General features: G+C 38.1%; 1 protein-coding gene and 1 non-coding gene across 4 annotated transcripts; both read right to left on the reverse strand.

The window, feature by feature from the left end:
- Positions 1–1201: 1201 nt before the first annotated feature.
- LRPPRC (leucine rich pentatricopeptide repeat containing) lies at positions 1202–102699 on the reverse strand. Of its 3 annotated transcripts, XM_055539959.1 has the most exons (39): positions 101533–101653; positions 94795–94929; positions 88388–88587; positions 86938–87060; positions 82977–83098; positions 82813–82871; positions 82049–82135; positions 81264–81390; positions 80585–80729; positions 80127–80272; positions 79769–79874; positions 79580–79687; positions 72149–72267; positions 70589–70682; positions 67361–67427; positions 61043–61070; positions 58480–58537; positions 57287–57393; positions 56989–57066; positions 56614–56658; positions 56165–56269; positions 55050–55180; positions 54257–54342; positions 52627–52834; positions 45319–45443; positions 44704–44810; positions 33775–33843; positions 32891–32981; positions 26804–26946; positions 26563–26668; positions 21547–21673; positions 15754–15842; positions 11969–12173; positions 10064–10203; positions 9814–9929; positions 7321–7395; positions 6072–6156; positions 3463–3605; positions 1202–1358 (listed from the first exon to the last, which is right to left on the reverse strand). In XM_055539959.1, exons 2-39 carry the CDS (start codon positions 94809–94811, stop codon positions 1302–1304), a joined length of 4044 nt encoding a protein of 1347 aa, XP_055395934.1. In that variant the 5' UTR covers positions 94812–94929; positions 101533–101653; the 3' UTR covers positions 1202–1301. The 3 variants fall into 3 exon arrangements, with proteins under 3 accessions (XP_055395934.1, XP_055395932.1, XP_055395933.1); XM_055539957.1 differs by lacking the exon at positions 94795–94929 and having other exon boundaries at positions 101533–102699; XM_055539958.1 differs by lacking the exons at positions 94795–94929; positions 101533–101653 and adding an exon at positions 101186–101525.
- Positions 102700–117196: 14497 nt separating this feature from the next.
- TRNAS-GGA (transfer RNA serine (anticodon GGA)) lies at positions 117197–117269 on the reverse strand. Its single transcript has one exon. It is a non-coding gene; the product is annotated as a tRNA-Ser (tRNA).
- Positions 117270–144179: the final 26910 nt, after the last annotated feature.

The raw sequence follows: 144179 nt of genomic DNA on the forward strand, positions 1-144179 counted from the left end.
GCGTTGTGGAGGCTGGGACTCGGCACTGACCGAGCCCCATTCCTCAGGTCTAATTCTACAGAGCAGAGATGAAGAAAAGTATGGCTGCTGCCACCGTAGCATTATTCCTTGGCTTCCCTCCATCAACCCTCCCTTCTCGTGACACCTGCAGGCCCCAGATCAGGACGGCTGGCCCCCAAAACACACAAGTGAGCAGCATGAACAGCGTGGGGCTGGCTTATTTCCCACCAAGGCAGGTCCCCCTTCTTGTACATGGTGGGAACCAAGCAACCTCATGGAAACCAAAACAGTAGCTAATCAATGATTTCAAATGAACAAGGAACACACCAAATGGGGATAAGTCCAATTAAAGCATTCTCAACTTTTAAATAATACCATAATCCCCGAGTAGGTCGACATTACATAGTAAGATGACAGACTATCTTGACCACCCCGCCTTAGGTTCTTTTATAGTAATGACTTACAGTGTAGATATTAACAGGCATGAAGGCCACCTTGAGGACAACTTTGGTAAAACTGAATACAAACCAAGATTTCACTCCTTCATATACTTATTTACGTATTCACTGGGTGTGCTATGAAGTAACAAGTCCAGTGCAGGGTAGAGCTTATGCTGATGAAGACCTGAAACCAGGAAGAACGGAATGTACTGCTCTACTTCATGATCAAACTCATGACTCAGATGCAGATCTGGAGACTTCAGTGAACAGAGGTCTGTGGGAGCCACTGTGGTAGAAGGGAAGGCTTGGAGGGAACACCCTGAACCAGCAAGTCTCTTTGAGTCTTAGCATCTCACTGGAAATGACAAGCGATGGATCTGATGACACGTCAGATGCCTCTGGCACCAACATTTTACAAACTGGAAAGTATGCGGGGTGTGTAAGTAAAGAATTTCATAGAATATTAAGCATCAGAGAGCCCATTGAGCATCATTTTGTCTGGCTCCAAAATTTTTCAGATAAACAATACTGACAAGCAAGTCAACTAAAGGAACAAAATAGCAGAGGATCTGAAAAGTCAGTGGGGAGAAGAACCCTGAAAAACTATAGCCTCATACACCAGGAGCTTCAAAGAAAATGCCATAGATTTACAGCGTAGGCAAAACCCAAAAATGTCCAGTGACTTAATATACACAGTTATGGTCAGTAAGATGGTGAACATTATTAACATTATGAATAAATAAAAGTACATAAACAAAGTCACTTTTTATTTGTTTATTTTGTCCTCTAAAACACATTTAAAAAATAATATTTAGACACAGAATCACAAATACACATAAAATAAAATAGTGCTGGCTTGCTTCACAAATGGGTTTCCTTTGACTCCTTTAGCTGCTTTGCGTAAAATTCAAAGCTCTCCTGTAGACAAGAAAAAAGGGAGGGAAGTTACAGATAAGAGTTACCAGCAAGAGATGATGGCACAAAACTTGGAAATCATAAAGTACTGCCAACTAGCAGGACAGACTGCTGGGCCCATGATAGCTGCCGTCCCCTCAAGGCTTCAGCACTCGGCTTTGTTTCATGAAATCACCTATCCAATAGCCTCCAAGTCAGAGTCAAAGCACCAAGAGCCCCTGCTGTGTGTGTGCAGGTGTTAACACTTGGGAGACTCTGCAGTCTCCTTTGGGAAGGTTAAGAGGTTTGAAATAAACATGTTTTAGCCACTTCCAGTTCAGTGAAACAGTAAAAAGGAATTCTGCACATATGATTTCTCTTATTAAACAAAGCCAAGTAAAACAAAATTTCCCAGGCAACCTACTGAATGGGAGAAAATATTTGCAAAGGTATTTATCTGATGAGGGTTAACTGTCATACAAAAAATTTATATAACTCAATAGCAACAATGGAACTGAACAGACATGTTTCCAAAAATGAACTACAGATGGCCAAGAGGTACATGAAAAGCTGCTCAACATCACCAATCAGGGAAATGCAAACAAAAAACACCCTGAGATGGATCTCCCTTCATATCTGTTAGAATGGCTACTGTAAAAATATGACTAGAAATAACAAGTGTTGGTGAAGATATGGAGAAAAAGGAGCCCGTGTGCACTGTTGGTGGGAACATACATGGTGTAGCCACTAAGTAAAACTATGGCAGCTCCTCAAGAAATCCAAATGAAAACTAACATATGATCCAGCAATTCCACTTCTGGGTGTTTATCCAAAAAAATGAAAACATTAATTAAAAAAGATATATGCTCCCCGCATATTCACTGCAGAGTTAACAGGAGCCAAGACAAGGAAACAACCTCAACACCCATCGATGGATCAATGAATAAAGAAAACGTCGCACACACAGACACAGGAATATTATTCTGCCATAAAAAGAACGCAATCTTGCCACTTCCAACAACAAGCAAGGATGGACCTAGAGAGTATTGTGCTAAGTGAAATAAGCCAGACAGAAAAAGATAAACACTGTGTGATCTCACTTATGTCTAGAAATATGAAAAACACAAAGCGCATGGATACAGAGAATAGATTAGCGGTTGCCTAAAGGTTGCCTGTGGAGAAGGCGATGGCACCCGCTCCATACTCTTGCCTGGAGGATCCCATGGACGGAGGAGCTGGTGGGCTGCAGTTCCATGGGGTCGCTAAGAGTCGGACACGACTGAGCGACTTCACTTTCACTTTTCACTTTCATGCATTAGAGAAGGAAATGGAAACCCACTCCAGTGTTCTTGCCTGGAGAATCCCAGGGATGGGGGAGCCTGATGGGCTGCCATCTATGGGGTCGCACAGAGTCGGACACAACTAAAGTGACTTAGCAGCAGCCACAAAGGTTGCCTGAGGCAGGCAGGGGTGAGGGTTGGGGAGGATGAAGATGGGTAAGCCATGGAGAGATAATATACATATATATATAGTTAATAATACTGTACTGCACATTCTACAGCAGCTAAGAGAGCAGATCTTGAAAGTTTTCACACACACAAAAAATTTTTGACTATATATGGTGGCCACTGTTAACTGGACTTACTGTGGTGATCATTCTGCAATATCTACAAATATCAAATTATTTTGTACACTTGAAATTAATATAATGCTATGTCAATTATACTTCCATTAAAAATCCTAAAGAAATAAAAACCAACTTATTTAAAAATGGAAATGAACAAGTAATTAACAGTGACATAATATGCTTAGCTACTGAAATACAGGCCATTAAATCCTATTTCAAGTTGAAATGAAGAGAGAACTGCCCCAAGGACATTTGATAAATTCATACCTACAGCTGAAGGTCTGAGAGTGACCTTGTATTTTAAACCTCGGTCTCAGAGGGCTATGTTCTGCGGCAGCCAGACCCGTAGCATAACTTTAGTTCCTGAAGCCCTCCCTGGAGGGTCCTTCACAGAGATCTAATCCTCATGTAATTAAGTATTCACCTTATTTTTCACACATTATTATGAATACACAAATCTGTAGAGGTATTTTTCCCCCCTCTTAATTAAGAAACACTCACAGGAGGTTCAGTGAAAGGGACAGACTCTCCAGCATTCTTCAGCAGAACTGCGTAACGCTTTAGAAACAGATCATTCAATTTTACATTCTTTGCAGTCAAACTTTCATATAGTGCTTTAGCAGATGCAACATCATTGTCGAAGACTAGGAAAAAAAGATATTAATCATAGATAAAGTCAACCTATCTTCTTGTTTTTCCCAAACACTTATTCATTGATACCTGGATCCCTTTATCCTAAAGGAAACCAATACTTAACTACCTTCAACAAAAAAACCATATCCAGGATCTACAATCCAGTCTTCCTTCCCCACACCTCTCATTCAGCATTACCCACTATGAAAGAGAAGGAAAATGACAACACAGCTATTTTACAAGACCCATGCTAGTTCAACTGACCACAAACAGAAGTCTTCAATCACAGAGTAAGCACATACCATTCAATCTTCTGTTTAAAACCACACTTTGAAATCAGGCTAATTCAGTGACTTTTGTGATGAGGGGCATGTAAAGTAAGTGTGTATCTACATCAAGATCAGCTGCTAAACACCACCAGAAGACTTTCAATATATTCTCCTATTCTAAAATATGCAAATGAGGCATAGTTAGCCAGTGATCCCCCCAGATTTATATACATTATTAATACACATTAAAAAACTACATACATCTGGTAACAAGCTACACTAATATTTCATGTAATTGGATGATGCAGCAGCCTAGGAGCTAAGTTTAGCTGGCTCTCTACTTGTGGCTGACATGCAAATATTTTTAAGTTCACTGTTGAAATTATACAGGCTCTGCTAAGAATTGTTAGTGATCTGACTCTTTGATCTTGCATTAGATTGTTAACATCTACCCTACACTGATGCTGAATAATTAACCCCAACTCTACCAGCACCAACGTGAGCCTCCAGGATGATGTGGGATGTTCACGGATCAATCAAGGATCTCCCTAAGGGACTGAGGATGACTGTACACCTCTCACTGAAGCTGAACAGATCTTTAGTTTGGGTGAAGTCAGTTTCTTCTGTGTGAATCCTTTGTTCCCGTCCCTAACAGACCAAAGCCTTCTCCTTCCACTGTCAAGGGCTCAACCCAAGCTCTAGCATCTTCTAGGGAGCTACTCCCAAAACTTTCTTCTCTTTCCTTACTTCCTGATCTCCCTGCTCTTCTCCCTCCCAACTGTCACAAATTTAGTAGTAACTTCATGCTGTTTTACACTTCATCTTACATACTACTAATACCTGCCAGTGCTAAAGCTGACTCTCCAGTACTTTGGCCACCTCATGCGAAGAGTTGACTCATTGGAAAAGACTCTGATGCTGGGAGGGATTGGGGGCAGGAGGAGAAGGGGACAACAGAGGATGAGATGGCTGGATGACATCACCGACTCGATGGACGTGAGTCTGAGTGAACTCCGGGAGTTGGTGATGGACAGGGAGGCCTGGCATGCTGCGATTCATGGGGTCGCAAAGAGTCAGACAAGACTGAGCAACTGAACTGAACTGAACCTTAAAAAAGTTTATGATTATAGCATTATTTCGAAATATATCATGTTCCGCTCATAAGGGGAACATGATATAAAAATGGAAAATTCTGATTGCTAAGTCTGGTGTCCTGCCAACAATCAAATCCACAAAGCAACTCTTTATTTACCCTTTGGCTCAAGTGAACAAATCAGCGGGTCTCAGATGGACAGCTGATCATAACTTACAAACGCTGACATTCATCTTAATTACTGAGGAAACTTTAGACTGGTTCCCTTCCACATGTGGTCGCCTGGCAACCAGGGAAGAAAACTGTTTAAAAGACTACAATTTCAAAGCTGTGACTTCAGGTAAAACCTTGGGGCCCACTTTTTAATTAAGGTGTTTGCTATTTCCAAGAGGAGGTAGGTAGGCCACTGAAGGAGCAAACAGGCAAGTGAAATCTTAAACATATAGCCATTTTACGCTGTATTTCAGGCTGCAGGCCCTTGGAGGGGCAGAACTGGTTCCCAGAATGTACACCCAAGTGGACTTCTAAGTCTTTCCAGGAACCTGGATTGTAACTCAACAAAGCAGGGCCTCTCAGAAGATGCTCAGAGATGGTTTATAAGAATAATTTCAGATTTTTTTTTTTTTTAAATACAGGGCTTCTTTTTTTTCTTTTTTGGCTGTGCTGGGTCTTTGCTGATGCATGGGCTTTTTTCTAGTTGTGGCGAGCAGAGGCTACTCTCCAGGGGTGGTGCGCAAGCTTCTCACTGCAGTGGCTTCTCATGTTGCAGGGCACCAGCTCTAGGGCACACAGGCTTCAGTAGCTGCAGCTCCTGGGCTCTGGAGCACAGGCTCAACAGCTATGACACATAGGTTTAATCCCCATGGCATGCGGGGATCTTCCCAGATCTGGGATTAAACCCATGTCTTCTGCATTGGCTGGCAAATCCTTTACCACTGAGCCACCAGGGAACCCCCTTAAATATAGTTTTAAAACATATCCTAAGGCTAAATAAATTATTTATACCATAAGCAATTATCTGATACTCAGGATTACTGCTTTTGAGCTGAAGACTTGTTGACTATACTACAAATATTTAAATCACTTAAATAATGCAGTTACATGAGACTTATTACCATAGCTTTTCATGAGGCAAGTGTATGCTTCTTCCTTGTCAATTAATTCAGGAATCAATTCTAACAAAGACTTCATTACTGGTGCCTAGGAAATTAAACATAGGTAACATCACCACAACTCAGAAGAACAGTGAAATATGACACTGACATATGGACATTGTATCATAAAAACTTAACAATTATACAGTAGAACTGCCTACTCAATTTAATGGACTATTTCCCTTTTGTATCTCTTAGTATAGTCAGCCCCTCTGTTACCTGTGGGTTCTAAGTCTGTGGATTTAACCAACCCTGGACCAAAAATATTCAGAAGAAAAAAAAAATTCTACAAAGTCCAAAAATGCAAATGTTGAATTTGCTGGGTGCCAGCAAATATTTACATAGCATTTACATTGTATTAGGTATTGTCAGTAATCTAGGGATGATTTAACATTTACAGGTACTGAGTGGTAGGTTATATGTAAATATACATCATTTTATATAATCTCATAGAAAGGAAAAAAAGGGCAACTCAATACTTCCTAAATGATGTCTGCTGTAACTAAATACATGAGTCAGAGAGAAAAGTGCAATTAGGTAAATATTTTTCTTTTGAAAAGTGTTTATGTGAAAATTAAGGAAAATTAGTTTCCAGAGTTGGAAACAACCTAAATGTTTCACATAAAACAAACATTACAATTGGCGCTCAGTTTAGAACTTTATAATGTGCCCAGTAACCTAAAAACAGGGTTTCTGGGGCCCACTCACAGGTAAAATCGAATCTAAAAGGACAGTTTTGAAATATGCTTTTTTTCTCTTTTTTTTTTAATAAACGTCAATAAGACTTGGTTCTGTTTCATACACACACACACACTTTTAGTATAAATAAGCTAAAGAGCTCCTCCACCTCGCGGTTTCTCCCCGAGTGACCTGACAGGAGGCGCTCTGGAGCAGGCAGCTCCCTCAGGCTCTGCACTCTGAAACTCACCCAGCGACCCAAGCAATGGGATTTGTATCTTACATTCCTAAGGGTCCTTTCTTGGGGCTCAATGCACTGCATGAACCTGTTTTGCATTTCCAATACAACCAAGGAGCCAGAGCTGACTTTGCATCAATATAAAAAGTAAACAAGTTCAGGCCAGCAAGTGTTCAATCTCTACAGCATTTTTAGAAAAGGTCCTGAATCAAAAAGCTCTTCTATGGTACTCAATACCTTTGAGCAAGACTAGCTCATAGCATTATTGCCTTGGCAGCAAGTATAGCACCTTACCTTTCCTGATCTCTGAGAATTCCTAATACAGAACACCAAGAGAATCGGGATTTGTTCAGCGATTGCACCACACCTCTAAAAATCGAAACATTATTCAGTAAGTGACGGTTTTGATAAACAAGGGGACCAAGGTGAATATTTCCAATTAAGAAAGTTCACAATAATATAGTAATGTATCATTACTAACAGGAAGGCCTAATAGTCAACCAATTTTTTCAAAGCAAAAAAAGAAAACAAGTGCAAGCTCTGCCAAGCTTTTGTGAATGTTGTCCTCGGCACTGCAAGTATAAAGTTTGTTTAAAAAGAAAAGGGAAAAATTAAACTAATGCTTCAACAACCACAGAATAAGGTTTAGGACTGCAAAGAAAGAGGGAAAAAAGAAACACTATGCCTCTCCAATTATACTGCCAAGCATTCACAAGTGAGCTAGGGATCATAAGGTTAATTATACATTTAATAAGGTGTCAGGGAGATAACTGCTCGTTTCTTTATAAAAATTAAAATGTACAAAGCAAGTTCTCTTTAAAGTATAATTACCTACACTTATGCATACAAAAGGACTGATTTCAATCTCTCTATTTTATAAAAGGCTTTCATTGCAACAGACAGCCAGTGCTTGAGAAAGAGACAAAAGTTAAACTCAAAAAAAAAAAAGTTTATATGACAGACCAGCTAAATCAAGTGTCTATCCCATCTTAGATGCTATAGTAAAATCAAATATGGCAAGACAATATTTTAGTTTACATTCATCGCAGATGTCATTCTCTTAAGTTTCCAAAAGCACATTGCTCTTTCAAAGCTTTACAACATTGTCAATACTAAAACGACTAGTATAAAAAGAACTCTGGGGACACACAGAACATTTACACTATAAATGGATGCTTTCGACATCTGTGAACAAGGCATTCTTCACTACAGTAAGAATAATCTTGAGCTGTTTGGCAGGCAGGTAAGGAATGGGTGAAGGGCTTACCGTCTGAAACCACAGCCTACTGAAGGAGCAAACATGCAAAGACGACGCTGGCAGCAGCACTTGGCTGCCATGAAGCGCTCTGGACAGGCTGCTGCGGGCACATGCAGCTCTGCGGGCGCCATCACATCCCCACTGCCTCCCACCCTGGGCTACTAAGAAGAGCCTTGATGACCATGGCTCAGAAAAAGCTTGTAAGTGAAATACCAAGTGCATCTTTCTAAAGAGCTATTGTAATAATGTGTCACAGTTGAATGAATACTCAGCTAGACATGCATATACCTGAGTAGGTACACTTAGGTATGTACCATACAAAGATAAAACATGAGAATTTACTCTTTTCAAGATAAAGCTTTTAACACAGAAGGCAAGAAGATAGAACAATGAAAAGATTCTTGAATCCCCATTATAAATTGCCATTTCTGTTTCAAAAAAAATTTTTTAAGGGGAAAAAAAAAGTAAACAAGAAAATTCTCAAATAATTGGCATTTCTGTCTCTCCAGGAACAAAAGTAAAAAAAGCCTTAGAGGCAGTGCCAATTTACACTTTTCACAAAACTGCTAACACAGAGAAATTTCTCAGGAATTCCTTTTAAATGGCTTGGATTCCACTCTCGAAGTGGATGACCTTTCAGGATCACAAGCAGGTGAGTTCACTTTCTCCTTCCCTATCTGCTACCTAAGATGTGTCACAGCTAGCAAAACCAGAAGGGAATGTAATACTATTTACTATCAGAAATTGGTCCCAGGCCTCAATTTGACACAGGGAGTCTACACAAACACAGCCGTTGGCGGGATCACGGTGACTGTTTGACTGCCACCTGCTGGGAAGGGGCTCCCTGGCGGTGCCTGTTTGTGTACATTACCAGTGGCAGCTCCGATCACCCACCGTTCTGTCGGCACTTGGAGCGGCTTTACATTTAGTGCTGTTAAAATGGCATGAATGCAGTTGTCTCCTTCCCTGAAGATTGCTAATCTAACTGAGAGTGCGGGCCACAGAGACCTGCATTTGTCATTTAATGTGTCTGTGACACACAAGTGAATAGAAAGCAAATTTGACTCTTAATAAATCTTAAATAAGGCACCAAGAGTGTTTGAGTATTCAAGAGAAGCAGTACTTGAAAAGCAAACATTTCCTACTTTTTGTTTGCAAACTGTGTTGCCATGGTGACGCACGGTATTTCGAGCGCTAGAGAAATTAAACTAGGAAATCAAAGGAACTGTTTTGCAATACCTATCTGCACGGAAACATTTGTCTTTAAATCATTTTGGCAAAACATGTCTCTTTCCACCCCCATTTAACTCTAAAGACATTTCTAGTCCAATTTGGCATCTTTAAAACCAGCAAGCTGTAACATACAATCCAGTCCTTCTCAGGTGACCTTGATTCACACTGAATTTCAACGCGCTAGCAGTGCCGCACTTCACTTCCGGTCTTCCACCACATACCTAACCCTAGTAATTTCTCAGCTGACTTCACACAAGTCACAAAGCCTCACTGCTCCACATGTGGTGGGTCATTACCTGTAGGAGAGCTCTGGCATCATCCACCTTGCCTGAATCCACAAGCTGAAGGAAAAGATCAGTTACAGGTTTGTAAACTGCAAACTGATTGGCCAATCTCTCCGCCATGATGCTTACTGGAAAAAAAAAAAAAAAAAGACAAGAAAAATCTTTCATTTAAACAATGGTATAACTCACTCACCAAAGACAGTCAGTCCAGACAGGCTAGAGAAAGTGCTTCTCTGCTCTCTGACCAGAAGAGCTAACTTACTCTTTTCAAGTGCTGCTTCCAACTGTCCCTCTATGACTTTTCGGAATAAGTATGCCAAGCCAAAGTACTGAGGGTCCACGGTTTGCTTCTCGGAAGTAAGCATATTTTCAATGCTTTCTATTGCAACATCTACGTTATTACTGTAAAAGAAAATAAAATAAATTATAAAGAAATATTTGCTTTTATATTAACATCACAGGCAGTTGCAGTACAGGTAATTTAGTATTTACACATGCAAGCACTTTAGGGGGGAAAAAGACAATATATTTATAATTAACCAGATAAAAAACATTATACAAGTTGAACCAAATTACATTTACGTGGCAAAGGCAATCACTGGGTGCTTTAGGCTGCAACAAACAACTGAAGCAGCTGTTTATTTTAAAACACCGCTCTAGAGAAAAGAACAAACAACTATACAGAGAAGAATTAAAGACAGTAACTTAAAAAATTATTGTATTTCAAAGTTTTGTTTTTGCAGCTGTTTGGATATGAAATGAAATCTTTTATACTTTATACTCTGGCATTATAATCTACAACTGGTCACTACTGCATGAAGTAATAAAGATAATGTTAGTCTCAGGATTCTTAAAATTGCTCATGATGTCTGCAAAAGGTACATTTTCAGGTCTCTCAACCCACATTCACAACAATTTGTTCTTTTCAGGTGATATACAACATTCGAAAAATATTCAATTTATATAAAAGTTCTCTGAACAAAGTATCTTCATACTTCATTCTTAAAAAATTAATTACATGGCCTTATTAAACAACTTATGATGAAAAGTATCTTTATGACTAACTTTTTGGTTAAGGTGCTCTTTAACTGATACTTCACAGTTTATGGTATGGTACTCCAAATCCAAATAATCAATTTTATGTTGGAATTATCACCTGAAACAACAATTCTCTAAAAATGAACCCCATTAAAATAAATTTTTCTTAAGGGTTTTAGTTAGAGAATTATTTAATAGTCAATTATATTTGATAGTTAATAAAAACATCTCCACATCATATAAAACTCTGATTATATGGTAACATTTAAAATCCATCCAGATCTTTCTTAAATAATTTTCTGGAATCTTTTAACTTAAAATAATAATCACATTTTCTTACTAAAGGTAAAGTTAAAAGTTCTATATGGGGAAACAGTTTTAAAAGGGGGAAAAACCAAACAACTTCTGTCCAAAGAAAGGAAAAAACAAAAACCCCGTAAAAGCCAATAAGACATTTTAGTATCACAAGCCATTACCTGTATGTAAGAGTAATTGCTAACTAACATTTTTTCCCTAAAAGCATGAAGAATGTGAATTTCAGTTACCCACATGAATCTTTAACTTCACCAGTGAGGCTAATAAAAATCAAGTTCTTATTTATTTCTAGAATAGTGATTCTCAATAAGCAATCTAGAAATGGTGGTAAGACAATCACCTGTAAATACCTCCCTTTGTGTGGGTGTGTGTTGACAGGGGTGGATGAACAGGAGAGTGGACAAAACAGAAAGGCGTATTTTTAACGAGCTTGTTGGGCCCCGTTTCACGATGTTCTGGCAGAGTGCCACTGTCAAGCGTTGCTGACATTCGAATGAACTTATTTTTCACTTTCATAAAGAAGTGTTTCAACAAGGGCCTGGCATGTATGAATGAGCAAAGTTACCAACTGCGGGGCAAATTTCATGAATTTGAAAATTTTGATCAATGTTGTTTACGATTTAATTTACAGCTAAAACATCTTTTGTAACACAAAATTATTCCCTGACAATTATAAAACAGGCAGCAACTGGCATCACTGTTTTCTCTACAGTTGATACGGTTCCTAATAGCCTGCCTTTTTAAAAGGTGGTATTTGAGATAATGTTCCTTCCAGTGTGTACAGTGAAAGAAAAGGAAGTTTGAAGATACTCACTTCTTTATTTGTGCTAAAGCAATGTTATTGATGAAAACCATACGGGAAAGTCCAATTGAATCCTCGAGTCCATTTACCAACTTCTGAATGTCCTGTATGCTTTCTGTATCACCCTTCAGGGCACAGGCCTGAATAAGGCGGGTCACTGCTAATCGAGAAGGTATCTGGTCCAAATCTAAGGCTGTTTTTAGTGTTGTCAGAGCATCTATAATAGAAAAGCAGGCAACAGTTTTTCTTATATGACATGTACTGACAATGCAGTTTGAGAACTAGCTTTTAAATATGAGCACCAAATGACTAAACACAAAAAGCTATGAATACTTTTATTCTATATTATAGAAAATGTTAATACTTTATGTGAAATCTGAAAAAAAAATTATTTATTTGACTATATCAGAGACCAGAGAAATGTCTTCTGTAAGTCATACAGAAAATGCAAATGTTACTGACAGAAAGCAGCTTCCATTCAGGGATAACATTTAGTGACTAATTTCAAGGAAGTTGACAAGTTTAGAGAAATATAAATAAGGAAGAATTTAAAAAATTACAAACTTTCCAAAACTATGTAACTTTTACCCGCATTCACACTTTGCCAGATTTTATTACACTCCAAAGATTCATGATTATCAAAAATCTAATATCCCAAAGATTCTTTCTTGAAAACAGTATCTCTTTCTAATCCAAAAAGGTTTGATCATACAAGATGAACAGCCAACCTGGAACATTCAGCTCAGAGACAAATTTATTTTACATGATTAAATACTATGCAGATATTTTCTTGCACTGATTTTTCAGAGAAAAGAAACCTTATCAGGTTCCCAGGGAGACCCTCCACGAGAGTTTGTTTTTTTTAATATCAAACTTACAAGTATTTGATTATGGATAAATATGGAATATCCTTCTGAGTTACTCACCTAAGTGCCAGAGTAGCAAAATCATTAAACTAAATACAGTGGTGGACTGGAGGGAACATGTAATACTTAACATAACACTCACTGCTACCGAAGAAAACTTCATGGCTCTCTAGCAATTAAGGCAATGCAACCTACACAAAACTAAGACTCTCAAAGCAGCTTTCCAAATAAGAACAGTCCATCATTAACGGAAGAATAGGGAAACGGTAGTAATTAAACACACTACTAAAAGTGATACGATCAAAGACATCACAAATTTAGTATTTATTACTGAATAAAAAACTTATTGTTACTCCAAATCTATACTTTAAACCAGTGATTCTTAAATGGGGAAAAGGGAAAAAAAGGTTAAAAGGTATATTCAGTAAAATTTTACAGATACATATGAACACACAGGAAATAAAAAATTTTATAGAAAATAGGCTTGATAAAATCTTAACTGGTGGTCATACACAGATAATCAACTTTGGAATATTCATATTAGCCAGCAATACTGTCAGCTAAGAAGGATCTTCCTACAAGTAGATCAAATAACAGTTACGATTATCATGTTGATGATAGTAACTAGCATTTATCAAGCTTTTATTACGTGTGTTGAGCACTTTCTACACTCCAGACACAGATTAAGCAGTCACACTCACAACTAACCTTCTGAGGTACCAAATTTATATGTGGAAACTAAGGTACAGATAATGTAAATACTGTTAGACACCAACCCAAGAACTTAACCACACTGGGGCTTGCATCTGCAGGTGCGCGTGTGTGTCAGAGTGAAGGATCGAGAATAGACCACCTTGTGTCTACCCAAAGGAAGCAGGGGACCTTGGAACTGAAATCATATACCCATACAGAATCTGCCTTCTGTACAATTCATGACTTCTGAGACGTCAAAAGTGGTTCCCATGCACACCCTCCGCCCCAAGTAATACTCCTTATATTGCCAAGTTGTGATGTATCAGTTATTAATATTCCACAACAGCATAAGCTAGTTAAATTAGATTAAGACTGAATTGGCTTTATTTTTCTTCCTGCTTTAGATGGAATTGAAGAACAGAAACCTGAAATTTTTTTTTTTTTTAATTGGGAGCTATAGTCAGCCATGGAGCACAAATAAGGTAATATGGATAGTGCCAACACCATCCTGGCCTTGACAATGACCACTGGAGGTTATCAGTAGGTGGGAGGCACGGAAAGCGGGCTCATGACTTCTGCTCTCAATCAGTCTCCAACTGAATAGATGAAAACAGATGTGAAATTATATCAGTTTCTTGTTGTTTTCACAGGATAACCTAACATACAAGTAGGGTAGCAGTCAATTAAACATTGATCAGATTCTGCTCAAAAAGCAACCTCTTGAAATTAAAAAAAAGTATTTTATCCTGATCTCTATGTCTACAGAAATATAAGCTTTTTACAAAAATGAGCTTATTGATATGGGGAGCAAATTTAATTTTTTGATGTTTTAAAATTGTTTATCAGGGACTTCCCTGGTGGTCCAGTAGTTAAGACTCCACACTCCCACTGCAGCAGGCATGGGGTTCGATCCCTGGTTGGGAACTAAGAGTTGAAATGCTGTGTGTAATGGCCAAAAAATAAAATAAAAATACAAAAAGTAGAAAAAACTTGTTTATCATTTCTGCGTTTAAAAGCAACTTTCCCAAAAGCCTTTGCTACTGAAAATGAAAGCTTTTAAAGTTTTAATAGCAAACCTTACAACACTCCATTATGACTAAAGGCTGGGCTGTTTAATGTGCTGGTCCTGCCTATAGAATACTGAAGCAGCAGTTCTGCAAAGGCAGAAATCATCACTTACATACTCAGTCCTCACTAATTAGGAAGACATCTATAGTCTAATACGTCTAGGCATTACAGGTAACATTAAAGGGGCACAATTAGCAACTTTCAGAGATGTGAAATTCTATTATAAGCATGCAAGTGAGGAATAACACCATTCTCACAGACTGAAGAAAAAACTAGGTAATATATATATTCGACAGTTAAAAAGCTGTTTCAACCTTCCTTAAAGAGTTCCTAAGCAGGTTTCGCTACATCAGCAAAAACTGTGGTTTCTGGCTAAAATTCAAACATAAAATTAAATATGAACAGATGCTTATCTAAATTTAAGAGAATCATCTTTTTCCCCCTTGGGAGCTCATTCATAAGCCCATCCCATTCATATCCATCCCTCTGCAAACCCATAAACAGCCTCTGCCAAGCAAATGGCCCCATGTCCCAATCCTCCCCAAAGTCATCTCCAATTTCTCTGGTGTTATCCTCTTAATATTCATTTAAAAACTCCAAACTCCAAATAAACATGGTATCTTACTGCTGTTGGTATTATGAACTATTAAAAAAGTATTAGATTAAGTTTTAAAAATCAATATTATAATCATTTGGTGCACAATCCCACACATTTAACACTCAATTTAACTCATTTGCTATCTCACACACAACCAACACAATATGCAAGAAACAACTGCTGGGAATTGTTTCAGATGCTCTAAAGTATGTTAATTTCCAAAGCGAAAAATGACTTGTGCTGTGAATTTTAACGCACTTGAAAGCCTGTACTTTCTCTCGTTCTGGAACACAAATTTTGCATGTCTGAAGAGCTGTGATTCATCTTAAGAAAACCCATCTTGTGTTAAATGGAATGGAAACTGGACTAAGTGGTCAAATGACAAGTACATTCATATTCAAGCTGTATTATAAATGCATGTACAGTAATTTACGTCTCTCAGCTACCACAAAAGGCTCTTGATAAGCAGGTAATTTGCTAAATGGACTCCTTTATCCAAGTATTCGAAGGGCGTTACAAGAAAAATCTGCAGAGGCATTAATGTGACGTAAAGGTCAAGCATTGTGACATACCTTTCAAATAATCCCGCCTAACTTGCGTTATGATGAGGAGGCTGTTGGCAGCATCGTTCAGTGTGAAGCCCTTGATGTGGGTCTCAGCGCTAAAAGAAGCAGACATTTAGAAAGGAATTACTGACATGCTTCTGATACGATAATAAATGGTTGAGCACCAAGGTGAAATTATAAAAACTACTGTTCGTATGTTAAAAATATTGCTGCAAAATATCGACCTGGAGACAGCTTTTGTGTTATCCTGTCAATGGTTATAGAAGGATAATTTTTTTTTGCATTCTGACAGATGACAAAGTTGGAAATGAGCAACAAAAGAAACAAAGTACAAGATTTTTTTTAAACAATCGGTTCAGATTCTTGAATGCTGACATATTAGATGACTAAAATAACTGCATGCCCTGCATTGTTCTGCTGTACCCTAAGCGGGATACTTTTTCCTTTTTTTCCTACACTCACCGTAATTTATAAAATGTAAAACTAGTCTTTCGGCAAAAAAATTAGCATTTATTTTCAGCACTTTATATTTTAAATATAAACTAAAGCGTATTATTAGCACCATCTCATTCAGTTGATTAATTTTCAAATTTCTGTCATCTAGATACATAGTTTTTAAAGGTGAACCTACCACAGAGCTAAAACCACGGTTACAGTAAAATGTAAGATTTCACACAATCTTGTCCCAGCCTTAAATTTGAAATCCCCCAACTTTTTAAAACTCAAGAGCAAAAACTTGCTTTACTTATGACTAAAACCTACATGATTTATTAAAAAGAAGGAAAGAAAAACCCTAGCCAGAGATGTTCTGTTTGCTACACTGTGTGTGGATCACCTGTATTGAAATTTCAGCCTCCTTAATGCCCCTGGGGTTCATCTCCTGATTAGGAAATCTCCAAAGGTCAGAAGGAGCAAAAGCAATTGCTGCCATTTGCCTTCTCAAGCTCAGTGATGGTCTGGCTGCTAACAACCTTGGCCTGCCAACATGAACATCTAAGCTGAGCAGATTGCGAGAAAAGCAGGGTCACTACTAAATTATTCTCATCAATCCCAAGAAAATCCTCCAAAACACCGTGATGTGCCCATCCTCTCAGTCACTTCCAGCCTCTGGGGATCCCCCCTGCAGTTCCCGGGTGCAGGATTTTCTTATTCCCCCGACCGATCCTCTTAATCCCACCAAAGCACCCACTGCTCAGTTCGACTTGTTTCCTTTGTCCCATCTGTCAAAGCTCTTAAGTCAACAACTCGTGCATGAGACTATAAACTGCAGAAAATAAAGGATTTACGTTCTCAATCTCTAGCATGATTAAATAAACAAGGAGACACTATTAAAATTAACCTCACTTCTTATGCCATTATTACATGTATTATACGATACTTAATTGAAAATATTCACTAAAATTCATTAAAACCACAAGGTAACAAAACCTCTGACACCACACTTGATGTCAAACCTTTTGAAAATCTCAAAACACAGAATATTTTTCTTTTAATAATTTCTTCCTATCTCAAGAAGGTATATATTCAATACAAATTTGAAATTGGGGATAAACAGGAAGAAAACTCTCCCCAGGTCTATTATATGCTGAATACATACACGTTTTACATATAGAAACTGACCAATCACAACCAATATGTTTCAAACTGACAAAGGGAGAAAACTACAAAGCATACTGGTAACTTTGCGACGGATTCACTAATAGAACAAAATAAGAGAAGTTTACTTCTGATTCTTAATTATGATCTTTCCTTTCGGAAAAAAATCTAGTAGAGATGTCCGATCAAACTTACTGTGATGATGAGAGTATTTCTTATTCATGTCACCCAATAGGGTAGTCACAAGTAACATGTGGCTACCTGGCTACTGTGGTGGAGAAATGGAAACTTTAATTATATTTCATTTTAGTAATTTAAATTTAAGTGGGCAGTTATAGCTAGTGGCTACTGGATTGGACAGCACAGAACTACAGATAATTTCATTTTCAGAGCTGCCAAAATACAGGGGAAAAAATCACAAAGAGAAAGGGGTATCAATCTTTTAACTTACAATCAACTGCAAAAGTTAATCTGTCTTAACCAAAGAAGATAATATTACAGGGAAAGTTTCATCTTAGAGATTTCAAAGCAATGACTGGTCTATGGATTGTACTTACATAACCTGTGCATGGGGAATTAGGCAGTGATCAGAATTTATCTTACTTTGGATAACAAAAACTGGCCAATCCAGTAAAAAGCATCAGTGATTGATTTAACATTCTTTTTAGACAGAATAAATAAGCTAGTAGGAACAAAAGAAAATAAAGCACAGTGATTGATTTAACATTCTTTTTAGACAGAATAAATAAGCTAGTAGGAACAAAAGAAAATAAAGCGCTATCTCCAAAGGTAAAGCAGAGCTATCAGCACATGGTTCTCAAGTGTCATAACTGTGCAGTCCAGTGCTGACAAAGACGTAAAATAACAGTTTACATAACCCTTACTGACTTATGAACAAGTAGTTCCCCTCCTCTGAAAAAATTCACTATACCTAAATTTTTTTTTGGAACACGAAGAAATGTATTTCTAACTAAAAATGAAAGAACATCATTCTTTCAAAAATTTTAAAGGCATTTGTTACTTTTGAGGTTTCATTACTTGTTGGGAAGGTTAAATAACCTTCTTAATAAAACTGAAGAAATCTCATTAGTAAGTAGTCAAGTGAATCTGTAACACATTAGAGACAGCAAAGGTATAGCAAAAACAATGACTGCATTAGTTCAAAGGGGAAACCACTGCTCTTAAGAATGAGTAGGGAACTATAAGAGACTGCTATTTATGGAGTAATGTGAGAGTAACAGTGCCAGAAAAATACTGGGGGTACAGCCACTTGCTACAGTGGCTCATTTGGTCAGACCACATTAAAGTAATGATGGCTCTAAAAATAAAAGCAACAATCCTGTTTCATTCTGATCACTGATGCAGAGCTGGAGTGGAAAAGATGACCTAGTGGAATGTTGGTAATAAACCAGCAAACCAATCGAGGGAAGTTACAGGACATTCCTTTGGTAACAGAGAACTGGAACTCTAACTTCCACTTCTGAATTCCCAGTCCAGAGGTATTTTCAAAACTACCCAATGCAGATCTAACCCAAGATACAATCCTTACAATTATTCATAGTTAGATACAACATTTTATTGGTTCAAGGAAAAGGATGTGCGCAGATTCCTAGATTAAGAGCCTCTGGGCATTTGAAAGCTTTGCACCTAGGATTCTCTTTGGCTCACACAACTACATGGGGAAGCCATCTACAAAACACTCCCCAAACGGTAACACAGCGAAGATGAAAGTGCCTCAGTAGTACAGCAAGGCTTCGTGAAGATGGAGAGAGGGATGGGAGGAAAGAAGATAAGCTTACATTTTACGGGCTGTGGACGTAAGTGGAAATAGATGGGATGTGCTTATAACCACCTTCTTAGGCCAACAGCTTTCACACTTGTTTGATGGAGATTCTCAGTCAGACATGGTAAAAAAATGACGTGTTACACCACAAACCAGCACACTAATATACATACACACATATAACAGAGAGCAAACGTTCACAAAATATCTTTACTACATGGAGTGCTTTGGTGTTTTCTATTCATTAAAAAAGATGTTGATTCTGCCCCATTGAATAAAATTCATCATCTACTAACTAACTGGTTACAAATACAATCTGAAAAATGATTCTAGACCAGGGGACTTCAGTAAGCGGTATGCACACTGTGAGAATGCTCTAGGTGATGCAAGAAAAGGCTTGTTTCTACTTTTAAATCTTATCCTCCAAAAAATTTCTATTTTGGGACTATGTTTTATAATATACTCACATACCATACAGTAGTGCAGCTCACTGAGAACGGCATGTGACCAAAATGTTTAAGACACAAGATTCTTGCATCAGCTGGGATGTCTAGTAAAATGCAGATTCTTGGGCCCTACCCTGGATCAGGTGAGTCAGAACTTCTGGGGTGGGTGGAGAGGAACCTATGCTACCAGAATGTGAGGTTCACCGTTCAAGAAGCAGCCAAGTTACAATGAAAGAATTATATAATCTGTGCTTTGAGGAAGTATTTCAGAGGTCTTTGTGGCCAACCTCACGATTATAAGACTTTTGAAAAAGTTTTCTTTCTTCGTTTCCATCTCCTCAGATAATCTCAACTCAAAACTCTCAATATCCAATTCTCAACACAAAATGTCCCCTTTTTTTTTCCTGCTGTCCCTTCCTCCCAAATCCCTGTTGCCTCAAAAATACCTTTGATAATTAAGCATAGTATTTAGTCAATACTTTTTTGAGAAAAGTCACTTTTGGAAAAAATCTGCACCTCCGGGATGACTTCAATGGTTGCAGATGACAGGATGCTGTTCAATGTCAAATTTTTCAAGTCACTAACTGAGGATATACTGAGTATTCCTGAGACAGATAATTTAATTACTAACAGCAACTGAGTAAACACACAAATGAGATATAATGCATTAAGAATCTAAACTTAAGTCTTAGTGTGGCTGTTCAATATCAAATATACAAATGATTCAAGATCATAGATATATATGATGCATGGGTATATCCATATACGTAGCACTTATATGTACATATTATGAATATATATATACACACGCATGCCATGTGTATATATACATAGATATAGATATATTTCTATAGACAAGTACAATCACACACAACATATTTTTCAAAATAGAATATCAAAACATAAACAGCAAATATGGCCCCATGGGGCATAACTTTAACATAACACTCATATTAACATCAGGTTTTCCAGTGAACTCCAAGAATGGCAAACATCCGTCTTCTATTCAGGATTCTAATATTCCAAAAGTGCTGCAACGTAAAAATTTTGAAGGCCAAAAATTAGCCAGGAAACATCATTTCAAAACTTACAATATACTAGGAAAACACTGACTTTTGCCATTGAAAAATAAAGCTATTGACTCATTAACAGGACATGTCTACATACCAGAGCAGGTAACCTTGATCCACTCCTTTCTAGGCCCTTTCTGATTATTTACTTAACTTCTGAAGTTAATTCCTTGGGAATAAGACAACTGAGTCAGTTAACTAACATATCAGGGAAGAAAGCTTTACTTTTCTGATTTAAAAAGTATTTTACTCTAAGGAACTAGCCAGAGAGACAAAACCATTACCACTTACACCACCACAAAACAGGTTACAAAACAAGAAGGGACAGAGAAAAGGTATTTAAAATGTGCTGAGTACCATATATTTTTTCCTACTTCACCCTATGTCTTTCAATGCCTAGGAGAATTAATGTAAGATTTATTATCATTTCATTACAGAGAAGAAAAACTGAGGTTCAGAAATAGGAACAAATTTTCCAAAGGGCTTTCAAGTACAATTCAAAGCCTTGTCTAAGTTCAAAACCCTTGATGCCTTCATGTATTAGGCTGCTTCCACCATAAAAGGTACACAGATCGAGCTGCTGAACAAGAAACAAAACACATACCTATAAAACACAACAGAACCCTTCTCCCAGAAAAACCAAACTACTTTTCTATATATGAATAGCATATATGAGTTGTGAGGTTCTATACGGTAAAAATAAAATAAACTGCAGTGTGCAGGACAAATAGAAGTTCTATCTTTTGTAGTTTAAAAACCCCCTTAAAATTAAAAAACCATTTCATATAATTCCTATGGGTAGTTGAAGACAATTAAGCAACTGTTACTATAATACATTAGAAAAATCCTAATTATAGGTTTTTCTTTTTTGAGTGTGAAGTTTAATAAATGAACTGATACTTACAAATCTTTCACTTGCATTGCTTGCGTAGAATTATCCTTCATCAAAAGTAAGTTTATAAGCCTGGCATAAGCTTCATTGTCAAACACAATGTTTTGCTTTTTTGCTGTCAGGAAAATATTAAATGCATCTATGAAGGAAAACAAAAAATGAGATGATATTATTCTGAAATGGCAAAAAGGAGGGGGAAAGCCCTGAAGCAAAGCCCCAACCCCCCTATTTCTGCTTCTTTTAATACTCACCCGGTACACCACTCTAAGAGATACATACTGACCAAGTAAGCAGATGGTATCACTTTAAAAAAGTAAGGGACAGTTTTGGAAACTACTACTTAATTCCAGTGGATGGTAATAGAAAGGGCTTCCTTTTACAATGATTTTTTCATACTAGCTCTCTAAAGTCAATAAATTATTTTCATGGCAGTAAAAACAGAACACAGCTCTTCTGAATTTGTTTGTCAAAAGATCCCAGTTTCAAAATAAACTGTAAAATGTGTGTTAAAGTCCAAATAAACCAGGGGTATAATTTAGATTGAGGGGAGCAAGAGATTCATTTTAAAGCAATCTTTAATCTATAAGTGGGTGGTTACTACGGTTAACATTTCAACACAATAGCATTAAAGTGAATATAGCCTATAATTCTAAAATTAGGAGATCAAATTATTTGGCTACGACAGGACTTATACAAAAACATACAATTTTCAAATATACAGATATCTAACAAGTAAACTAAGCAACATTTGTTTGACTGATTAACAGTTTTATTTCACTTGTTCACAATAACTGTCAGTGAATGAAAAGATGTTACCAAAAGAGAAGTAACTACACTTTTCAGTCACTTACTTTTCTGAAATAAAATTGCCTGGCTATAAACATCCAACTGAAACTATAATCCACACTCTGTTGTATATAAACAAGTCACAAAAAAGGTGGGGCATAACTGAACTATCACTCAAGACCTTTTATGAATATAAAGCTCCATGTAAAGAAATACAGAACACATAACTAGGAATGAACATGATATTAAAGCTCAGAAGAATATTCTGTGCTACTTTAGACATTTCTTAACAAGCAGGAAAAAAGAAAGAAAGCCCAAGCAGAAATTATGCTTGTGTTTACAAGTTATGGCAGCATGAACTAACCCTTCAATTAAACTGAAGAGACAATACCAAAAACTTAACCTTTCAAGTTAAATTCTGAGAAAACAAGAGAAAAAGATATGACACTAATATTTGCATCTTAACTAAGAAAAGACAGACTTTATCATTCAGTATATAATGCATATATTTTTCTTTAAAGGAAGCTTAGAAATTATGATGTATTGTAATTACTGGCTACATCCCAACAAGCATATACAATAGGTTCACTACTTTGCTAAGTGAAAATTTAAAGTACAGTCTGAGTACTTAAGATCAACAACGTAATACAGAAAAGCTTACTAGTTGTTTTCTAAAATTGTAGTCTTGAATTCAGTTTTCAAAGTACATTTTGCCAAGCATTTCTACACGAAAGTAACTAAAACCTCTTGAATTAACAGAATGAAACCAACTAGATAAATGCATATGGTATATTAAAACTAAAGCAGGAGTGTATCTTTATATTTATAATGCATTATGTTTAGTTAACTGGTTAGATGTTTTTACTTAAATACAACAACTAAAAAAAAGCAATATATGGAGTTTTGGAATCTTAAAATAGGAAGTATACACTAACTGTACATTCATTTCAGTTAAATCAAAATTCTATTAGAATATTTAAACAGTATTGATAATAATGAACTTTAGGTTTAAGAGGTACATGGTGAAAGACTCAAGGATGTATTAGACTGAATATGCAGCAAAAGAAAGTAACTCAGAAAGAACAAAGTTATTCTGCAGGATTGAGAAAGCTTAAAAGTTTAGCTTAATTCCTACTTCAGACACTGTATATCTGTGTCACAAAATCTGTCACAAAATTTCTAGTTAAGAAATTAAGAGGGAGATATGTTCGTTATGTTACTCCTTTCTGCCCATGGATGCCGCCCCGAAAGCATCACTGAAGTCTCCCCCTCTCCACTACCATCATGTCTAAGTCCAAGTCTCCCAAAGAGCCCGAACAGCTATGGAAGCTCTTCATTGGAGGACTGAGCTTTGAAACAACCGATGCGAGTCTGAGGAGCCCATTCTGAGCAATGGGGAATGCTCACAGATTGTGGTAATGAGGGATCCAAACACCAAGTGCTCCAGAAGCTTTGGGTTTGTCACATACGCCACGGTGGAGGAGGTGGATGTGGCCATGAATGCAAGGCCACACAAGGTGGACGGAAGAGTTGTGGAACCAGAGGGCCGTCTCAAGAGAAGATTCTCAAAGACCTGGTGCCCACTAAACTGTGAAAAAGATTTTTGTTGGTGGCATTAAAGAGGACACTGAAGAACATCACCTGAAGGGTTATTTTGAACGGTATGGGAAAACTGAAATGACTGAAATCATGACTGACTGAGGCAGTGGCAAAAAGAGAGGCTTTGCTTTTGTAACCATTGATGACCATGACTCCGTAGATAAGACTGGTCATTCAGAAATACCACACTGTGAATGGCCCCTACTGTGAAGTGAGCCCTCTCTAACCAAGAGATGGCTCGTGCTTCATCCAGCCAGAGAGGCCGAAGTGGTTCTGGAAACTTTGGTGGAGGTCGTGGAGGAAACTTCAGTGGTCAAGGTGGCTTTGGTGCAGCCATCGTGGTGGCGGATATGGTGGCAGTGGGGATGGTTATAATGGATTTGGTAATGATGGAAGCAATTTTGGAGGTGGCGAAAGCTACGGTGATTTTGGCAATTACAACAATCAATCTTTAAATTTTGGACCCATGAAAGGAGGAGACTTTGGAGGCAGAAGTTCTGGCCCGTATGGTGGTGGAGGCCAATACTTTGCCAAACCACAAAATCGAGGTGGCTGTGGTGGCTCCAGCAGCAGCAGCAGCAGCGGCAGGAGGTTAATTACTGCCAGGAAACAAAGCGTAGCAGGAGAGGAGCGCCAGGGAAGTGACAGGGAAGCTACAGGCTACAACAGATTTGTGAACTCAGCCAAGCACAGTGGTGGCAGGGCCTAGCTGCTACAAAGAAGACATGTTTTAGACAATACTCGTGTACGGGCAAAAAAAACTTGAGAACTGTACTTGTGACTAATTGTGTAACAGGTTATTTTAGTTTCTGTTCTGTGGAAAGTGTAAAGCATTCCAACAAAGGGTTTTTAATGTAGATTTTTTTTTTTTTTTTTTTTTTTGCACCCATGCTGTTGATTCGGAGAAGGCAATGGCACCCCACTCCAGTACTCTTGCCTGGAAAATCCCATGGACAGAGGAGCCTGGTAGGCTGCAGTCCATGAGGTTGCTAAGAGTCGGACATGACTGAGCGACTTCACTTTCACTTTTCACTTTCATGCATTGGAGAAGGAAATGGCAACCCACTCCAGTGTTCTTGCCTGGAGAATCCCAGGGACGGGGGAGCCTGGTGGGCTGCCATCTATGGGGTTGCACAGAGTCGGACACAACTGATGTGACTTAGCAGCAGCAGCATGCTGTTGATTGCTAAATGCAATAGTCTGCTCATGCTGCTGAATAAATGTCTTTTTTTTTTTTTTAAGGTGCTGTGTAAAGTTAGTCTACTCTGAAGACATTTTGGTAAACTACTCCAACAGTGTGAAGTCAGAATTCCTTCAGGTGATGTCAGGTTCCATTTGAAATTTATTTACAACCTGCTTTGGTGGAGAAGCTATTGTCTTCAGAACCTTGGTGTAGTTGAACTGACAGTTACTTTGTTGTGACCTGGAGTTCACCGTTAAAAGGGTCACCCGTGCAAAGTCACGGAGTTCTTTTTTGGTTATTAATGATCGTTGGCATATCCTATGTAATATATTTAAATTGAATTATGGTACCAATAAAGTTATAGATGGGAATGAAGCTTGTGTATCATCTATTATCACGTGTAGTCAATAAAAAATTTAATACCCTCTTGGGAAAAAAAAAGTTAAGAGGTTCTATACATTTCTAAACTGACGGCTTTCTATGGAAGAGAACTCAAAACTGTCAATGCTAGAATGAAAACAAATCTGCTGCATAATGGTTAAATTATCATAAAGCATACTTGGAAATCTACATAAAAACTGGAGAAATTAGAGATAACAGAAGCATTCTACAGAGAAAACTTAAGTGAAGAAAATGGAAGTAGTATATGATCTGGGAAGAGTACAATGAAGTCTAAATGAAAACATCTAGAATGTGAAAGGCAAGCTTGTATCAGAGGGTTCAAGATAGTCATAGAAATTTTAAAGTAGTCTTAAGAGAGGTAGGCACATCTTCTGGAAATATTACCACTGAAAAAAGGGAAGAAGAGCAAGAAACGGGTCTCATATCATTGAGATGTTAAGCAGAGATACTATATGAAGCTTAAAGTCCTAATCGTTTTTTGCTTTCACATAAAATCAAAACATGTAACAAATATATTTGCCAAAAAATTCATGACCATGTTATTTTCAAAGTGCAATTTTGATAAAATGACATCTACTTTAGTTTTCATTATGAAAAATTTCAAGTTTACAGAAATATATAAGGAAGAGTATAATGACCCCCGCCATATACCCATTGCCTACATCTAATAAGCAACATGTTTCCTGATCTGTTTAACCTTTAAACACATGGCTCCTGACTTAAATATTTTATGGCTTAAGGCTTACGTATTTTAAAATGAATTACAGAAATCTTCAGTTTTTTCATTTCTCAATACTTCATTACTGATCTCAAAACTCAAGGACATCTATAAATCATAAGCTGTTATTCTATCTAATATAAATATGAGAGTGATTCCTTAATTACCTACTACTGAGTCAACATTTAAATTTTCCCAATTGTACCAAAATGTCTTTGTTAAATGAAAGAAAATAATTAATATATACACTTTAAGTTCCATCTCTTCCTAAATCACTACTGCCTTGCTGGGCTTAGACCCCACGTTGCTCTCTAAACGAGACCCCAGGGCACGCGTTTACCTTTGTTTCTCCTCGTACGGCAGGCGTTCAATAGCTCTTTCTGGAGATTAACTTCTACAGGTGAGGGTAACGAAGTTGGGGAATCTTTTTCTTCCTCATACCACAACTTAAAAATAAAATTTTTCAGTTAAAGAAAAAGTGGTAAATACAGCAACCTTTTCAATGTAAAGCTGGGTTAATCTATAACCTAAATTTATACCGACAACAAAATCTGTTATGCTTATAGTTAAAAACAAATTACCTCAGGTACATCAAATGGAACCTCTTGATTATTGTTCCTAAGGATTTCTGCTAATAACCTTAATGTCTTCTCACGAGGAACAATATTTTCTTCTTGCATTTTATTCCAGACAGCATCAGCTTTTTGCCAGTCACCATTTACTTCTGTAAAAATAAATAGAAACTAATGAACATACTAAACAAAATTCATGAAAATATTTAAAACTTTTTATTTGCTGCTAAAGCAAGTATTCCAAACACTGCCTCCAGGGAAAGGACCAGGGTCATAGTGGACCAAAAGTGAGAAAACTTCTCTCTGTATACCCTTTTGTACCTTTTGAAGTTTAAACCATAGAAAGTCCTTACCTATTAAAACACAAGAAAAGAAAAACCACACTTCATTAAAAACTTCTTAACTATGAGCAATAGACTCTGGAAAGATGATAGGATGCACATATGCAGTCCAGTACACAGCTACAATGATTGAAAACGTACAAATGTATGAGCTTTGTCAAAAGCGACAAATCAACAAAATTTTCTGCTTAGTTCAGTAGGGAGACTTCTGTCTCTTCTGTCGACCTCAAGAACTTCTGTCCGTGTGTAATATGTTTCTCATAACGTCAACAGACTTAAGTAAGATTACAGGGGAGAGGAAGGGTATTGGGAAGAAAGCAGATTTCCTTCATAATGAAATATCTAGTTTCTTCTGTGTGATAACCTAGTCTTCACAAATAGCAAAAACTTAAGAATCAAGACTTCATTTTTAAACATTCTATGAATTTTGAAAAAAGAGAAAGTCATTTAAGTTTCTGCCTGTGAAAAATTAGAGCAAAATATGAAAAACTTATGACACTAAGTTCAATACACCTGTTACAAAGAAATATTGTTTTAAAAGTAGCCTTTTGAAAATATGAATAAGAAATATCTCAATGGTGTACGGTCAGCTCCAGGAAGAGGGTTTGTTTCAGGACACGAATGTTTCAGAAAACATAAGAATGTTTGTTTCTCAAAAATATCAAAATACTAAAACACATGAAATTTTCCTAGGTTTCCTCCCACCCTAAAATTGAAAGGCTAATAAGCTTTTTGATAACGGACTCTTCAAAGTAAAAAAAACTCTAAGAACAAAAACAAAACACATTCACACTTCATCAGAAACGTCCAGTAAAGAAAAAGAAAACAAGTAGAAAATTTCCTAGGAGTCATACATAGATGGCAGCCGAGGTTTTCATACGGAATATACTGAAAGGTGAACCAAACAGTAGAAATTAACCTAAAGTTCAGAGTGATTTTATATATACTTAGATAATAAAATCAGCCTAACATAAAATCCTTACTAAATTTACAATCAATTTTCAAAGCAAGATTCTCGTAAGCTAATTATGCTTTTCCTTCATTAAAATGTTTTCATGTAATATAAAATTCAACAGTAATTTTTCAAGTATGTTAATATATAAAACTTTATATATATAAAGGTTATCAAATACATTTTATTTAATTAAATAAAAACAAAAACCCAAGCCCCCAAATCTTTAATTCTGTAGAAAGGGAAAGGTGGACCACTTCTGTTTCATGCCAAAGGGTACTATGGACTGTGGGGGACACAGGGAAAGTTTCCACACATTGTGAACAGAACTGCTTAGGCACTTTTTTTAAGCTAATAATTATTATTTCAGATAGCGAAGAGATGGAAGAGGTACCATGCTTTCAGACTGGAAGGAGTATGGGAAGATAATTCACTTTGGTAGAACAGGATACAACAGAGAGGCACCTGTTCAAATGGACTAACAGCTTACAAGAAAATATTTCAGAACACAGGTGAGAACTAGACAGTGTATACAGCATGAAACTGAGATATACACACTTTCTATCTTGGAAATGTACCTGGATCACAGGATATAGAACAAAAATTTGAGGCAACCAAACTAGTCAGTGCCAAAATCGGTAGCCATTCTCTCACCAAGACACAGAAAGGCTAAGGCTTTCATAATATACCCCGAGGGCTTTAAATTCCTTTAACCAAAACAACAACAATCATACTTGTTATCTGAAAAATCAAACAGCCCACAGACTTGGCTGTAACCAGGGAATGGACACTGCCTCAGTAATTCCATCACTTTCCTGGAACTCATGGTTCCTTCTTTAAAGAAGAAGAGCACTGATGTACTAAATGATCTGAGAACTCTTAAACTATAAAAACCAAGGAATTTTTGACACTATCAGTGAATTTTACAGGAGCATAGCTGTGGGACTTCACTGTGGGGCCACCTGACTAGCATGTAACAACAGCTGGCACTTCACACACGGTTCCTATAGTGTTAAACTGAGACAAAGATTTCTAGAGTTCAGAGTCTTAATTATAAAGTTGGCAAGTCTGTATGTATTACTGACAGGATGGGGTAGTTTCTAAATTTCCCATGTGTCAATCACCAGATTATGGTCTCTAAATGTCATTCCTCTCTAAAATAAGGTTTGGACAGGAATTACGCCACATAAGCCAGGATGGTCCTGCTTGGCCTAAATATAAGGACCTATCAAAGACTAATGGCAGTATGTCAAATGACACAGGGAGCTGATGTAAAGAGGTTCCCAGTGCCAAAGACGGGACAATTTGGGCACCAAAAAGAATAATGACTGCAAGGAAATGAAACACAAATATACCAAAGAGTTCATAAACTCATTAAAAAACTGTTTAATGATCAACTTAGGAGGTTCCAGGGATACCAGCACTTAAAACTGGTTAACTAAAAGGAGAAAAGCAAGCATGTATCTTTTCCTATGAATTTATTTCATATTAACAAAATAAGCTACAGAACACAGTGCACAAAACATGTAGAGCATTAAACAATCAAAATAATAATAGGTGTATATGCAAAAAAATACACGGATACAAATGTAGAGAGAGTGATTTGGAAGGATGGCCATGGACACGTTAACTCAGGTATCGTGTGGACATAACAACTATTTGACGTTTTGCTTTGTATACTACTATACTGGCTTGGCCCTTCAGTAATTCAGAATACATTCATGTTGTGTGTGTAATAATGGAGGAGGGAAGACTATACAGCATGAAAAAGAAATGTCAATGGTCATAAGTAAAGAAAATAGCACATAAATAACATCTTAGGATAAATACTCAGGGCGGTTTTCCTGTTTTCTTTTTCCTCCCAGTTGTGCCATGCAGCACATGAGATCTTAGTTCCCTGAATAGAGATCAAACCTGGGTCCCCTGCAGTGGAAGCATTGAGTCATAGCCACTGGACCACTATAGGGAAATCCCATAAATGTTCATGTTTTAAATGTTGGGGTTTTAAAAATAGATTCAAAGAACTTTTATTGCAAAATTATCAATATAAGGCAGCTCAAGTTTTGGCGAGAGTACTTTACATATACAAAGAATAAATTCTCTTCTTTGTATATGTAAAGAAACTGAAGTGTTTTGAATAAAACTGTAAGAGGGAGAAAAAAACTGTCCTTTAGAAATAACAGAATATTCCTTATTAGTAATGTTAAAATAATAATATATATGCAGGGGAGGGAGTTGTTTCACTCATGTAATGTTTGTTGCAGGGCTTAGGAGCTAATTTCACAAGACTATCACAGTGGAAAGTCAAAATATCTTAGAAAGGAGAGAACTAAAGTTTGAATTATGGCTGATTCCTGTAACAGATCACCTTTGACCATCATATTATTAAGTAGAAAAGGAAATGTGGTTTAGTAGAGCTAGTATTTACAGGAATGAAGAGAGTTATATTTTTATTCCTTAACCTCCATTATAGTTATATGGAGGCTGGGTGTTACAGAACCATGGAGCAATGCATCTCTGTCTTGTGCATGTTTCTGTAGTGTGCTGTAATTCACAACAAAGTAAGTGTGTACATGTGTGTGAAAGGTACTGTTTTAAAATAAAACAAGCAAAACTGCCCTTTAACAAATACTCCGAAATAATAAAATTAACTCCTTTCAAGGGCTAAAATTATATTATGAAAAAGAATGAGTTCATAAAAAATTCCAATACACCAAACAAATTGTGTTCTCAGAAATCCAGTCTGGACTTTTCATGTGTTACAGGGCCACATTCTGTATATCATTCCATACTACATGTTCCTTTTCAAATAAATTGTGCTTTATAAATTATTCAACATATTTAAGTAGTGGTCCAAGTTAGAGGGCAAAAAAGAGGGGGGGGGCACATGCAGGAGGAGACAGCTTGTTTCTTCTTCAGAAAGGGAAGGTTTAGGGTTACCACAACCACATTATTGATTCCTAACATGACAGAAGCTGGGTTAAAAAGTATACACTTCCCTATGATGATTCCTCTGGCTTCCAGTCCCATGAGAGGCCGCTGTCATGCTATCTCATCCTCAGAGGCTCCTCGGCTGAGCAGAGGAGAGCTTCTCAGACTACTGGCTCAAATACAGAGCTGGGAGGGGGTGTCCATCAGAACAGACAGAGGGATTAAAGAAAACGCTAATAAACCTCAGAGTTTACTGGTAAGAGTTCCTGCTTATGCCTAAAGGAAATTTTAAGATGAACTTAAAACTTGTTTTTCCTTTTCTTCCTTTTGCTGACAATAGCAAAAGGTCAGCTCCAGAGGGAGAAAGAAGCCTGTAAAGCCGGCCGTCTCTCATCTTCCCTGGACGCACCTCCTGTGTCTGTGCGGCTGTTCTTTCAGCCCAAGGGATCGGCAGTCCCAGCTCAGGTCCAGCTCTTCTGAAGAACGCCAGTTTTCTATCTGCAGTGCCTACCTCAATGCTAGCACTGTGGGCTTCAGAGATATTTCTGAATCAAAGTCTTCTATGGGGATGACTTTAAAGGTTGAAAACTCATTTAGATGTATCACTTCGGTATTTTTAGTTTGCAAAAAATTAGAACTTAAGAAAGAATTCTCTCAAAGTAAGAAAAAGCAGGGGGAGTGGGGAGGATTAGCACTTTAATACAGGTTATAAACTACTAATTAAGGATTAAATGCCTAAAACCCAAGTTTTAAAATTCTATACATTCAACAACAACCTCAGCATTGGATGCCAGAATTTGATCATCATTCAAATGAAAAGTTTTAAGAATTACATGTGAACTGTATGTCAATGTAACCAACAAATGAAATGTAAGATTTCCAGCATATTTAATATACACCATCAAGATGTAAGACAAAGCCTCCAATGATGATAAATACAAGTTCAAAAAGACAAATGAATCAACTTATTCACTGCTGTCTATGTTTGGTGAAGGAAAAAGAAGAATAAATCGAGATCAAATATCTTATGTTGGAAAGGAAGGAAGGAAGGTCACCGACTATTCCATCGTTTCTCTCCACAAAATACCTTAAGAGACTACACAGTTCCAGATGTGTAAACTTGCATAAACATACTAGACAATTCCTTAACAACAGAGACTGCAAGTTTCAGAAATGACCATCACTTTTAACCCTTAGTGCAAATACAAATTCAGCTTAGGGAAACAATTAAGGTTGTGAACAAAGATTAAGGTATAAAGACGACTAATGTAGTGTTTTATAGGATGGAAAACTAAAATCTATTCACACGTCTAGCAGTCGGAGACTAGTTGAGTAAACTCTGATATATCTGTTCAATATAGTCATTGGCGGGTGATAAAGTGCAGAAAAAGGTTGGTAATATAGAACTGAGTCAAAACTATCTTACAATACAATCACATTTTGAAAAGGAATTGTTTACGATGAGTCTGTATATAAACATGCATTTTTCTGGAAAAATATCTAGACACATGAATATGTCAATGATTACTTATAGAAGTGACTGATAAATTTACTCAAGAATTTAAATTAAAAGGAAAAAAAGAATAGTTTCTCCTCAAAAACTTCCATTAAATTCTGTGGCTCTGATGAAGAGTTTTCTCACTTTCTCATTATTGCAGTAAGAATGTCAGGGAAGACCATAGGATGTCTAGTGAAACAACACAACATTTTGTGATATGAATTCAGTCTAGCCTCTACTTGAGCCTCTGTGGAAGACTGCACAGGTGACAACCCCCAGGAGCTTCCTCAGGGCCTGGTGTTCCTTTCCAGGCACTGCCTTCCACAGAATAAATGTCTCAAAATAAAAACATGAGCAAGAGTCATATTACTTACTATATAGTTTTAGCAGACTGTAGTATAGCTGGTCTCTGTCACATTCAAATAGCTTCTGTGTCAGCTCCACTAATTTTTCTAGAGTTTCAACCTTAAAAATAAGATTAACAGAGGGATCCAGATTGTATAAAGGATGTATTTTATAGTTGACAAGTCACAGGTGAATAATCCTTCAAATCAGCTTTACCCAAAGGGCAGGCTAACTTTACTTCAAAGGTTAAAGGACTGAGCACAAGAATGCAACTGTACTTAATGCCACTAACTATACATGTTAAGAATGATTAAAATGATAAATGTGATGCCATACGTATTTTATCACAATTAAAAACAATTTTAAACTAAAGAGCTAAAGGATTCTTTGGAGACAAGAATACATATGAATGACTCTCTAGTTGTAAAAACCTCCACGGAGGAGCATTTTGGAAAATTCAAAGATACTGAGGGTGGAGGACTCAGTGAGTACATCTATATCTGTTAACAGGAATATTCTCCACCCCAACTTTGTACTCCTCTTTCCCTGTGGCTTTTTCTTGGCACGATGTGAGAGGCATCTGGGCTGGAGTAAAGTAGAAGCTCCACTGGGCTCCCATCAAGCATTTCCTCTGGTCACTAACGACTGAAGCAGATTTCAACTGCCAAGGAAACGTCAGCCCTGCTCAAACCAACAGGTAGAATGAAGCCAGCTGAAATCTTCAGAGCCCATGTTATTATTTTTAGGGATTCTGTAGACCTCAGGAACCAGAATTAAGTGATTGCTTATTTGGAAAACCACCAAGGTAACCAAGGCTGCATCTCATGAAATCCCCAAATGCTCACAGGACATGGAGGACACTTGCTTTCTACTCACAGTTTTGGGTGAGGGAGACCAGAAATTAAACACAAACCTGATTATTTGCAATACATCTATCACAAAACCACTGAAGTCTTGTAGGCCGAGCTCTAATGCCTGGGGTCTGTAAAATAAAATAATCATACAGCACACAAGGTAAGGCTTTAGCCAAATGTTAATTTTCCCTCAATGACAGTTCTCCTTCTAATGACCCTGGCTGCCTCCTTCCCAAATGTATATACTAAAAGAAATCTATAACTTAATCCCACAGTTATCAAGGACCTTTAGGATTAGAACAACCTATACTTAACCAATGTCTAGTAGATTTGTGTTATTTCAAAATGCTACTCTGTAGGTCAATTTGAATTCCATAAATCTATAATTATTAAAAATGGCTAAGCGTTCTGTAGTTGAAAAAGAAAGAAACCTTGAAATAATGGACTAAATCATCTTCAAAATATATCAAATTAGACACACACACTTTATAGAGATCCCAATAGATTCAGAAAGCAAAAATTATTAATACATTTCATAGACTTAATAATTACCACAATGATAAACCCATGGCTTTTACAGAAACATGCCTTGTAAAACTTAGTGATGAAAGTATTCTGATTACCACACATGCTTGCCTAGTATCGAAAACTAAATATTTTAAGAGCTAGGTACTAAAAACAATCCAAGTACTCAGTTAGTTCATAGTCTTAGCTTATTTCAATAATTGAGATGTATGTTATAGCCTCAATTAGGAATAACTAATAATTAGTCAATAATTCTAGTTTCAAAACAATTACAATTTTGGATACTGAAATAAAAGACTTCACATTTAATTTCAAGGATCTGTCACTCTACCTATAGCATCTTCATCATCTACGAGGGCTTCCCTATGAAAACACTACATTATTTAATACATGATCACAGTATTATGACAAGAAAACAACATACCCTGGCAGCTCCAGTCCAGAGGACATGTCTTTACTGCTCTGTTCACTCAGTTTTGTGGACTACACCAAGCAACTCTCAAATCTGATCTTTTATTTCTAAGTCCTCATTATGTTTTATTTCTTAATCTTGTACAATGTTAAATTAAAAGCTGATGCAAGAACCAACATCTCAGGGCTTTGGTAGAACGACAAAAAAATTGGTATAGAAGTTTGTAAATTAAGTGTTCTCATTCTAACCGTGCAAGTACCCAGATTTTGGGTTACAAGAAATAAATGTGGAATAAATTAACTGTTGATATATATATATATTCTCAAACATCACTAATATTTACTTTCGCATCCAATTTCTACTCAAGGATGTTCTCACATTATCTGTTCTGTTTCACGTGCATTACACTGAAAACGAAGCCAACATCAAATGTACACAAAAAGCCCTTGAAAAAAATACTAGATAATCCTCTTTAGAACATGGCAAAATGTAAGGGCTACATTCACTTACAACTTTCAATATTACTGCTCTTCCAAATGCAATGATCTAAATAGCACAACTTTCATGGCAAACTCTTCCTTTTTGTGGCCGATTAATCTGCCTGTCACTGGCAGGACAACTGACTTATATGGCAGATATTCCTATGCTTCATTATGAAATTAGGGACTGCTTTCCCAAATCAATCTCAATCATCAAAAGAACATCTAGGTCAGATTAACTAAATCTCCTAGGCTTCTGTAACAGTCTACATTTCTGGCTTATCTCTTAACATCTTATTGATTTTTAAACACTGTAAGTTGAAAGCAAAAAAAAAAAAGAAAATGTAATAAAAACATGGAGAATAGAATTCTAATTGGGATGCTAAATATAACTTATCCAAAACTAGTTAATGCTTAATTAAAACAATGAACTCATCTTTAATTTTTCCTGTTTTTCCTATGCACAATCTATTTAATAGACAGTGAGGATAAAGTAATTATTGTAATTTAAAAACAAACAAACAAACAGCATGTTTGTTTCCACCTGGGTTACTGCGCTTCAAAACATACTTTGTGAAGCTGCAATTCAGAACTAGGTTCACTTGTATTAGAAAAAAGTAATCCCAATTTAAAAAATAATTTTCATTAATTTCATTACATCACTGATATAAATTTGCTTTTATCATAACAGGCTTCTACATATATTAGTAGAAACAGATATCAAGCATAATATTGATAATTATCATTTTGAAGTGAAAACAGATGAATATACTTCAAACTCCACCTCAAAGGAAATCATTTTAAATTTAACTAAAATAGTGATTTTTACCTGTTCTGAGTTTTGTTACCATTACTGCTAGAAATGGAAAATGGAAAACCACCACTCTGGCTTCACGTCCTCTAGCTGAAGTAGTAGGAGGAAAATCAAATGCACAAGGAGGAAGGGACAAACAAAACCAGTAAGAACCAACTATCTATCCCCAGAGCCAAAACAGCAAGGAGTAAAAGGGCATCATGGTAAGTATTAAACCTTTCAACAACTGTCCTTTCTCTACACTCTCCAGAGACAGGCTTAAAGACCACGTCTAGTAAGGAGGAAAATATGGCTGAGCAAGTCAAACCAACCATCTATCATTAACTAAATATGATCCCAGTGTTACAGAAGATACTAAGTAACTCATGGGAGAGAGGGAGTATAAACTGGCACGAGAACTGACATCTCCTGAAATTTGGGGGACAGACGCGGGGGAACTGGAGAAGGAAATGGCAACCCACTCCAGTATTCTTGCCTGGGAAATCCCATGGACAGAGGAGCCTGGCAGGCTGCAATCCCCAGAGTTGCAAAAGTTGAACACGACTGAGCACACATACGCACACAGTGGGGGAGCTAGCTCTAAAATCCCTTCTTTATATGTGAGACCCATTTTGGCTTATTAAGGAAGGCAAATTAGAATAAAGCCCTGAATCTGATCTGTTAAAGAACAAAGGAAGGAGGAACGAAGGTTGGAAGACTGCTATAATCCAAAATTTTGGTCCTAAAGGCAAAGTCATAAAAAGAAGGGATATGCCCCCCTGAGAAGATAGCAATTTTACTCTGGCTGAAATGTTATGGAAGAGTAACAGCAGAGAAAGAGAGAAGGAAAATTCAAGAAAGAGAAATTCTGGAGAAATTTTAAGTTGTTTTGGTGATTCAGATATTAAAGGTTGAGAGATCATGGAGGCTGAACTGAATACATGAAAAAGAAAGTGAAAGTGGAGTGTCAGTTGCTCACTCGTGTCTGACTCTTTGAGATCCCATGGACTGTAGCCCACTAGGTGTCTCTGTCCATAGAATTCCCCAGGAAAGAATACTGGAGTGGACTGCCATTCCCTAGTCCAAGGGATTTTCCTGAGCCAGGGATCGTACCCAAGTCTCCTGCATAGAAGGCAGATTCTGTACCATCTGGGCCATCAGGAAAGCCCCATATTGAATACATAAATATATCAAATCAACAGGTCCAACACCTTAAACTTAATGAAACATTATATCTTATCTCAATTTTTTAAAAAGAGAGATCATGGAAGCAGAGGCAGAAATGGTCTAAGGGTACCAAGAGAAAATCTGAAATCAGGATGCAATTTCCAAGTCCATGACAACTACTAACTAAATAACCTCCACACTCACACCCTGAACTGAAGTTTCACCACCCTAATTACTCCTCAGAGTTGTTCTGTGAGGCTCACAGGAAGATGCACATGAAAATCATTTGAGAAGTATTAAAATGTTACTAATATCGGTTACACTGCTTAGCTTGTAATCTAGGTTTGAACCTTAAGAGACGAGGTTAGAGAAAGAAATGCTAAGTAAGTTTAAAGTAGACTCTTACTCATTGTGTATTTGTATCCTGAGAACTTAGCTGTAATTACTGAGCTGCTCAAAGGTTAAGAATAAAACTGATATAATTCTCTACAGAAACTTTTAATATGGTTATTTAACATTTCATGTCATTATTTAACTTTCTGTACTTGTTTGTACCATCTCTCCCTGGACTTAAGCTGCAATCTTAAAAATATAAAATGAATTATCTAAACAGTGTTAATTTATTTAAATGACCCACAACACTTCTTTCCTGGGAGGCGAATGAACTTGACTAAAAGAATGAAGTTATTTTCTCTAAACAAAGAAATACCACCCTATTTTATCATAATATGTAGCAAAAGAAGTATAGGACTAAAATACTAGAACTCAGGAGGCCTGGGTTTTAGTCCAATCTTTGCTACTATGAACCATAAAAGAGGTATCACCTATAAACACACAACAAAAATTTTGTCTTTATGCATCAGGGGCCTTAATAATAACATATGATCCACTTCTGAGAAATGATCCTAAGTAAATAATCTGAAAAACAAATATGCGAGGAGATAAAGATGTGAATTATGATGACTACTTACAATAGTGAAAAATGTTCTCAAAAGAGGAATGGGCAAATAATCTTATACAAAAGAATGATGTAGTCATTAAAAATGCTTTAGAACAGTTCTTACTGACGTTCAGAGAATGCAGAGAGAGCAATGTAGGGTGAAGCAAGTATTATGTAAGCTATATGATTCAATTTCAAGTATATACAAAAGAAATATGCATTGAATACAGGACAGAAAACCTACAAAGATGACTAGATGAGTAGTGGCACTGACAGTGAGTCTTAATAAACTTGGTGTATTTTAAACAGTAACACATGTTAAGCTTTACTTGAATCTATACACAAGCGGAGGGTTTCCCTGGTAGCTCAGCTGGTAAAGAATCCGCCTGCAATGCAGGAGACCCCAGTTTGATTCCTGGGTTAGGAAGATCCCCTAGAGAAGGGATAGGCTACCCACTCCAGTATTCATGGGCTTCCCTGGTGGTTCAAGACAGTCAAGAATCCACCTGCAATGTGGGAGACCTGTGATCCCTGGGTTGAGAGGATCCCCTGGAGAAGGGAATCCAACCCACTCCAGTATTCTTGCCTGGAGAATCCCCATGGACAGAGGAACCTCGTGGGCTACAGTCCATGGAGGCTGCAAAGAATTGGACACGACTGAAATGACTAAGTACAACACAGCATCCACAGGGGGAACAATCAGGTTGACCATCATCACTGGGAGACAAAATACAACACACAAAGTGTATTTATCTGATATTAAAGTTTACAAAAATAATTTGTGAACATTTCCCCAGTTGCACATTTCATTCCAGAATGTGCCAGAAGAATACTGGAAGGAACAAGGGACAGTCAGCCTACAGAGGATGAGACTGAAGATGAGAGAAAAGGGTTTGACTTCAACACAAGAAAGAACATCACAGAGAAAGCAGAGCATAAAGCTAACATTCAGTGTTAAACACTGTCCCAGACACTCGAGATGTGGTCTTAGCAGCGTTGTCTGATAGAGCCTTAAGAGAAAGAACAAGGATAAAGAAGAGAAGTCCTGTCCTGCTCTGGGGCCTTTGCACAGGTAGTGTCCTCTAAGTGAGATGTTTTTGCTTCCACTCATTACCTGCCTTGCTCCTAGTTCATCCTTTAGTTCTCATCCCAAACATAACTTCCTCAAAAAGATCTATCTAGTCTTGAAATAGATACTTTTATAGCACGTTCTGTTACAATAAAATAATTATTGCACTTTCATCTTTCTAAAGTCTATCTTTAGGACAGACTGTAAGATGTGATCCATAACCGGTTTACTGAAGGAAGGAAGGGAAGAGAGAAATGGAGGGTAAATTGATCACACTGGGAAGCCAAGCAAATTTTAGAAACCATGCAAATTTTGTCCACCACCTTAAAGGACTTGACCCAGTTTTAAGTTACAAAATCTGCCAATGCCAACTTTATAAGGGTTCATAATGGGAGGTGCTGTTGTCAGATCTAAGTTAGAGCTCAATGTATCTCAAGTCAGAGCTTAGATGCTCTTATGCCTCTGTTAATTCATCACTGTTGTTTGGTTGCTCAGTCATGTCCAACTCTTTGCGATCCTATGGACCACAGCCTGCCAGGCTCCTCTGTCCACAGGATTTCCCAGGCAAGAATACAGGAGTGGATTGTCATTTCGTTCTCCAGTGGATCTCCCCATGTCTCCTGCTTGGCAGGCAGATTCTTTACCACTGAGCCACCTGAGAAGCCCTTAATTCACCATAAGTCAGTTCAGTAGCTCAGATGTGTCCGACTCTTTGCAACCCCATGGACTGCAGCACGCCAGGCTTCCCTGTCCATCACCAACTCCCAGAGCTTGCTCAAACTCATGTCCATCAAGTCGGTGATGCCATCCAACCATCTCATCCTCTGTTGTCCCCTTCTCCTCCTGCCTTCAATCTTTGCCAGTCTCCTCCATACTTTCTGCTAATTAAGGTCGCTAGCATTGAGATATCTACTATTACGTATCATTTAAAATGACTGTGTAAAGTGTCCTGAAAATCCCCACAACCACTATCCTAATTCAGATCCTATTAACTTTATTGTCCCAAACCTCCTTTCATCGATCACACATCCTTCTGCTAGTATAAACTTCTTTCGAACATTGCTGAGAGTTCACTGTCTTCTGAATGAACTCCAGCCTGCTTATTCAGATACTGAAGGGTCTCTGCGAACAACTTACCTTTACAAGGTATTTCTTTTAAATCCTATACCCCAGGATTAAAGATTTATTTAGGAAATCAGGAAAAAAATAAAACTGGCTTTGTTTGCAGATGACAAGATCTTATATGTAGAAAATACTAAAGACTCCACCAAAAAAACTATTACAACTGATCAATGGATTCAGTAAAGTTGCAGGATACAAAATCAACATAAAGAAGTCAGTTTGACTGCTATCCACTAGGAACAAAATATCTGAAAAAAAAAATTGAAACAATCCTAATTCACAAGATTATCAAAATGATTAAAAAAAAACCAAACCCTAGGAATAAATTTAACCAAGGCTATGAAAGATCTGTACATTGAAAATTATAAGACTTAAGTCAGACACACAACATACACATACACTCATGCACACAGAAGTCCTGCCATTTGCGACAACACAGACGGACCATGAAGGCATCATGCTAAGGAAAATAAGTCAGAAAAAGGGGAAGACTATGATTATCATTTATATGTGAAATCTGAAAAACCCAAACTCCTAAAACCAGGGCATAAAATGGTGGTTGCCAGGGTCTTGGGGGTGGGGGGAAAAGGGAGATGCTGGTCAAACAGTACAAACTCCCATTTCTAAAATGAGTAAGTTCTGGGGATCTAACGCACAACATTGCAATTAAACCTAATAATACAGCTTATGTACACACACACTCTCATACATTTGAAGTTGCTAAGAACAGATCTTAAATGTTCTCACCATAGAAAGGGTAATTATTACATGAGGTAACAGAGCTGTTAAATAACACTACTATGGTAACCATTTTGTAATATATAAGCATATCAAATCAACAGGGTGTACACCTTAAAGTTATACAATGTTAAGTGTTACTAATATCTCAATGAAGTTGGAGGAAAAAAGGAACTATTTAGAGATTTCCCTTTTCTACTTCTTTGCTCTACCTCTTAATACCTTTAACACACTTCCAACCCCATCAAACTCCCAAATGTGAAGAGTACTACCACATCCATCAATCTGCACCCTAAACCCCATTATCAGTAAAGTCGCCTTATTTCCTACATTAAGAATAAGTTTCTCTCTTGAATTCTCAAAACCATTTATATTTTTCTTATAGCAGTTAACAATTGTCAGTCTAATACAGATGTTATCTTCATGTATTAATCTTGTGTTCAAGAAGCTTCACATTAATTCCTTGAGAATCAATCTAGGTCTGATTTACTTTTCTCTCCCTTAGCGTTTCTTGTAGAGGAAAACAACACTCTTTCTGAATATATATAGAATAAGAATATATATATACCCTCATTACTGAAAACTCAAGAAAATACAGAAAAGTATATAGCAAAATACCAGCTATAATTCCACTCTCCTGCAATAAACGATGGTTAGAAATATAAAACTATGTTAAAACATAATACATTTATGATATATGTAAACCAACTCATTTTAAAAACACAGGTCATATAACACACCAAATCTTGTTTTGGTCTTCATTTAAGGAGAGCATAAAATATGACTGGTTGACTGGCTTATCTTATCTCCCACAGTGCTTAGGATACAAAGAAGCTTTATTGCATATTTTGCTTTGGAAATTCAACCCTGGTGAATCTACCCTTGGATAACACACTGTTGCATTTTGGGGAATGATAAAAATGTTGTTCAGTATATTTATTATGTTCTTTCATATGCTGGTACTGTCCTCATTTATTAATATTCATTACTTTTAAGATTTTCAATAATCCTTAGAAAATCACAAAGGAGAACTCCAGGCCTTGAATTTTAACAATCAAAATATCGAGTTCCCCCTCCTACACTGCTGGTGAGAATGTACATTGGTACAGTAACTATGGAGAACGGTATGGAGACTCCTTAGATAAAAACCGAGTTACCGAATGACCCTGCAATCCCACTCTTGGGTATGTGTCCGAAGAAAAACACGATCCGAATGGATACGCGCAGCCCGGCGTCACTGCAGCACTGCTGACAACAGCTAAGACATGGGAGCAACGCAAATGTCCATCGACAGAGAGGCGGGTAGAGAGGGTGTGGCACACACATACAATCAAGATTACTCAGGGGTTAAAAAGAATGAAAAACGCCATTTGCAGCAACATGGATGGACCTAGGGAGTGCCATATTGAGTGAAGTCAGTCAGTCAGAGAAGGAGAAATATTGTATGACATCCCTTACATGTGGAATCTAAAAAGAAATGATATAAATGAACTCACAAAACAGAAACAGACTCACAGACTCCAAGAACAAGCTTACGGTTGCTGTTGGGGGTGGGTGGGGGGGAAGAATGGGGAAAAGGGATAGTTAGGGAATTTGGGATGGACATGTACACACAACTATATTTAAAACGGATAACCAGCAAGGACCTACTGAATACCACATGGAACTCTGCCACTCTGTTAAGTGGCAGCCTGGATGGGAGGGGGACTTTGAGGGAGAATGGATATAAGTGTGTGTATATATATGGCTGGGTCCCTTTGCTGTTCATCTGAAACTCTGATAACACTGTTTGTTAACTGGCTATATTCTAACACAAAATAAAAATTTAAAAATAAAATTCATGTTCTTACTTTAATTCAACTCCAACTAACCATTAACAAAAAAAAAACTAAAAATGTGCCTCAAATATTTCCATATATTGCATACCTTGCCGTCCTACCCTAGGGTACTGCAAAAGGATTCTGTAAAGCTATTCTCTATCCTTTAAGCACTTCTATACACTTTCACTATAAAATTCTGCCATCAGTATACAGCCATTCCTAAATGATGACACTCAACTAACTGTTGTACACTGGCAAAACCTTAAGTAATTAAGAGGCAGCCTCCTTCTCTTGCTTGTTCACGTGACAAGAATGTACCTTACACTAAAGCATAATTTTGTGAATTACGTGGGGTGAAGAAGACAACAGAGTCTTTACCTCTAAGGGGCAAAGAGGATTAATATTATTGATTACTATCATAATCCAAGAAACATGCAAGCTGCTTTACATACTAAATTATGTGATTGAATCTTAAAGAAAGATACTATATTTCATTTTATAGATGAGGAAGCTTAAAAAGGTTTAGTAACTTATTCTTTATCACAATAGGAAGTAGATGACAAAAGGAGAACCCACTCTTAAGCCTTCTGCTCTTCCTATTACGTCTTGCTTATTACACAAAGAGAGGCACCTGCTTTTCGGCTGTAGAACCTCTAATCGCTATTGTCTGAATACCTGAGTTTATTTCTGCTCTGATCGGTGCCTTACTATATTGATAACATGCATACAGAGGAGCAGAACTCAACAGGCAGACAGCTCCCCTCATCTTCAGATACCTACGCTGTGCACTTTCAAGTGAGAGAATTTATACCATTTCCCAGAAAATACAAATGAACTACTTGAGCTACAAAAGCACCTGTTCGAGACAGTACATCTTACTTCCCTCTGCTAGAAGGACAGACTGGATTAAAGAGGGAAAAAGAAGAAAGTTCTGAATTAATTTCACAGTCCTTTTTCATGCTAGACGTTTCTCTTCTTTGAAAAATGTCAAGAGAAACTAGTAATTTTCTGGGTTGTGTGCCTGTATTTTCAAATCCATTACACGCAGTCATCAACATAAAAGCAAGGAGGCCAAAGACTACCTCTATGTCTCATCCATCACAGGCCATCCATCATGGGCACTTTTGGGAAAAGACATGGGTAGCAAGCAGTAAGGTCTATCTGAGAGAAACACGATGACTGATATATTTACAAGTTTATTTTACACACATTAAGCAATATCTAAGATGATGTGTCCATCTTCTATGAAATGACTTTTTAGGGAACACAGGACTGTTTTAATAGTGAAATTAATCACAATTTGGACAGACTTCATAGTTGCCCTTTGACTTATCAATTTCAGTAAGCAAAATTTCAATCAAGCCTAGATAAAATATACTAATCCTAAATAGCCCAGGTTTGTCACCTACCATTTCCCATAAGCTGCTTACCATAGTGAAAAAAAAAAAAGAAATTTTAAATTAAATGCCAAACAGTTGCAGACAGCACTTGTTTGGCTGATTAACTTGTAGACAAGCATTACAAATAAATCTGAGCATGGTCTGCAGCAAATTAAATTCCACTGCTTTTAAGAACAAAGAATTCCTTGGCAAAGAGGATTAGCAACTTTACACCCAGGAATGCCAGTTTAATTTAATTGTTCCACAATCCAAGATTTAATATGCAAATGTCATTTTGATATATAACAGTGAATTTAACAAAGTGAAGAAACAAATTCAATATACAACCAGGCTGCCTTTTCTGAACTGTAATTACATACAATAAAGAAGCTGGCCGAGTCTCCCCGCCTCACCCCACATTATTGGGACTGAATTATATTAACATGAATCAAAAAAAGTGTAATTAAAGGTTAAAATTTTAAAACACATTCTAATTAAGAGTCTAAATAGCTGTACAATTACAATACTGTAGTTAACATCATACCTCAATGATCTTCTTGGCCTCTTTGTAATTTCCTGTTTGTAGGAAGGCAAAGAAGAGATCATAGAGCATAGTCATTTCACCCTGTTCTTGGCTTACAAAGTCCATTGCTAGAGAGGAAAGAAGAAAATATATTAGAAGAAAAAATATAGAGTAACACAGTATCACTTGAAGAATTCTGAACAAATATCAGAAAACTTTAAAATAAATATTCAGAATAACTTAAAGCTTATAGCTATAGGAAACAATTTTCTGTCACATTCTTTACCTAACAGCATATATTTATGACATTAAGCACCTATGACTAGTTTCAAAGAGAACTGGTGAGATTAAGGATGAAAATCCCCACAAAGGCAGATCATCAAGTGGAGCAAAAGAAAAATAACAAAGGGCAACTTTTCAAAATGAACAGGTACTAAAAACAAGGACATCTGTAATATTAAAAAAATTTACCTGATATTTTTCTCAACTCAGAAGTGCAACAAAAGAAAAGTTTCTCTGGATGTGCTTGTCTTTCTGTTAAATTTTCTCCTCACAGCAACACATTAAGATTACAAAAGCAAGAAAGAGGAGGAAAAAAAAAGACTAACAACCCTAAGATATTAGAAGGTGACTAACCTTTCTGAATTAGCTCAGTCTCGCCTTTCTCTATCAGCTTACACAAGACATCATGAATCCTTGGCAGGATTTTATACTTTTCATAGCAGTCAATGGTGCTTTCAAGAGCAGCAGGTAAGTCATCCCTTGGAAACAACAAAATATTAACAATGAAAAAAATATATCTAATTAATCTGAGAGATATACAATGACCAGTCAAAAAGTACACAGGCAGCTTTTACTTAAGTAGACTACCACAAAGCCAAAATAAAAAAAACAAACAAGAAATAATCCTTATACAAAAATCAATGTTCAGAGTACAGACATCATTAGTGGCTCCTTGCTTTCTCTGCTTCACCTTTTATTATTTCACTTGCTAAATGGCACTTTTTAAAGAGTCCAAAAGATGAAGGCATTTCCTCATATTATATAGAAGTTGTTATAAGAATGCATTATTTCTAAAAACAAGGACTACTGTCAAATATTTTTTCCAACCACTTAAGTTTATGGTTCTCAATTTCAGATTTGGGAAACTTTACTAAATGTGCATCAACGGTCATCAAGAACTTTTCAAGCACGTTCACCTTTCTCATCATAATTTTCAAACTGTTGCCTCTCCAGATAAGGAGGAAATAACTTCAGGACTCACAGTAGGTGTGTAATTAATTAAAGTAAAAAGATATTTTCATTGTTATTTATTAAATAAGAGTATGGAAATATATTCTGTGGGTCCTCAAAACCTCTTTTATCCTTTGGGAAACAACAGTATAAGAAGTTATTAAGACCTCGGGAAAGCTGTTTAGATAATGTGATCCATGTCTACCTGCCACTTTCCTTTATTTTTAAATAGATGAGGAAATTAGGGCATCTAGAGATTGACGGATGAGCCTAAGGCCACTAGGAAGGCATGCCGTCAGGTCACTGGACTCCCCCTTTCAGAGTACGTCTAATTACACAGTATGCTCTATTAAAAAGCAATGTTGTTCCTTTAACCTAATAAGGTGATATAACTTGGAATAATAAATTTAAAAGATTATTTAAAAGAAAGTATGAAATGTACTTATAAAACAAACAAACACGGTTACAGGTATGGACCAAAAAGTATAGCTAGTGATAATCTTCGTGGAGAAAACGTATTTCTCTCACACGTGCAACAGTTTTTGAAAGGAAGAAAAGCCTTTTAAAATTTTCCGCTGAAGCCCTAACATTTTGGTTCATTATACAAATGTTATGTTGCCCTAGACTGAATTACTATTTTATCCAGATTAAGATTTTAAACTGTACTAAGAAGTACAATACCATGAAGAAGCGTTAATTTTACTGCAATAATACTAACACAGTGAAAATGAGCCGCTCGGAACAGAACTCCACCTCATCCCCTTACTGAGCCCTGTTTACAGCGCATCTTCTGGTACCCCACAGAGTCATTTGAATTTTTGTCATTTGGGGTGAAGACTAAATTACAGGTTAATCTCAAAACTGCAAGTAGATGTTGCAGGCTAGATTACTGTCATACAAGGGAAATGCTACAGAAGCTACCACATATGATATAAAGCTTTATATAATCAGTATTTTCCTTTGCTTCAGATACAAGTTCAGTTATTACCTTTTCACAATTCCATTTAAGGGAAAAACTACCAAAATATTTTCAAAAGAAAAACTAACACATAACAGATTATTAAAAGGCAGGATGATTTGCTTTTTCAGGTCAATTCCCAAACTAGAATAGTATTGTATCTCAATTGTATTTTCCCTACATTAGGTCAGAGCTATCAATAAATGAATGAATAACTGTTTGGTCAATCAAAGAGACACACTAATAGTCTTTGGTCTCCAAATATATGCTTCTGAAGATTACACATGCTCAGAACAACAACAGAAAAGACAAGGATCGCAAAATGGAAATAATTCATATATATGTTAGTAATTTTAAATAACAATGTCACTGATCCCAGGTTGCCAACAAAATGAATTAAAAATCTGTAATGAAACATTTCATACCTACTGATAGAAATAACTAATGACTAGTCATTTCTTTTCAATTCCTATTTACATTCTGACTTGCGTTTGGCTGGATCATGTAACTTTAAGAAAGAGACAAAAATGTCCATTCCTCATATAATTTGATGTCATCATTAATCTTTCCTATTTAAGCCTGAAAATTCTGGTTATGGAAATTAAAAATATGAGAAAGTATCTGAAACTAACATTGCTAAAATAGTTGTATATTCATAGGACTTTTGAATTTCAATCCTAATTGACAAGTACTACACACAGCTTGGCTATATCAATGTGACACATTTCAAGAAGTGGTGATAAAAAGTAGATTATCACAACAGTTGAACTCAAGGATCTTTGGGTCTCCTCTCAGTGCGAATACTCTAACGTGAGGTTCTATGAACTAGAGCTTAGTGGGTTCATCATCTCAAATGTTTCACACCAGCAGAGAAAACCATCACATGACCACTACTTGTATTAGGCGGGATTACATCAATAAGTGCAGCAAAATATCAAATGGAAAAAGGCTGAAACCGCTTTACACCCAAAACGTGGGGGAAGATTCAATTAATCAGTGTAATTCTATACCCTAAAACGACTTTGCTTTCCTCTGTATGCTTTAAAACACTAGAACTGATTTAAAACTCTACTCTAAATAAAAATTTAGCCACTACTTTCAGAAACCTCAAATAATACTAAGTGAAAACCAACTCGAACATACTATTATCTCTAAGAAAAATCCACTATGGTATTTTCAACGACTAGACACCCCTCAAAGTATTTCAATGATATACATAAAGTAATCTTCATAAATAAAATATATGCTAAGAAAAAGTAAGCAATCATTTAAAAGTATTTGTGACTGATGCAAATTAACTCAATATGACTTTAATCAAAATTCTACAAGCTGATGAAATAAAAGCAGAATGGAAAAAAGATTTTATAACGATACCAGAAAACAAAGCCTCCTAACTCAAATTTCTTTATAAATAAACTAGAAATCACAAATGTGTTTCGTACAAACTTGAACTGTTAGAACAAGAGCAACCAGTGATAACTATCTATTTACCTATCGATAGCTTTAAACTTAGTCTGCTTACCCATAACTTCCAATTCAGACAGTATACTTAATTTAATCAAAATTTTAAATGACAAATATTGATTTTTTTAATTGGAATAAAGTGCTTCAACATTATGCATAAAGTGCTGGTGAAGTGGCAATTTACCTAAAGAGCTTACTGACTGAAAAGCTCTCAAAATCGGAAATCACTAAAGAAAAGAAGGTCGTTGAGGGGGGAAAAAAGTTCAAAACAAGGGAGAGGGGGAAAAAACACCTTAACGCTCTTAAACACCAACTATTCTATAAATCTTAAGCAGATGTTCAGTGTGGAAAGAAATCATTCCAGGAGAAACCACGGACTTTGCAAAAATTATTCTGTTAAGAGAACCAGTCCCTGAAAGAGCTAAATGTTTTTTTTTCTGTTCATCATCTATAAATGAGGAATCTTCAAGGAGACTGGTGTTGCAATTACAACTAATCCTCCCCAAAAAATTAACTGTGTTGAAGGCTTTGTAATTTCCCTAGGTACAATTTAGCTGTCACTTACTTTAAAATTTACTCAAACATGCGTTCGGAACAGCACTAACTTCACATGTCAAGTGCTTTCCAGCCAATTGAGTCTAAACTGGAAGTCGGTGTTAAACAACTGAATGATTAGACAAGATAGCTCATTTCCCTGCTCTTTTGTTCAGAATAAAATGCCACATTTACATTATCAGGCTCAACAGGATTTTCTGACAGAGGGAGAAAAAACCCTACTGAACACTGTCCGTACTAAGCACATGAAGCCTGTCATTTACCAATCATCCTTCAAAAAGCAATAGCCATGAATGTAACTTAATTACGACCCAATGATCCTTGACGAAAAATCATCTTATCACTGTCCTGTTCCCCTAGGGCAAATGAACCACTTTTGTCCTTTGGCATGGATGATGCTAAATTCTTAATTGCAATAATGGAGTAAAAGAGCCAAACCTCCTTAATTTCCTTTCAGCACATAAAGAGTTTTACTCTAGAAGGCAAGCATTCCCATAAATAATAAAAGTATCCAGTACAAATGAAGATGCCAAAATTAAAGGGGAGTGTATATGACAGAATAACCACCATCCTAAAAAAGTGTATTTCCCACTTCTGCAACACACTGAAGTGTTACAGTGTGTGAGTTTTAAAATGTACTGGCATAGGTTCATCGTACAGAAACTGTGACCTTTATGAAGAACTCAAGATTAACACAGCAAGAACTCTGGGAGGATTATATGCACAAAGTCCATGATTCACTTAAATGAAATGCATGTGGGTATATACAGCTTATAGCACAAATCAGCACAGAAAAATTCTTAATGGAAAGCAGAAATTAAAGTTTCTTTGATCATTTGCACTAAATAATCCAGTTAAACAGCTTCAAATATTTTTCATATGCAATGAAACCAAAATGGATCAGCTATACAAGAAGTGAATCTGAAACTGCATCATACAAATTCTTAGGCTTTTAAAACTAATGACCAGATTTAATTAATTTTATTTCCTTTACCATAGCATAAAGACTAATCAAAAGCTCTTTTAACCTACTTTAAAACATTTTTCTTTCTTTCTTAATATGGAGTATCCAGGTCATCTTTCTGAATCCAGCATGATTTCAATTAAAAAAATATTTTTTAAGTAGCTACAAAGGAAAATGTTCAATGTTCATGTGGACTACATGTAGACATGTGGCTTATAGAACCCCAATGTAAATGAAACACATGAAAATTTTGTTCAATATAGCATGTTTCTTTTCTGTTCAGTACAAGCATTATTTTGATAATACAAATCAGATTAAACAACTTCTTCAAAATTTTGTAAACCCGTCATTATTTTGGATTTCCCTGAGCAAACGAATAAACAAAATGCATTATTTTTCTTAACAATAAGGATTTTATACACTATCCAGTAACAAAGAGATACAATTAAATTTCTCCTGTGTTTTATCCGATGCTGGAAAAATCAGTTCAAAATTAAAACCTACTGAATCTTAAAGATCACCTTTCTAAGGAACTCAACCTCACAGATTTGTTCCAGAATTACAGTATGTAAGTGACAGCCTTCTTCACAGTCTGGCAATGATTTTCCAAAAAGGAAAGGATGAAGATTTTGTACCATGCTTTGAAATGTTTCTCTTAATTTTACCTCAAGTTTGAATAAAAGGCTCATTATCCAGATGAGCTTATACCTGCTGAGGCCAGTTACATGATATTATTGAAGACCAAACATATTTAATCAAGTCAAATATATGTAGACTTTTGGGGAGGCCAGTGTAGTTAATCCTAGTACTGCACTTGTCATGATTCTGAATAATTAGCTATCTTCCATCATTTGGGAAAACACAATTGAAAACAAGTTTCAAAATCAATGTTTTCCTCCAACTTAGCCCCGACTAGGAGTGTGTTATTACTGTTCTCTGCAAAACATGAAATTTCCTTTATCTCCTTAATTTCTTCTTTCTGACTCTAAAATAGAGTCGACAGAAAGTTTTTATCATGACAGATGAAACTAAAAGATCTTGTCAGGGAAAAAGCCTCTGCAAAGCACAGACAGCAAAAAAAACAAAAACAAAGTTAGGTAAATAAAAATAGAAGGTAACAATTTCTCTTTATATCTGAAAGCAGTAAAAAAAAAAAATCATAAAAGGTACTATTTTACATTTCTCTAGCCCAATTAACAGGGACAGTCAAATTTAACTGAGACAAACAAATCTCTGTACTATTAAATCAGAAGCACAGAGTATGCTCCATGTTAACATCTGAATCCCATGCTTTTTCCATTTTCCTTTGGGGGAAGTTCTCCTTGGTTCATGAGCCCCATCTGCAGACCTTTCTCGGAAAACTTTTCATCTTCTGTCTCACGGTATTTCTGTTTGTAAGATACTTCTCTACCATGGCCTCATTTTCATTGTTAATTATTTTATTTTTGCCCACTGATGGAGGAGGGCCTAATTCTTCTGGGCACTGGGCCCATTTCTTTCAAACCCCCATGCAGAGCTCCACATGCAATCTGCAGAGATGGGTCTTTTGAGATCATCAAAAAAATTCTTGGAGGAAGCATATTAATTACAGGATTTCTATATAAAGTTGGCTGTGAACATGAGAACTCAATAACACAATAACTGTTTGAATCACTATTCTTTAAAAAGATGTAATGCTGAGATTGTGTAGGTAAAGACTTAGCCAAATCAGCTAAGTTGATAAACTGTTTTTTGATTGGATGTCAAAGAAATTATTTCACAAAACATTTGTGTGTATGAACCTGTGTACACATATATACATATGTATAAATATAACATAGTTAGATGTTTTTTATTCCACACCTTCAATTCAATATTAAATCATTCATTATATTCAATTAATTGTGCTCTTAGTAAATAAAGAAAAACTACCAGAAATTTGGAAAGAATATGAGTACACTAAGATTTATCATTTACTTTTCTCCTGGCATTGATACAGCAACATCCAAACTAAATGAGAAAACCTCAATCACAAAATAAGCAAATTAGAAAACTGTGCTAAAGTCATGGAAGGGAATGGCAATGGGGTAAGATCTGAGAAATTTTTAAAAACAGAAAAGAAAAACAAATGCTAGAGGAAAAGAAAGTAATAAAGGATGCTTTACTATCTTACTGTAATGTTTCACTCTGTACTAGAACATAGGTTGACTTCATGATTTACACTTGAAAAAAATACCTTAAATTGGGCACCAACATGAACATTCCAAACAGACATTTTCAAACTCAGTAAACCTTACCCTATTAACAAAATTCATCTTCTTGCCACAAGACACAAAGACATCTTCTACAATAACTTACCAAAGCTACAGTAACTCCTGTGTTGGTACACGCAATTAAAACACAACACGGAAAAAAGAATCCGTCAAGAGACACTGCCACATCACAACATGAACAACAGTGATGAAGCATAACCAAAAGCCCTTGAGAATCCTTTCTTATATTTATTAATAATTAACACTTATAAGGGGAAAACTACATTTGGTTTCATGTAGTATCATCACATGCCCCACCAAAAAAAAAAACCCGACATAGATCATTCCACTGAGAAGTAATCCATAGGACCACAGGATTGTTGGCAATTTTAAAGGTCACCTACAAGATAGACATTCTCTTATTCGGTGGCAAATAAGGCTTCCGCAGCATCACAGAGAATTCACAAAATAAAATCCCTGTATGATTAGATTCATTATTTCAATGCGAATATTCAAAACTGAAAATTCAATTAACTTACTTTTCCAGATATAGGGTGACCAATGGGGAACTTAAGGTGGTAGATGGTTTTGCTAACCCTAGGGTCACGATGGCTTCATGCAACTGTTTTACTGTTTCAGTTTCACCTCGTAAAGCTGCGCCATTTAGGATGTGGAAAAAGGACAAGACTGTTGCATCTTTGATAAGAACATCCTTCTCTTTCATCTCCTTTAGAATGTTAATAGCATCTACAATGAAGTAGCACAAAAGACCCTTAGGTAATTTCATGTAGGGAAAACAAACTGCTATTAAAACAGCATTTCAAGCCCAGCAGGAATGTAAATTCTAGTGTATAATGCCGATTTCAAGTTAATTACTACTTGCATTTCTAAACGAGACTACAATTATAAATCCACAATAGCATGGTTTTATCATTTCCCTGCAACTTTGACTACAAATTATAGATAGGGACTGTGTGCCCACTCTGCACCACATAACCCTGTACGGTCTGCCCTATAGCTGTAAGATCCTCCTAAATGGATGCTTTTATCGTTCAGAGCTAACATCTGCTAAATCACACCATTGTTTCTTCAGCAGATGGCTTGTCAGGAGGCCAGATAATAAAGATGTGTTTACACTGTATATACAGCCAGACTAATGGTCTGATACCGATAGGGCCTGTTTGCTATGTCGATACTAATTAGCCAAGCAGAGCCAATGAAAGCTTTCCAAAAGACTGCATGTTAATACATTAGATTCATTAAGCTTCATTAGGAAGGCAGAAACAAACATTTTAGGATATGGAATAAGTGCATTTTTATAATGTTGTTATTAATTACTGCACACACAAAATGTTTTGACCACTTTATAGAAAGTGATTTTAAAAAGCAGGCTAATCTTCATAAAGGATTGTCTGTGTTAGAAAAATTTCCTAGGGAAAAATTCAACCATTAGGTCAAATACTTTCTCCATACATTTTTCTCTATAATGATTTAAAAACAAAAAATCTTCTCTAGGAATAAAAGGAAGACAGGGAGGTTTTTTTTTTAAAGTTTCAAAATAAAGCCAAATGAGAAAGTTAAGAAATAAATAGTTAAGAATAAATTATTAAGTATAATTATATTAGGCTTAGCATTATCCCAACTATAAGAAAGTTAGAGGATACACATCAACTATATAATCAGTTAGGCTCTCCCTGCAAACTTCTATGTGAAACCTTATTGAAGTATACATTTTGTTATTGGTGTTAGAAGTGAAGACAAAGACACCTGCAAAATTCATATTCTTAAATAAAGGTTATATTTACAGGATTTATGTTCAGCCTCCCAATGTTCTTAAGCAAAAACAAAGCCATTAGTGCAGGCATACAGGCAAACTGTGCCATAAGTCATGATCTTCAAACTCAATCCAAACAGCAATGCTAATAAAAACTAGCTGCAGAAATGCAAAAAGCACTGAGCTGTGCAAATGTAAATGACAAGCTTGCCAATCCATTAAAACTAATGGCCTACACTGTCCATGCAGCTCTGGTTGGATTCACATGCAAATTTGTATGCAAAGTGTTCAAGCACTTTGCAGGATGGACATGATATACCATTAGTATCAATTCACACGTTATTCCAGTGGCAAGATACTTGCATCACACATTTCCTTTATGTGCTGATGCTTACCTTGGAGCTTGCCATGTTTTCCCAATACTTTAACGAGTCTTACATACTTGCCGGTGTCAAGGACAGCAGAAGAATCTAAACGGTCACTAAAAATTAAAGCCATATTGATATACTGTTAGAAGTTGTTTAACTGTTAATAGCAGTGCAGTATCTACTTGATCACTTTTCCTAAAATCGCAGAATCTGAATTTTTATTAACACTGGCTTCAACCTTTTAGTTCAGGTTATTTTTGGGGCCATATACAAATCTACATGCAATTATATTCAAAGAAGTAAAAATGTAATACTACATGTATACTACAGGTTTCCTTCTGCAAATGATACAAATAAGGAACGCTTCTGTTGCATGGCACTTAAGGTGATTCTCACTTTGTTGCAAATATTGAAATACTCCCAAGAGACATTTTTATTTGGTAAATCTATCAGTGGGAAGCCAAGGATACCTGAGAAATGGACAGAATTCTGTTTACACTACAGTACAGAAAGGGGAATATTTAACAAGCCTTATATATTAGTTACAACATCACTGTTGTGATATGCAGTTGTATAATCAAGAGGAAAAAAATCTTGGCTTCAAGGAATAGAATGTCTTATCACACTTAAACAAAGACTCCTTGCTGAAAACAAGCCATAATTAATCAAAGAGTATTACAGTATGAAATTTCAAAAGCATTCACAAAAGAGAATTTTTAAAATTTACATTATATGAGAGTGGTATTCACTCTACATGAGCCATCAAGGACTGTATAGCAGCATAAATGCTGATGATTTGTTTCAGTGCCAGGGTACTCACAATTCTCGTTTCAGGTTCAATGCATCTTCTGCATTATCATGTCGACAGCACAAATTTATTAAAGCTGCATAGCCACCGACAACCATATCTGATTCATATTTTGCCTTCAATTCAAGAGCTTTTTGCATGTTCTAAAATAAAGGAAGGAAATGAAAAAGAAGAAATTAATATAAAAGTGTAAAATTTCTAGTTTCCATGTTCAGAGTGTAGAAAAAGTTAACACTACTTTTAAAATAAATGGATACACATTATTAACTTCATCTTGCTCCCTGGTATTTTTAATCCACCTTCTAAAAAGCAGGAAAGATATATATATAAAGGATTCAAAAGATTTGTTATCTGCGCTGCAAAACTGATCACTATGCTAAATTTGATGTTTTAGGTTTGGGTACTGTATTATGAAAAAAGACTTCCAGATTAAATATGTACCAAGTGAGTCCAATTTCCATGCACAGAAATATATATCACTGCCAAGTTCCTCACAGTCTGTAATGTGCAGGAAATATTTTAGAATTTAATAGTGCCATATTATAACCTTAAAGTCAGCTGTATTTTTTTTCCCCTAAAAACACAGGCATACGACCAAATGACACTGAACTAGAAACTGAAAAAGTCTAGTGATATACCCCAATTGCAGACACACACTAAAATGAACACAAAGTACAGCTGGACGCCTGCTGAAAAAAGGCAAGAGACCCTTTATCTCAGAAAGAGCTTTTTTCCAGCAGGAAAATGGAATTTCAATCCCTGCATTAACAACCCTAGTAATATTTGACTTGCAAATGACTACTGCATGTATCAGTTGCTTGACAATCTAGATATGAGAGACCGGAGCCATGGCTTGAAAGGACATTTGGCATGTATGATAAACCTATCACGGCTGTTACTATCATTCACTTTGCAGATTATCGTAAACAAACTACGGCAACCCGAAAACATGCCATTCAAGGTGTAGCTGAAGTTAGTTAACCTCTCATTTAATTGCATTCTTCACAGACATGATGTACAATAATCAATTGTAAAAATTATAAATCTCATATTGGGCTTTGCTTACTTTTATCTGTAAAGAATTTTTTACCTTAATAACACATTTAAAATATTTAAACAAACGTTACCTCTTCTGAACATAGCATTAATATGAGCTGCTTTAGGATATCACCTATAGGTTGATTTTCAGCTTTTAGCTTTTCAAGCTTAGACTCCAAATCAGATGATGAAGGCTGTGAAGTAGAAATGGGAAGAAAAAAGAAAGAAAGAAATTTACTACAAAAAAAATGCACCCTTTGTCACTCTTCTCTTTAAACTGCCCTTTCCTAAATGTCATAAATGCTATCAAGGATATTAAGGTGGGGATCTGGGATGGGCTTGAGGGGTTTATAAAGCTCCTGATATTATATGCAGATTTCTTAGATATAAATTTCTGGTAAATGGCTTTTACCAACTTCTTAGAACTATGCTAGAGGCAAAAATGTTAGGAACCACTGGTTTTAAAAGGACATAGTCTAGCACTCTCATTAAATGAGGTTATTACAGCATGCAGAATCTACTCAAAGAACATACTTACTTTTCTCGAGTCTGTCTTCTCTCTTTCAACCAATACATTAACATCCTAAAATCAGGATTTAAATTACGATTAGAAAACATATGGAAAATATACTAGCAAATGTCAAAAGCAAATTTTGGAAGTCTCATTTCATGTTTCCATTTTCCAAAATTTTCCTGAAATTCTCTTCAGACTTTATAACCACTGTAAAAAACACTTTTAAATACATTCTTCAATATATAAATAGCATTCACCAATAATCAACAAAAAGCCTTGTTTTAAAGGCTATCATTTAAATAAACTTTTGGCCAAAAGCAATATATTTAAATAAAACTTTGACATGCCTCTATATATAAATTAAGCATTTTAAGAAGTTGATTATTATTTCACACACACCTTAATCAATTCAGGAACATGGTAGCTATCCAGCAGATTACGAATGCCTCTGTAGATATTTTCAGGAATTTTTACATTCTGTGCAAAGGGGAGGGAGGAGGGAAAAAAAACACACACACAAGTTTTAGACAACCAAACTGAAATTTGTCTAACAGAAATTATCTCGGACATAATTTAAGTCTCCAACTCATGTATGTCATTGAGAAGTGGTCTGGTTGTACTTAAAAGCAGCAATTTCAAATCTAATAGATACATGTCAGACAGGACAGGCATTATATAGCAAAAAATGAAATGGTACCATCTCCTTCAGCTGATGGAAGTATTGTCTCAAACGCTCCTCCTTGGCCTGTACCTCTGAGTCACTCATGCTGTCAATCAAGTTATAAAGAAAATAGCCAACAGCTTCTGTGGAAAAAAACAAGAGAAAGCATTCCACTAAAATTACTGAGACTGTCATGTTATCAAGATTAATTTATAAGAAATCATTTTGGTGTGAGATGTCACCCTGATGAGAGGCTCTGAAATGGCAACAATGATCACTGAGGCATAGAGATTATGTGGTTTGGGAGCACACATCTAACTGGTGAGTGAAAGGAATATTAATTATTTTCAGACCGAGTGACAGCTTTTCGGTACTGAATCTTACTTCAATCTATTTCTTTCTACCACTCTGTGACAGAAGTGGTCCTGCCCAAGGCCTTACCCCTTTCCTGTCCAAATCACAAATAGTGAGAATAAACAAATGCCTCCTATATATTTCTATATTAATTTTTGGTGGGCAATATTTAGAGAAACATAAAATTACAGGATTGGTAAATGTTGAGTATAGAAAGTTAAATAATTTTAATAAGATGTAATATTCCTGTGGAGAGCTGCCTATTAGCCAATGAAAAACCGAGATTAACAAAGATGTTTCATAACAACAGTAATTTTCCTATGCATCCAAGCATAAAATGTATAGGGCCATGTGTTAATACACAGGATAGAAAAATACGAACTTTCAAGAAAGATACCATATGGTTTTGTATGTGTGTGTTTTAACAGAAAACCACATATGCTAGGCTTTATTACATGAAAACAAAAATCATTAAATGTCAAAATAATGTATTTTGGGCAATAAATAGTGGAAAAATCTACAAGACCTCTTTACTATTTTATATGTCTAAATTATACCTGCAAAACATTAAAATCACATAAACACTAAAGATTACTGATTTTTAAGGCTATTTTGATGGATGCTATAAGAAGCATTTCCTCAATATCTGAAAAGAAAAACCCTCCCAATCCTGTCTTTAGAAAAACAATTATGGTAATACCAAACACCTCACAGATCTCAAAATGATGCGGTTATCAATGTAAAGATTTATAAACAAATGTTTTCAAATTTCACATTCAAAAACAAAATGTTTACTGCTGTAATCCTTCTAGCCCATCATTACACAGAAGAATGGATTTGTGGATAAGTTACAATCATCAAAATTGAAACGCTACCCGTTGGTCCTGGGGGCTCCTGGCAATAACGTCCATCCTTGTACAACAGTTCTGTTATCTGGTAAGACAGAAAATGCGTGCATTGCAGCAACAGAAGCAAACTGGAACAAACACAATCTGAAATTGAATTCTTGAAATAATAAAGCCTCTCCCCAGTAAGGTATTACTCTATGTCACAGTAATTCAACACCACCCCCACTTGCCAAGGAGATTGTTTCGTTTTTAAATAACAGGTTAGTCTTTTAAAACAAAAACAAAACAAACCCATGTTGAAGGAAAACTGCAGTATTTCATGATACATCACTAAGAAAACCTCTAAACTGTTCTGGTTACATATTGTTTTAAATAAATTGTTACTTGTGGAAAACAGCTTATAGGAAATATCAACCAATGTTATTTGTCATTGTATTGTTTTTGGTCTTGCTGAAATTCAACCAGTTCCCTCCTTTTAAATGAAGTTTTACAGCAGTAAGAAACTAAAATATCCTGAAACACTAAATAATTTTTTTAAAGTTTTTCAACATTTTGCCAGTCATTTTAATGGCGTTAAAACAAAATGGGGGCTTTCCTGGTGGCTCAGATGATAAAGAATCCACCTGCTATGCAGGAGACCTAGGTTCAATCCCTGGGTCAGGAGGATTCCCTGGAAAAAGGGAATGGCAACTCACTCCAGGATTCTTTCCTAGGGAATTCCATGGACACAGGAGCCTGGCAGGCTGCAGTCCACAGGGTCGCAAAGAGTCAGACAGGGCTGAGCAACTAACACTTTCTTACTTACTTAAAACAGAAGGGGGTCCAAAGTTGTAATATGTTTGTTCTCATTGATTCTTATCAACTGAGTACACAGAAACTAAAAGACTTACTCTTCAACATTAACTCTACCCACAAAATTTCAATTAAAAAAATCCAAACATATTTGATGACAAAAACGATTACAAAACCTACGATACTGAATGCAACTTTTGAACACAGTATTTTGACTATGTATCAACAGGCTGAAGATAGTAAGAAAGGAAGCATAGGTTTCTGAAGTGAAATGAGCTACAAATTCTCAATTACTTCATGTGTATACTACAACTGAACTTATTTGCTCTTTAGATAGTGTCTGCTCAATTGCCAAGTCGTGTCTGACTCTTTGTGACCCCATGGACTGTAGCCACCAAGCTCCTCTGTCCAGGGGATTCTCTAGGCAAGAATACTGGAGTGGGTTGCCATTTCCTTCTTCAAGATAGTGTCTGGCCATAGCATAAGTATTAACAACTCAAACTACAGTTACTTCTTTAACTGTATTTTCTAATATGGAAAATTAGGTAAACCTGATCATATCCCACTTCACTTAACAATGAAAGCATGATGTGGTAATAGCAATCCAAAGGATAGTAAGGTAGAAACTATTTAAAAGCAAAGCAAAACAATCCTATCTACATTTTTAACCAACCCAGACATGTAGAAGATAGACAATAAATTCTACCAGAAGTTGTAGCCATACATTAGACATATGACAGCCACATTAAAACCTAATTTTGAACAAAGACACATTTAATAAGCCAATGAAAAAGTCTTTATAGCCAAAAAAAATTACTTATAAACATCTTAACCACCTATTATAACTTACATAGTATGAATGGCAGTTTAATACTAAAAACAGAACTGAATAAAAATAAGATTTTAAGAAATATTTAAAATGGGAATTCCCATCAATAATGTGCATTCTGATTGTGTTGTTGTTTATTCACCAAGTCATGTCTGACTCTTTTGCGACCCCATGGACCTTAGCCCAACCAGAATCCTCTGTCCATGGGATTTTCCAGGGAAGAAAACTGGAGTGAGTTGCCATTTCCTTCTCCAGGGGATCTTCCCAACCCAGGGATCAAACTTACACCTCCTGCATTACAGGCGGATATCTTGTAATTCAACATAAGGATTGTTGTACTTCCTGCATAAAAGCAGTTAACTTCTTAAAAAGACAGCACTTTAAAAACTGATCTATCATTCATATATAGATATACATATAGATACACTTGATGCTCCTATGTGGCGCTAGTGGTAAAGAACACACCTGCCAATGTAGGAGACGTAAGAGAAATGGGTTTGATCCCTGGGCCAGGAAGATCCCTTGGAGGAGGGCATGGCAACCCACTCCAGTATTCTTGCCTGGAGAATCCCTTGGACAGAGGAGCCTAGCAGGCTACAGTCCATAGGGTTGCAAAGAGTCGGATACAACTGAAGCAACTTAGCACATATATAGATAGATACACTTACACAAATATGTATAACATATATAACATGCACATATTTTTAAAAATAATTATTAAATATGTATGATCACTGCCATAATGTTAACAGTTGTTTTTTAGAAAAGTTGAAAACTTAAGAATTTAGGACTAACTCAAGGTCACTTCAACAATAAATTTCATGATCCAGGAAGGTAGTTTTAAAACTAAAACTACCAATTCAAGATTCTAAATTCATTAGCTTAGAGTGATGTATGATAAATGTATGAAGCTATTATAACTTGCTTTTTATTTATCACACTATGGTTTGCAATATTAGGAATACTTACCTTGCTCCAAAGATTTATATTCATAGACCTGCAGGGGGCAGCAAAGGATTAAAAATAAACCCAGAGGTTTAAAAAACATTAAAATATACTAGCAATCATTATATGCAATACATACAAATCAAAGCCTTTAAAAAAAAAATAGTTTCCAAAATCAAAGTTAATTTTCAGGGCAAGATAATTTAGAAAGACTGATTCACTTATTTTGAACCCTCAAAATAAAGAGTGGTTTGGACACGAACCACCAAGAACCATCTCTAAAACTTGGGGTCCCAGTTTCATGGAGCAGGTATCTGCATGGTCTCAAAGGATCTGCCTGAGACTGCTTATTACTTGTAATGGTAAAGACAGTAACTACACAGTGGAGAAAGTGAACCAGTATCTTCACTGAGTGATCAAACTTAACATCACTAATGAGGTGCGGACGGACACATTTTCGATTTAATTTCCCTGAGAAAAACAGAACAACATTCCTGTGGTATTCCAGTCAGAAACGTAACAGGAAGTTAAACATGAGGAAGCATCATGAGGAACATTCTAGAAAATAACTGGCCTGTTTTCTCCAAATCTATTAGTGTCATAAAAAACAAAGGCTGAAGAACCGTTCCAGATTAGAGAAAAGTAAAGAGAAAAGATGACTAACATCTATTCCTTGACTGGATTCTGCATAGTGAGTGAAGTCGCTCAGTCGTATCCAACTCTTTGCAACCCCATGGACTGTAGCTTACCACGCGCCTCCGTCCATGGACTTTTCCAGGCAAGAGTACTGGAGTGGGTTGCCATTTCCTCCTCCAGGGGAATCATCCCAACCCAGGAATCGAACCCAGGTCTCCCGCATTGCAGGCAGATGCTTTACCATCTGAGCCATCAGGGGTTCTATATAGGAGGGAGGAAAATAAGGGCCCCTCCAAAAAAAGAGTGAAAATACTTGACAGAACTGGTACATGAGCTCTATTAGATAAAAATATTCCATCAACGGTAAATATCCTGAGTTTGTCAACTGTGATGTGGTTGTATAAGGGAATATCCTCGTTCTGTGGCATTGTGTGTATCTGTCATGTGCCTGCCTCTTTGTGACCCCATGAACTGTAGCCTGCCAGGCTCCTCTGTCCATGGGGTTCTCCAGGCAAGAATACTGGAGTGGGTTGCCATTTCCTTCTCCAGGGGATCGTCCCAACCTGGAGATCGAACCCATGTCTCTTCCATCTCCTGAACTGGCAGGTGGATTCTTTACCACTGAACCACCTGGTTGTGTAAGGGAATATCCTTGTTCTGTGGAATTATATACTGACATATTTAAAGATAAAGCATCATGACATATGCAACCTAAGCACAAACAGCTCCAAAAAATTAACATTTATGTGCGTGTGTGCGTGCGTGCGTGTGTGTAAATAAACAGAAAGTATAATGATAATTTCACAAAATGCTAAAAGTTAATAAATGGGGTATGTAAGAGATCTCTCTACTACGCTTATAATTTTCTATAAATCTGAAATTATCTCAGGAAAGCAAAAAAAACAGCTCACTCAAATTGTGACTGTTTAAAGGACAAACTATTTATAAAATTGGGTAACCAATGAATACTAGGTCTTAGACTATTTGTAAGCTTTGTAAACTTAATGTCTATAAGCTTTGTATATTTAATTCAAACACGGAATCTACTTTCAGAAGATTAGTTATGTGTTTTAATGATAATATTACAATGCAAATATAATCTATATAATTACTATAATTATGTATATACTTACATTGTAAAAATACCCACAAAACTTACAGACCTCTTAAAATCGGCACCCACAAAAATTCACAGGCCTCTTTAAACTTGAGATTCAGCAGTTTAGAGTGAACTGTTTTGGTACAGTGAGTTAATAAAGCACTTGTTTTTACTTTAAAAACATTCCAAAGGAACTACTGACACACGACAACTAGGATGGACCTGGGGGCATTACGCCACCTGGAAAAAGGCCAATCTCAATATATGATTTATGTAATTTTTTTTCCATTTATGTAACTTTTGCAAACTAAAATTATAAAAACTGAGAACAAATCAGTGGTTGTCACAGATTAAGGATGGTGAACAGAAGCTAAAGAGGCAGTGGCAGGGAGGTGGGGAATTTGTAGTGATGGCATAGTTCTGTATCTTCACTGCAGTAATGGCTATTCAAGTCTATGTATGCGATAAACTGTCAGAACTACACACATACATTGTACGAACGTAAAATTCCCAGTTTTGGTAATGCACTGTAGTTATGTAAGATGCAACCACTGGGGGAAAATGGGAGAGTGTATATAGGCCGTTTGTGTCTTATCCTTGCAATGTTCTGTGACTCTAAAATTATTTCAAAACAAAAAATAAAACTTGTTCCATGCCCTGCCAGAATCCTCTGCCTTATGATAAAATCATTCCTCCTACAAAAACACATTGAGAAAAAGTTTTTAAAAAGATGAACCTGTATTTGTAAGTGCAGAAAAATGTTTACAAAGCCCTGCTACATTGTACACATAATCTTTTTCATTATAGTTTATCACAGGACACTGAATATAGTTCCGTGTGCTTACAGTAGGACCTTACTGTTTATACAGTAGTTACAATCTGCTACTCCCAAACTCCTGATTTATTCCTCTCCCCCTTTTCCCCGTTGGTAAATCATAACACTCTTATGATAGATAGCGAAGAACTAAAGAGCCTCTTGATGAAAGTCAAAGAAGAGAGTGAAAAAATTTGCTTAAAGCTCAACATTCAGAAAACTAAGATCATGACATTTGGTCCCATCACTTCATGGCAAATAGATGGGGAAACAGTGCAAACAGTGGCAGACTTTATTTTGGGGGGCTCCAAAATCACTGCAGATGGTGGCTGCAGCCATGAAATTAAGACACTTGCTCCTTGGAAGGAAAGTTATGACCAACCTAGACAGCATATTAAAAAGCAGAGACATTACTTTGCCAACAAAGGTCCGTCTAGACAAGGCTATGGTTTTTCCAGTAATCATATACAGATGTGAGAGTTGGACTATAAGGAAAGCTGAGTGCTGAAGAATTGATACTTTTGAACAGTGGTGTTGGAAAAGACTCTTGAGAGTCCCTTGGATGGCAAGGAGATCAAACCAGTCCACCCTAAAGGAGATCAGTAGGAGATCAAACCAGTCCACCCTAAAGGAGATCAGTCCTGGGTATTCATTGGAAGGACTGATGATGAAGCTGAAACTCCAACACTTTTGCCACCTGATGTGAAGAGTTGACTCATTTGAAAAGACCTTGATGCTGGGAAAGATTGAGGGCAAGAGGAGAAGGGGACGACAGAGGTTGAGATGGCTGGATGGTATCACTGACTCAATGGACACGGGTTTGGGTGGACTCTGGGAGCTGGTGATGGACAGGGAGGCCTGGCGTGCTGCAGTTCATGGGGTCGCAAAGAGTCGGACACGACTCAGCGACTGAACTGAACTGAAGGGAAACATGGATGTGCATTTCCATATTGGAATGCAGTTTTTGCCAAATTCAGACTTAAATTGAAGAAAGTGGGGAAAACCACTAGACCATTCAGGTATGACCTAAATCAAATCCCTTATAGATTATACAGTGGAAGTGAGAAATAGATTTAAGGGACTAGATCTGATAGACAAGAGTGTCTAATGAACTATAGATGGAGGTTCATGACATTATACAGCAGACAGGGATCAAGACCATCCCAATGGAAAAGAAATGCAAAAAAGCAAAATGGCTGTCCAGGGAGGCCTTACAAATAGCTGTGAAAAGAAGAGAAGCAAAAGGCAAAGGAGAAAAGGAAAGATACAAGCATCTGACTGCCGAGTTCCAAAGCATAGCAAGAAGAGATAAGAAAGCCTTCCTCAGCAATCAATGCAAAGAAATAGAGGAAAACAACAGAATGGGAAAGACTAGGAATCTCTTCAAGAAAATCAGAGATACCAAGGGAACATTTCATGCAAAAATGGGCTTGATAAAGGACAGAAATGGTATGAACCTAACAGAAGCAGAAGAGGTGGCAAGAATACACAGAAGAACTGTACAAAAAAGAGCCTCATGACCCAGATAATCATGATGGTGCGATCACTGACCTAGAGCCAGACATCCTGGAATGTGAAATCAAGAGGGCCTTAGAAAGCATCACTACGAACAAAGCTAGTGGAGGTGATGGAATTCCAGTGGAGCTATTTCAAATCCTGAAAGATGATGTTTCCCACAGGACTAGGTAAAATGACTAGGATATCTCACTTAATGTTCTGTAATTTACTACATTTCTGTTAAATATGAATAATTATTTCTGGTAAAGTGTAACTCTTAAGTAACTTTAAGTGAGTCTCTTATGTGCTAATCCTTAAGGAGCTGCAGGGCTCTACTGGTGATATCTATCAGTTCTGTTTTCAGAACAGCCTTCAGTCAGTCAATTCTAAAGTTGCTGGATTCTTAGAACTCACACATGGACTGGAATAGTTCACATTTCCAATAATCTCAAAACACATGGGCTAGCAGATAAAGTATCAGGACCAGGGAGAGCTACCTTAATAGCAGGGCTCAACTAATTTAGTGGGAATAATACTAGACTAAAAGCTGCTCAAGTCCTACCTATGAAGCATAGAATCCAAGAGATGTGGGTTGGATCTCTGGGTTAGAAGATCCTCAGGAGGAAGAAACAGCAACCCACACCAGTATTTTTGCCTGGAAAATGTCATGAATAGAGCAGCCGAATGGGCTACAGTCCGTGGGGTCAAAAAGAGTATGACACTACAGAGCACACACACACAAACACACACAAAGCATAGAAGCATGCACTAAGAAAACTTGTTTCAAGTAATTTAATTCAAGAATATCTCAGAACAAAGCTCAGAAATATTTAGAGGAATAAAAAAAAAAAAAATTCCACATTCCCCACCATAAAATTCACAACTAGCATCCAGTCAGAAATTGTAAGCAAGCACAAATGTATGATGCATAGTAAGAACAAAACTTATTTAACAAAATTAGGAGGCAAGGACAGCAAAACATCTGTCATTAATATCTCCATACACAGAAGGAAGAAAGAAGCATGAGCATATTAAGGACACACAGCATATATTTTAAAAATAAAAAACCCCAAATGAAAAATATAATGTCTGAGATTCAAATACATTCTAGATGTATCTTTGCCTTAGCCAAAGCTCTGCACAGTACAAGTTATTCTACTTTCTTCAGAATAAAAGACAAGCTCCTTCATGTTTTTTAAAATATTTTAATCTGATCCTAATCAATGTCTCCAATCTCAACAATAAATACTTGCTGAATAAAAGGGAATGCTCAAAAACAGAGGCAGAAACACAGAATAAATAAGGCCTCAGTAATTGATTCAACAGTGTTGATTATGTGCCAGGTTAATATCTATGTGCTGAACATAGGGCAATAAACCAAACATGGAGCTTATGTCCTAATAATCAAAACAGCTGTCACAAAATCTTTTGTCACAAAATAAGAGCAAAAAATAAAAAATAAAAAAATATAGCATGTCCTTATTTAGAGGCTTTCATTTTTCCAAACTACAATGACTTTGGTTATCTAACTTCCCAGCCCACCACAAACCAGAAGCAACCTACATGTCCATCGACAGATGAATGGATAAAGATGTGGTACGCGTCTATACACACACATGCATACAATGAAATATTACTTAGCCACTAAACAGAATGAAACATTGCCATTTGCGGCAACATGGATGGACCTGGAGATTATACTAAGTGAAGTTAAGTCAGAGAGAGAAAAACAAGTATCATATGATCTTGTGAAATGTAAAAAAAAAAAAAAAAAAAAAAAAGATACAAATGAACTTATTTACAAAACAGAAACAGACTCACAGAGAATGAATGTATGGTTGGTTACCAGCAGGGGAGAGGGGAGGGAGAAATAGATTGGGAGTTTGAGAATGATATGTACAAACCGCTATATTTAAAATAAATAACCAACAAAGACCTAAAAGTCACCTTGTAATTAAATGTTCAAAGCATAAATCAAATATACATGCAAATTTGTCTATACCTCCTACTTGCCATTTTCAGAGTGCTTTCTTTTTTGAAACAAAACCTTTACCTGATCAGTATGCATTTCTAGGAAATGTCTGATATAAAAGGCAGTTTAAACTCAATTCAACTACTTAGTAAGAATAAAACAGATCCAAACAAGCAAACAAACAAAAAACAGATAAGGTTATTTCAAGTAACTAATATATTGCAAGATAAGAGTTATCTGTTTCTTTCCTCGAATAGCAGGTAAAAAAGACAGAGGAAATCAAGTCCATATTTAGACAAAGATCATATAAGATAATCATCTTACCTCCTAAAGCCTAGAATGAGGCTGCCTCTCAATGAAGCAAATGAGAAAGGTAATGTATTTGATTCCACTGCAAAAGAAAATTATCATAAAATTCCAAAACTTGCATTATCAACATATTTGGAAATACATTTATACCAATATCTTTCAGTTTTCATTTGGGAAGTATTATTTTAAAAATGGAAAAATTTTGATACAAAGTTAATTAGAAAATTACAATAATACATATTGGCAATATAAGCTATCTTTTTAAAATATTTTACTTCATTTACATAAATCAATACAACTAATGAATTTATAAATATTCTTCTGTATAACTACATTAACTAATCTAACAGCGTACTCAAAGTCAGCCTGGTACATACACCAAGGCTGTATGTTATCGGACAACATGGCACTATGAAGGGAGAGAGTGTAACTACCTTTTAAAAACAGAAGATGCAGCGGGGAGGGGAAGCTCTTTCCTGAGAGTTGTGTAGGATTATGTTGAACCATTCACATTTCTTCATTCTACTTTTCACTATGATCTATAATCTGCATTCATGCAAGAGTGACAACCTAAAGTCATAATAATCTCTTGATCTCTGTTAAATAACCGATTTATATTGATCTTTCACTTTTCTGATGATTTTATTTCCTCTACTATTCATTTTGGCATTTAACAGGCATGTTTCAGTGAAACCTTGCATGTTTCAATGCTGACAGTCTAAGCCTAATTTGCCTTAGTTTAAGAATCAGGGTTTAATGCGTAAGACCTGACGCCCCACATAACCCTTGTCATAACAAGCATGGGACAGAATCATGGCGAGCATCTCCTGAAGTTATTTTATATAAAATAAATATATAAAATGGTGCCATGTTATAAGTACTTGTTTTCATCCTTTCAGTACATATGTAAAGTGGCTACAAAAGATTCAAGAGGGACAGAATTATAACAGGTAGAAACCCACTGTGGAGGCAAATTCTGAAGACAGAATTAATAGTTTAGATACCTGGTTAAGATTTTTTAAAAATTCATGGGGAAAGTCACCATAAGTTTTAATATTATTTGTTCATCTCTCTAAATATGAAAAAAAAGTTAACCTATACACATAAGGAGAATTACTTGAGACCAACTGTCAGATCCCTTGAACACGAAGCCCAAGTTTCTCAGTGGTTTCGTGTGACATTAACTCTAAAACCTGTCTCTGAAATGACCTGAATTTAGTTGCTCCAGAAATTTGAAAGTGGATGCACCACATGCTTTTGGGTAACCTTGAATTTCGCTTGATCACGTTAATTTCCATGCCTACAAATTCAAATGGAGAAATGGTTCTCACTATTCCACAAACTTGATCAAGATTAGCTATTTCATAAATCAGGGGGTTGGAATATACAGCATGGTGACTACAGTTGGTAATACCGTATTTCGTATGTGAAAGGTGCTAAGAGAAGCTCTTCAGTCTTCATCATAAGAAAAAAAAATTTCATAACCATGTATGGGGATGGATGTTAACTAGACTCATTCTGGTGATCACTTTCCAATACATACAAATATTGAATTACTATATTATATGCCTGAAACTAATATTTTATGTCAATTACACCTCAATTAATAAAAAAAAGACAATCCATTTACTTTTCGCTACTACTTGCCATTCCTTATAGTAACCAAAAGTGCCTCTCTACAAGCAGCCTACAGCAAATACCAGCAATTACAGAACTAACTGCTCTTCAAAGACCTGTAATTCAAGGGAAAGGGAGGACACTGATGGGAGTGAGCTGAAATCCTCTGTAGTCTTTAAGTTCATGGCAATTTTCTTTTTCACATTTAATAAACAACCTCTTGAAAACTTATTTCTAAACTATTCAAATTAGTATTTTACAGAATATTATCAAGCTTTTATTAATTAAAAAGGTCACCAGAAACATTTCAGCCAGCTGGAAGACTGCTGACAGAAAGCATCTAGTTTCCGTAGCAACAAACAAGTCTGAAAAAAATCAAGAGGTTGACAATGAAGTGGAATGGATGGTATGATAAAGGGAAAGGCGTCTCTTGTATTCACCTTATGTGCCCAGATTCCTGTTAATGATTCCCTGTTTTCAACTTGTCAGTATGAAAAATCTATATATTATACAGAGTGGAAGGCAAAATCAATACACTCGGATAACAGCCTGCATTAATACCCAACCTTACACTCAAATAACTACACCTCTAACAATCACCATTTTTCATACTGACATTTCACCTTTCCCTTTACAATAATACAATAAAATAAAATAAATCCAATTTGGGCATATTTTGAATTAGAGGCTCTTTTTTAAATAATGTAGACACAGGTAATATGTACCAACAATCTGGTTTTCACAAAGCTTCCATTTATACAGTTTGAATACATGTTAATCAAAGCTTAGCTTTTAACATTTTAGAGGGCTGGATATTGATGTTTGCATGTTTGTTTTTAAATGGTGTCTCTTCACAAGACCTGAAACTCTGTCAAGTTAATGCCATAGATAATGTTAAAATTTTTTAATTAAAAAATGTCTAATTTATTAAAATTAAAATGTCTGATAGTAAAAAAAAATAATAATAATAAGGTTAAAGTTAGATGATCTTGGTCTGACTCAGTCACCAACTTTGGCCAAACCATTTAACCTCTCTAAGCCTCTCTTCATCTGCCACTGGATGAATTTTATTAATATGAGATAAACACTGTAAAGCACCCTACCATTTATAAGTGTTTAGTAAACATTTGCTGTGTTTCATTAATGAGGCCTGGGGAGCTGGCTTCACGTAACTGAGGGCCATAATAAGCATTAGTTTAGAAAACACTTTCAAAAACCACATCTCAGAGGATTTTCACAACTCCCACAAGGTAGAGAGACAGGCAATACAATCCCATTTCATGAAATTGAAACAAAAGAATGGTAGAGAGATTTGTTTCTGATCCCATAATCAGCAGTTCATTATAAATAAGATCCAAGCCTTTCAGGTCCCCATTCCAACCTAACACCATGTTACTTCCAAGGTTCTTTAAATTTTAAAACTACTTCCCAATTATTTATAAATTTCAATTCATAAACCGTCTTATCAGGATAATTTTTAAAAAAACTTATAAGAACTTCCTCCCTTTCATGGAAATTACTTTGAACTACCCAAGGCAGGGAGTGAGGGCATGGACTACCCTGTATGTTCTCAAAAGTCACGGAAATTAACACCCGCCAAGTTTACTACTTATGTTGCATACTTACGAAATGATAAAATATAATCTAAGTTTCCATTTACTGCTTTACTTCTCAATTCAGCTTGAGAAAACACATTATCATCATGTGGACATCCATTTTCCTAGGGATAAAGCATATTTCAATGATAATATACCTCAGCTAAAAATATTGAAATTTCCTGTTTTCCCATTTCTTTATATCAGAAACTCTAATGATCTTTTATTTTAAAAGATCATTTTCTAAAATACAAATAAACTGAAAAACCAAACTTTAGCAAAAGCTATGAGATGGAGTTTCAACATCCTAAATTAAATGTTTATCTTTAAATTTATATAATCTGTTACTATTAGAGTGCCTTCCTTCTAGGGAGTTTACTACTGAAGACATTAGAACTACTCTCTCATTTACAACAATGTACTAATCCAAAACAAAGAATGTATTGATCCAAGATGATATTTTAAGGCATATAATGAGGTACAGGTCAAATTTATTTTTATTTAACTCCAAATGGGTAATTACTTGTCTCAATATCATATTTAATAATTTAAGTAAATGAGCTGAAATTCAGCTGAACATATTTACTGAACCACTTTATAATAACAGCACCATATTAAAAATCAACTAACCAATAATAAGAAATAAAGATAAATTATGGTACATCTATACAATAAGACATTCAATCATAAAAACTAATTTGTGGAATTAGATACTATAATGTAAAGGTGCCAAGTGAGAAGAGTAGGTTTTGGGGAAATATGTGGGGAAACTACCTTTTTAAGTGCATTTTTTAACAGTTAAATATGGATAGCACAGTCTCAAAATACACTGTTAAGGATTCAGGGAAGAAAGCTAAAAACACTCAAGACATAAACTATCTTTAAGAGGACTGTAATTATGAAATGATTTAAAAGAAAAGACACGCTAACAATATAGAAAAATAAAGGCATTATGTGAATAACCACCTAAGCAACAGGTCTTCTGAGCAAAATATTACTTCTTGAAGTATGTGTACTCTACAGGGTTGTTCCTAATTGCCTTGTTCCTAAGTGCTTTATTCTGAAAATCAAAGTGCAACCATTTGCCGAGCCAGTGCACTATCCAAGTCGATTCTTCACAGGCCCTTTTATAAATGTCTTGCTTATTCTGGTGGGGACAGGAAGTATCTGGTAGGAAAATAAAGCTTTGGGGTCAAACAAAAAATCATTCAAAAAAAAAACTGGAATAGTAAATTTATTAAGAGTTTATTATGAAAATTCATAGAGAAGTAAAAGTACTACTCAAAACATAGGTACAGTTACATTGTAGAGTGGGGTTAGAGTGAAATTGTTTTATTTAAATTTTGTATGATATTGGCACGTTCTCTCTTCAACACAAGACAAATGTTACTTTCCCTTTTAAAGTTTTTTTAAAGTTTAACAACTTTACAGGTGTTACACTCACCAATATTTTTTACAAAGCTTTAGAAAGTTATATACCAACATAACCATTTTAGTACTCAGCTCAGTGACTTTTTCCTTGGTTACCACAAAACACTAGGGAGGGAAGATGCTCTCTTCAATTATGAAATTAAAGCCACACTGTGCTCACCTGCAAAACAGCACGAACTGACTTGATACTATCAAAGCACGGAAACACATAATTAACGTATGTCTCCTGATCAGGAGTTACTCCTATTTCATGCATTCCTTTGAGGACTTCCACTATACCTGTAAGATCAAATTAAAGAACACAGAGATGAAGAACTTAGAATACATTAACAAAAGATCAAAAGTTCAGTTCATCTATTTGAATTGTAACGTAGGAAAAGTACTCAGCATTTTGTTTGTCTGAAAGAGAAAGAACAAAACTGGGTGATAAGATGCTAAATGAAAAAAATTAAACTGCTCCTTCCTTCATCTCTCCCTATTAATTCAGAAGTAAACAGTAAGGAAATACTCCAGAATTTATAAGAAAAATGAAAACAATTAAGCCAGATGCTTAATAATTTCCAGTATCCCAACTGAACAGAGATCATAAAACATCACTGCTATCACACAGCATTGATGGATCTACAAAATAAAACTTGACATGAATAAATATCAGAGACAAGGGATTAGAGGAGTGGGGTGAGAAGAGATCTGTTCAAGACAAAAGTTTTTAAGTTAAGCACTTATGTAAAGAATTCCTTGTGAATTCTTATTAATAACTACCCTGGGAATTCTTATTTAATAACACAAGAAAGAATAATTGACTCTAATGAGCTAGTCTCATTGTATTTTACACTGTAAAAGTCTAGTAAATTGTCCATTCTTTCATTTCCCTCATTCATAAAAACATCTTTTATTAACTTCTCAAAAGGACAGTTCATGTTTTCCAAAGCTATGGTTAGCTTCAAAAAGTACAAACAGATTTCTTTAAATTAGACAATTCTAGAATATTGTCAAACTGCTCAGGTGCTACCTACTTTGACAGAAGCAATAGTTTAAGAAAGACCTCATTTGTTTTTCTCTTTAGAATTTACTTCTTTAGCTTCATTACTTTCACATTGTTAAAACTTCTCCTAAAAAAAATCCCTGTTTTTGATTTATGGTATTATCTACATAAAAACTGTATCTCTTTAAGTTTCTTATGTAATAAATTCTAGTACCAAAACTTGACTATAAATTCTCACTGAATACAGAATTGCATATAGAGACAAGTCTGACTACATTATGAATATTGCACATTTTTTAGATAAAATTCAGATTATGGTTCAAAACCTTTTAAACAGTTCATTATATTTAAAATTACCCAGTATTTTCAAAACCTTAATTAGATGTATTTTTCAAGATGTAAAAACAACACAGAAAAAAAACCCCAAAAGACAAAGCATGTGCTTACGTATAGATTAAAGAGAACATGCATGTCAAGTTGGTCCATACAGCACACACAAGCCTAAACAATAATTGCAAGAAAAATCTGAAGCTATTCCTCCAACAACTCCTGGGAATTAGTACTAACAGCCTTTATATCTATCATAAAAATGGCAAGTCACACTGGGCTCTTCTTCATACGCAAAAATTACTAAGCACCTGGCACAGTACATAGCTGCTTTACAATTACCAGTAATAGACCTGTGCTAATCTAATGTCCTCGAAGTATCTTCTGGCCAGTAATGACTGCTTTCATGACCACGGTTTAAAGTAAATTTCTAAATTTCAGGTACGACATTACAGTGAAGTGACAAAACAAAAGCAAGGTTTGCAGTTTAAAGAGACTTAGCTTTCAACTCTGGTTCTGGCACTTAATGGCAGAGTGAGTGTGAGTAACTCCACTTTCAGTTCAGTTCAGTTGCTCAGTCGTGTCTGACTCTTTGCAACCCCATGAATCACAGCACTCCAGGCCTCCCTGTCCATCACCAACTCCCAGAGTTCACCCAAACTCATGTCCACTAAGTTGGTGATGCCATCCAGCCACCTCATCTCTGTGGTCCACTTCTCCTGACCCCAATCCCTCCCAGCATCAGAGTCTTTTCCAGTGAGTCAACTCTTCGCATGAGGTGGCCAAAGTAGTGGAGTTTCAGCTTCAGCATCAGTCCTTCCAATGAACACCTAGGACTGATCTCCTTTAGGATGGACTGGTTGGATCTCCTTGCAGTCCAAGGCACTCTCAAGAGTCTTCTCCAACACCACAGTTCAAAAGCATCAATTCTTTAGAGCTTAGCTTTCTTCACAGTCCAACTCTCACATCCATACATGACCACTGGAAAAACCATAGCCTTGACTAGATGGACCTTTGTTGGCAAAGTAATGCCTCTGCTTTTGAATATGCTGTCTACGTTGGTCATAACTTTCCTTCCAAGGAGTAAGCGTCTTTTAATTTCATGGCTGCAATCACCATCTGCAGTGATTTTGGAACCCAAAAAATAAAGTCTGCCACTGTTTCCACTGTTTTCCCATCGATTTCCGAAGAAGTGATGGGACCAGATGCCATGATCTTGGTTTTCTATTTCTGCTTTATTGACTATGCCAAAGCCTTTGACTGTGTGGATCACAATAAACTGTGGAAAATTCTGAAAGAGATGGGAATACCAGACCACATGACCTGCCTCTTAAGAAATCTGTATGCAGGTCAGGAAGCAACAGTTAGAACTGGACATGGAACAACAGACTGGTTCCAAATAGGAAAAAGAGTACGTCAAGGCTGTATATTGTCACCCTGCTTATTTAACTTCTATGCAGAGTACATCATGAGAAATGCTGGGCTGGAAGAAGCACAAGCTGGAATCAAGAGTGCTGGGAGAAATATCAATAACCTCAGATATGCAGATGATACCATCCTTATGGCAGAAAGTGAAGAGGAACTAAAAACCCTCTTGATGAAAGTCAAAGAGGAGAGTGAGAAAGTTGGCTTAAAGCTCAACATTCAGAGAAACTCCACTTTACTGGGCCATAATTTCTTAGCTTACACACTAGAAATGGCAATATACCCAAACCTTCTAGACATTTTAACACATAACAACAATTTAACATGTAACATTTGACTTGATCCTTCTACCCACCATCCATGTAATAAGGCAATACATCAAGGCACTCAATAAACAGAACAATTTTCTGACCTGTAAGAGTCCATGCCTATTAAATGGATGGAAGGAAAGTATCAAAACTGCAAATATTACCCACAGGTATGGAACAAATTCCTGTGGTCTAGGCCTACAGGAAGATGGAGGACATCTGAAAAAAACATACTGAACAAAAAGAATCCCAGTATTGCAACTCAGTTTAAACTGATCAGTATATAAAGTTCTATATTAAGAAGGCTTTCATCTCAGCCTACTCAGGGGAAGAGTATAGATTTCTCTACTTAAATAAAGTTGGAAATGCCTCCAGGAGTCCAATAATCTTTATTTTAACAAAAGTTAAGTAAGCATTTTCTTCAATGTCAAAGACATGTCCTAAAATAGAAACACTGTTTACTAACTGCAGGCAGGTGCTTGAAACACTACAAAAAAAGAAAAACCTACACTTTCCCCTCCAATCAGAAGGACCTAAGATCAAGTCCTTTTGGACTCAGGAATGATGATAAAGCTCCATATTTACTTCTCAGGGTGCTCACTAAAACTAAAATCTGTGTGAAACCCTAAAAATACTAAACAAATGTTAATAGTAACAACTAAAATTTTTTCGCTGTCTTAAAATACTCTAAAATAGCATAAAATAATTGTTTCATTTTCTTGCAAACAGGTCAACAAACTGACTACAGACCGAAGATTCCTATACAAACACTTCTCATCATCAATGCCTCAAATATATTTTAATCTCTTAATTCTTCAATCTTCTAATAATGCTCTTCAGGTCAGGAAGAGTGCATTCTGCCTGTTGAGATGACCTGCATTGGTAGCATTTTTAACTTATGTATCTTTCCAACTGAAACTAAGGCAGTTTTATGAAAACCTGGATTCCCATCATTGCTCAGATGAGTTCAGTCAAGGATATTCACTTCAGTCACTATAGTCGGACAGGAAGATGCAAACACTTCTCAGTAAGAAAGAAAGGTGACTGATCTGACATACCTACATGTATCTTCCTCAAAAATACAATCCACATTTTAAAAAAATATTCATGTATTAACTTAGATAAACAAGGATCCCAAACCTCTGTGAACTTAGAAAATCTAAACCATCTAGTAAACAACATTTCAAATGTAAGCACAATAAAGTTTATGAATCGAAAGGACAGTCTCCATTCAAAAGTTTTAAAGGAATTAAAGTACTTCAAACTACTGGGAAAGATACATGGGTTTTCTGAACAAATCCCACTGACTAGGGTTGTTTATGCCACATGATTTTAGACTCTACCCAGAGAACTCACTTTACAAGGAGGGAATTTCTTATTTTTTAAAAAGTATCCCCTAAAATAAGGATTCTTTTTTATTCTACTTGTTTGACTTAGTATGAACAGAATGCCAGATTTCTAATTTATATCCACTGAAAACTTTGATACAGTTCCATGTATTTTGACATCAAGTATTACTGCTCAAAGTCTAGAAAATTTATTACCTTAGTGATCTTTAAAAACAAAAAAACTGAACGAGGCCTGAAGCTTCTAATCCAATTCTTAGAATATAGAGAAAATACTATGTTTTTAAAAAAAGAAAAAAAAAAAACAGGAAATTAATGTGTGATATAGTATTGTTAACTAAAGTACAGATTTTGCTCAAATTAAAAAAAAAAACTTATTGTAAGCCATTTGGGGGAAAAAAGTAAACTGCTTCCAATGAAACCAGACATAGATGCATCTCCATTTGTTTGTTTAGATTTTCAACAGAAAGCATTTTACTAAGAAAAATAAAAAGTACCTCCTACTCAACCATTTTACTCAACTGGTATTTAGGCTTTCATACCAGCCTTTCCTTTCATATTTTACCTTTTATATTCTTATTTTCAGGTTTCTAAAAATATACCAAGGCATGTAGATCCTTAATCATCCTGCATTATTTCCTCTCACTTGGGCCAGTCCACTAAAATTCTAAGAGAGGATTTTTCTATTTGCACCACAGAGAAACGCCAGCAAGATAAGCCATGAGGAAGTCGCTATAAGAATCTTTTTTAGAGCTTGGTGATGGCCAAATTTGCAGCCAGAAAAATTCTATTCAATAAACGTGTGATCATGCTACAGTTGAAAACTTAGTTCAGTCTTATCTGAGCTCTGAATACCTTTCTTTGATTTCCTAGTTTTATTTTTTCCTTATGAAAAATACTCCTCTACATCCTCCATCTCTGTAGCCATTACTTTCTTCTATTTATTTCTACCAGTTCACATATGACATTCCCCAAAAGATAAAGTCACTGCACTATTAAGAATGTTACTTCTTTATCTTACAGGGTGCTGGAGAATTGATGCTTTTCAACTGTGGTGCTGGAGAAGACTCTTGAGAGTCCCTTGGACTGCAAGGAGATCAAACTAGTCAATCCTAAAAGAAATCAGTCCTGAATATTCATTGGAGGAACTAAAGCTCCAATACTTTGGCCAACTGATGCAAAGAACTGACTCTCAAGACCCTGATGTTGGGAAAGATTGAGGGCAGGAGGAGAAGGGGACAACGGAGGTTGAGACGGTTGGACGGCATCACCGACTTGATGGACGTGAGTCTGAGCAAGATCCGGGAGTTGGTGATGGACTGGGAAGCCTGGCGTGCTGTGGTCCATGGGGTCGCAAAGAGTTGGACCCGACTGAGAGACTGAATTGAACGAAACTATATAAAATATATACAGTCATTGACCTGTTACATGAAGAAAAGTCTGCAGAACACATACTTTATTTTCAGGACTACTTGCAAGGGAGAAATGAGTTTTTAAAAACTGTAAACCAGCTGACAATCTCTTGTACTCTCAGGCTAACTTCCTCAGTTTTCCTATTTTTCCAGTTAAAAATCTTCATTGACTAAAATAACTTGGTACCACTTTTTAAAAATGTCCTTAATTCAAAAATCAATACCTAATTTTTAACCAACAGCTAAGAATTTTTAGAAAACAAATACAGTGTATTTACCAATGTCTAAATATGGAGTTGTTAAGGTATTAACAATGAGTATTTAAAACAGGAGGACAGAAACTGTGTTCTAATCCAAGCACCACTGACAACTACATGTAGAACCTAAGACCATTCACTGACTCTCTGGGCTCTCAGTTCCTTCATTAATATAATGGGAGCTTTCAAAAAGGTACCTTTGATCCTAAGAGTCTAAGAAAAGAGGGTCGGGAGATAAGAGTCCACTTTTCTACTAGCCTGAGATACAACTATGGACAGAAATTACCTAAATTCTTCTTTCATGTTTACTAAGTAGTAAAATGAAGTAAACAATTCAAGTCTACATACTGTGATAAGTTGAGGGAAAAAAATTGACCTGATGAACAAACAAAGGTTTCAACGGGAGTACTCAAAGTATTTTCATTATCTGTGTACAGTGGGCAATACTAATATGCCCAAGGATTTTCATGGAATGATGTAGATTTCCTGTGGTTCAAAAATACTAGGTTAAAGGTTACCTCTTGAAGCTTTCAGAACTGGAGGATACGCAAAGAGTTAATCAACTAACATACTGTTTTCCCCAAGATTTTTCTAAAAAGGATTTAGATACTTTTAGAGCCAGAAACAATTAGGGAAGACTTGTTTCACTATTTCCTTTAAACCAGAAGACAGCTATATACTTAAAACAAAATTGCAATATCAAAGTCTGCTAAAAGCACTTTTTTGTTGTTTGCGCACTTTGTTTGTCACCCAATGTCATACTAACAACCCTGCATCTCATTCTAAAGCACATTATACAGCAAGATAAAATGAAAAAGACCATTTTTTGTTTCCCCAAGGGGGAAGTACTTCTGTTAAAAGCATCTTTTTATGAGACTACTCTTTCTGAATTACCAATAATGCAAACCAAGGAATTAGATACTGTGCTCTAAAATTTAATATTTGTTCAATTCTTATTCATATCCTATAGACATCCCATGTGTACAGGGAAAAGTATGCTAAATGCTTAAACGTACTTAAGAACCTGAAAGATTGAACATTTCTGTCCTTCAATCAGTAGGCTGTCAGGCCATGAGCACTTATTTTGCAATAAAAGTTCTCTTGCCTTTCCTATTATTGTAACAGCTCAGTAAAGGAAAAATAGACTGGTCCAGGAAGAAAATGGTCTGGTTGTACAGTATATAACTTTCACTTTAATAAGGCTAGATAAACTAATTTCAAACACTATATGTATGTAAAACCAAGAACTAAAGCGTTTTTTGAAGAACTTAAAAATGATGAGCTATTTAAAGCCACAATCACAAGTTTGAATACCAAGATTAGAGATGAAATAAGAAATGAAATTAAGATGAAAGAAATCCATTATGTTTGTCTTTTAAGCTTTTACCTAATACTTTACCATGACTTAAACCAATTCTATTTCCTCATAAGGTTTAATAAGTATGTTTCCTCAAATAATTCAATTAAATGTGTACAGAAACTGTTATACTGGATATCTGAACCACTATATCTGTAAAAGGTGAAACCAAACCTTGAACATTTTTCTCCTTCTGATATCCAACTAGCAACGGCCAAAAATAATGAGTTCTAATAGGAAAACCTTCGTCCTTCAAAGCCTTCATCAGCACTTTTGCCAAATCTGAAAAAGATACCATAAAATATATCAAAGCTACCTCAGCAAAACTTGCTTATGTGAGTTCTAATTTTGAGAATATAGTACCGAATTTTTGAGCCACTAAAGCACACTGGAGCGTGAACTGCAAAGGCAACGTGTGCAGCTGGGCTTCCTTCAGCTTCTTACAGTAGTCTCTAAGCTGCTCTGGAGGCTGGAAAAGAAAGGCACTACGCGTCAGTTCAATCTGCAAATACCCTACCATTTGACCTTCTGCTTTTGAGAAAAAAGAAAAGTGAACCCCTCATCCTCTTTCTGCCCAAAACTCTTCCAACACAAAAACAAAGCTTTCTTACTATTTATATTAATAGTTGATCTAGTTTCATAATATGTTCTTCTATTTTAAACAATCTTATTTCACTGCCGATTACACTGTCTACAAAGTAAAAATGGACTATTTGAATACCGTATTCATAGTCACACAGTGTCGTAAAAAGAAACTGCCAAAGTCATTCAGACTGCTTTCCCTTGATATAGGACATGCTAATAAAATCTGCAATGCCGTATCTTCCAATTTTTCAGTGACTAAAAGCAAAATGAGGTTCATTGTATCTGGAAAAAAACAAAGACATCTTTTGTTACCAATTTAAACAAAATCTGTTACTGATTTCCCATTCATATCAACATCAAAAGACAAACTTATGAACTGCAAGTACCAAAAAGGAGTTATTACCTAAATAATAAATACTTCCAAATCAAAATATTCCCATGTATTCATTAACTCAATTTTTTCAGTTTATTAAAGCTTTAAAAGAATCGTATGTTCATCTACCACAATACCCTATTGCTAGAGAATGTCCATTCCGTCATGTAAAAATAGTTTTATTTTTAGAAAAATTATGAAAATAAAAACTTTAAAACTACCTGGAATATATCTTCTTTCATATGTAATTTTTTCCAAAATTTCTGGGACATATTGAGGATACCCAGCTTTACTGAAGCTCAAGATAATTTGCAATAAATCACGATCCATAAGGTAAAGATCAGACTTCTCCACTTTCTCCAGGGTCTAAAGGAAGGTCCAGAAATTAAAAGAACAAGTGAGATGCAAAATTTTTTAAACTGAATCTAAATACATTAAAATACCAACATTTTAAAAATTTATATATATGGTACAGTGGTAAAGAACCTGCCTGCCAATGCAGGAGACTCAAAGAGGCATGGGTTCAATCCCTGGGTCGGGAAGATCCCCTAGAGTAGGAAATGGCAACTCGCTCTAGTATTCTTGCCTGGAAAATCCCATGGACAGAGGAGCCTATCAGGCTACAGTCCATGGAGTTTCAAAGAGTCAGAAACGACTGAGACACTGAGGACACACACCATCTAAAGGTTTAAGACTTCTTTTGTAAAACAGAAAATATTCTGTTTCAGCAATAATTGTTACATCAGCAGCAAAGTACTGAACTCTAGTAAGAATTCTCCTTCAAGACTATCTATAAGAGATATCATTAAAAACAGATATACACTATACTTTTCCATATCACGCAAAATTGAAGAGTTTATACAAATGATTTAAAAGTATGTTTATTTATGTAAGTCACACCTGTTTAACATGGTCAATATCACCCTTCTCGGCATATGCATTCAATAGTGCTAGGTATGTGTCTGGACCAGGCTCAATTCCAGCCTCTTTCATTACTGTGAGAATATTTTCTGCATTCTCCATATCTCTGTACATTAATTCAAAGAAAATAAAACAGATTACTGTAATACTGCCAAATGTCATATCATTTAATCTAGAATATATTACCTCTGCTTATTAAAAATTCTTAAGTACAAACATTTAGAATCGTAACATCAGAAAAGGAAAAATACATATTAGATATATATTATAAAAATGTATATGTATTAACATGTATTAAAAATACATATTAAACTAGTAATAGGTTTCCAAAATAATAAGGATCCTTAACATCTCAAATTTTTATAGGTAACTTTTCCAAAACCAAATTATACAATAATTACAGACATTAAAGAATGTGCCCTCTTCCATTGGGCATGTTATGACTCAAATTTATCTTTTTAGGAAAGAATAACATTTAGTAAAATATTCTTCAAAAATAAAAATATTTTCTAGGGCACTAGCAAAACAGTTAATAAACTTTACAAAATCAGTTACTTTGGATCAAGTTCAGTTTTTAAAACTGAAAACCTTCAAATAAAAATTTAATCAGATAATTTAAGAATAACTTATATTAAGATGTGCATATTCTACCACATAGACTCAAAAGAGTCTTTTTAGAGTTAAACATAGTTTTAAGAATTTTCTACAATAGCTTCCTATAAATTAAACCTCACTTGAGAGTAAATCCCTAGGCTAAGCATTACCCAGATCTTGCATGCCCCGTGACAAGAGCACTGAATACTGCCTCTGTGACTGGAAGATCCTTAGTTTTCATAAATCCAAGAATCGTGCTGCAACAAAAGAGAAATAAAAATACTTCTTGGAAATACATGAAAAACACTTTTTACAATATGTGCACACAAAAATCCCACTCCCTGAAGTTGTATCAATAGTTTTCAAGTACACTTGTTAAAGATAGAGGGTAAATTTTAAAAATCTCATTGTTTCTTCTGTACTACTAATTAAGCTTCAAAAAGCATAAAGTTTAACAAGATTCATTTCATTAAAAATGAGATTATACATTTCAATTTATTCCTTATTTCCTAAACCCTCCATCCAAAAGTAGGAATAAACTATCCATGAACAATGTCACAACTGATTTTATATAAAACATTTGTGAAATAAAGAGAATATTATCAGTTTTATAAATGAATACAATGTAAATGGTTACCAACATTTGTTTTTGGAAACAGCAATTTAACGAACAAAAAAAGTAAAACCAGCTTTTAACCCAACAATTTTAAACTTCTGCTCCAGTAAATTATACTTTTAATTAAAATAGTAATTTTCAATTAATTATCTTTCCCCTTTTACACAATTTAGTATTTTATCTAAGTCATATGACCAAATTCGCTAGGCTAAAACCCTTCTAAAATAATTTTCTAATTAAAAAAAAAAAAGACTATATTCTAGGTCTACAAGACGTACATATTTGTTTGCTTAAACATACATTTATAAAACTACATACCTGGCACCTTCAATATCTCCCATATTACAATAAGCAGCAATCAACCTTTGGTATGTCACCTGTCAAAGAAATGGGCCAGTAAATACTTTTTAATAATTTTTTTTCTTGGTTAAAAACAAAAGTTGATATGACCAATAAACACATCTGTAATAGCAACTACTTACTCGATTTGGTTGAATGTTTTCTTTTTCCATTTTTGCCAAGAAGTCAGTTGGTGAAAATTTATGCTCATTTTGAAGGTAGACTTTAAGCAAAGCATTATAGTGACTTACATCATACACAGTACCTACAAGTGAAATTTATATAAGATTTTTAGAAAAGTCATACCCTTTATCACAACTAAAATATGTGCACTTAAATGTAACAAAAAGGGTAAAATGATCAATTCAGAATTTTACCCCATATTTAGACCCATCCATGTAGAAATCCTGTCAGAACAGAGCAAACTAAGTATACAAGAGTAACTATTGAATTAATGGACAGTTACATGCAACCATCTATTCAAGTATTAAAAGGCCTCTTACTTATGAAGCATAGTATTCCCTTCCAGTCAGAAATTGCTTCCTCTAGTGCACATTTTCCTCTAATTTTCCTCTAGAAAAAATAGTTCCTCTAGTGTGTTGGAAAAGCTGAAAATACTGTTCAAAATCCAGGTAAGCGACATCTACTGTGGTTTTTCAGGAAGATTTTATGGTCAAGATAAAAGTTAACGTAACTCTGCTGCTAAGTCACTTCAGTCATGTCCGACTCTGCGACCCCACAGACGGTAGCCCACCAGGCCCCGCCGTCCCTGGGATTCTCCAGGCAAGAACACTGGAGTGGGTTACCATTTCCTTCTCCAATGCATGAAAGTGAAAAGTGAAAGTGAAGTCACTCAGTAAGTGTCCGACTCTTCGTGACCCCATGGACTGCAGCCCACCAGGTTCCTCCGTCCATGGGATTTTCCAGGCAAGAGTACTGGAGTGGGGTGCCATCACCTTCTCTGACAAAACTCTACTAGGTTTCATTTCTTTATTTCTGTCACAATAACATAGTTCTGCAGATGACAAAAATATTTCTGTGAATTTCATTAAAAATGTTATCCCCATACTTAGTATTATGTCTAGTTAATTTCATGGGTCATTTCTCAAAGAGAATTTTATAAAAAAATAAATACTGTTATCTTTCATTGAGTGAATTGAGAAAGTCTTTAACTGTCTAAAATTTACATTAAAAACTCAAAGTTTAGGGACATCATCCTAAAGCATCCTACTTTAACAATAAAAAGCTATAAAACAGCTTGTCCTTATGTATCTTACCATATACCTGTATATCTTTAATACTATCTCATGGCCCTGGCTGTACTGTCCATTACTTTTAATGTTACAATATCATGTTCTTGTTCAATCTCATTATGTAATAATTTTACAAATTATCATCAACTTTGTTCAAACTCAAAAGAATATTCTAAAACATTACTATTTTAGATAGAAGCCAGGTTTCTTGCTAGATTAGCACTCCCTCATCCATTGGTGTAATCTGGACAATTATTTTCTCCTCCATGTATTACCTTGTGCTTGCCCACAGTAAAGGGCTGACACTTTTCTGTCATTTCACAAGGCTTTTATGTGCAGTTATGTTTATTAGCTTGGCATACTACTGTTCAAGAAAAACATAGAGACTTGAAGATGTCATTATATAGCTCCCTTCATCAAGATTATGTAATTGTATTAAATGTGGACCTGCCCTAATACTAAAAAACATGTTTGTGCTTTTTTGTGCAGAGCAGTTTTTATCCCTACGTTTGTCTCTAAATCAGAGCTCTAGTAGTCAAAGTTTTTTGAAGTTTCAAATAAATTAATAGGCTTTGTAAGAAAACAGTTTTATTAAAAAAAAAATTACATCTATCCTTTTCCAAAATGTGATTATTATCTTAGAGAATTTTTTTAAGTTAAGATTTGACTGACTGACAAGAGTGGACCTGGGTGTCTGGGGAACATCAGTTCAAGCCTTTCACAATAAACTTTACTGAGCCTTTCAAAACTGAACCATGTTCAAGTCTCACTATTTAATGAAGTAGAATTTAAATTTTTTTGAAGTTCATTTTCTACAATTTCAATTATTATTACTTTAGTACCCAACATATGCAAAACACTGGAAGCTTCATGATGAAGATTCAAATATGAATAAGATCATCAGCCGCCTAGAGAAGAGTATCTATTAATATTAAAAAGACAAATTGACAACTCTAATGCAGGCAACCGATGAGATACAAATTGGGACTGCAAGTAAAACTCTAGATTGGAGGGATTTAAATTATAGCTTGAAAAATGGATTGCTTTCAAGAGTAAGAAACAAAGAACACTCCAAAAGAGATGAAACGACTTGAACAAAAAAACTTAAGGACACATATATTAACAGAATGGGGCCAAGAATACACCAGAAGTAATTCTATTTTTAAAAATTTAACATGTGGCAACACTGAAATGAGAGCCTACCATTTCCAGTGTTTCCTCCAGAATCCCCTTTACTCTGGAAAACCCAGTTCCAGTCTCAGCTCTTTCACAGCTCGTTTTGTAACTTTGGACATGTTATCTAAGCTAAAAAAAAGTCTCTTATAGCTTGGGACTTCCCTGGTGATGCAGTGGTTAAGATGCCGTATTTCAAGGCAACAGGCGTAGGCTCTATCCCTGGTCGAGGAACTAAGATGCCACATGCTGTGTGACAAGGCAAAAAAAAAATCTCTTACAGCGTTAAAAGTCTGCGAACAAGTCACAGGTGCAACCTACCAGGTTTCTAACAATATTAATTCAACAACTATTTAACAAGTATAGTAAGTTCAAAGCACTGGTCTACTAGCAAAGAGAAAAAGATACTATGAATTTTACTCTCACAAAGGATATACAGTGTAGAGGAAAGGTATTTGTGAAAAGTTAAATTAGAAAACACTACATGTCTTTCTATTGAGTTATTAAACGTCGTACTACTGTGTAAGGGCTCTTTTCTATTTGAGAATATAACCCATTCTCACAAATACTTCTAGTTCAACATGTGTCTTTAAATTATGTGACTGACATATAGACATATATAGTTTGTGAAGATTTTCTTAAATCAGGAATGAACATTGAATTTTATCAAATTATCTTTTACACTATTTTATTTTTTGAATAGGTACTATGTTCACAGTCCCAAATTGAAAAAGTATAAAAAGATTTGGAATTCCCAGGCAAGAATACTGGAGTAGGTTGCCATTTCCTCCTCCAGGGGATCATCCCCATTCAGGGATCAAATCCAGGTCTCCTAATTGCCAGGTGGATTCTTTACCACTGAGCCACCTGGGAAGCCAGAGTAATCAACTATAGTTTAATTTTAAAAGAAAAAATTAGAGTAAAAATTATAGCTAGTGTATACTACCCTTCCAGAAACATTTTATTATATGCAGACACCTATAAACATTTTTCTTCAGAATGGCAGCCAACTATACATCCTGTTCTGCATCTTAATTTTTAACTATATTTTGGAGAACACACCACATTAGTATATGAAGAACTCCATTTTTTTTTTTATGGTTGCACCATATTCCATTTTATAGACACTCTAATTTATTTAACCAATATCCCTAGTGAGGGACATTAGAGTTGGTTCCAAATTCTTACCATTGCAAACAAGCTACAATGAAGAATATCCTTTTGCACATGTGAGTATATCTATCTAAATTCTAACAAATGGTCTATGTTGTATATCTGAGGTTAAAATAATTTGTAAATCAACTATACCTCAAAAGACATTTTTAAAAAATAAAACATATTAAAACACTGAAATGCTTGATATGTCAATAAATTTTAACAAACAGAACTACTTGGTCAAACAGTATGTGCATTTGTAACTTTGACAGACCAAATGTCTTTCTATTTTGTTCTTTTTAACTTACCTGTAAAGTATTACTTGTTATGAAAAATTACTTTATTCTTAATGCCCCTAGATGTCACTATAACTCAACAAATAAGTCATATCACACAAGAAAAATATGAATCAAGTAAACCCCTCCATAAAACTGAATGACATTTATGCAAAGAAATTCTTTTTTTACTACAAGAAAAAAATATCCACACCCTTTATACACATCATATATTCAAACAATCATACCCAATTTCTGAAGTTCATCCCATATCTTATGAGCAAATTCTGTTCTCTCAGAGAGCTTTAGTTCAGGCAAGAGAGACCCACAGCTGCGCAGTAGTAGCAAGGCTTGATTACCACCCGGGCTACCTATGAAAACAGGTTGATGGTTAATGTTTAACACCATACCCAGTATCATACAGATAAACCTAAACTGAAATCTTTAAATACTTAAAAATGTCCTGCCTCACTAAAGATAATACTAAAAGGGTCCTAATCAGAAAAATCCTATCTCAATCATCAGGTATCATTTAAAATGTTAGTAAAAGTTTTAAAAATTGGTCTGCTTTCTTAGGGAAGCTAAGGTTAGAGATCTATACAATCTGCAAGACTACAGAGTACATAAATACAAAGGAGCTAATTTATATGCACTACTTCTTGCAACTGAAAGGCTATGGTTCTCAGTATCTTATGCTAATAGTACAAAGCAGCCCAATTAAAATCCATGAATATTCAATTTAGGTTTACAATCCCTTACAAACACTAACTTCCTTCTCCCTTAAGCCACATGTCCCAGAAAGCTGATTTCAAAACAAAAATAAACCACTTATTGCCAAGATTCTGTTCATATAAAGTATCCAGAATAAGCAAACCTTTAAGAAAGTACACTAGCGGTTGTCTAGGGCTAGAAGGGATGCGGGTTTGAGGGCTGATGTTTAGGGGTGTGAAGGTTTATTTTGGGGATGATAGAAATGTTCTAAAATTGACTGCTGTGATAGCCATGTAACTCAATAAATCAAAGGCAGAAAATGATAAAAACTGTCTTTAAACGCCAGTTATTACTGATACTTCTTTGGTATTCCTCATCATTAGATTCTATAGCTTCTTAATGTGACTGAAATCATGGATGAGCTTTGGAAAGCTGGTGAACGGTCTCAAAACTATACACAAAATTATACGTGTGGCTTGCATGCAGGATTTTGTGTGAGCCTGTGTGGTCAGGTTTTTTGGGGGGGTGGGGGGGAGGGGAGCTGAGGGCCTGTAAGTTTCTATCAGACTATCAAAGCTGCATAAGTGACTCGAATGTTAACAGCTAAGTGAAAATGAAAGTGAAATAATGATTATCAGTCTTCAGTCTTCATTTTCATATGTGACCATCTTAGGGAAAGCAGACACTATGCAAGAGAAGATAAAAACTAGTATCTTCCAAGAAAATTTACCACTGAAAGTGATTCTTTTATAAACTGTGGGAAAAGATGATTTTTATTTGCTGATTTTGAAATAAACAGGCAAAACAAAATGTTTCACTCAAAACTGCTCTGCTGAGTTGGAAAAAAAAAAAAAAAAAAAAATCACAACCATAACATAAAATCACAAATAGAAATGACAAAATTTAAAGTACCAAATAATGTGCTCTGTAATGAGCTTACCATCAAACCAGAATTTAAGTTCAACTTTTTGAATAATCTTGAAATACCTGAATGACAAGTGTTATCAAAGACTTTTTGTAGAAGAGTCTTAGGGATGCGGCCAGTTCTTCGGACAGAATTATCTAGCCTCATTAAAGCCCAATCAAATTGGCTGGCATTCCTTCTATGAGAAGAGGTGGGCTCCTCCTGAAGATAATTCTTTTTTTCAGCAGCAATGGAATGTAGCCTAGCTTGGCTCAGTAGACCTCTACAAAATGAAACACAATTAGTAATAAACTATGTCAACTACTATCCACATAGGTCATCTTTGTGAGTAAAATTTATACAAAGCTTTTTTATTAGTTATTAAATACCTAAATTCATAGCATAATAGCAAAAATGTCTGGAAGTATAAATTGGTAGGGAAGAAAGTTTTGACCTTTGCTTTAAATAAAATCACAAGCACAAAAATTGTATGCAAAGTAACCTATTGAATAACTGTCTGACAATGTCTCTTGATAACCTCCCACATGGAATCATCTCAAACTAAGACAATAATATGGTATGTTTTTAAATCTCCCTTATCCAAAACCAAGTTAATGAAAAATGAAGATTATGCTACAAAGCTCTTCTAACCTCTACAAATGAACAAGAGATCTAAAATATACCTAAAATTCTGAAGAATTCTAAAGCACTCAACATTTTCTAGGTGTAGATACTGAATTATTAATAAGACCCATTTCCAAGATAAAAGTATGTAGTTTTTTAAAGGATCATTAATGACAAAAGTATTCCCCATCTTTCTAAATAAATCTAAAACATTTAAGAAAAAAAAAAAGTTAATAAATTAAGGTCAGACTAGCGTATGTGTTTACAAAAAGCAAACAACCCTTAAACCATTTATTTTAATAAAGCAGGTCCAACATGCAGGCCAAAACATGAAATCAGAGGCATTTCACACTGTAGAAATACAGGCTGTACCTGATTTACAAACATGAAACAGAAATAATCCTTATGTGTGAAGGAAGCCCTGTCATGTATCTTTGAATGAGAGCTTCCCATACAGTCAAATCTCACATAAAATCATCTAATTGCAGAGATTTACACATTTACCCCCAAATATCTTAGACTTTTCAGAAGTAGCCAGTAAGTGTAACTAAAGAATACACACTAAGCAAATATTAACTAAGTAATAATGTAAAAACACTCTACTTATTTTTAATTTAAATGTATTTATTTTAATTAGAGGCTAATTACAATATAGTATTGGTTTTGCCATACATCAAAAAACACTCTACTTGTTAATTCAAGAAAGCCCTTACGATGACAATCAAGTTTTTTCTAACATGTCACTTTTTTTTTTTTTTTTAACCACAGTCAATTAGAGGATGAGATGGTTGGATGGCATCACCAACTCGATGGACATAAGTTTGAGCAAGCTCTGGGAGTTGGTGATGGACAGGGAAGCCTGGTGTGCTCCAGTCCATGGGGCTGCAAAGAGTCAGACACAACTGAGCAACTGAACTAAACAGTCAATTACCAAAGTAAATACATACTCATGAGTTTAAAAATAAAATTGTTGACTTCTTATGTTATTAACCTGAAAAACCAATCACAAAACTTAATGTTACATAATGTTACATTAAAGAAACTAACACCAGTAGTTTCACAAGTTTATGCAAAACACAGGCAGTAATCGATACCCAACTAGAAATTCTACCACTGGGACCCGGGACAAAACACAACCACTCTGGCCATCAATGATTCCACCAATGTAAAACAGCAGACTGGAAAACAACGGAAAAAATCAGAATACTAACTAAAAACAATGTCATCTTGCTTAATTAGGAAATCTAATGATCAGCACTTGTAGATGGCTAATTGATTAAAGTTAGTTAAGTGAACTGAATACTAGATTTTTACCTATGAACCACAGAAGATACACTGCTACATATTGCTACATATATTTATCCCTTACTTTCAAAAGTTTTATCTGGCTGTTTTATCTACAAGATCAGTTATTAATAACCTATCCCCATGTTAGTCAGGCAAACACAAAATATTTTAAATCACCCAGAACAATGTGTCAGGTTCAGGTGAGTGTAAAATACTGCTCACCAATGAAAGCTAAATAAGAGAGATTTCAAAATCATAGTGAAGGGACTTCTTTGGTGGTTCAGTGGCTAAGACTCTGTGTTGCCAAAGCAGGGAACCTGGGTTCGTTCCCTGGTCAGGGAAACTAGATCCCACATCTGCAACTAAGGTCGGAGACCCTGTCTGTGTGCCCCCAGTAGCCAAATAAATAAAAATAAATCTTTTAAAAACTGGGGCTTTCCCTGGTGGTCCAGTGGCTAACACGCCGCGCTCCCAAGGCAGGGGGCCTGGGTTCAATCCCTGGTCAGGGAATTAGATCCCACATGCCACAGGTAAAGACCCAGAGTGCTGCAACTAAGACCTGGAGCAGCCAAATAAATAAAAACAAACAGTTCTTAAAAATTGTAGTGAAGTGTAGTATTTGTCAATTTTTTTTTATACAACCCAAATCTGATAAACTGTTGAGGAGCATAAAAATAAAATTTCTATTCAAAATGCAGTTTAACATGTAACATCAAACAAACAAAATTCAGGCAGAAAACAGAGATGTTAATAAACCAGCACAGCAGACCGAACATTCTAAAGCTATTTTTTTTCTCACAAATCTTTAATGCTGTCAAATCTCTTTCACGTGTAAGTGTGTTTAGCTTTATTTAGTTAAGTCAAAATATGACTCTACTATAAAATAAACTGGGGAGAAGGGTTACATATTTAAACCAAAGGATTCTTCATTCTTCAAAAGGATTCTCCAGTGTTTCCTTGTAGGACTGCGTTTTCTATCTTTTTTTATTTGAGTCACAATTTATTTTCAAATTCACTTGAACATACTCTGCAAGAAAAAGAATTTTGTAGCTAGGGCTTCCAGGTGGTGCAGTGGTAAAGAACCTGTATGCAATGCAGAACATGCACGAGACACAGGTTCGATCCCTGGGCGGGGAAGATCCCCTGGAGGAGGAAATGGTAACCCACTCCAGTATTCTTGCCTTGAAAATTCCATGGAGAGAGAAGCCTGGCAGTCCATCATGGGGTCGCAAAGAGTCAGACATGACTGTGCAACTGGGCACGCACGCAGTCTAGAACAACAGGTATGTTGTAACAGAAAGGAAAGATTAAGGTGGGTCCACGGCAAGGCAGGAACCTACACATCTGGCCTGCACCAGCTGAAATGCCCTGCTCCAAATCCTGATGACCCAGTGACATAAACACATAAGGGAAAACTATTTCATCATGCCACTCATGTCATATATGGCTCCTTTATATTTTTTAAGTTAAAACTTCTCAGGCTCCCTCTTGAGACTCCAGCAGTCACTACTAACATCCAGGTTACCACTGAATTTTCTGACAAAATCTGGCACTTAAAAAGTAATTTTTCTCAAGTTGTTTTTTTTTTTTTTTTTGGCCTTTGTTTTTTACTAATTGCTGCTAGTGATTTTTGACCCTTTAGTGCAAAAACAATGATTTTATAGTTGAGCAATGTACAAGGGCTAGATTATTATTAGACTGATTACTATTAGCCTATTATATACAGGCTTCCATTGGACTCCCCTATTAAGCCTGTCACTTTTAAAAATATCTTACTTTTTCGGAGCATTTTTAAGTTTACAGAAAAACTGTTCAGAAAGTACAGAGTTACCATATATTATATCCTCTTTTCCCTTGACCCAATTCTGTATTAGTGTGATACATTTGTTACAAATGATGACCAGTAGTTTACAACAGGGTTCACTCTGTGTGTGTACATATCCATGCTATGGGTTTTGACAAATACATGACATGCATTACAGAACCACAAAATAGTTTCACTGCATTACAAATGCTCTGTGTCTAACCTGTTCATTCTCTCCCCCTCCTCCTGAACAAGCAAGCAACCATTTTTCACCTGTCCTGTTTTGCCTTTTCTGAAATGTCATACAGTGGATAGTCTTTTCCAGATTGGCTTCTTTCACCTAGCAACATACATTTAAGGTTCCACTGTGTGTTTTCATAGCTTGATAGTTCATTTCTTTTTAGTGCTGAGTAACATTTCCTTGTACGGTTATACCATTTGTTTCTCAGTTCACCTACAGTAGGACACATTAAGTTGCTTTCTATTTGGGGCCACTATATTAGGCCCTGAATAAAGAAAGACAGTAAAGAATCTGCCTGCAATGCAGGAGGACCAGGGTTTGATCCCTGGGTCAGGAAGATCCCCTCGAGAACGGAATGGCTACCCAACTCCAGTATTCCTGCCTGGAAAATCCCAAGGACAGAGAACCCTGGCCAGCTACAGTCCATGGGGTCCCAGGGTTGGGCACAACTTCCATTTTCACGAACAAAGCTACTGTAAACATTTGTGTGCGGGTTTTGTGTGGACAGGGATCGAATCCTGATCTCCTGATTGCAGACGGATTCTTTATCGTCTGAGCCACCAGGGAAGCCAAGTAAGTATTAATAAACTTGATAATCAATTAAACTTAAAAAACAAAAAAAAACTCACCCGTCATGTTAAGTTCTACGAAGGAAATAAACAAGGGACTTTCGAGAAAGAATAACAGCACAGTTCTACTTTGGATTAAATGTACCAAGATGATGCTCAAATTTCTAAACTAAGGATGAAAAAAAAAAGCCATACAGACAGCAGAGGATGAGTATTCTCAGCAAACAAGAGTAGTCGACAGACCAAACAAGTCAACAACAGATGGAATGATACTGGAGAGGAAAGCTGATCTAGACATGGAAGATGAGTATTCTCAGCAAATTAGAACAGTCGGCAGACCAAGCAAGCGACCAATAGATGGAATGATACTGGAGAGGCAGGCTGGGCTAGACATGGAGGACTGTGAAAGTAAGGGGTCTGGATTTTATTCTAGGTACAGATGTCATCTCAAGTACAAAACTGTATCAGAACCCTACTGAAGGTTTTTAGGGTTCTGATACAGGGGTTGTGGTATGATCTACGTCTGTTTTGAAAAGATCAGTCTAGCTGTGGGGTGGAGAATAAATTAGAGGGCAGTAAGAACAAACAGATACCATTTTAGGATGCTGTTACAGTAGTCCAGGTGAGAGACGGACAGAAACTCAGGGTGGGCAGTGGAGATGGGAAAGAAGCACATAGCACTGACACCCCCATCTAATTTCACTACATATTCCAGGCAACAAGTCTTGCCAGTACAATTTGTTAATTTTCACTCCCATGTAAGAGAGAAAAATTCAGGTATTAATAAAAGTACCCTGCTGCTGCTGCTAAGTCACTTCAGTCGTGTCCGACTCTGTGCGACCCCACAGACGGCAGCCCACCAGGCTCCCCCATCCCCGGGATTCTCCAGGCAAGAACACTGGAGTGGGTTGCCATTTCCTTCTCCAGTGCATGAAAGTGAAAAGTGAAAGTCAAGTCTAGAGAGACTTAATTTATCCTCTGCCTATTATGTATCAATTTTAGAGACAAAAACAGAAGCCTTCATGGCATAGTGGAAACACCAGCTTTAAGAGCATGGGCTTGAGTCCTGCAGACTAACCTGAATTCAGGCTCTGCCATTTCTAAGATGTGTAACTTTGATCAAGTTATCACAACTCTAAGCCTCTAAAACTTCAGAGATAATAGCATTTACCAAACAGGAATCAATGTAAAAAGACAGAGATAACGCAATGTTTCCCAAAATGTTGCACTTCTGTTAACAGAATGTTCCACTGGTATCCAATGTTTTTGGATACCAAGTAGACAAAGACCTAATTCTGCAGCTTTATTTACTTAAGTAAATATTCTGAAATAACTATTGCATCAAGCTCTTTATTTTTCTAATATTCTTGCTGAAAACAAAATTAAGTTATAGCAAGGAGATCAAACCAGTCAATCCTAAAGGAAATCAACCCTGAATGTTCACTGGAAGGACCGATGCTGAAGTGAAGCTCCAATACTTTGGCCATCTGATGTGAAGAGCAGACTTATCAGAAAAGGCCTTGATGCTGGGAAAGATTGAAGGCAGGAGGAGAAGAGGACAACAGAGGATGAGATGGTTGCATGGCATCACTGACTCGATGAACAAGAGTTTGAGCAAGCTCTGGACAATAATGAAGGACAGGGAAGCCTGGCGTGCTGCAGTTCATGGGGTCAAAAAGAGTCGGACACAATTTAGTCACTGAACAACAACTCAATTTATCTGACTGATCTTTTAAAAAATCTTTTGTAAAGCTGTCACAATGAACTTTTTCCCTGCACTATTTTCTCCCTGAATTTTGCAAGACCTCATTTCTCCAGAAAGTCTTGCCCAGTTAAGCTGTTCCCCCCGAACGCTGCTTTGTTTTATGGTAACAGAATTTTAGAATAAAAAAGTCACTTGCAGCCCTTCTACACTTGATAACAGTCTCCTGGCTTGAAATGCCAATGCCATTCCTATCCACCTACCCAGATGTCCCCTTCATCTCTGGCTCCTCCAGTCCAGAGGGAGGTCTCCTTTGTCTCAGCTTTGATAGGAAGTGATAAATCAGTTAACCAGGCTGGGACCTACGATGTGATGTGGAGCAAGATACTCTGCAGAATCTATAAAAGAGTGGGATAGATTAGATTATTCTCCATATTTCCTCCAGAGTTTACATTCTGAGATCTTATCATGTGCTTACTTACTTGTGATCGCCTTTAATTCCTCAATTTATAGTGTATTAGGTATTGCCTTTAAAAAAATACTTTTTATGTCCATAAGTAATCCCTTCAGTACCTAAACCACAACATATTCAGAACATTTGGGAACTGAAAATCACAGCATCTGGGGATGAATCCCAGCTGTGGAGATTCTAGATAAATTACTTCACCCTTCTAAGCTGCAGTTTCCTAATTTTTAATAAAACAATGCACAGAAGATCAAATGCGTATGTGATATAGTCACACACACACAATTTGACAATGGTAAAGATCTACACCAAAGGTATTATCCTTTATCCTCATCTCCAACTCAATTCTTCCTAACTCTAACATCCTTGCCAAGCTTCTGTTCTCTCAGAAAAGAAATCTATCTTCTTTTCAGTTCTGCACCACCTAGCTGAGGCCCCATTAACCCTGATCTGCAGTACAAACGTTGTTCCTCACTGGTCTATCCATTCCCAGTTCCTCTCTCTCCCAGAGTCTATGGAAACTGCCAAGACCTGTACCTCTCAAAACCCTCCAATGGCTTCCAACCAACTTTCTAATCAACTGACTGGCCTCTGCAGTGTCAACTTCCACTACATCCCACCCCACAGAGACACAGAGGATAAAAGTACAACCTCCCAATTTCTTCCTCTGTTAACACTGACCACTGATTACCAGTATCCTCTTCAGTTCAGTTCAGTCGCTCAGTCATGTCCGACTCTTTGTGACCCCACAAATCGCAGCACGCCAGGCCTCCCTGTCCATCACCAACTCCCGGAGTTCACCCAGACTCACATCCATCAAGTCAGTGATGCCATCCAGCTATCTCATCCTCTGTCGTCTCCTTCTCCTCCTGCCCCCAATCCCTCCCAGCATCAGAGTCTTTTCCAATGAGTCAACTCTTCCCATGAAGTGGCCAAAGTACTGGAGTTTCAGCTTTAGCATCATTCCTTCCAAAGAAATCCCAGAGCTGATCTCCTTCAGAATGGACTGGTTGGATCTCCTTGCAGTCCAAGGGACTCTCAAGAATCTTCTCCAACACCACAGTTCAAAGGCATCAATTCTTTGGCGCTCAGCCTTCTTCACAGTCCAACTCTCACATCCATACATGACCACAGGAAAAACCATAGCCTTGACTAGACGGGCCTTTGTTGGCAAAGTAATGTCTCTGCTTTTGAATGTGCTATCTAGGTTGGTCATAACCTTCCTTCCAAGGAGTGTCTTTTAATTTCATGGCTGCAGTCACCATCTGCAGTGATTTTGGAGCCCCAAAAAATAAAGTCTGACACTATTTCCACTGTTTCCCCATCGATTTCCCATGAAGTGATGGGACCAGATGCCATGATCTTCGTTTTCTGAATGGTGAGCTTTAAGCCAACTTTTTCACTCTCCACTTTCACTTTCATCAAGAGGCTTTTGAGTTCCTCTTCACTTTCTGCCATAAGGGTGGTGTCATCTGCATATCTGAGGTTATTGATATTTCTCCTGTCAATCTTGATTCCAGCTTGTGTTTCTTCCAGTCCAGCGTTTCTCATGATGTACTCTGCATATAAGTTAAATAATTGCAGGGTGACAATATACAGCCTTGACATACTCCTTTTCCTATTTGGAACCAGTCTGTTGTTCCATGTCCAGTTCTAACTGTTGCTCCCTGACCTGCATACAAATTTCTCAAGAGGCAGATCAGGTGGTCTGGTATTCCCATCTCTTTCAGAATACCCTGCCGCCAAACAAATGACTCTCGCCAAACATATTTCAAACATTTCAAACATGACTCTCTTGTCTCTGAAATGCTACACTATTACATTCCTCTCTTATGGACAGCACATATATCAATGTAATAAGCCACACGTGCCTACCATTGTCCTCTGTAATTGATAAAAGGAGTAGAGGCTGAATCGCAACTCCAAGGAACCGAGACAGACTTTTGATACTTGCTGAAAAAGTTTTTTTTTTTTTAATGAGAGGTATACAAGGAAAACTTTTCTTTGCTTTTGATTTTAGAAGTCACAACAGTCTGTCATAAGGCAACATGTGCTCTTCACCTTTAAGACACCGCTCAATCCAGACCTGCCACCCAAACTGATTTAGCTCAAAGCTTACCCTTCCTCTGATAAGCACATAAGGACTGATGAATAAATTCTATAATTTCACTGAATAATACTCATCTGTCCTTCTCAGACATGCCTGGAAATCAAGATCAAGGTGAATCTGTGGCGATCCAATGGATTACATGAATGGGAGTACCCCTTCAAACTCCTCTGCCTCTCACAAATATTCCTTCCTCAATGTCTAAGATTTTCATTGATTTACTCAACAAACATTTGACATCTACTATATGCCACAAAGTTAAAGACACCAGGGGAAACAAAAAGAGACAAAAAAAAAAAAAAAGACAAAGCCCCTACTTTCAAGGAGCTTACAATGAAGTCTGCAATGCTAGTGGGTACAAACTCAATAGTGTTAACTGATGCTTTAGTAATTTTGCACAAGGGAGTGGTCAACAGTGAGAAGCCAGAGATTTAACCAGCAGATTTAACCAGAAGCCAGCAACAGAGATTTAACAGAGGAGACATATATCAAGAGTGAAATCACCATCAGAGGCAGAGAGGTGGAACGTGGCCCATCAAAGCCTTGCTGGTTCCCAGGCCAGCAGCACCTTTATCATCCGGGGGCTTGTTAAAAACGCAGAATCTGTCTCCTACCTATCTATACCTACAAAACCAGAATCCACATTTTCACAAGACCCCCAGAGAATTCCTGCATTCATTATAGTTTCAGAAGCCCTGCTGTCAAGGACTTTGAAGCAGAGTCTGGATGGCATGGGAATTAACTCACAAGAAGGGCAGCTCCACAGGCATCTCCAGATCACGAAGCACCTTACCCTGGAACCACCACCAGGGAGCCACCACCATGTCCTATTTTAAGCAGGACAATGACATGATCAAATTATCATGGGAACTACAGAATAATGTGGGGAGAAGGTGGGGAATTATTCCAAATGAAGCAGATCTAATAGAACAACATCATTTCTACAATCAATACACAGGAGCAGAGGTGGGGACTGGAGAAGGCAATGGCACCCCATTCCAGTACTCTTGCCTGGAAAATCCCATGGACGGAGGAGCCTGGTAGGCTGCGGTCCATGGGGATGCGAAGAGTCGGACATGACTGAGTGACTTCACTTTCACTTTTCACTTTCATGCATTGGAGAAGGAAATGGCAACCCACTCCAGTGTTCTTGCCTGGAGAATCCCAGGGATGAGGGAGCCTGGTGGGCTGTCGTCTATGGGGCTGCACAGAGTCGGACACGACTGAAGTGACTTAGCAGCAGCAGCAGAGGTGGGGACAGGGAGGTGTCAAGGAAACGTGAATGAAAAATCTTTTAGAAAACTGACAGAAATAGTACAGTTCACTAAAACAGGAAAACACAAGAGGAACAGATACAACAGGAAAGACGAATCCAGTTTGATATACTTTTTTAAAATTTTCTAAATTGAAATATAGTTGACTTACAAGGGTGTTAATTTCTGGTGTAAAGTGATGAATCCAGTTTGAGATGTATGGGTTTGAAGTACCTATAGTTCAACCGGTTGGAGGTACCTAGTGGCAGTCCATACCCAGGAGAGGAATTGTTACCATCACCAGGTAGGGAAGTATGGCCTGATGCAATAAAAGTGGAAGAAGTCACCCAAGGGAATGAAAAAAAAATGAGAAAACCAAAGGACTAAGGACAAATCCCTCCATCCCTCAATGCTCCCCTCCCCCCTCAAGGCATCAGCATTTAAGAGATGAACAGAGGAAAAAGGATGCGGCAAAGCAAGTGAGAAAAAATTTAAAGAGAAAAAAAAAAAAAATCAAGGAAGAGAGGTGTCATCAATTTTTATCAAAAAAAAAAAAAAAGGGGGGGGTGGGGATTTCATTAAGGGGAAAATGGGAGACTAATGCCAGAGGTCGAGGCCTTAGAAAGGATTTGGTTATTAAGAAGTCCCTTTGAAAAATTAGATGAAATAACCTTATATCTCACATATATCTAATTTCAAAAGATATATACACCCACATATCTCAATGGCTCTTTGTCGGTGATAGAATTAAGGGTGATATTTAATTTATTGCCTCCCCTACCCTATATTTTGCAACTGTTCCTCAAGGCACACAAATTCTAAAATTTAAATACACATAATAAAGTTAAATAAAGTGATGACAGCTTTTCCTAGTGGTGCGACTACAGTGAGTCAAAGAGTGAATTCGAAGTTAGCAAATGAGAGACAGGAGTCCAGACAAGGAGAGATTGGGAAGCATGCGAGGTTAAGTCTAGTTTCGGGAAAGGTTTTGTTGTTCAGATAGGAAAAAGGTGGGCATGCTTACAGGCTGTGGGTTGGAAACAGTATATAAGTATTCTAAGTCCAGGAGAACAAGAAAACAAATACTTCTTTACTGGCTTGCTATGAGCTGAGCACAAAGTGATGAAGAAGACCGAGTTCTGCTCTTCTGCAACTCACTTCCTACTAAGGAAATAAACAGCAAGCAGATAAAATCAGACAAGTGAGACACGCTGTGATAAACTAAAATAGAGTCCTTTTTTAGACTGAGTGTTGAGTCTTCTCTTAAAGTTGAGTCCTGAATGGCAAGAAATGAGTTTTACAAAGAAAGGGGAAAAGGCCTAGTTACCTCTACAAACAATGAACTGAGGATCAAAAAAGGTGGGTAAAGGAATTCCCTGGTGGTCCAGTGGTTGAACTCCCGCTTACACTGACAGGGTCTGGATTCTGGGTTTTTTTTTTTTTTTAAAGGTAAGGTAATGCAGCAAGGAAATGGATCCCAGGTCTGACAAAGGCCCAGACCAACACCCTTGCTACTAGACTGTGTTCTCTCCACTGTTTTCCTCAACTACAACAGTGAAGATGAACTGTAACCTCCCCCATCCTCTGGTCTCAAGAGGATGTTAAGAACTAGAAAAATGTAAATAATGGTCATAACTTTCTCAAAAGTACCTCGTTGAAAAAGCCAAGAGATGTAGTTCTGTGAAAGCAGGCCCAACTTTTAAAGGTTAACTGTTCAGGCCTAATGAGAAAATCCAGGTAGGCTCCAAGTTAGAAGTGCACTGTATTTCAAAGATGTGTAAGAAATCATAAAGCATTTCCTCCATACAATTCTACACACAGAGTTGGTTTCCAACCTGATTCACAAAGATCCGTGCAATCACAGGAAACTGAGGCCTGTAAATGTTAACTTGTCCAGTGGCATAATACAGAGCAGCCTGCAGTCCAGCCCGGGCCTATTCCAGAAGCTCAGCTCTTAGTCCTTATGCTGTCTCCCAAAGTACCTTTATTTATATAAACACTAGTCTTTCAAAATCAGTTTTGCTTCCATTATAAAACCCCAGTGCCCATCTACCCTCCTCAGGTGATTAGAATAGTACTCATATTAACACTTCCATCAGTAGCAGCAGCAAGCTTCCATATCCTCTCCATGGCAAAGTCTATAGCAAACTAACCTTCAGATAAACCTCAATCCATGAGGGTATTTATTCACAAATTTGACACTCGCTGAGAACTCTTACTTGTCTTTGCACCCCCAGTTCCCAAGGAGTGCCTAGAACGTGTCCGCTCATTCATTCACTGACACGGAGCCTACCGTGAAAACTCCCAACCCACCTCACATCCTCGTAAACACAGAGGTAAACACCACTCAAAACGCAGGCAAAACCCCTGCTGCTGCAGCTGCTGCTGCTAAGTCGCTTCAGTCGTGTCCGACTCTGTGCGACCCCATAGACGGAAGCCCACCAGGCTTCCCCGTCCCTGGGATTCTCCAGGCAAAAACACTGGAGTGGGTTGCCATTTCCTTCTCCAATGCATGAAAGTGAAAAGTGAAAGTGAAGTCGCTCAGTTGTGTCCGACTCCTAGCGATCCCATGGACTGCAGCCTACCAGGCTCCTCTGTCCATGGGATTTTCCAGGCAAGAGTACTGGAGTGGGGTGCCATTGCCTTCTCCGGGCAAAACCCCTAAGGGGTCATAATTAAACTTCCACCTTTAAGCTATCACTAGCTCACCCAGAATTCCCAACCTACTCTCCCTCCCAAAAACAAAGCTCTCTTTAAGTCCTAGCTGGTGCAATACGGCTTGCACATGGGACAGCACCCAATCTACTCAATGATTTAAGCAGTATCACCTGACCCCCGGCAGCAGCTTCAAAGCCCCCTTCAGCTTCCTAGGCTGTCCGTAGCCCGAGAGCAAACAGACCCAGTCCAAGACGGCGAAGGTTAGGACCCATGCCGGAAGCATGCCATGCCCGAAGCATGCCATGCCCGTGACCTTCTGAAGGCGATCAAGCCCGCCACCCAAACTCCGCCCCTCCGGGATGGGGAGTGTGGTCGGAGGCCCGGGGACGCCAGGCGCAGGAGCCGGGAGAAGGGTGTAGACAGAGTACAGACAGGACCCGGCCCTCGCCCTCGGGAGGACCTGGGGGGACGGCCGAGCTGCACACAGGAAGGCCGGGGGAAGCGGCCGGGAACTCACCCGGCAACAGGCCTGGCTCGAGCGGCGCGCAAACAGAGAGCTGCGTGAGGCCGGCCCGGGCCGCCCGCGAGGAGGCGCAGGGAGAGCGGGAGGTACGGGGCCGCTGCGGCGCGGAGGAGCCAGCGGGCCGGTCTCAACAGAGCTGCCATGGCTCGGTCGTCCCCAAAGCAGGATGCACGCCGAGCGAGAAGGACAGGAGCGGCACGTGACCGCTAGGTTGCCCGGCGCGGAAGAGACCAACGACTGGGCCTGCTAGACGTAGGGGGAAGCATCTGTTGTTATAAATCAGGAGATGGAAAACCTTGCTTCTCCCAGGACATACAGCCCCCATGAGATATTTGTATAATAAAATAGCTTGATTTATAATTTTAGGGGGCGTCTCTTTCGGCACTCTTTCCTTCATGTCGGCATGTTCAGTCCTTCCACCCCTACACGTTTCAGTTGGTAGAGTCGGAAAAGGTCGACTCCGCCCAGGTTAGCGCAAGAGCTTGCGGCTGGGCCAACTAGCCAGAAACCCGGGGAATTCTCCAGAAGGGCCGATTATGAAGATCCAAGAGTGTGGGACAATTCGCACGCGGCGGATTTTGCGGCCGTCTGTTACGGCTCCAAGCACAGGTTGCCACGCCTACCGAAAGGAACGTTCTATACGCTCCAAGTGTGGGACGGGAAAACGTTAAGGACCTTTGCACTGTGCTGGAAGTGAACGCATTATATTCCCCAACTCCCACCCGTCCCTTCCTTCAGTAAATGCACTAGCATCGGAGGTTAAGATCACAGTATAATTGAGATTTGGAAGGGAAAAAAAAAAAAAAAAAAAAGAGTCCTGCGCCAAATCTGGGGCTAGAAGAGTCCCCCAGCCTTACGACCTTGAAGGGTCCCCTGCGCACATAAATAAAGATATTTTGTGTGTTGTATATGTAAACTTTGGCTACAAGTTTCTAAGTTACCCAAAGGTTTCCACTCAAACAACTCTTTTAAAACAGTACTATGCTGTCATGCCATCTTAGTTTGTAAAAACACTTAGGTGACAGTCAAGTTATGTATTTTCCAACACAATTCGGAATAGCTTTCTCAGCAAAGTTTTACCCTTTTCAGTATCTGTTGGGGAAATAGGAATATTTGGGAAGCCAAGAATTAGCTTCAGGTGTAACCAGCTCTCCCACGCCCTCTTCACCTAGCTGCGTTCTAAGCATCCCCAACTGAATGCTCAGAAATTTTCTCCGAAAACCCTGGAGGGTCATTTCCCGTCAGCACACGAGCTCTTTGAAAGTAGGAACTGTGTGACCTTTTCCAGTAGTGGAAGCGCCTACCTGATGTGAAGCATTAATCACTGAATAAATGTGTTTGGAGGTATTCTAGCTCAATTCTCCTTTGAGAGGTGAGAACAAGAAGATCCAAAAAAGAAAAAGTTAAATGATTTGTACTGGGTTATACTACACGGGAATGTGAAGTCAAGTGGGCCTTAGGAAGCATCACTACAAACAAAGCTAGTGGAGGTGATGGAATTCCAGTTGAGCTATTTCAAATCCTAAAAGATAATGCTGTGAGGGTGCTGCACTCAATATGCCAACAAATTTGGAAAACTCAGCAGTGGCCATGGACTGGAAAAGGTCAGTTTTCATTCTAATCCCAAAGAAAGGCAATGCCAAAGAATGCTCAAACTACCATACAATTGCACTCATCTCACAGGCTAGCAAAGTAATGCTCAAAATTCTCCAATCCAGGCTTCAGCAATATGTGAACCGTGAACTTCCAGATGTTTAAGCTGGTTTTAGAAAAGGCAGAGGAACCAGAGATCAAATTGCCAACATCCGCTGGATCACTGAAAAAGCAAGAGAGTTCCAGAAAAACATCTATTTCTGCTTTATTGACTATGCCAAAGCCTTTGACTGTGTGGATCACAATAAACTGTGGAAAATTCTGAAAGAGATGGGAATTCTAGACCACCTGACCTGCCTCTTGAGAAATCTGTATGCAAGTCAGGAAGCAACAGTTAGAACTGGACATGGAACAACAGACTGGTTCCAAATAGGAAAAGGAGTACGTCAAGGCTGTATATTGTCACCCTACTTATTTAACTTATATGCAGAGTCCGTCATGAGAAATGCTGGGCTGGATGAAGCACAAGCTGGAATCAAGATTGCTGGGAGAAATATCAATAACCTTAGATATGCAGATGACACCACCCTTGTGGCAGAAAGTGAAGAAGAACTAAAGAGCCTCTTGATGAAAGTGAAAGTGGAGAGTGAAAAAGTTGGCTTAAAACTCAACATTCAGAAAACTAAGATCATGGCATCTGGTCCCATCACTTCATGGGAAATCAATGGGGAAACAGTGACTGACTTTATTTTTTGAGGCTCCAAAATCACTGCAGATGGTGATTGCAGCCATGAAATTAAAAGACACTTACTCCTTGGAAGGAAAGTTATGACCAACCTAGACAGCGTATTCAAAAGCAGAGACATTACTTTGTCAACAAAGGTCCATCTAGTCAAGGCTATGGTTTTTCTAGTGGTCATGTATGGATGTGAGAGTTGGACTGTAAAGAAAGCTGGGCGCCCAAGAATTGATGCTTTTGAACTGTGGTGTTGGAGAAGACTCTTGAGAGTCCCTTGGACTACTAGGAGATCCAACCAGTCCATCCTAAAGATCAGTCCTGGGTGTTCATTGGAAGGACTGATGCTGAAGCTGAAACTCCAATACTTTGGCCACCTGATGCGAAGAGCTGACTTATTGGAAAAGACCCTGATGCTGGGAAAGATTGAGGGCAGGAGGAGAAGGGGCCGACAGAGGATGAGATGGTTGGATGGCATCACTGACTCAATGGACATGAGTTTGGGTAAACTCTGGGAGTTGGTGATGGACAGGGAGGCCTGGTGTGCTGCAGTCCATGGGGTCACAAAGAGTTGGACAGAACTGAGTGACTGAACTGAACTGATGCTACTAGGCATTAGCATATGATTTATTTACTCACTCATTGAACACATATTCAGTGCCAGGCACAATTTGAGATGTGGACATAGCAGAGAACAATAGAGACCAGTTTGGACTTTGATTTGATTCGCTCCAAAGTTTAGTTTTGAAAGACAGAGGAAAACTGTGATGTGAAATAAATATGGGTAAAGGAATTAAGGGTGGTATGCTTAACCCCCTCAGAGAACAGTGAGGATGGTGAGGATGAGAAGAAAGAGCAAAGAGGTAGTGGAGGGGATGGTGGGCTTGAGGATCTGAGAGGCAGCTGGGGCCCTGATCATGCAATGTTGTAAGTGGCCATAAGGACTTTGATTTTTATTCAGAATGAGGTAGGAAACCTTGGAAAGTTTAGGGTGTTGTTGTGATATGAATCCATTTGCATTTTTAAAGGATCACACACATTGCTGTTTGAAAAGGTGATTTTAAGGGAATAAGGGTAAAAGAAAGGGAGACCAGTGAGGAGGCTCTTGCAATAATGCAGAGTAGAGATGGTAGTGGCTTGGACTAGGGGGTTGGCAGGTCAGATAATAAGAGTCAAATTCTCACTCTATTTAAATAATGGAACCAAGAGGGTTTGCTGATGGATTGACTGTGGGATGTAAGTAAAAAATGACCCCAATATTTTTGGCCTGAATAATTAGAAAGATGGAGATGACACTGATTAAGGAGAGGACTGAGGGAAAAGCAGATTTAAAAGTTGAAATCAGAGTTGAAGTAAGTCAGAAAGAAAAAGACAAATACTGTATATTAACACTTATATATGGAATTTGGAAAGACGGTACCAATGATCCTACCTGCAGGGCTGCAAAGGAGACACAGATGTAAAGAACAGACTTTTGGACTCAGCGGGAGAAGGCGAGGGTGGGATGATTTGAGAGAACAACATTGAGACATGTACATTACCATATGTAAAATACATGACCAGTGCAAGTTTGATGCATGAAGCAGGGCACCCAAAGCCATCCTCTGGGACAACCCAGAGGGATAGAGTGGGGAGGGAGATGGGAGGGGGGTTCAGGATCGGGGGGCAACACATGTATATCTGTGGCCAATTCATGTTGATGTATGGCAAAACCATCACAATATTGTAAAGTAATTATTCTCCAATCAAATTAATGTTTTCTAAATATTAAAATCAAAAGTAATCTTCTTGAGGTGCCTGTTAGACATCTAAATGTCAAGTTTGAGTAGGGGTTTGGCTGTTTGACATACAAGTCTGGAGTTCAGAGCTAGAGATACGCTTGGAGTCTAAAGTCTGTATCTAATATTTGAAGCCATAGAAATGGATTAAAGCACCTAGGAAGAAAATATGGATAGATAAAAGATGCAGTCAAAGGTCTGAGACTTGTGACATTTCAGTATTTAGAGAATGCAAAGATGAAAATCCAGCACAGGAGACTGAGAGAGAATAGCCAGAGAAGTAGAAGAAGAACTGAGTGATGAGTTCACAAATAACAGAAGTCTTCCAATCATGGGAACTATCAGCCATGTAAAATGTGGCTGTTCTGGTAAAATGAGCACTCATCATGGACCATAGGATTTCTCAACTCAGAGGTCCGTGGTGATGTTTAGAAGAGCTATTTTTGTAACATGTTGAGTCAAACGATTATATGAAATGAGTTTAATAATACATGAAGGATGGGGAAGTGAAGATTTAAATTAAATTTTAAAGATTTTAAGATTTTAAGTTAAAAAATTTAAAATTAAGTTCCATAATAACCACATTTAAGTACTCAATAATCACATATTAGCTATCATTTTCATCATTATAGAAAATTCTACTGGACAGTGCTCCAGTAAGGTGTGAAAAAGTGATCATGTATAAGAGGGAGAAGGAGTACATTGAATATGCAAGATGGGATGGAATCCAATACAAAAGTGAAGGGGTCGACTTTAGGTAAAAATCCAGACAGTCCAGCCATTGTCACAGAAGGAAAGACAAGGCATATGGCTGCAGAATCAGGGAGGCTGGTAGAGGTAGTGGTGAAAATGGATGGATATTCTCTTGTACTTGCTTTTAGCTCCAAAACCCTTAGTCCCCAACCAGCATTCTCTCTATTCTTGTGCGAGTTGTCCTCTTGAAGTGTGAGGCAATACTGATGAAATTTGTCTAGGCATTCACTTATTCAATCATGAATGTATCCACTGTTTAATAAATACCTAAGTTCTGTGAGGCAGCAAGTTAAGTGCTAGAAAATATAGGATGGGCAAAAGCAGGCATGGTCCCTACAGTTATGGAGGTTACATTCTAAGAGGCAAGGCAGGTGTTAATCAAATAATCACACTCAAGGAGTTACACACTGAAATGGGTTCTGAAGAAAGAGACATGTTTCCTTGAGAGGATGTGCCTCATTTGGAAATTTTTAAATTTTCCTTTAAAAAGGATCTTTAAGTGGAGATCTGAAGCATGAATAGTTGTTAATGCACGCAAGATACGTGCACACATGTTGTGTGTGTAAGTGAGAATGAGTGATTTTTCCTTGTTTACCAGTTCAGACTTCCCAAGTTGTTCTCAGATTTCTTTAGTCTCTAGAAGCTGTGGAAGAGAAGTCCAGGTGGATCATCCTTGTTTTCTCCCTTAGCTTATTCTGAACTATGAAATGCATTCGACTGTTAGTTAGAGGATGAGATAATTTGAGAGAGTAGCATGGAAACATATACATTACCATATAGAAAATAGATGGCCAGTGGAAATTTGCTGTATGACGCAGCAAACCCAAAGCCTCTGGTGCTTTGTGATAACCTAGAGGGGTGGGATGGGGTGGGAGATGGGAGGGAGGTCCCAAAGGGAAGGGACATATGTATACCTATGACCAGCCGATTCATGTTGATGTATGGCAGAAATCATCACAGTATTGTAATTATCCTCTAATTAAAAATAAAATTTAAGGAAAAAAGAAAATTAGGGGTCCCCATCCCCAGTTAATAGAATTGCCTTGGAACAGAATCTTAACAGTTTGAAAAATTACCGAACTGTTTTTTGTGTGTGTAAAAAAAAAAAAAGTGTAAAACTGGTGATATCTACTCTTTCCTCCCAGGATTTTTGGGGAATGTTAGAACTTGCATAGGAAACTGTGAAAAATTATTGTTGCTTTTCATAATCAAGTCTAAACCTCATGAATTTGGGTTCTTCTCCAGTCTCTCCTTGGGGTCCAGTTTATGACACCAGTATCTTTACTGCCTAATAATCTATAGCCATTGTCCCAAATTCCTATCTCAGTTTATTCAGTTGTTAAATGCTTAGTGTAAGCAGATCACGGGGCAATTTATATCTCAGGGCCAAACAATTATCTGTCCTACATGTGATGAGCTTAATTTATAGGAGAAGATAAAACACATACTGTACATAGATAACCACCACATTAGGCAGTGTGGGGAGAAGAATGAAGAAGAGGTGAGCCAAATGACAACCAGGCAGGAGAACAGAAGAAGGATTCATACTGGGAACGTCATTTCAGCCCTTGGAGCCTGGGTAGGATGTGAAATAGTAGACATGGTGGCGAGAGGACTTGTAGGCAGGGGAAACAGCAAAAATAAAGAGCTCTCCTTTCTGTACATACATCCCTCCTTAAACTGCAGAGGATGTTTTTGGGCACAGAGGTCTGCCCAGAGCCTGCTGAATAAAGGAGAGGATCATTAAACCAACAGTGTTTATGCTTCTGTGGCTATGACCAATGATAAGAAAATTCATTTTATAAATGACCCAAATACATGCATAACCAAAAAATTTCATAAAATAATAACTAACCTTGCTACATGTGATGCTGTTAGATATCTACTAATCTACATTCTTCTAATCTATATTCTTCTATTTCATTTTAAAACTTTTGTTGTTTTTGATGTGGGCCATTTTTAAAGTCTTATTGAATCTGTTTCTGTATTGCTTCTGTTTTATGGTTTGGTTTTTTTGGCCATGAGGCATGTGGGATCTTAGCTCCTCGAGGAGGGATCAGCCCATCCCTCCTGCATTGGAAGGCAAAGTCTTAACCACTGGCCACCAGGGAATCCCTCTATTTTATTTTTTTAAATCCTGATTGGTCCTAATTCAAACCAGCTATAAGAAGACATTTTTCAGACACTATACTTGAGGTATAGTGCGTAATTCAAGAATTGTTGCTTTTTTAGTGTAGTAGTGGACTCTGTTTTTATGTAAGAAAGTATTTATATATTTTTTAAAGATAACATGCTGCACACGTGCATGTTAAGTCACTTCAGTCGTGTCTGACTCTTCGCCACCCCATGGACTGTAGCCCACCAGGCTCCTCTGTCCACAGGATTCTCCAGGCAAGAATACTGGAGCAGGTCGCCATGCCCTCCTCCGGGGGATCTTCCCGACCCAGGGATTGAACCCATGTCTCTCTCATCTCCTACATTGGCAGGCGGCTTCACCACTAGCGCCACCTGGGAAGCCACATGCTGGCGTATGTAGAAGTAAATTAACATTCTGTTCGGAATTTTCTCGAAAATACCTCCCAAGGAGTAAAAGTTGGAACAACAGGACTTAAGAAGCAGGTGTGAACATCTTGCTATTGTTAAATCTGGGTGATGGGTGTATGGGAGTTCATTTTACTATTCTCTCTACTTTGTAGATGGTATTGTGTTCATAAAGAAAAAGATCTTAAATTCTGGTTATATTTTGATTTCATTATTCACCTGTATCATGAGTTGGAGTTTGAAAAACACTGTACTCAATCATGTCAATATAAATGCAAGGTAAACAACAGGAGACAGACTAATGTATCAGGCTGTACCTCTTGAGCTGGAGATTTGTTCACGGAAACAGCAGGTGATTGACTTCTCCAACAGCTCCAACATCAAAACTACCTGTTGTTGCTAAGTCATTTTACACAAAATATGAAATATCTGAGACTGTCGCCAATACAATCTAAGATAATGATTTTCATTTAAAACCAAAGATTAAAAAAAAAAGTATCTTCAAAATTCTGAGCTGAAAGTATGGTACTCAATTCCTTGAATGGAAAATTTACAAGGTAGTGGACATTAGTCTCCTTTCACTTAGGTCAAATTAACCTTTTCTTGGCCTCATATAATTTATGTGGAATCACAAAGAATCAAAAAATGGAACTGATCATTCATAATTATTTGTTGGCCTTTTTGGAGACTCCTTCAATTTTCATACAAATACATCCAAACTAGCATGAGCAAAGAAACAAGTGATTGCCTTCAGTTTAAAAGCCTGTTTTGGTTAAAAGCCTTAACATATTTTAAGCAGCAGATTTAATGTTTAGTTATTGTATTTTCTCTTAAGGCAACTTGTCTGATGAATCAAGGGCTAAATCCATCTGTGACTACATTCTTCATGTCCAAATTTATTCATTTATGTAATTCCCAATTATTCAAAAAATATTCTGCTCAGACCTTTATTTGCACACAGCCCGAGATTCTCATTATAAGCGGAGGTCCAATTTGTCACTGTTACACCCTTCGGCAACAGTTCTGTCAAACAATAGTTCTTTCATAAGCATATAAACCAGGAAGACAGATGCAGGGTCACTTCCTATAAGAAAGTAACCACCACTGGCAACAAGGGGTTATTGCTGGTGTTTTCCCAGTGTTACCATGTGTGACGGCTGAAAGTTTATGTGTTTCCCATAGGGCGGATAGTGTCTGGATAAATCAATATAGCACAGTGGTCAAACATAATTGTCATTTCAATGTACTCTGCAACTGAGTCCCTTCAAGACAGAAAACAGTTATCATCCTTGTATTAGCTGAACACTAACTTTAGGAAGCCTTTATTAACAGTCATTGTTAATTCCTAAAATGTAACATGGGTCTCTTAAATTTCCTGTATAACTGTTTTTGTTTGTTTTTAAGGAACTAGAAAATATAATTTCTAAGAGCAAGAGGTACTGAGACATTTTGTTTTAGCATGTGTCTAAAGGTTGGAAAATAATTTCTTTTGCAAGTTGGACACTTTTATGCAACCAACCTTCTAATAACTTCAGCTTAATTTGAAGAGGGAAACTACTAGAGTTAACTTGTGCTTAGCAGAGAATTTATGGATTTTTCATTGCATTAAGGTGCAAAGATATTGATATGGTTGTTGTTCTTGGCTACCCATTTTGCTTTCCAGGCCTGACCAGGAAGAATGAAGGTCGCCTGGAAATGTGGTACAGCAAGCAAGATGTAGAAATAGTGTGTGTCCTGGGGTTGTCTCCCACTGGAGAGTGAGTGTTTTCAGTTGAGTGTGGAACAGTTGAATGATGTTAGATTAAAGTACTTTTTAAAATTATATGTGGGAAGAAAGATACTTGTGTATCACTGCATGTTTAGAAGGAAGAGACTGGCACCATTTTTTGTTGTTTTCCAATGTTTTCCCTACTTTCAAACTTCTGATTTCCAATATCACCCCCACTAGTGGTAAACAGATCTGCACATGAGCCAAGCCTAGAATATGAGAGAATCCCATCCTTTGGGCTATAGCGACAGGGACCCAAACTAAGGCAGTTGGCATAATTCACTGAATTTACTAACTGCAAATGGTAGGAAAGACATCTTATCCTAGAGTTATCAGCCATGAAAATGGGAAGCAGCAATTGCTGGTGGTCATTCTCCCTGCCCCACAAAGCCACCTGTATGTAGAAGGAGAGAATGAGAACAGCACAGAGAAGCAGAGCCAAGGTCCGGAGAGAAATCTGATGACTTCATTGGTGTTTCTGTATCCAGTTGTGCTTGAAGCCACATTTACCCCTGGACTTCCAGGTACATAAGCCAATAAATCACCTTTGTCCTTAAGCTGGTTTGAAAGAGGATTTTGCTGTTGCACTGGAAAAAGGCCCACTTAATACATACTGAGTTTGGATGGGATCATTATCCACTATGCTATGCTATGCTATGCTAAGTCACTTCAGTCGTGTCCGACTCTGTGTGACCCCAGAGACAGCAGCCCACCAGGCTCCCCCGTCCCTGAGATTCTCCAGGCAAGAACACTGGAGTGGGTTGCCATTTCCTTCTCCAATGCATGAAAGTGAAAAGTGAAAGTGAAGTCCTCAGTCATGTCCGACTCTTAGCAACCCCATAGACTGCAGCCTACCAGGCTCCTCCGTCCATGGGATTTTCCAGGCAAGAGTACTGGAGTGGGGTGCCATTGCCTTCTCCAATTATCCACTATAGTTTTAGGTTTAATTCTTTAATAGCATGCTTCCTATAAGCATCAATAATTTGACTTTTTAAATTATTTTTAATGTTTTAATTCATTCTCTGTGTTCTCACTTTTCATTTTGTTGATTATAATTTCATTACATTAAAAAAAAGATATTGCCCTGAAATTAAAGATAATGCCCTGAAATTAAAGATAATGCCCTGAGGTTAAAACATAACCAAGCTATACTCCAAAGTTTCAGCAAAATGAAAGTCAAAAAATGAATTAAAAAAAAATTCAGATATAATCCAAATTGAAACTAACACACCAAAAATATTCCACAGCAAAATAGTGCAAGAAGTTGAAGAGAAACACCCTAGAACAAAGGTGAAATGGTCTGCTGATCAAGTGGCTTGTACATAAGACACTCAAAGAAGAGAAATCTCCATACTACACTTCTCCCACCATCTCCCCAAATATAATTAACTGCACTAGGGAGCTTAGTTTCTTTAACTTCTACAGGTTCCATATTTTACATAAACTCCCCAGGTAATTTTGATGTGCACAAATTTTAAATTCATTGTGTGAAATACATACTTTAACTCATCCAACATTCTTAACGGTTCTGTAAGATGGGATCTATTAGTAACTACATTTTATAAAAGAGAAACTGAGGCATAGAAAAGCCAATTTGCCCAAAATCACACAGCTGTTTGGAGAAGGAAATGGCCGCCCACTCCAATATTCTTACCTGGAGAATCCCATGGACAGAGGAGCCTGGCAGGCTACAGTCCATAAGGTTGCGAAGAGTCGGGCATGACTGAGCGACTCTCTCACGACTGAGCCTATCTCACTATCTGTCACTCACTCACAGAGCTATTAATAGTAAGTGGTTGAGTCAGGTTTGAAATTCAGGCAAGTGGGTTCCAAAGCCAGGGTGTATCTAACCACTACCCTACACTGTTTTAAAACAATACTCACAATGCAGAGACACAGCAGCAGTGGCGACAAGAGCAGGCAGGCCAGTAGAAGACTATGTCTGGGTTCATTTGGGGTCTTTTGCTACTCTGCCCTCCAGGAGCTCTTCCACCCCAGCCAACACTGATTTCTCTCATTTCTGAACTTATATTCAACTTAAAATCAGTATCGCACAATTTGGCATTTTATCACGCCCCTTTCATTCTGTTAGTCTGGCCTTCTCAACTGAATGAGAAATTTAGATCTCAGGTCTAGTTTTTCATCTCCCTTTGCTTGTGGCACCTAGTACAGGGCATCAGAAAGTTATTTGTTGCCAGATTTGGAAATGCTAAATTGACTTTAGAAACCTGTGAATTTTAGACTCACTTAGGACTGAATTCATGAGACTGACATTTCATTTTATCGGTCCCTACCTATTTGCAGTTTTAGATGTATAACCAGAGATTTCCTTCCTTGAGGCACACCAGATATTCTTTTGTTGATCCACACTGTTCAAAGCCCCCATTTATTTTGCTAATCACATCGGTGTGGGAACGTTCCCTTCCCGCAGCTGAGAGCAGTTCTTGAAAGATTTTCTTTTTAAGAAAGCTTCCAGCAAGCTCTTTCGTTTTTGACTTTTGTTTGCTTCCTAGAAATGCCCATGCTGGGACAAAATTACTTTATCCAGATGCCAGTGATTGAAAAGACATTCTAATTATCTGCCAATGGTAAATCATAAAACTTGTTTGGAAACCCTTTTGTCAAGCTTGTGAACCTTCAGGAGAAATCATGTTTTACCTGGGACCGCTAAAATAAGCATGGTATTTGGAAATGCCGTAGGCTTGATTGCATTGAATTATAAATTGAATCATTACTAAATTTCACCTCTGAGAGGTTTTCAGTGATTGTTTTATTCAGCTTTGCTGACTACCCTGCCCATAGCAACTCTGGCAATGATTCCCCTAGCGGCACGATGGGGCTGCCCAGCTGCAGAAATTCATGACGGCTGCATTTGCCTGCAGAGTTTGGAAAGATCTAAGGTCTTTGGAGACCAGAAATGTGTTTTTCCCTTGTCTTAACTGGCAGTATGAGCCTCTGGCATTTCAAAGTGCAAGTCATTAGTGTCCACTGGGGTGATGTTAATCTATCTGTGTTTCAGTCCCAGGACATTTTCCAGTTGCTCCTGCCACAACGATCTCTGCCATCTCAGTGCCTTTGATGCCCCTCGTGAATTCAGGAAGCTCTGCAGTGCCAGCAGGGCTTCATAAAACCCAGTTGCTCCCTGATCCTCTTTCTCTTTCACCTTTCTGTCATCTTTGAAGAAATCTCAAAGCTTATTTAAAAGGTGGGGCTTCTGCCAGGCATTTTCAAACTTGAATTGAGAGAAACCTGTTATTGTTAGGGTTTTTTTTACACATCTCAATAGGAAGAAGACTTTCTTTTATTTTGAATTTAGGGCTTGAGACACATAGTCTGGGGAACTTAAGCCGACATTGATCACATTCAGGAGAAATAGAAGACTAGTGTATGGAGAGGAGGCAGACATGAGAATTGCCAGAAAGCAAGCAAAAACAGGGCCCTTGAATGGTTGGAAGGGACTCAGGAAAGCCAGAGTCCCCAGGTGATGCTGGAAGTGGGTGTGTGTGGTTGGAATTGGCAGGACAGCCTATCCTCCTCCATCTTTCCGGAAAGACTCAGCTGAACCCCTGCTGTCTGAGCTACGGTTTGGGGGAGGGCTGAAAAGGGGCAGGGGTGCTCCTTTCATCAGATTGTTCCAAACTTCCTAGTAGGTTAATGTGACACGGAGCCAAACCACACCAAAGAGCCTGTTTACTGTTGTTAAGAGCCTCGGCCTTTTATTTAATCATCAGAAAAAAAAAACCAAGGCTGTAGGTGCTGGTAAAGTGCCAGATTAATTATTCAGAAAGAAGGGCCTGGGATTGGACCAAATGTTGTCTCATTAGCATGCAGTGTTCATGCTGGAGTCTGGTTAGACAACCAGGAGAGGTCTATGGGAGGGAAACAGGAGAAAAACAAAAAATTACCTTTCCCTGTGTTGTGCTGTGGAATATCACACTGTAGAATGCCCAGTATAGGGTACTCTCCAGCAATGTGCTTTGGGCCAGGCCTTGTTCAGGAATATGCAAAACAATTATTCTGCCAGCCTCCTGAATCTCTGCCCATAAACTTGGCTTTCTTTCCTCTTACAATCCACTGTGTCTAAGGACAACCCTCCCACTTTTCTTCAGATCTCACCTCCTCTGGCCTACTCAAGGACTTCAATCCTGAAATTTTCTCTTCTTTTTCCTGTGCCGTTAATTTCCCCTCTCTACTAAATGATTCCCATCAGCATGCATTCTAGTATATTTTTCATCTTGAAAAAAAAAAAAAAAACCTCAAGACTCTACTTCTCCCTCCAGCTTCTCTCTCTCTCTCTCTTTTTTTTTTTTTTCCCTTTACAGTAAAATTCCTGAAGGGTTGCCTATACTATTTTTTTTCCCTTTACTCCATTCATTCTGGAACTTATTCATATCAGGTTTTGTTCCCGCCGTTTCACTTACCAGTATGGTTGAGTAGCCAAATCCAGGGGTGACTGTTCCTGCAAAGTCTTGTTTTACTGGATTTCCTCCTTTTTCCAGCCTCTAAACAACGCAGTGTCCTGGGCCTCAGATTCCTTCTGTCTCTACCTTGTCAATCCCCTCCCGTCTCGTGGCTCTGTATACCAATCTTTAGGATGATGACACCCAAACACATATCTCACCTCTCCTCTGAGGTCCAGTCTCCAATTCTCCCTTGGATGTTTAAAAGATGTCACAAACCTCACACGTCTAAAGCAGAACTCTTCATGCCCTATTCTCTCTGACCCAAATTGCTTCTCCCACAGTCTTCCCTGTCTCACAGCTGTTCCATTCTTCTAATTCCTCAGTGCAAAATCCTAAATATCGATATTTTTCCTCCCCTCTCTCTCATACAGTGCCTCCAGCCTATCAGCAAGTTCTGTCAGCTCCACCATCATGTCATATTGCACTTCCAAACACTTGCTGCCATCTGCCTCATCACCTCTCACAATTATCAGCTCTCACCTAGACTACTAAAGTAGTCTTCTAACCACTCAGCCACAGTATGTTTTCTACATAGCAACCAAAGAAATATTTTTAAAACATAATTGAATAATTTAATCCCCCTAATCAAAACTCTTTATGGCTTCTCCATTACACTGAGAACAAAAATCCAAAGTCCTTACTCTGGTCACATGAGCTCCTCTCTGATGTGGCCCCTGCTTTGTTTTCACAGCTTCACCAACTTGCTCTCTGTCGGTGCCTGTTTCCACTCAAACCAGCCTGTCTGTGATGCCTCCAACGTGTGTAGTTTGTCTCTCAGATGTTGTAGTCCAGGTTTCATTTATAGTAACAGCATACCACTTATGGAGTGCCTACTACAGGCAAGCCAATACCTAAGGCATTTTACATACATAATTTTTAAATTCTAACCATAGGTGTTTTTATTATCTCCTCTTTACGAATAAAGAAACTGAGGCTCAGAGAGGTTAGGTAATTTGCCTAGGGTAGCAGAGCCAGACAGTAGTAGAACTGGGATTCACATCCAGGTGTGTCTGGTTTTAAAGTCTAAACTCTTCCCACTGCATTCTGCTACTTCTTTGTGATCACAATAAACTAGTGTGGATTTAATGCCCTCAGTAAAATGTTACTTTGAGGGGTGTGTTGTGTGTGTGTATGCTCATCTCCTGATATTCATCATAAAGTTAACTTAAAGCTTTTCAAAGAAGTTGCTAAGGAAATTGATCCTGTTTTAAACTCCTTGGATTTCCAGAAAAGGAGTGTGTGTGTGTGTGTGATGGGGATACAGCATCTTCCCACCTGAGGGATGGAGCCTGCAGGGCTGGGGAACAAGCCCCAGGGTATCAGCTGCAGTGAAGGCTCTCTTTTGTCTCCAAATGCTAATAGTTCTGGATTCAAAATCTTTTCTCTCTTTGACTGGACCCAGAGATAATAAAAAACTTACAGCATATAATTTGGCATTTTACTGGTATGGTAGGCTCACAAAAATTTTGTTCTCCCTGACAAGGCTCAGATAATTCTATCAAAATAAATCTCTGAAGGAAAAAAGCTTTCTTTTAAAGTCTACGAGAAGCCTTTTCAAGAACAAAAATAACACTTAAAATGGATATTCTATGTATCTTCTTTTTCTTCTCTTTTTCAGAAGAAATTCTACCCTTTCTGATAAGACAAAATAAAAATGTCAGGGGGGGAAAATGTCAAAATTTGGCAATTGTAGAGTGGAAATTTCCTCCAACACTGTACTTTGAATTTTAAAGAGTTTTGGGCACCGGTTGTGCAGGAGTCAGATTTTCACAACTACACGTATCCTTCTTCAGTGCCCACGTCCATGAGTTTTGCACTCAGTCATCAGACGTTGACTGAGAACATGACTGTGTTAGGGCTCTCCAAAGAAAGAACCAATAGGGTGTGTATATATATGAAAGTGAAGTCGCTCAGTCGTGTCCAACTCTTTGCAACCCCATGGACTGTAGCCTACCAGGCTCCTCTGTCCATGGGATTCTCCAGGCAAGAGTACTGGAGTGGGTTGCCATTCCCTTCTCCAAGGGAGCTTCCTGACCCAGGGATTGAACCTGGGTCTCCTGCATTCCAGGCAGACGCTTTAACCTCTGAGCCACCAGGGAAGCCCTGTGTGTGTATATATATATATATATATATATATACATATATATATACATATATATAGTTGTTTAGTTACTAAGTTGTGTCTGACTCTTTGTGACCCCACGGACTGTAGCCTGCCAGGCTTCTGTGTCCACAGGAATATACACATGTATATTCTTGCCTGGGAAATATATGAGTCAGCAACAACAACAACAAAGGAGACAATATTATAGGATTTGGCTCACAGGATTATGGAAGGCAAGAATTCCCCAAATCTGCCATCCACAAGCTAGAGGACCAGGGAAACTAGTAGGATAATTCAGTCTGAGTCTGAAGGCTTGAGAACCATGAGTGTTGATGTTCAAGGGCAGGAAAAGATGAATGTCCCAGCTCAGATAGAGAGCTACTTTGCCCTTCTTCCACATTTTTTGTTCTATTCAGGCCCTTAATGGAATGGATCATTGCCACCTACACTGATGAAATCAGTTTCTGTACTTAGTCTACCCATTCAAATGCTAATCTCATCTGGAAATACTCACAAACAGACCTAGAAATATCTAACCAGCTATCTGGGCATCCTTCAGCCCAGTCAAATTGACACATAAAATTAACCATCACAGTAGCTATTTCAAGAGCCACATAATTTAACATCTCCTCTAATGGTCTCTCTGATGTCTGCTCTCTCAAGTTTTGTGGACACTTCTCTGTCCAAAAAGTGCTTGATGAGAGATGGCCAGTATCTTGCAGCTCGACCTCACAGGAAGGGTGAGTAGACGAACTGAAATTTGTATAATTTCAGTAAAGTCACATTTACCATATGTTCAACATGGAGCTGGGTAGTGTGATGGCTACAGTGGGGAGGAAGAAGAGAGTAAACACTCACTTATTGAGAGCCTATTGTGTGCTGAATAATTTATAATGCATATATAATTTCCTAATATATAGGTTAAACATTTGTCATCATGGTTGAAGAAGAAATGAGGCTTTAAAAGGTTAAGTACCTCAACTCAAGCTAGGGAATGAGAGAGTTAGAATCGAGATTGAGAATTGCCTGATACTAAAACACATGCCCATTTTATTGTACTATATTGGCATAGGCACAACTAAAGTTGAGGTTCCCATCTAAATGTGCTATGATCCAAGACGAAATACCAAATTTTTCAAATAACAAATTCTGAAGGAATTTGGAGAAGAGGAAAGTGAAAGTGAAAGTTGCTCGGTCATGTCTGATTCTTTGCAACCCCATGGACTGTAGCCTGCCAGGCTCTTCTGTCCATGGAATTCTCCAGGCCAGAATACTGGAGTGGGTAGCCATTCCCTTCTCCAGGGAAGCTTCACCACCCAGATCTCCTGCATTGCAGGTGTATTCTTTACTGTCTCAGCTACCAGCGAAGCCTGGAGAAGAGGAAGAAGTAGGTTATCAGATTATCAAAGAAGATCACATGGAGGAGGCAGTGTAGGAGCTGAACCTTGAAATCTGGGTAGAGTTTTTATGAGAAAGTAGGAAATTCAGAGGGGAATTACAGCCAGGGAATCAGAATGAACTGAGAACTAGAGGAGATTGATAGTCACATGTGAGGAGTGAAAAGGCAATTGCTCTCTGCTGCTGAGAGTGTATGCTGAAAGGAGATCAGGCTAGGCAAATATTGTGACCAGGTTGTAGAGTACTTTCAAAGCCAGGTAGAGTTTTAACTAGAGAGGTATGAGGGAGGGAGTGGATAGCCAATTTGCCTTCCAGAGGGGGGTCTTTTTTCATCAACCGAAACATGGTAGAACTTTCAGTGTATGTAAATACTACATTGAAATATAAGCCATAATTTTGTTCTTCAATATTGTAAAAATTAAAATTGCTCTTAAAATAGAAGATAAATACAACTATGACCATTTTGACATAGTGTACAGAAGGACCTTCAACTCATCACCATCAGTGTCTCAGAAATAGGAGAAACAGTTATGTCTACTTATGGCTCAGACGGTAAAGAATCTGCCTGCAATGCAGGAGACCTGGGTTCAGTCTTTGGGTTGGGAAGATCCCCTGGAAAAGGGAATGGCAACCCACTCCAGTATTCTTGCCTGGAGAATCCCGTAGACAGAGAAGCCTGGCACGCTACAGACCATGGGATTGCAAAGAGCCAGAGACAAGTGAGCGACTAAGCAAAGCGAAACACTGTTGTCAGCACCATGGACAGCGATGTTGTGGCCGCATCATCTCCAGGCAGAGGAATTTAGCCTTGGTGAAGTACATCTGTCGTACTAAACCAGTGAGTGGAATGCAGTCTTTCAGGAATGTCAAAGATGAATCTTTCTACCAAGCTTCTCTTTCTTTGGACTCCCACCTGGGAGAGGAGAGCCCCACGTGTGCTCTCTATAGAAACTTGATGTATAGATGTGTACAGATGTACAGAAAACTCAAAGCTTTCAGAAAATGGAAACTAATTCTTTTCACAAAGATTAAGGACCCTGGAATAAGAAAATGGGTAGTGGCACCTTTTATACTTCTGAACTCAGTTTTCCCTTATTACCAAGACATGGAACTCAGTTATCCTTCATATTCAGCTCCCTAAGACCAGTCAATCCTTTCTAGTCTGAGGCCCCCAGCTTGCCTCCTACTGAGGCCCAGAATAGAAAAGGACAAGAAAACTGTAGAAGCTGCATGGCCTCATTCTAAGAGTGTATTTTGAGGTTATTTCTAGTTTCTTAATTCTTACCTGCAAACTTCTCAATCAGACTTAGCTTGAGGTTAGACATCTGGAGCTGGACTCAGGATAGTATTCTTTGCTTAAGAGAGGAAAAAAAGGAAGGAAAGGTAAGTGTAAATGGATTTAGAATCTATAAAAAGCATCTGAATCACAACTGCTCTTTTTTAAAGGGGCAATTCTGTCACTGAGGGACATTATCAGTTTTGCTCTTACTGGAGATGCTAGACTCTGATGGGACTTCTTCCTGATCTAACAGATCTTCAATGCATAAAACAGTCTTATTGTTCCAAGTCTTTACCGTGACACCCATGGGGTCTTCTTCCATTCTTTTGCTCTGGGCTGACCTTATGCTAATACCTATCACCCACTGGACTTCTCTTGTCTAGTGCTTTGCCCACATCAGAACTTTAGGGCCTCCACACCATAGTTCTTACTGTCCCCTCTGCCTGCCATGCCCTAAACACTCCTCACCTTTGTCTCTTCTTGAAGATTTTGCCTATTGTTTAAGCCCTTACTATTCAGAGGCTTTTCCTAACCTCCCAACTAAATAAGGAGCCTTAAGGCCCCATGGTATCTAAAACGCATAGCTTTGCATGTTGGTGCTTCATGCATCTGGATTCTCTCTCTTCCACTAGATGGTAGATTCCTTGGAGCAGGAACTGTGATTTATGTTGTATGTACCACAAGCCTTCCTGGTAGCTTAGTTGGTAAAGAATCCGCCTGCAATTCAGGAGACCCCGGTTCGATTCCTAGGTTGGGAAGATCCACCGGAGAAAGGAGAGGCTACCCACTCCAGTATTCTTGGGCTTCCCTGGTGGCTCAGCTGGTAAAGAATCTGCGTGCAGTGTGGGAGACCTGGGTTTGATCCCTGGGTTGGGAAGAGCCCCTGGAGAATGGAAAGGCTACCCACTCCCAGTATTCTGGCCTGGAGAATTCCATGGACTGTATAGTCCATGGAGTTGCAAAGAGTTGGACACGACTGAGCAACTTTCACTTTCACCACAAGCCATCCATAGGTATATGTCAAGTTTAATTATTTGGAAAAATTCTGTCAGGCTACACTTGTGTACCAGTCCTTAAATTAGACCTTCAAAATAGACTCTGAAGGCTGAGAACCTCTTAGAAGAGAAGGAAAAACAGACAGGACTTAAGTAGATTGCCACCAGTCACCTCCCCTTGCCTCTCTTGAATTCCTTTGTAGCAAAGAGAAAACAGTGTTGGCTTCCTCATTTAATCATTACTGTGATTTTTGAGACTCTTAAAAATTAACTTTACTTAATGCTTTTCTAAAATGCCACTTGACAACAGTGTACAGGTATTTTACATAACTGCTGTATACCAGAGGTGTCTTCAATAGAATGTAGTGATCAAAATCCAGATCATAATAATTATATCCCGTCAGGGTTTCCATTATAAGCTCCTCTCCAGAAGGGTTTGTTACCCATTTGTTTAATTTGTATTAGGCTTCAGCCTGACATGCAAGTTCTCAGTCTGACTATAATGTAGGTAATCTTTTTTTTTTTTTTGCCTCAAAATATACAGTTTAATCAGTAGAGCAATTCTCTATGCAGAATACTGAGTTTCTTTGCTGGGGAAGCAGACTCAGTTATTTACACTTGACATTCCTATCAACACTGGGTATTCATATCATACCTGGAGCAACTCTGATGGTCAAGGCTGCAACACTGCTCAAGGTCCCCTGTTAGCCATCCTGTAGATTGGGTGTCAATCCTGAACACAGTGATCCAAGGGCTCTCAGGAACATGAGTCACTCATGAGTGTTTATTACCCTGAATTTAACTGTTAAAGAGAGGGGGAACACAAGGCTTTCCTCAGCCAGGATGCCCAGCCTCCTGTTATCTGCTGACCTCGGCTAGCAGTGGATCCTCAGGAAAACTAAAGGCTCCCTGATCCCCTCCCCAGGAATCAGTCTTATTCTCTTTCCTCTGGGTTTTGCCTCAGCTGTTGGAGACCCAAATTTACTGTCCCTTCACCCCTCCTAATTCTGAGTAGGTTATACCTGCCAGGGTCAGGGGTTAAAGGAGAGAAGTACTTGCTCCTCACAGATCTACTCTGAATGGAGGACATTCCTGGTCTTCTTTCCCTCAAGTCCTATTCCTCTTGATATTCTCTTTGTTTTTAGACATATCTAGTGGATTTTTGCCTTCCTTATCTTTACATTGAATTTTCCTGGGGAACTTCTGTGAAAGTAAAACATAGATAAAGGCAGGGACTGGAAGAATAGAGGAAAGGTAAAACCGAAGGTGGTTTGTTTTGAGTCTCACAAGTTGGTTGTGGGAATTCCTCCTAGAAAACTTTCTATTTAGAAACTTCCTGCTTTGGGAATTCTACCAAAAGACTTGCTGTGTAGCTCAGGCCAATTACTTATTTGCTCTGTTTCCTTAGGCGTCAGGGGAGGGGGATTCATTATTTAATGCACTCAGCAAACATTTATTGAGCAAACAGGAAAAATACAAGCCCTATCCTTATGCTGCTCACAAGCTAACTGAAGTCATAAGCAGTGAAACAAGCACTGACAATATGAAAAAGGAAATATAGAGCCAGAGGGAAAAATACAAACACTCCGAACCTGGGGAAGGTTTAAAGTTGTTTTTCCAGAACGTTTTTGCTGAGGTCCGAGAATGAGTAAAGGTTACCTGGCAAGAGAAAAAGTGTGATCCAGGCTGAGATTCCAAAACAGAGGGCCTGGTCTGCAGTGGCACCCCTCATATGTTGGATACTCAGAGCAGATTCTTGTTAAATACTCCCTTCTGTATTCAACACAATTATTCAGTAATAACTGTAGATGAAACAAAGGAATAATAAAATTCATCACATGAACAAGAATTTTGTGACTCTGTATGGGGGCCAGATGTTAACTAGACTTTCTATAGTGACCATTTAGAAACATATACATGTATTAAGTCATGTTGTACACCTAAAATGAATGTTATATATTAATTATACCTCAGTAGACACACACACAGGTAAAATGGTCAGTGAAAAGTGTACAAACTGAAAGCCTTATATTGAATTATCATGTGTATAATCATGCCTGTAAAACTTTAAATGAAACAAAAATATATTATTATACAAAAAAGAAAAAGGTAATAAAATAGCACTTAAAATTTGACAAGTATTTTTCTTGAAAAAGAGGAAAAACTTATACCTGCTTATTGGTCTGTAGCTGAATTAGTGCTAATATTATAGTTTCTGGTTTTGAAATATAACTTCTGTGTCTTTGTCAATGAGTATATCAAGTGGCTCTTCTTTGCACATTACCACTCAATAGTCAGTATAGCCAGATTTGTCAGCATTTCTTCACTTGTAGACGATCAGAAAAAAATTTTTTTCAATAATCTTATCTATTAATTTTTGGCTGTGCTGGGTGTTCGTTGCTGCACAGGCTGTTCTCTAGGTGTGGAGAGCAGAGGCTCCTCTCTAATTATGCTGCCAGGCTTCTCACTGCAGTGGCTTCTCTTGTTGCAGAGCACGGGCTCTAGGTGCCTGGGCTTCAGGCACATGGGCTAAGTTGCTCCAGCCTTTGGGATCTTCCTGGACCAGGGACTGAACCTGTGTCCCCTGCATTGGCAGGCAGATTCTTAACCACTGGATCACCAAGAAATGCCTACAAACTTGTTCTTGAGACAAATGTGCATGCACAAGTTGAATTCAAATGCATGGGACACAACTGTGTAATTGAGCATTCCAAATTAAGTTTCATGAATAATAAAATCCTCATCAAAAGAAAAGTAATAAAAATGGCTTAATATGAAGGTAGCAGGTTTTATTAAAATTCAACAGATACCACAGCAATTATTTAGAAGTTAGACCTACCGAAGAGGCTTTGTATTTTATCAATGCCTTTCAGCCAAACACAACCAGCGACATGCCTGTATTGTAGGTGAAGAAGTTGGGTTTATCATTGTAGTGAAGATGTCTCAATAAGAGGGTGTTGAAAAGAACCTATTTGAGGGAATTCCCTGGTGGTCCTGTGGTTAGGATTCAGGACCTTTACTGCTGAAACCCACATTCCATCCCCGGTTGGGGAACTAAAATCCCTCAAGACACATGGCACAGCAAATGAAAACAAAAAACCTTATTTGGTTTGGATTTAAGCTGTGGTTGGGTAATTTGGGGGAGGGTCTAAGGAAGCAGGGTCTCACTCTGGATCAGGTGCTGTTAGAAAATGGGGCAGCTCTGTAATGGGGCATCTCAATAAATCTTATCTATAGGGACAGTCAATCATGTTAGCCAGGAGACTGGGAGAGATGGTGCTTCATGTCGTATAGAGACCTTGTCTGAAGTGGACATTCTGCAGGATGGTTATGTTTGACAGGAGAACAGTATGGCCTGGCTGTGGCAGATCAGTGTGTCAGATGTTGAGCCCACTCAGTCGTCTTTTCCTGGAAATCAGGGGCTGTTCCTTTTCTCTTTCCCTCCCTGTAATCATCTAGAATTGCCAGTATACTGAAAGGTGTCAGAACACGCCACCCCTGAATCTTCCACTTTGGCATATTGATTATTTTGAGCTGGAGTTACTTGAGAAAACAGCAGATGCAGGCAGGGCTCTCAGACCACTCCCTTTGTATCTAAAAGCAAGTCATAACATCACTCTTGAGAGAGATGTCCTCCCTGCACCAAGAAGAGAACATTCTCATCCCAGGAGACAGGGAGCCAGTGCCGAAATGGATCTATACAAACAAACTACTAAGATACCTCTGGTCTTCCGTTAGTTTCTCTCATATACTTCCTGGTCACTGTCCCACGATTCACTGGCCGTAGCCCAAACCTCTTTGTCTTGTCATCTCTCCACAATGTATCATTTATTTGTTTAAAAGGTGTATAAGATTTCAGTTCTAACTGCTTCTGTGAGTCTTCATTTTACTTATAAAAACTCCTGTGTGCACATAAAAAATGTTAAATAAAATATGTATGCATTCCTCCTGTTAATCTGTCTTAGGTCAGTTTAGTTCTTAGGCCTAGCCACAGAACTAAGGAGGAGGATAGAATGGAGTTTTTCTTCAATATTTTTAATTTCTTATTCCTCAAAAATTGATTTTCAAACAATACCTGGATAGGGGCCTATGAACTTATATTTAAATATGTGCCTTAGGGAATTCTTGCCAGGAATTCTGGGAAATATTGATCTCTTCCTTTTCCTTAAAAGGGAAGCTTCATAGTAGATAATTTAATAAAGCTTAAGGGTACCTGGTTAGTATTTGGAGGAAAGACTACAATTGGATCACTCTGTATAGCATGATAAAGTTTGGATGAATGCCTTGATAGCTCTATACAGGAGTTGGATTGTATTCAAAAATTTTACATATATACATGCATATATGCATAGGCTATGCTGGGTCTTTGTTGCTATGTGTGGACTTTCTCAAGTTGTGTCAGGCAGGAGATGGAAGGAATGGGTCTCTGCTTCCTCTTTCAATCAGAACTGTTCCAACCGAATTGGTTTTAAGTGTTGGTACTCCAAATGAGATTTCCTTTCTAACAAAGAAGTCTGTTGTTAAAATGTTTGAAAAACTGGCCTTGGTTGTCACAGACCAGAGTACCTGGACTATATTGTTTTGGCCTCCATATGTTTATTTTTAAAAAAATAAAATTCATCAATATTGAGAGGCATTAAAAAAAAAGCAGCTTGTAGAAAAACATTGTTGTACTTACTATACTAATACATTGTAAGAACATACCATAACCCAGTGCAATGTCCCCTTTATGAGGACTTTATGGGACCAAATGCTTGTGTCTCAGAACTATAAATTCTGTGCTACCATTGAGCAAATAGTGAAACACGTGTTATTCTGTTTTCCTTTTTGCACTGGCTACAGGAAATCTTAGAGCCAGATTTTGTGTTCAACCTTATATTTAGCACACCCCCCCCTTTTGCCTAGATTTTCTCCTTTAATTTTTTCACTGTATATCTTAGTGAGATGTCTTAAGTTCATTTTTTAATAAGGAGAGGTGGAAATCTTCCCAGCCCAGGGATCAAACCCGCGTCTCTTATGTCTTCTGCATTGGCAGGCAGGTTCTTTACCACTAGCACCACCCAGGAAGCCCAGATAAGTAAATAAGTAAGTAGTAAACAGGAAGTGATTAACATTTGAGTGATAGTGGAGACTGAGGTAGTGAATGGGATCACCCAGGGAGGGCACACAATATGAGAATGGACCAGGGTCAAGGGTGGAATCCCTAGAACAGCAAATTCCTGTGGTTGGCTGAGGAACGAGAAACCAAAGAAAGCAAGGTAGCAAAGGAGAGCATTCAGGAAAGAGGAAGTGCTCATGTGATATCTGAGAGTAAATAGAGCTCATGTAAGACAAAAACTTAAAAAAGATAATTGGATTTAACAGCCAGGAAGTTAACAGTAATAAGTAAGTGTTAGTTGCTCAGTATGCCCGACTCTTTGCGACCCCGTGGACTGCAGCCCACCAGGCTCCTCTGTCCATGAGATTTTCCAGGCAAGGATACTGGAGTGGGTAGCCATTTCCTTCTCCAGGGATCTTCCCAACCCAGGGATCGAATCCGGGTCTCCTGCACTGCAGGGAGATTCTTTACCGACTGAGCTACAAGGGAAGCCCACAGTTTATCTTAGTTTTTTAAAAATAAAGGGTGTTAGTTGCTCAGTTGTGCCCAACTCTTTGTGACCCCATGGGCTATAGCCCACCAGGCTCCCCTTTTCACCTCCAAACTAAAGCTACTTAGAAAAATATGCTCATGAAATGAATGAAAAACAGGTCCTAATATTTCAAACAAGCTAAAAGAAAAATTCAAAACTGATAGAAGATATAAAAGAATGACAATTTAGAATCCAAAATTCCAAAATCAGAAAATTTTGGAAATGAGGTAATAAACCCAGGAAAAATGTCAAATTAAAGGGAAATTTTTATTTCAGAAATAAAGACCAAATTAGGAAAACACAAAAGAGAATAATAAGCACAAGAGATAAGTGAGTGAAGAGAAAGAGAGAATGAAAAGGAAGAAAGATTTTTAAAAAGATATAGGCCACAACAAAGGAAAGACCTGAACATGTTTCTTGGGGGAGATGGAGAGAATGGAATAGGAGGATCAAGGGCAGTTAGAATTCTTCGAGTACACGTTGCTTTGTATATTCGACTTTGAAACCACATGACTGTGTTGCATAGCTATAAAACAAAATTTTAAAAAGTAATCCTGAGTGTAAAAATAGAACAAAGTGAAGTCGCTCAGTCGTGTCCGACTCTTTGCGACCCCATGGACTGTAGCCTACCAGGCTTCTCCGTCCATGGGATTTTCCAGGCAAGAATACTGGAGTGGGTTGCCATTTCCTTCTCCAGGGGATCTTTCCAACCCAGGGATCGAACCCAGGTTCTCCCGCGATGCAAACAGATGCTTTACCCTCACACACATATACCATAGCCTGATTTAATCTCTAAAGATTTCAGTGTTCTTCAGTAATTCCAGCCAAAGTTCTTCCAGGTTCAGTCTTGTTTGTTCCTATGAAAAGTCACGAAAGACTTAGTATCCTCACAATAGACTTTTTCATTGGAAGGGAATTAGTAGAACTTTTAAAATGATCCTTGACATCTCCTATAGCACCTGTTGATTTGGGAACTTGCCTGATTTATTTTTCCCGCCTGCTTTTATTGGGTTAGTAATCATCATTAGTTGTACATCAATAGTCATAAATTAATAAATAAATTCATTTTTAAGAAGAAAGAATAATATTACAAAAAAAAATAAAGATGATTGTAGACCCTGGTAGAGAGATGAATTGTATATGGCCAATACTAGTCTCAAACTTAAAGTGGAATTTATGGAATTAATTTTTAAAGCACAGTGGTTCTAACACCTTTGGAGTTGATTCTTGGCTCTTATTAACTGAGAGACCTTGGGGGAAGTCATCAGAGACCTCCATCTCACAAGTGAAACCTCTTCTGTTATGGCTGGGGCCTCTAGGAAGCAGATTCTGAGAAGCAGTTTGGCAGTCAGTTTATTTATTAGGGAGTCCTCTTGTGATTAGTCCTTATAGAAGGGAGAAGAAGAATTAGGATTGGATAAGGGAGAAATTGGGCTGTAATACTCTCCCAACAAAGACCTTAGCCAACCCCACAGGGAACTCCGGCATCAGGATGACCCTTGGAGTTGTCCCAAGTCAGGCTGGTCTTTATACCGCCACCTTGATCAGAATTAATAGTTGCCAGCTGTCCCTGGAAGGAAGCATGACCTTGGAGGGGCAGTTTTCTCACTCAAGGCTAATAACTGAGGGCCAAATTCCAGCAGCATTCCAGCAGCTGGAGAAATAAGTTCTTCCTGAAGTGGGCCTGGACCATACATCACAGCATCACTAAAATCCCCAAAGGCTATGGAGGCTCAGCCAAAGTGAAGACTAGATCCCAAAGGATTATTGTCCCCTGCTGTCCGTTTCCCATGATTTATTAGTTCATGTTTGCCCATCTCAGTTTATTTCTGAGTACGGCAAATCTTTCACAGTAATTGCAATGCAAGACGAAAAGGTGTTGTCTGGAAGAATAAACTATCCGACTAGAGAGAAGGGCAAAAGGGGAAGTTATACAAGAGTGACCCCGTTGTCGTGGTTGGTTGGCTTCCAGTGGGAGAGAAGTCAGAATGGGTGATGGATCTACCAGAGGTCACAGAGAATGGCTGGTAAGCAGGTGCCATATTAGTTCTGAATCAGATTTAAAGGTCACCATGCGAGGTTCCTTTTCCATCCACTGTATGACTTCCTTAGATATGTTGAAAAATCACAGGAGGAGAAAGCTTGGTCAGCCTCATTCTCCCCAGCTCCTCCTCTGGATCCCACTGTTCTCATCCAGGACCTCCAGCGCAAACCCAGAGAGGAGAATGAGGAAGAAAATATCTTTTAAAAGTGATGATAATATTCCCGTTCTCTGCTCACCCTGGAGGCTTATTTTGAATATCACAGTGATTTAACTTGTTAGCAGTTTAATTCATTTTTAAAAGATTAACCAGACCAATTATTCATCAGATTTCACCATCTTTGTCAGCCTCAATAAGGGTCCTTTGTTAGAGTGATTAATGTGTTTTAATTGTAGCTTCTCTCAGAGCAATAATTCGATCGCACAGTATTTGCAGAATCTATGGAAATCTTGGAAATGCTTTGACAGCTGAGCTATTCTTGGGAAATGAAAGTAAAGGAATATATGTAACTAACAAAAAGTGTTTTATAGCATATCATTAATATGGATTTTCCCTCTCTGACAGACCTTGCTCAGCTTCAGAAGTCCACGAGGCTGCTTGCTGTGCATGTCACTTTGCCATCCAGGAACAATCAGGAGGGAGAGCTCAGTTAACACAGGCGACTGGACTTTCTCCAGTTAGTGTCCTCAAACATATGCTAATCATAATAATAATCATTGCAAATGCACACGGGTCACAGGGAAAGTTAATCAACTAGCCAGTGCCTATAGATAATCATCCAGTTAAGAGGGTGGATTCTGTGTTGATCGTTCTACCCAATGCTTCATCTTTATTCATTTAACTGGTGGCCACTGTCCATGTTAAGGATTGTATAATATCACAAAGAAGTCTGTATGGGACTTCCCTGGTGGTCCAGTGGTTAGGACTCTGATTCCCAATGCAGGGGGTGCCAGTTGGCTCCTTGACTGGGGAACTAAATCCACATGCCCCATGGCATGTCCTAAAGTAAATAAATTAATTTTTTTAAGAAAAAATAGTATTTTTTTAAAAAAGAAAGATAACTGTAGAACCTGGTAGAGAGATGAATTGTATATGGCCAATACTAGTCTCAGACTTAAAATGTATTTTAATGGAATTAGTTTTTAAAGCACAGTGGTTTTAAGACCTTTGGAGTTGATTCTTAGCTCTTATTAGCTATGAGACCTTGGGGGGATTAGCAATGCCTGTAGCCTCCCAGGCTTCAGTTTCTTCATCTCTAAAATAGGTATAATAATATTCTCACTATTATATAATATTATATTTTATAATATATATAATATATAGTATATATTCTAATATATAATATAATATTATATTATATTATATATATTCTCACTATTATATAATATACTCACTATTATAATAATAATAGTGAGTATTAAAATAAGGTATTATAAGTAAGACCCCACAGCCTGGACCGTAGCATCCAATAAATTATTTTTGAAAGAGCTATAAGCCTGGATAACATACAAGGAGTACTGTATAGCAGCTGGAACTCTGCTCAATGTTATATGGCAGCCTGGATGGGAGAGCAGTTGTGAGGACAATGGATACATGTATATACATGGCTGAGTCCCTTCGCTTTTGACCTGAAACTATCAGAACATTGCTTGTTAATCAGCTTGTAAATAAAAAGTTTAAAAGAGTCGGGGGAAAAAAAGCTATAAGCCTTTTTACTTTAAGAAAACCAAGCAACAGTTAGAACTGGACATGGAACAACAGACTGGTTCCAAATAGGAAAAGGAGTACATCAAAGCTGTATATTGTCACCCTGCTTATTTAACTTATATGCAGAGTACATCATGAGAAACGCTGGACTGGAAGAAACACAAGCTGGAATCAAGATTGACAGGAGAAATATCAATAACCTCAGATATGCAGATGACCCCACCCTTATGGCAGAAAGTGAAGAGGAACTAAAAAGCCTCTTGATGAAAGTGAAAGAGGAGAGTGAAAAAGTTGGCTCAAAGCTCAACATTCAGAAAATGAAGATCATGGCATCTGGTCCCATCACTTCATGGCAAACAGATGGGGAAACAGTGGAAACAGTGTCAAACTTTATTTTTTTGGGCTCCAAAATCACTGCAGATGGTGACTGCAGCCATGAAATTAAAAGACGCTTACTCCTTGGAAGGAAAATTATGTCCAACCTAGATAGCATATTCAAAAGCAGAAACATTACTTTGCCAACAAAGGTTCGTCTAGTCAAGGCTATGGTTTTTCCTGTGGTCATGTATGGATGTGAGAGTTGGACTGTGAAGAAGGCTGAGCGCTGAAGAATTGATGCCTTTGAACTGTGGTGTTGGAGAAGACTCTTGAGAGTCCCTTGGACTGCAAGGAGATCCAACCAGTCCATTCTGAAGGAGGTCAGCCCTGGGATTTCTTTGGAAGGAATGATGCTAAAGCTGAAACTCCAGTACTTTGGCCACCTCATGCAAAGAGCTGACTTATTGGAAAAGACTCTGATGCTGGGAGGGATTGGGAGCAGGAGGAGAAGGGGACGACAGAGGATGAGATGGCTGGATGGCATCACTGACTCGATGGACGTGAGTCTCAGTGAACTCTGGGAGTTGGTGATGGACAGGGAGGCCTGGCGTGCTGCGATTCATGGGGTCACAAAGAGTCGGACACGACTGAGTGACTGAACTGAACTGAACTGATGGACATGAGAACAGGGATCTGATCTCACAGTAATCCAGAGACAGGTAGGAAAAGTGCTACTGTTGTTTTTCACAGAAGAACCATGCCATTGCACAGGGATGGTGATATCAGTAAACACATCATATGTCCATCAACAAACTTCTTAGTCAAGCACAAAGGGTGCTCTAAAGCCCACAGGTGCTGATTCCCATTGCAGAACTTCTACCACAACCTGGGAGGCACCAAGGCCTCTTAATGAGTGGAGGGGTTGAGAATAGAATAACTAAGTCATTATTTGTTGACAGACATTAGCACCTCTGTTGGGATATATGCATCAGCCAGGCATCACCTCGTTTAATTCATGTAGCAAGCCTAGGAGGTAAATATCACTATTGCCCCCACTTCACAGCTGAGGACACTGAGGCTCAGAGATACTAAATAACTTGTTTGATAGATTTAAACCCAGGTCTGTTCAACTGCAGTGTCTGTGTTTTAACCATACACAGTTCTGCCTCCTGCCAATCCCACTTGATAACGTGCTGTTTTGAGGTTTCCCTGGTGGCTCAATGGTAAAGAATCCACCTACCAATGCAGGAGACATGGGTTCAATCCCTGGTCTGGGAAGATCCTACATGCCAAGGAGCAACTAAGCCTGTGCGCCACAACTATTGAGCCTGTGTTCTAGAGCCCTGGAACTGCAACTGCTGAGCCCACTCGTGGAAACTCCTGAACCCTGTGTGCCTAGAGCCTGTGCTCTGCAACAAGAGAAGCCGCTGCAATGAGCCCCTGCTTGACGCAACTGTGTGGATCACAACAAACTGGAAAATTCCTAAAGAGATGGGAATACCAGACCATCTTACTAAACATGTCTCCTGAGAACGTGTATCTGGGTCAAGAAGCAACAATTAGAACTGGACATGGAACAACTGACAAGTTCCAAATTGGGAAAGGAATATGACAAGGAGATATATCGTCACCCTGCTTATTTAACTTATATGCAGAGTACATCATGCAAAATGCTGGGCTGGATGAATCACAAGCTGGGACAAGATTACCAGGAGAAATATCAACAACCTCAGATATGCAGATGACACTACTCTAATGACAGAAAGTGAAGAGGAACTAAAGAGCCTCTTGATGAGGGTGAAAGAGGAGAATGAAAAATCTGGCTTAAAAACTCAACATTCAAAAACTAAGATCATGGCATCCGGTCCCATAACTTCATGGCAAATAGATGGGGAAAAAGTGGAAGCTGTGACAGATTTTATTTTCTTAGATGGTGACTGCAGCTATGAAATTAAAAGATGCTTGCTCCTTGGAAGACATACCTAGGATATTAAAAAGCAGAGGCATCACTTTGCCGACAAAGATCTGTGTAGTCAAAACTATGATTTTTCCAGTAGTCACATACAAATGTGAGAGTTGAACCATAAAGAAGGCTGAGCGCTAAAGAATTGATGCTTTCAAATTGTGGTGCTGTAGAAGACTCTTGGGAGAAGTCAATGGCACCCCACTCCAGTACTCTTGCCTGGAAAATCCCAGGGACGGAGGAGCCTGGTAGGCTGCAGTCCATGGGGTCGCTAAGAGTCGGACACGACTGAGCGACTTCACTTTCAATTTTCACTTTCATGCATCGGAGAAGGAAATGGCAACCCACTCCAGTGTTCTTGCCTGGAGAATCCCAGGGACAGGGGAGCCTGGTGGGCTGCCGTCTCTGGGGTCACACAGAGTCGGACATGACTGAAGCGACTTAGCAGCCGCAGTAGCAGAAGACTCTTGAGAGTCCCTCAGACTGCAAGGAGATCAAACCAGTCAATCCTAAGGGAAATTAACCCTGAAAATTCATTGGAAGGACTGATACTGAAGCTCTGTTACTTTGGCCACCTGAGGCAAAGAGCTGACTCACTGGAAAAGACCCTGATGCTGGGAAAGATTGAGGGCAAGAGGAGAAGGAGATGGGAGAAGATGAGATTGTTAGATAGCACCACTGACTCAATGGACATTAATCTGTGCAAACTCCAGGAGGTAGTGAAGGACAGGGAAGCCTGGCATGCTGCAGTCCAGGGGGTCGCAAAGAGCTGGACACAACTGAGCGACTGAACAATAGCAACAACAGAACAGCTCATAGAATGACGAGGTTTAAGACTCACTCAACTAAAGGTACCCCAGTCTAGAAGAAGAACCAAGAGAAAAGTCAATGGCCCTGAAGATGCAGAAAGCCCAAGAAAAGCTTCCAAGTACTACACTTGCCTTCTTTTTCTTTTGATCGTCTCTCTCCATAGGGTGGCTTTTTTTTTAAGCATACTTTTCCAAGTTGTTACATTAACAAATTTGCACTGATTTCTTTATCCTTGTCATCTAAAGACCACCTTGTCAGCGGATGGTGAACTTTTCCTTTATGCCAGGCCGGCTGCACTGTCTAATGTCACAAGTGTCTGCTCGTATTAGCTCCCAGAGACTGGAGAGGGTTCCGCATGGGGCCTCTGCAGCAAGCTGATTTGACAGAATGAGTCCCCACGCTCGCTCATGGCACTTATCAGTTAGTCAGCCCTCCTCGAGGAGGAGAATTTAGAGTGCACCATATTCAGTTTCCAAATCAACTGCTGTCCCCTCAGGAAGCTGTGTGTTGCATTATTAAAAGAGTTGCCTTCAACCACAGCACCATACTTAAACATTCATCCACATTAAAAAAAAAAAAAAAGGCAGGCGTGAGGAGGGGGCAGCACCACAGCGCCCCACAGCCTTCGCTGTTAACTCTTTCTCCCCAGCTTTCAGTCTCCCCCTGATGAACAGTCCCGTAACCTTTATTGGTGAGCACGAACAGTGTGATTTTATGAATCTTGCCTTTACATAAAGTGAGGTGCTTTTGCATTCCTTGGGCTGCTGCTAATCCCTGAGCTCCCATAGCAAAGTTAAATCCCAAAAATCTAGCTGCCACAGAGGGTAACATCTTTGATTACCTTCCTCTCCCACGAGTTCACATGAAAAGCAGGAATTAGTTCTGAATCAAAGATGAACAGAGCTGAAGCTCACTCTTTTCCTAATTATAACTTCATATATTTCTAATTTCTTTTAAAAAGTAAAATTGATGTCCAGTTTACCTTTATCGTTCCAAACAAGAAATGGACAAGATTGCTGGAGAAAAGGAGGGATCCTTTCTAAAGCTGCATGTTGATATAAATATGAAAATGGATTAAACTCTACTTCCAATTTCCAAACACGTGTACTTCAATGAATATTAAATGGCAGGCCCCTATCATCATCATGACTTATTTACTCACCAGAGTTTTTATTAAAAAGGGACCGGAATTGCCTGTGGAGCATGAAAGTCTCCTGTAATTGAGTTTAGAGTGGTAAATCCACTAAACAGGCCACGGCCCCAGAGACACCCCCGAAACCCACCTGTCAGCTGGTGTTAGATCACAGCTCCAACAAGGCATGGCTGCCTGCTCCTGCTAAACACTGATGTGGCCCAAAATGAAAAAAAAGAGAAGTGATTTCCCCGGGGAGGAGGGAGGGCTGGGGGCAGATCGTGGGGGTTGGGAGGGCAGGAGGAAAACTCTCATCTAACAGCTGCCTGATGTCAGCTGGAATCATGATCTGAAACTCAGCTCGGGAGGGGCGCTGGCCAGGGCCTCACCCGGTAAGGTGTCATTTCCTTATTCCAGCATCCGTTTGGTCGGAGCGTAATGGAGTGGACAAGAAGCTTTTTCATCACGGATGAGCCAGGGAAATCAAAGCCCAGAGTTTCAGTGCAGACAAAGATACAACGAGCTTAGGACTGGCACAGAAAACCACACATCTGGAAATGGAGTCTGTCCAACTGAGCTCTGCTGGATCAGCAGGGAATGGGAGCAAGGCCATTTTAAGCCAAATAAATATTTATTTAGCTAATAAATATTTATTTTTTACTAGTGCTGATCAGTTGCTGAATGTATCAAAATAAGACACAGTCCTCACCCTGAAGGAACTTAAAGTGTAGCTGGGAAAAACATGCAGATAAGTCAACCCTTACAATACCATGTGTGTCAAGGGCTATGGGAGCAAAAATATGTGCTTAAAACAATAAGTAAGAAGAAAGTGACATTTGAGTTGGGTTTTTCAGAATGAGTAAGATTTAGAAAGGCAAAGAGGAGTAGGGTACATGGGGATGGCAGTAGGAATTAGAAACTCTTGCTGGATGGAGGAGATACATGATCAAAACGGACAAGTGGCTGTCTTACAGGGTTCCCAGAGACTTGATGTAGCTAGAGCTTCTCTCAGGACTATTGATGGATTATATGCTGAGAGAGATGGGAGTAGAGAGAGAGAGAGAGAGAAGCCAGAGGGTCGGGACTTTTATCAGCCTGGCTAATAAGTTTATTGTGAAAGCTATGGGGAGCAATGGAAAGGAATATTTTTTTAGAGGAATGAAGGAGATTTTAATTCTGTAATCTTAAAAGCAGGTATCAAATCCAGTGTTTCCATATCAATGTGTCAGAAAATATATCTGGGGTTGCACAGATGAGCAACCCTGGAGTTGCACAGGGAAGCGGCACTTTCCCTGGAGTTTCGGCTCCAGTCTGGTGTCAGTTCTGCTCAAATGTTCACTTTCAGTAGGATAGTTTCTTTATCATGAGACCTGAGACCTTCTTCTTTTCTAAGTTCTTAGTAGTCTACCATGCTCTTTCCACTTTCCAGGATATGAACCTCACAGGGTCCCTTTGACTCAACATTGTAGTTGATTCTACATTCACTCATCTTCCTTGGAATGGAAGAATTTTAATCAGGGGAGTAATGTGGTCAAGTTTACCTTTTAGAAAGACCAGTTTCCCTGTTGTGCAAAGCCTGAATTAGATGGGGACAAGCCTGAAAATTGGAAGGCCATGAAGGAAGCAATACATACAGAAATCTTTGAGAGAGGAAGTGATGGTAGGCACAGTGTAGGTAGAAGAGACAGATTGAGAAATACAGAAGAGAATTAGCAGTACTTGGAAGACAACTGAAAATGGGAAATAAAGAGAGGAATTCAGAATGGCTTCAAGGCTTCTGGTTTGGGTTTAGAGTCGCTAGATTTAGCAAATAAAAATGCATGGAATATTGGTACATAGGCAATGGCAAGCCACTCCAGTACTCTTGCCTAGAAAATCCCATGGATGGAGGAGCCTGGTAGGCTGCAGTCCATGGGGTCGCTATGAGTCGGTCGCGACTGAGTGACTTCACTTTCACTTTTCACTTTCACACAATGGAGAAGGAAATGGCAACCCACTCCAGTGTTCTTGCCTGGAGAATCCCAGGGATGGGGGAGCCTGGCAGGCTGCTGTCTATGGGGTCGCACAGAATCGGACACGACTGAAGTGACTTAGCAGCAGCAGCAGCAGTGATAACCAAAAAAATGACTTCTTGTTTAATGGAAATTCAGATTTAACTGGGAATCCTGTATTTAATCTGGCAAATCTACTTAGATGGTTGGATAAATGTTGGGTCATTTATCAATCTGAGGATCAAAGGAGAAAAACAGATATACCTAGAAGAGGGGGCCAAGAAGATGATGCATGCGTGCTCAGTCACTCAGTCGTACCCAACTCTTCTGCTACCCCATGTGCTATAGCCCGCCAGGCTCCTCTGTCTGGGGGATTTCCCAGGCAAGAATACTGGAGTGGGTTGCCATTTCCTTCTCCAGGACATCTTCTAGACCCAGGGATTGAACCTGCATCTCTTGTGTCTCCTGCATTGGCAGGTGGATTCTTTATCACTGAGCCACCTAGGAACCCCCAAGAAGATGAGAAGCTGACTTCTATTTATATGGGTTTGGTTATCCCCCAATATCTTTCTGTCTTTCTTCTGCAAGGATTAGTGTTACCTCGACATGGCCACTCAGCTAGAGACTTTACTTGCTAGCTTCCCTTGCAGAAAGCAGCCATGTGACCACACTTTGACCAATAGGATGTGAGGAGTGATGTGTGTCTTGCTCTTAGAAGGTCTGGGCGTGAACACTCTTGACTTCTTTCTCATTTCCACTGGCTGAAAGATACCAAAAGTGAAATAGCCACCTTGGGCAGAGATATGTTGACGATGGCAGAGCCATCTAACTTGCTCTGGGCCATCCACCTCTGAATTATCATATGAGAGAGAAATAAACTTAGCCTGTACCTTAATTTTCAAGAGGCACTGTTCAATGAGCGGTTGGAAATACAGGTCTGAAGCTTAGAGAGAGGTGTGAGGGAGAATTGGGAGTGGTTAGTACACAGGTACTGAATGAGGCTTTGGGTTAGATTTCCCAGAAGAAATGTGTGATGTGAGAAGAATGAAGCACAAGAAAGTCAAGCGCTGTCTTTTTTCTTTTGACATTTCTTTTTTTTGGAGACACAACTTTAAACTTATCCTCATGTTAAAAAAGATCTTCCAGGAGTACGAGGGTGGATGTTCAAAGAGTTTTGTTTTCATTTCCAAAGATTTTCCTCTCTATCCAGCCATGCATTAATATTCAGGACTATTAAATGTGTTTGTTTGTATTTGGATTTATATTTCAGCACCGTGTGGGAGGCAGTATGTTCTCGTGTCCTGTGAGTATCTGGACATTTACACATGTCCGGGTGGCTAGACTCTGTGGTAGGGTCAGTATACGTGTGAGTACTTAGTGCCTAGGGTGTGTTAGCACATATGTTTGTGTGTTCCCCTGTGTTCTGGCTTGTTGATGTGCCCTGTAGACATCTTTGCATGTTTGTCTGTAGGAGATACTGGTGATGTTGTTTACCTTAGTAGCCAGTCCCCAGAATTGCCAAGAAATTGAGGTTTAGATTCTGCTTACATAGAAATTTTCTGTCCGTTGTGGAGACTATAGAATATTTTTTAAAAGATCTTCAACTGTCTTTTTTTTTTTTTAATAGACTTTATATTTTAGAGCAGTTTTAAGTTCACAGCAAATTTGAGCGAAAGGTGCAGGCATTTCCTGTATGTCACCTTCTCTCACACATACATAAGGTTCCCGTTATCAACATCCCCCACCATGGTGGTGCATTGGTTGCGGTTGCGTAATCCACATTGACACATCATTATTACCCCAAGGCCATAGTGAACATTAGGGTTCACTCTTGGTATTATATATTCTATGGGTTTGGGCTAATGTATAGTGACTTGTGTCCATCATTATAGTATCATACAGTGTGGCTATACCATTTGGCATCCCCACCAGCAATGAATGAGTGTACCTGTTGTTCCACATCCTTGCCAGCATTTGATGATGTCAATGCTTGGGTTTTGGCCATTCTAATAGGTGTGCAGTGCTGTCCTGTTGGTTTAAGTCACATTTGCAAATCCAAAATGTTTGAAGGAAGAGTCTCACAGAATTCTCTGTGGGTATTCCTTACCTATTTTGTGTAAGTCTGTTCTCCTCAGACCCCAAGCTGCAGCTGAATTTTACATAATACAGTATGAACTGAGATCTGCTTAGGGGTTAAGGGCACCATAGTTTGTGTGTATATGTGTGTGTGTGTGTGCATTTACTATGGAAGTTTCTAAACATACTCAAAAGTAGAATAAAAAGAACCTCCATCACCCTACTTCAATAATTATCAACATTTTGGTAATCTTGTTTCACCTACCCCTCCCATTTTTTCCTGCTAGAATGCTTCAAAGCAAGTATTAGATAGCTTGTCATTTCACCTGAAATATTTCAGTTTGTATCTCCAATTATAAGAGTTTTCCTATTTCATAGTGTCATAATTACCAAACAAAATTAACAACAGCTCTCACTCTCATCTAAACCCAGTCCATATTCAAATTTCTTGCGGTACCGCAGACATCCTTTTAGAGCTGGCTTTTTCAAAATCCAGATATTGCACATGACCATGTCTTTTTGGTTTCTTTTATTCTAAAGCAGTCCACCTTCATATTGATTTGAGGAGGAACCAGGTAATTTGTCCTGTGTTCTGTATTCATCTGATTGCTTTCTTGTGGGATCAGGTAATATGTTCCTCTATCCTCCGTATTTCCTATAAGCTGGTTTTATCTCCAGGTCCTAAATTAGATTCAATATCAATATTTTTAGGCACAAATACTTCACAATCCGGTGCTAATACTATGAGGCATATAGTATCTGGTTGTTTCAACTTTTAATGATACCAAGGTCGATTGGTGGGTTTAGGTAGTATCCGTCCACAAAGTTGCCATTAACCTTTCACTTGATGGTCTTAGCATCCACTGATGATTGCTACCCAGACCCATTATTTCATTTGGAGTATTAGTGACTTTTAAAAATTATTTTGTTCCTTTTATTAGCTGGGACTCTTCTAGTTCCAGAATATGGCTGACCAAAGGCAATAATGGAATTGCCAAGTGCTCAGGGCCAAGTGAGGGTCCTATTTTCCCGGCCTTGTTTCACATAGAAAAAGGTCAGTTAACTCTTCTGACTCTCTGGTGATCAGGGCTGAATTCCAACCTCATTCCCACTGAAGGGACCCTTTGTGCTCAGATAATGTTGAAGTCAGCAAGTATCCAGGGGGATGGGTTCACCTTGCCCAGGAAAAGGGGGCTCTGGGAATTGCAGGGGGCTTTTTCCCAGCACACAGGGAGCTCAAGGACTTTCAAAACCCGAGGCCTGACCACCACGGATTGGCCTTGCTGGTTTGGGGAGGGCTCTTTTTAGCATCTCCCACCCCGGTCAGGCTCAGTCTGGGGCTCTGGCTCTCCTGCTCCTCAGGGGAGCAGTGGCATTCAATCACTGGCCCCAGGGACCAGATGTCTGAGTCTCTGATGCTTAATTTTCTGTTTCTAGCTCTGTGTCCTCAGACAGACTCTGGGCCCTTTTCCTCACCTGATACGGACACTGGGCTCCACATCTTCTTTGAGAAATAGGATCAGAGCTGATCTCCTGCCTCGTGTCCCTCCATTAGCCCTTTCCCTCATCAGAAGTCTTCTGAAGAGAGCTCAAGAATGAATGGTCTAATACCATTCATCTAATACCAGAGCTGGGTTTAATACTCAGCTCTGAGAGGGCAGGATATGAGGGGCGCCTGGGATCCACCATGTTGTATAGACAGCTCCCTCCTCAGCTGCTAAATAAAGCAAATGGACTATTCTTTTCTTTTAGAAGTTGAGCCTGCATGGAAAAAAATGGCACCAACATTCATCCCTAGGGGATGTATTTTAAATTCTGTATAAAAACATACCCAAGGAGGAGTTCATGGTATACATTGTTGGGTTTTTTAAATGGAGAATTTTAATTCTAAGATACTAATTAAATATATATATATTTTCTTACATATAAAAATATATTTTATCTTATATATGTGTGTTCAAAATAGTCACTTGCCTTTAGATGGGTACAAACGACAGAGAAAAATCTGTGTTATTCTTTGTATTCCCACCAATAACCGTTTGGCTTAGTGTGACTTTCAGATGTTTCTAAAAAGCAAATCCACTCTGAAAGCAGAGTGGTGTGCCTTCTTGGAGGGCAGCCAAAGAATATGCTGCTGGCTAGATTTCTTCAAGAAAATACCAAGGGAACATTTCGTGCAGAGATGGGCACAATAAAGGACAGAAATGGTATGGACCTAACAGAGCAGACGATATTAAGAAGAGGTGGCAAGAATACGCAAAAGAACTATACAAAAAAGATCTTCATGATCCAGACAGCCATGATGGTGTGATCAACTCACCTAGAGCCAGACATCCTGGAGTGCAAAGTCAAGTGGGTCTTAGGAAGCAACACTATGAACAAAGCTAGTGGAGGTGATCAATTCTGGAAAACTCAGCAGTGGCCACAGGAATGGAAAAGGTCAGTTTTCATTCCAATCCCCAAAAAAGGCAATGCCAAAAAATGTTCAAACTACTACACAATTGCACTCATCTCACACACTAGCAAAGTAAAGCTCAAAATTCTCCAAACCAGGCTTCAACAGTATGTGAACCATGAACTTCCAGACATTCAAGCTGGATTTAGAAAAGGCAGAGGAACCAGAGATCAAATTGCCAACATCCGTTGGATCATCCAAAAAGCAAGAGAGTTCCAGAAAAACATCTACTTCTGCTTTATTGACTATGCCAAAGCATTTGACTTTGTGGATCACAACAAACTGTGGAAAATTCTTAAAGAGATGGAAATACCAGACCACCTGACCTGCTTCCTAAGAAATCTGTATGCAGGTCAAGAAGCAACAGTTAGAATTGGACATGGAACAACAGACTGGTTCCAAATCAGGAAAGGAGTACATCAAGGTTGTATATTGTCACCCTGCTTATTTAACTTATATGCAGAGTACATCATGTTAAATGCTGGGCTGGATGAAGCACAAGCTGGAATCAAGATTGCTGGGAGAAATATCAATAACCTCAGATACGCAGATGACACCACCCTGATGGCAGAAAGCGAAGAAGAACTAAAGAGCCTCTTGATGAAAGTGAAAGAGGAGAATGAAAAATTTGGCTTAAAACTCAACATTCAGAAAACGAAGATCATGGCATCTGGTCCCATCACTTCACGGCAAATAGATGGGGAAACAATGGAAATAGTGACTGACTTTATTTTTCAGGGCTCCAAAATCACTGCACATGGTGACTGCAGCCATGAAATTAAGGACACTTGCTCCTTGGAAGAAAAGCTATGATCAACCTAGACAGCATATTCAAAAGCAGAGACACTACTTAGGCAACAAAGGTCCATCTAGTCAAAGCTATGGTTTTTCCAGTGAGAGTTGGACTATAAAGAAATCTGAACACCAAAAAATTGATGCTTTTGAACTGTGGTGTTGGAGAAGACTCTTGAGAGTCCCTTGGATTGCAAGGAGATCCAACCAGTCAATCCTAAAGGAAATCAGTCCTGAATATTCATTGGAAGGACTGATGCTGAAGGTCCGCTACTTTGGCCACCTGATGTGAAGAACTGACTCATTTGAAAAGACCCTGATTCTGGGAAAGATTGAAGGCGGGAGGAGAAGGGACCGACAGAGGATGAGATGGTTGGATGGCATCACTGAATCGATGGACATTAGTTTGAGTAAGCTCTGGGAGTTGGTGATGGACAGGGAAGCCTGGCGTGCTGCAGTCTGTGGGGTCGCAAAGAGTCGGATACGAGTGAGCGACTGAACTGAACTGAACTGAGTGCAGCTCATAGCGGGAGGAAAGCACATTTGCCCCTGCACTGCCCAAGTATGGACACTAGATGGCAGGCTTACCTACTAGATAGAAGTATCTGTCTCTGGCAGGTCCGCTTCCAGCAGCCACATACTCTGAACAGATTCCAAGCAGATCTAGTGGGCCCCACAGGAAAGATGTGACCAACCCTCCGTATAAGGTGAGGGGAAGAGGCGTCTAATTGGAGAACACTCACCTGCTTGTCTGCAGTTGCAGTGAGATCAGGATCAGGGTCTACTGGATCCCAGACCTCATGATTTGTGGCCATTGCAACACCCCTGCAGTGCTGACTGGGTATTGCACCTCTTTGTCCCAGGTATGGGACTCAGAAATGTCTCCAGCTTCCCTTGGATTGGCTCAGGTTGTAAGGTCTTTCAGAGGTCCCAAACCTGGGAGGTTATGCTTTATGCAAGCTTCTATCAAACACAAGCTCCTGCTCTGAGTATAAGGACTGCTGAGGGCCGGGAAGGAAATGTGCAGGCCTGTGCTGACCCTGCGTTCAGGTCTGTGGTTTCACTAATATTCAAGACTCATGGCATTCTTTTTTTATTTTTAATTTGATAGATAAGTCTAGTTTTCATCTGTCACCACACAGAGTTATTACAGTGTTATTAGGTATAGGCTGTACATTACATCCCTGTGACATTTTTATTGAAGTACAGTTGATTTACAATAGTGTGTTAGTTGCAGGTGTACAGCAAAGTGATTTGGTTATATATGTTGGAGAAGGGCATAGCAACCCACCCTGGTGTTCTTGCCTGGAGAATCCCTTGGACAGAGGAGCCTGGTGGGCTATATGTGTATATATATGTATATACACATACAGACTTCGCAGGTGGTACTAGTGGTAACTCGCCTGCCGATGCAGGAGACGTAAGAGATGCGGGTTTGATGCCTGGGTCGTGAAGATCCCCTGGAGGAGGGCATGGAAACCCACCCCAGTATTCTTGCCTGGAGAAGCCCATGGACAGAGGAGCCTGGCAGACTGCAGTCCATGGGATCACAAAGAGTCAGAGACAACTGAAGTGATTTGGCACACACACACACACACACACATATAATTATATACACACACATGTATATGTATTTATTCTTTTTCAATTCTTTTCCATGATAGTTTATTACAAGATATTGAATGTAGTTCCCTGCGCTCTACAGCAAATCCTTGTTATTTACCTATTTTGTATGTGGTAGTGTGCATCTGTTAATCTCCTAATCCCAATTTATTCCCCCCCCCCCAACTCCCCTTCCCCTTTGGGAACTGTAAGTTTGTTTTCTGTGTCTGTGAATCTGCTTCGTAAATAAGTTCACTGTGTCATATTTTAGATTCCACATATAAATGATATATAATATTTGTCTTTCTCTGTCTGATTTACTTAATATGATAATCTAGGTTCATCCAAGTTGCTGCACGTGGCGTTATTTCATTCTGCTTTATGGCTGAGTGGTATTTCATTGTTGGAGAAGGCAATGGCAACCCACGCCAGTACTCATGCCTGGAAAATCCCATGGGTGGAGGTCGCAAAGAGTCGGACACGACTGAGCGACTTCACTTTCCCTTTCATGCCTTGGAGAAGGAAATGGCAACCCACTCCAGTGTTCTTGCCTGGAGCATCCCAGGGACGGCGGAGCCTGGTGGGCTGCCGTCTATGGGGTCGCACAGAGTCGGACATGACTGAAGCGACTTAGCAGCAGCAGCAGCAGTATTTCATTGTATATATTAATATATGTGCCACATCTTCTTTATGCATTCATCTGCTGATGGACACT

This window comes from Bubalus kerabau, chromosome 11, assembly GCF_029407905.1.
Source record: "Bubalus kerabau isolate K-KA32 ecotype Philippines breed swamp buffalo chromosome 11, PCC_UOA_SB_1v2, whole genome shotgun sequence".
NCBI classification, from domain to species: domain Eukaryota; kingdom Metazoa; phylum Chordata; class Mammalia; order Artiodactyla; family Bovidae; genus Bubalus; species Bubalus kerabau.

Bases quoted from the DNA above. Each gene is read 5' to 3' on its own strand.
- LRPPRC (XM_055539957.1), bottom strand. From the start codon at position 101,681: ATGGCAGCTCTGTTGAGACCGGCCCGCTGGCTCCTCCGCGCCGCAGCG. The intron at 79,875-80,126 runs GTATTCAAATAG...TTTCTTTTCCAG, and splicing joins ACTGTGTGACTATGAATACG to CCTCCAGAGCAGCTTAGAGA. The intron at 3,606-6,071 runs GTAATAAGTCTC...TTTTTTTCCTAG, and splicing joins TTGCCTCATGAAAAGCTATG to TCTTCGACAATGATGTTGCA.